The 133,195-nt window shown below is 51.8% G+C and overlaps 14 protein-coding genes across 21 annotated transcripts; 6 read left to right on the top strand and 8 right to left on the bottom strand.

The window, feature by feature from the left end:
- Positions 1–4,665: 4,665 nt before the first annotated feature.
- Positions 4,666–14,453, bottom strand: Clcf1 (cardiotrophin like cytokine factor 1). The gene is made up of 3 exons (XM_051193564.1): positions 14,220–14,453; positions 7,878–8,044; positions 4,666–6,130 (listed from the first exon to the last, which is right to left on the bottom strand). The coding sequence occupies exons 1-3, from the start codon at positions 14,395–14,397 to the stop codon at positions 5,636–5,638; spliced, it is 840 nt and encodes a 279-aa protein (XP_051049521.1). The 5' UTR covers positions 14,398–14,453; the 3' UTR covers positions 4,666–5,635.
- A 12,478-nt stretch (positions 14,454–26,931) lies between these two features.
- On the top strand, positions 26,932–33,616 carry Rad9a (RAD9 checkpoint clamp component A). 2 transcript variants are annotated; one of them, XM_051193561.1, is made up of 11 exons: positions 26,932–27,134; positions 27,218–27,288; positions 27,712–27,840; positions 28,195–28,309; positions 28,409–28,508; positions 31,060–31,169; positions 31,260–31,369; positions 31,443–31,507; positions 31,602–31,739; positions 32,466–32,673; positions 32,756–33,616. In XM_051193561.1, the coding sequence occupies exons 1-11, from the start codon at positions 27,101–27,103 to the stop codon at positions 32,849–32,851; spliced, it is 1,176 nt and encodes a 391-aa protein (XP_051049518.1). In that variant the 5' UTR covers positions 26,932–27,100; the 3' UTR covers positions 32,852–33,616. The 2 variants fall into 2 exon arrangements, with proteins under 2 accessions (XP_051049518.1, XP_051049519.1); XM_051193562.1 differs by lacking the exons at positions 26,932–27,134; positions 27,218–27,288 and having other exon boundaries at positions 27,711–27,840; positions 28,146–28,309.
- Ppp1ca (protein phosphatase 1 catalytic subunit alpha) lies at positions 33,401–36,365 on the bottom strand. The gene is made up of 7 exons (XM_051193563.1): positions 36,197–36,365; positions 35,654–35,785; positions 35,289–35,519; positions 34,675–34,779; positions 34,133–34,356; positions 33,919–34,053; positions 33,401–33,846 (listed from the first exon to the last, which is right to left on the bottom strand). The coding sequence occupies exons 1-7, from the start codon at positions 36,249–36,251 to the stop codon at positions 33,736–33,738; spliced, it is 993 nt and encodes a 330-aa protein (XP_051049520.1). The 5' UTR covers positions 36,252–36,365; the 3' UTR covers positions 33,401–33,735.
- Positions 36,366–37,378: 1,013 nt separating this feature from the next.
- On the top strand, positions 37,379–44,250 carry Tbc1d10c (TBC1 domain family member 10C). The gene is made up of 10 exons (XM_051193560.1): positions 37,379–37,433; positions 37,581–37,758; positions 38,373–38,472; positions 38,610–38,717; positions 38,798–38,904; positions 39,046–39,160; positions 39,786–39,851; positions 39,966–40,155; positions 43,158–43,312; positions 43,571–44,250. The coding sequence occupies exons 2-10, from the start codon at positions 37,607–37,609 to the stop codon at positions 43,916–43,918; spliced, it is 1,341 nt and encodes a 446-aa protein (XP_051049517.1). The 5' UTR covers positions 37,379–37,433; positions 37,581–37,606; the 3' UTR covers positions 43,919–44,250.
- An 8,205-nt stretch (positions 44,251–52,455) lies between these two features.
- Carns1 (carnosine synthase 1) lies at positions 52,456–62,484 on the top strand. Its single transcript, XM_051193559.1, has 9 exons — positions 52,456–52,527; positions 54,579–54,852; positions 55,587–55,676; positions 55,921–56,408; positions 56,633–56,807; positions 56,891–56,976; positions 57,635–57,866; positions 57,952–58,232; positions 61,028–62,484. Exons 4-9 carry the CDS (start codon positions 55,926–55,928, stop codon positions 62,252–62,254), a joined length of 2,484 nt encoding a protein of 827 aa, XP_051049516.1. The 5' UTR covers positions 52,456–52,527; positions 54,579–54,852; positions 55,587–55,676; positions 55,921–55,925; the 3' UTR covers positions 62,255–62,484.
- A 2,477-nt stretch (positions 62,485–64,961) lies between these two features.
- Rps6kb2 (ribosomal protein S6 kinase B2) lies at positions 64,962–71,492 on the top strand. Its single transcript, XM_051193558.1, has 15 exons — positions 64,962–65,164; positions 65,404–65,444; positions 65,540–65,660; positions 65,936–66,004; positions 67,562–67,709; positions 68,980–69,037; positions 69,113–69,213; positions 69,339–69,429; positions 69,510–69,600; positions 69,714–69,821; positions 70,361–70,423; positions 70,535–70,612; positions 70,702–70,809; positions 70,894–71,006; positions 71,222–71,492. Exons 1-15 carry the CDS (start codon positions 65,087–65,089, stop codon positions 71,409–71,411), a joined length of 1,458 nt encoding a protein of 485 aa, XP_051049515.1. The 5' UTR covers positions 64,962–65,086; the 3' UTR covers positions 71,412–71,492.
- Positions 71,493–71,719: 227 nt separating this feature from the next.
- Ptprcap (protein tyrosine phosphatase receptor type C associated protein) lies at positions 71,720–73,726 on the bottom strand. Its single transcript, XM_051193556.1, has 2 exons — positions 73,602–73,726; positions 71,720–72,479 (listed from the first exon to the last, which is right to left on the bottom strand). The coding sequence occupies exons 1-2, from the start codon at positions 73,602–73,604 to the stop codon at positions 71,874–71,876; spliced, it is 609 nt and encodes a 202-aa protein (XP_051049513.1). The 5' UTR covers positions 73,605–73,726; the 3' UTR covers positions 71,720–71,873.
- An 824-nt stretch (positions 73,727–74,550) lies between these two features.
- Positions 74,551–80,248, bottom strand: Coro1b (coronin 1B). Of its 5 annotated transcripts, none has more exons than XM_051193552.1 (11): positions 80,115–80,248; positions 79,234–79,436; positions 78,783–78,905; positions 78,542–78,671; positions 78,155–78,336; positions 77,950–78,069; positions 77,283–77,387; positions 77,055–77,200; positions 76,212–76,269; positions 75,099–75,362; positions 74,551–74,991 (listed from the first exon to the last, which is right to left on the bottom strand). In XM_051193552.1, exons 2-11 carry the CDS (start codon positions 79,432–79,434, stop codon positions 74,866–74,868), a joined length of 1,455 nt encoding a protein of 484 aa, XP_051049509.1. In that variant the 5' UTR covers positions 79,435–79,436; positions 80,115–80,248; the 3' UTR covers positions 74,551–74,865. The 5 variants fall into 5 exon arrangements, with proteins under 5 accessions (XP_051049509.1, XP_051049511.1, XP_051049508.1 ...); XM_051193554.1 differs by having other exon boundaries at positions 80,136–80,242; XM_051193551.1 differs by having other exon boundaries at positions 80,122–80,238.
- A 4,896-nt stretch (positions 80,249–85,144) lies between these two features.
- Gpr152 (G protein-coupled receptor 152) lies at positions 85,145–86,674 on the bottom strand. Its single transcript, XM_051192092.1, has one exon. It carries the CDS (start codon positions 86,672–86,674, stop codon positions 85,145–85,147), a length of 1,530 nt encoding a protein of 509 aa, XP_051048049.1.
- Positions 86,675–89,796: 3,122 nt separating this feature from the next.
- Cabp4 (calcium binding protein 4) lies at positions 89,797–93,604 on the top strand. Its single transcript, XM_051192091.1, has 6 exons — positions 89,797–90,157; positions 90,546–90,576; positions 90,659–90,802; positions 92,557–92,666; positions 93,261–93,408; positions 93,511–93,604. The coding sequence occupies exons 1-6, from the start codon at positions 89,804–89,806 to the stop codon at positions 93,537–93,539; spliced, it is 816 nt and encodes a 271-aa protein (XP_051048048.1). The 5' UTR covers positions 89,797–89,803; the 3' UTR covers positions 93,540–93,604.
- Positions 93,605–97,974: 4,370 nt separating this feature from the next.
- On the bottom strand, positions 97,975–103,418 carry Tmem134 (transmembrane protein 134). The gene is made up of 7 exons (XM_051193550.1): positions 102,939–103,418; positions 102,059–102,123; positions 101,589–101,678; positions 101,398–101,474; positions 98,621–98,665; positions 98,419–98,472; positions 97,975–98,340 (listed from the first exon to the last, which is right to left on the bottom strand). The coding sequence occupies exons 1-7, from the start codon at positions 103,401–103,403 to the stop codon at positions 98,258–98,260; spliced, it is 879 nt and encodes a 292-aa protein (XP_051049507.1). The 5' UTR covers positions 103,404–103,418; the 3' UTR covers positions 97,975–98,257.
- Positions 103,419–107,860: 4,442 nt separating this feature from the next.
- Aip (aryl hydrocarbon receptor interacting protein) lies at positions 107,861–114,464 on the top strand. The gene is made up of 6 exons (XM_051193549.1): positions 107,861–108,101; positions 110,917–111,096; positions 112,781–112,969; positions 113,488–113,664; positions 113,748–113,889; positions 114,153–114,464. Exons 1-6 carry the CDS (start codon positions 108,003–108,005, stop codon positions 114,356–114,358), a joined length of 993 nt encoding a protein of 330 aa, XP_051049506.1. The 5' UTR covers positions 107,861–108,002; the 3' UTR covers positions 114,359–114,464.
- Positions 114,465–114,948: 484 nt separating this feature from the next.
- Positions 114,949–128,654, bottom strand: Pitpnm1 (phosphatidylinositol transfer protein membrane associated 1). Of its 3 annotated transcripts, none has more exons than XM_051193548.1 (24): positions 128,456–128,654; positions 127,428–127,546; positions 125,757–125,971; positions 125,546–125,667; positions 125,145–125,369; positions 123,416–123,742; positions 123,236–123,331; positions 123,039–123,146; positions 122,134–122,195; positions 121,794–122,044; positions 120,755–120,944; positions 120,544–120,651; positions 120,158–120,315; positions 119,870–120,075; positions 118,796–118,966; positions 118,086–118,247; positions 117,758–117,906; positions 117,567–117,677; positions 117,093–117,209; positions 116,827–116,975; positions 116,590–116,739; positions 116,328–116,511; positions 116,021–116,137; positions 114,949–115,457 (listed from the first exon to the last, which is right to left on the bottom strand). In XM_051193548.1, exons 2-24 carry the CDS (start codon positions 127,503–127,505, stop codon positions 115,194–115,196), a joined length of 3,720 nt encoding a protein of 1,239 aa, XP_051049505.1. In that variant the 5' UTR covers positions 127,506–127,546; positions 128,456–128,654; the 3' UTR covers positions 114,949–115,193. The 3 variants fall into 3 exon arrangements, with proteins under 3 accessions (XP_051049505.1, XP_051049504.1, XP_051049503.1); XM_051193547.1 differs by having other exon boundaries at positions 116,009–116,137; positions 123,039–123,143; XM_051193546.1 differs by having other exon boundaries at positions 116,009–116,137; positions 128,456–128,653.
- A 1,012-nt stretch (positions 128,655–129,666) lies between these two features.
- Positions 129,667–131,657, bottom strand: Cdk2ap2 (cyclin dependent kinase 2 associated protein 2). The gene is made up of 4 exons (XM_051193542.1): positions 131,126–131,657; positions 130,728–130,828; positions 130,508–130,640; positions 129,667–130,164 (listed from the first exon to the last, which is right to left on the bottom strand). The coding sequence occupies exons 1-4, from the start codon at positions 131,205–131,207 to the stop codon at positions 130,097–130,099; spliced, it is 384 nt and encodes a 127-aa protein (XP_051049499.1). The 5' UTR covers positions 131,208–131,657; the 3' UTR covers positions 129,667–130,096.
- Positions 131,658–133,195: the final 1,538 nt, after the last annotated feature.

Genomic DNA, 133,195 nt, shown 5'->3' with positions numbered 1-133,195 from the left:
TTGGGGAAGAACTTCCAAGTTCTCTATGAACTAGCCAGTCGAGAGACCCTGACTATTAAGATAAAAATGACTGGAACTCAGCTCTCACCCTTATTTCCTCGCTATCTTTGTCACTACTCTGCTACAAGGGTTTTGCCCCTTCCTACTAGGAAATTTGGAGACCAGACTGAGTCAGGAAGCTCAAGAATTGAGAAGACAAAGGCAGGGATAATTAAGGCTCCAGAGAAGAAGGGAGGAAGCAACCAGGCTTGTATTGCTGACCTTTGTGTTCTAGGCTAAGGGGAACAGAGGACCATCTTCTGCCTTCTCCATTTTGAGTAGCTGTGGCTGTGAATGTGAACGTGTTTGTGTAAGGTAAGTGCTTGGGTGAGTTCCATCACTGCGGAGGGGTCCCTCAGTCCTAGCTGCTGTGTCATTCTCTGGTGCCTTGCTTCTATGACTCCAAAGGGGTCCAGGTTGATTTGTATGTTTGTTTCTCATTACCTGGGCTTCTGACTCTAAGACCACACTTAAGAGTTGTAACCTGCCAGGCAATGGTTGTGCACAACGTTAATCTCAGCACTCAGGTGGCAGAGGCAGTGGATCTCTGAGTTCAGGCCAGCCTTCATTTACATAGTAAATTCAAAGTCAGCCTGAGCTACAAGGAACTGTCTTGAAAAGCCAGGAAACAAAGGAAGAAAGAAAAGGAAGAAAGGAAGGAGAAAGAAAGGAAAATGGAAGGAAGGAAAACTAAAACTCTGAGATGCTCTCTGAACCTTTTCTCACCATAGCTTTCTGTACCTGTGAATCCCAATGCTCCCACATGAAGCATCTCTTCAGTCTGTTCCCTGCCTTTGTTCCTTCTACTGTCTACTCCGCCTGTAGTGTGTGGTACAATGGCTCACAACTGCTCAACAATTCCATTTCGAGCTCCCTAGGGTCCCTCATGTCATGGCTTTGCCATTCCTGTTTGCTGGTCCTTGATCTTGAAAGATGTCTCTCTTCACTCTGCCTCCACCTCTTGCCTAGGTGCTCTGTCTCCAGAAGTCCTATGTCGTTAGGGGGAAATGAGCAAGAGTGGAGATGAAAGGGACTTGACTTCCTCCTTGTCTCCAGACAGACATGTGTATTGGAAACCTCATTGGCATTTTATGTTCTTGGAGATGCCAAGAAGATGTCCAGGAGACAAAAAAAAAAAAAAGGAAGGAAGGAAGGAAGGAAGAAAACCATACCTAGGAGAAAAGGCAGCTTCCTGGAGGCTAGGGCCAGCGCTGAGGAGGCTCTGGGTAGAGGCAAGCTATTTCTGGCTTGGTAGGAAATGCCACGAATGGGACTCACAGGAAAAAATGTGTTTGCTAAGATCACCTGGTTCTTTTCTCGAACTCACAGAGATCTGCCTGCTCAGCCTCCTGACTGCTAGGATTAAAGGCAAACAGCACCACTGCCCAGCATGCCATTTCAAAGGTTCCTATGGGGTGGGCATGATGGCACATGCCTATCACCCAGACTCAGGACACTGTAGCAAGAGGACCATTATGAATTTTAAGTGAGCCTAGTTTACATAGCTCCCTGTATCCAAAAACAATCAAGTTGCCTGTGGTTTCCTAACTGCTGAAGTTAGTGTGTTTTCAAGGGCGTTCCCCTGGCTGCCTAGAATCCCCTGAGCTGGACTGATCTCCAACCTCAGGGTGAGTGGCAGGGCCTGAGGAAGTGGTGGGGGTTAAAAAGAGGGACAGGAAAGGGATATATATATATATATATATATATACACACCTTACATCCCAAGTGAGCCTGGGCAGCCGCTCTCCTCCCTCCCTTCTGCCTGCCCCATCTTCTCAGCTGTCAGGCTTTCTCCATATAATCCATCTCAAACTGGGGAGAGGGGCTTTCAGGGTGTGAGAGTGTGTGAATGTGTGTGTGAATGTATGTGTGTGTTTGTGTGTGTGTGTGTGTGTGTGTGTATACAGTGCTGACCCCACACCCCCAACTACCACACAGAGGGAAGCCACTCTTAGTCTGCTTTCCATTGGAGCATTCAGCAAAAACCTCCACTTTCTTTCAGTTTCTCTGGAGCATGAGACTGCTGATCAGCTCTCAATTTCTAAGACACTCTTGTTTTGGACAGTCTTTACATCAGTTTAAATCATATTACCAAAGCCTTTGCTGTCAGGAAGTGTGCTAAAATACTACCTGGATGTATGGCTAAGCAATCCTGGAGCTTGCCCTCAAAATGCCTGAGGAGACTAACCCGTGTCCTGCCCTGACCCATCTTCTCCACCTGTCCAAAATCTTCATGTCCTCTGAAATGCTGTTTGTTTGTTTATTGCTGCTTTTTTTTTTTTTTTTTTTTTTTTTTTGAGACAGGGTTTCTCTGTAGCTTTGGAGGTTGCCTTGGAACTCACTCTGTAGACCAGGCTGGCCTTGAACTCACAGAGATCTGCCTGTGCTGCCTCCTAAGTGCTGGGATCAAAGGCATGTGCCACCAACCACCACCAACCACCAGCCTGAAAATGGTTTTGGATCCCACTGTGTTGTAATGCGAAGGGTACATTGAACACTTGCTGTGCCAGGCACTAGAAATCCATCAATGGCTCCAAGCACTCCAAGTGCTCCCAGCCCAGACCCTTCACACCATTAGGTACAGCCCTCTGTCCTAGACTTACATTTGCATGGTCTGCCTCCTTGACTTATATTTATTGGTTCTCTTTTCCATCATGTGGGTTCCAGAGATAAAACTCAGGTTGTTTGGCTTGGCAGCAAGCATCTTTACCCACTGAGCCATCTTGCTAGTCCATTGTCTTGGGTCTTTCTACATTTAAGCAAATCTGCCTCAATGTATCCTGGCATTTATGGGAGATCGCCCCACTCCCTTTTCTATTTTGTTCCAACTTTAGTTTGGAGCCTGATCTGGGTGCTAGCACAGAGGGAACAAAAAAGAAAAAGAACTGATCGTGGTGGTGTATGCAGTGGTCAGGGCAGGAGAACTGCAAGTTCAAAGGCAGCCTATGCCCCAGAGTGAGGAAACCTCTGGGAATGGGAAGGAAGAGGAGGGAGAGGAAGGAATGGAAGGGGAGGAAGGGGAGAGAAAATGAGAGAAGGAACAAGGGGTGGGGGGAATACTAAAGAGAAAGACTTGGAGCCTGCCTGACTCTAAGGAATACAGCAGCTAATCATATGATCTCATGAACTCCTCAAAGACAGAACTCTTGCTTTCCTTATTGCCTTCCTTCTAGCCCCTGTGTAATGTTTTGCATATGACAAGCAAGCATTTGTAAGTGTCTGGACAGATGTCTCCGTCCATAGAAGAGGACATGTTCCACTTGGGTCAGGTGACTCGAGGACACGACACTGAGGCTGGCTAGCCCATGGGCAGTCAGAAGCTCCTCCACCTACACCCTCACTTCCGCCTTTTCTAGGAGCTCATATGCTTGCCTTATCCAGTACATCACATGGATGTGCTTCTATACCTTATTATTTCAGGGAAGCTGATCTCTCTTCCCAAGTAGATTGTACATTCCACAAGGGCAGGAGCCAAGTTAGGTTTGAGTCTTCTTTTGGCTTCAATATACCCAACCAGCATAGGGAGGGGCAAGTAATTGGGTCTTTAAAGTATCTGTCAACTGACAGGCACGACCATCATTTGTTTCTTCCTTGCTTAAGGCATTATCGTTAGGACGTTCTTATCATAAAATATCCACGTGTATATCCACGTGTTTCCTGGGAGCAATTAACGCACTAATTTACCCAGTATCTCATAACTAGAATGTCATGACATAGGGATGTTTCAACTAATCTGTAATTACTACAATGATTGCTGCTAAGGCCAACTACCTGAAATTTCTATCACTATCACCCTCTCTAACCATTTCATTATCCCCACTTCACAGATGGGGAAACTGAAGACAAGAAAACTTTGTCTAAGGCTATCCAGCTAGCAGGCTATAAAATGACATTGGAGGGCTGGAGAGATGGCTCTGTGGTTGAGAGCACTGGCTGCTCTTCCAGAGGACCCAGACTCAATTCCCAGCACCCACATGGCAGATCACTACTGTCTATAATTCCAGAATCTAGCAGCCTCACACAGACATGCATACAGGCAAAACACCAATAAAATTGAAAAAAAAATTTTAATTGTTTAAATTAATTAAACAATGACATTGGAGCTTATATTAGCCATCCCATTCTGCTCCTCCAAATAGGCTTTTACACTGGAAGGAAAAAAACAGACCCATAGCAAAGAACCCTGACTTAGCTAGCAGAGGAAGTGAGGTGAGGGCTCTAGCAGGCAGCCCCCGATGGGAGCCTGGGGAAATTTGGGGCTGAATGTCAGGGGTTAGTGATTAGCAAGAGTCAGAGATGAGCACAACAGCTCTCCCCACTAAATGTAGGTTGAACTAGAGTGGAGAAATTCAAAGCCAAACAAACCTTGGGAGCCAGTAAAGCAGTCCAAAGGCAAGGAAGACTGGCAAATGTAACCCAACACAACTTTGAGGACGACAAAGGTATGTCATGTGTGGCAAAGAAATGGATGGGTTCCCGAAGACTGTGTTCCACCAGGGCCAGGAGAAAGAGCCTGGACCCCAAGCTCTGTACATCTAGGTATAAGGAAACATGGGAATCAGCAGGCAGGGCTAGGGTTATTAGCAGTGTGCCTCAGGAAGACCATCAGACCAAACAGAGTCCAAGTTCTGGGGAAAGCATTTTATTTGTTAATACAAGAATAGAAATTCTGCAATAAATATCATCTAATAAATAACATCTCCAAATAAATAAATATTAATACAACAAACTTAAGAGTCATGAGTGGGTGGGGCTGGGGAATAGGGCCTGGGGGAGCCATCCCCCTCACCCCACAATGCTACTGCAATGTAAACTTTCAGGAAACCCTGTGGCTGTGGCTATGGCTGCCCTCCCCAGCCCAGGCAACCACAGATACCCTGGGAAAGGGGACAGAAAGGAGGCACCGTGATGCCGGCAAGAAAATTCAAGGCAAGGTCCTGATGCTCAACATGGCTTTTGTTTTCTGCCCTGTGCCACCAGTTGTCTTGGCAACAGCTGGGTCTGGTCTGTCCCTGCCCTTCTCTCCTAGTATTCCATCTTCTGGTTTCTAGGCCATCTCTGGTACAGACCTACCCCTCCACTCTCCATCACACCCTTCTTTAGACTGGTTACCTTGTTTCCTGAACTGGATATGTATTTATTGGGGTAGGGGAGCAACACCCATCCAAGGAGAGGGAGGGAAGCCAAGGGGCTTTACCCCAGAAAGGCACATGCTACAGTGGCCCCCACCCATGCCCTCCAGGTGTGCTTCTGCAAGTGCCACATGAGGAACCGAGTGGGCACTGGCAAGTGTCGAGCAGAAAGCGGGAGGCAGAGAGCACCTTTATACCCACCTGAGCCATTTGACTCCCTCAAGTGTTAACTCTGTGAAAACAGTATGGTGCCCATTTCACCATTTCTCCAGACCCTAGGACTCTAGGACCTAGTCAGGGGACAGGGCTTATGGAGTTATACTCCCCATCTAAGGCAGAGGAGGACAGAGTTCCCACTGTTTGTTTCCTGGCTCAACAAATGTTGGTATACAGGTTTTTTCCCACCCCAGAGTGGAAGCACAGCCGACTGGGGTAGGGGGTTGGGGACAGTTAAGAGTCAAAGATCAGAAGCCATGGGCCTCCAAGTGCAGGGTGACTGAAGCTGCTGGGGGCTGCATCTTCTTCTTAAGCCGGTTGAAGTCCTTGGCTGAACGCCACAGCCAGGTCTGCAGCTCCTTCAGCAGCCAGAAGTCATCCATCTTCTGGAGGAAGTCACTGTGGGCAGGGCCAGGGGCCCAGGCTGGCTCAGTCCCTGGCAGAGGCTGGGGCAGTGGGTAGCCGAGAGCTGCCATGACACCTGCAATGCTGCCCAGCAGGCCCTGGAGACTGGTACAGAAATGGGCCAGACTGCGTCGTAGTTCGGCTGTGGCAGCTTGACGGTTGAGGCCACGCAAGTAACACAGAAGGTGGCTGTAGGCCTCATAGTTCTGGGTCAGCCGCAGTTTGTCATTGAGGCTTCGCCACACTTCCAAGTTGACAGTGGCCCTGGGCAGGGTCTCTGCCCCCAACCGAGGAGGATTGAAGTCAGGCTCATTGAAAGGGGGCCCCAGGTAGTTCAGCTGTGAAAAGGAGAGGGCGATGGGGAGGAAGGAGAGCAGAGCTGCCAGCCTGCCACCAGAGAGGTACCTCCTCCCAAACATGGCAGGCCTCTGTTCATAGACCTGAGTTTTTCCAGCAAGGGTGTCGTTTGCATAGAGGTGACCAGTGAAACAGTAGGGGTGATGAGCTCTCCTATGGAGAGGTGTACCAGGGGAAAACCACAAAGGAGCTGCTCAGGAAGGACTTGCTGCCGGGTTGGGCGGAGAGTGCCCACCGCAGGGCAGGGCAGAGAAGAAGGCCCGGAGGAGCGGAGAGGCCAGGCTGGAGAGGTGCAAGGTGGCCTTTGAGAGTGCAGGCCAGGGAAGAGCTCGGGAAGACAGCAGAGCTCCACAGGGCAATTGCAGAACATGAGAGTGAACGGCAGGAAATGCTGTCTGCTTTGGTGAGAAGATGCCTGATGACCTGGGAGAGACAGTTGCTGTGGCCTGGAGGCCAGATTGCAGGGGGTTAAGAAATGAGTGGGTGGAGAGGAAGTGGAGGCAGAGGGTGTAGACGACTCCTTCAAGAAATTTGGCAGAGGGAGTCAGGAGAGAAAGGGTCGGGAATGAGAGAGGGTAGCAGACTCAAGCAGAGGGTTTCTGCACAGGGAAACCAGCCAGAAGAGACTCTGTATCAAAGGCCAAGGGGGTCTGGTGGCACCAAAACTCCTCTTCAAGGCCCAGTTCCTCAAGCAAAAGGACAAGGGATACTCACCAACACCCCAGAGAAGAAGATTCAGATGCTAGGAGCAGAGCTGTAAAAGGAAGAAACTGAGGACATCTCAAGAGGGGACAGGAGGAAGGGCAAGCAAGGCAGGAGAGTATAGGGAAGAGGGCAAAGCCCTTGCCAATGCCTCAGGGGAACAGCCTGAGGCCCAGGGAAGGGGATGTGGGAGATGTTCAACTGGGAGGGAAAGAAAAGAGGGGCGAGGCTTGGGATAGGCAAGGGCCTAGGGGGAGGTTCACACGCTGACAAGCACACAGACAAACTAATTTCCTCGGTGTATCCTGGGGCTGGAGCCAGCTCCCCCGCCACCCTCCTCCCCCCTCTTCCCTGGCTCAGGAGTAGGGTCTGGGATGTGGAAGAGGAACACGGGAAGAGGGGCCTGTTCCCCATGGTCCTCAGCGCCTCCCATCCTCTTCCCTTCTCTCCTGGGCTCTATGAACCTCCCTGGACTACCCTCAAATTCTTATGATATAGCCACCTTCCATACCCTGAACCCCTTGCAGGGACTGCTCTGGATTCTTTGTAGACCCCTGCTCTGACCCCCCCCCCAGAGGCCTGTGAGGATGGGAGAGGCAGAGAGAGGCCCATGAGTCTAGAACAGCAGGGCCCCAGGTCTGGGGGTAGAGTCAAGCTGGAACACAAGCTAGAAGGTGGGGCCCCTCCATCCCCACCCAGCCCCGCCCTTGCAAGAGACACCACAACACGGTGTAAACAGAGGAGACTTCCCCAGCCCCCAGGGGGAGGCAGGCAGCTGGGCTGGCAGCCAATGGGGCAATGGGCCAAGGCGGGTTCGAGGCCTGCCCACATGCCTAGTCCTGGGGCCAGGATGGGGGGGGGGTACCTGAGAGGGAAGGGCAGGAGATAGGCCAGATGGAGAAACTGTGTGGACCCAAAGGGTCTCTCATCACCCCATCATTCACCAGGACCCCTGCACCATGCTATCTCTTCCCAAAAAGCCTCTGCTCCCTCTTTACCAGTGCCCAAAATAAATGGGATACTCACATAGGTCCCAGCCAAGCTGCGGAGTTGGTGCTCCAGGTAGCGGGTGAGGTCATAAGTTTTCTGGATGGAGGGGCCAGGCCCTGGATCTCCTGTGCGATTAAGAGCTGGCACTGCAGGGAGGTGCCACAGCACCGTGCACAGGCAAGCTAACATCCCCCACGAGTCCCCTGTGGACAGGATGGGCAAGAAGTATGAGGGTGGGCCCAGGCCCAAGTGGGGAAACTGCTGGCAGCCCCTAAGGTGTCTGTCCCCACCTTGGGCTAGGAAGGGGGGGTGAGGGTGAGGGACCAGATGGGTGGTGGAGGGGATGGAGGAAAGGGAAGCCTTCTGGTCCAACAGCGTATGTGGAGGTATGTGTGCAAGGACAAAGTCCTGGCATTTGTGTCTATCAGTAGATACTTGCCTGCATCTGTCAGCTGAAAGTCTTTGTCATGTATGTCACTTTATGTGCCAAAATTGTGTGTGCGTGTGTGTACTCAGAGGGGCAGGCCAGGCTTTAGGGACTTTATGTCGATATGTTGGAGGTACACTTTTGTCTCAGCCTCTTCTCCATGTCTCCTAGTCCCACTGCAGCAGGCACTGAGGGATGGGAATATGGCATATATTAATTCTGGCAAGCTGTGAGCAGTGAGCCCTGTGGAAGAGTGACGAGAGAGGCAGCAGCCATGAGAGGTAGGAGTAGGTTCTGCAGCCAAGGTCATGCTGAAGGGTTCAAGATGGTTTGTGGAGAGAGGAGTAGTGGGTATATACTAGGATACAGTTCCTGGTTGTGATGAGGGTCTGATGGAGTTATTTGAAGGAGATGTAGCATCATCTTAGTAGCAACATAGAAGTTTGATTACCCCTCACTATTTTTTTTTCCTGTAGTGCTAGAATTAAACACAGGACATGCAGGCAAGTGCTATGGGACATGAATTAGAGCCCCAGCTCTTATCTATTTTTTGAGACAAGGTCTCCCTAAATTGCCCAAGCTACTTGTGAACTTATGGTCCTTCTGCCTCAGTCTCCTCAGTAGCTGGGATTATAGGCCTGTACTAACAGGCCCTGCCAATGTCTGCCCTATCTTTATCTGTGGTGTTAGAGGGGGAACATCAAGGGAAAGAGGTGAGTTTAAAGAGGCAGGCTGATCCACAGAAGACAATGGAGCATTTGATTATCCCAGAAACCAGGAGTTGAGGCTGGGAGAAGGATCAGAGTCAGGTGGGAAATACCTTTCTAAAGGGCTTTTTAGGTAAGGTCTAAGGTCAAAATCAGTACCTATCGGGCTAGTGGAGGGTAGAAATATAATTAGCCATGGGCTAGGTTAGACTTAAAGAGTAGATTAGTCTTAACATGATTTTAGACTTGGGATTTGGTTGAGTGAGTGTGGTTGAGATTGAGTCCAGGAGGGCTATGTGGTTAGGTTTGGGCAGGCAGGAGGTTAGTTGGCACTAAGATCTGTGAATGGTGTTTGGCATGTCACAAAAAGCAGGCCTAGTTTGGGTTTTAAGCTTGGATAGGTATGAGGTCAAGTGGTTTCTTTACTTTTACATTTTATACTTCCAGATTTTTCTGTAATGACACGTTTCTTAGAAGCAAGTGGATAGGCTTAACGATCTGACTGTATTCAGACTCAGGGCAGGGTTTGAAGTTAAGAAAGCATGAAGACTAGGTTAAGGTTAGAGTCTGTCATAATGCTAAGCCTTTAAAAGTCACTGTCCAGGCTCAGTGACTGGAGAGATGGCTCAGAGGTTAAGAGCACTGCTCTTCTAGAGGTCCTGAGTTCAATTTCCAGCAACCACATGGTGGCTCACAACCATCTATAATAAGATCTAGTGCCCTTTTCTGGGCAGAACATTGCATACATAATAAATAAATAAATAAATAAATAAAATTTAAAAAATCTTAAAAAAAAAAAAAAAGGAAGTCACTATCTAGGACTGTTTGTCACATGTAGAACACAGGAGGCAGCTGAGACTTTTGCTGTGGCACAGATACTCAGTACAGACACTCAAGTGCTTGACTAAGTCAGCTTCGCAGGTGGAGCATGGGAGGAATGGGTATCCCATTACAGAGAACCTTGTCTTTAGAATGAAAGGATCTTAGCTTGAGTGTGTGTGTGCACGTGCACATACATGAACATATATCCATATATATGTGCAAGTTCATGTGTTTGTTCAGACAGCAGGATTAGACACTTAACTGCTCCCTGGGCAAACAGGCTCCACTGTCCACTCTCCTATGTGGAGCCTGCATTCCTTCCTTGGTCCTTTCCATCCCTAGTTCTTACCTAACTCTGTTTTTCTACTCCCTGATGATCAAATCCCCTAATATGTCCAAGTTCTCCTCTTCTGTACCAAGCCCTGGGCATCTGGCTAAGTCCCCTGAAGGACCCTGTGGTATCATATAGGGTTAGTTTTAGAGACTAGAACTATGATGAGTTGAGCAGTGGCCCTTCCAACCTCAAAACAGCTTTTAAGATGAAGTATGGTTTTGCTGGAAGTTAGTGGCATTGCCAAAGTCCTGCCAAAGCATAAACTGGAGGCTTGGCTGGCCTCTTCACCCCACCCTGCCAGAGGCAGCCCTGTCATCCAGAATCCTGGACTAGGCTCTGTCTGTCCCATAACAGGAGATATAGTCAAGAGCCCACCCTGAAGCTTGTTTCCCCCTCCCTTCCTGGGCGCTGTGGGACATCCCTGGGGAGAATAGCTCCTTACACAGGGACAACAGGGGGAGAAGAAGCCTTTGGATAAACAAAAGCTAAGTCATCTGGGCAGAAAAACGGCTAGTGAAATTAACCAGACGAGGCCGGTGTTTCCAGGAATATTTCAGTTCTGAGGTAACTGTATCACTACAGGCTGGGGGGTGGGGAACACTGGAGAGCAGAAGGAGCCTACTGACCAGTCCTGGACAGAAGCAGAAAGAAGCGGGAGTCATAGGAATCAGAGTGGAGGCCAGTAGAGAAGGAAGGTCAGGTTAAGTACAGGACTCAGCTGTCCTAACACAGCTCTGATCTTGGGCAAGATGTGCCTTTATCTCAGGCAGCCAAGCTGGAAGGTCTGGACAGAGAACACCTGAGTGTAAGCACTGATCCAGGGGCTCCCAGTGCCCAGGGGCAGGCTTGGTAGAGCCCAACTCTGCTTCCCTCTCTAGCTCATAGCATGCAGGTGGACCCCACCGTCAGCTGCATCCCAGCCCCTCCCCCAGCCTGGTCCCCAGCCCCAGCCCCTCTGGCTGCTGCCCACTGATTGTTTACATCCCCTTTCCGTGTGTTTATAAATCCGGCGGAGCACGTGAGGAACTAATGAGTGCAGCTCACGTTTCCTGCGGCAGCACCCCTACACTCCCCATCCTGGCCCCTGCCAGGGCCAGCCCTAATTCTATCCAGATCCCTGGGCCCCGGGAAACAAGGCCCTCCTCATGAATGCGTGCATGCTCTCACACACACACACGCTCACACACACACACACACGCTCACACACACGCTCACACACACACACACACGCTCACACACACACTCACACACACTCACACACACGCGCTCACACACACGCTCACACACACTCACACACACGCTCACTCACACACGCTCACACACGCTCACACACACACTCACACACACACACACGCTCACACACACACACACAGCCTTAGCCCCATCAAGCCCAAGGGCCACCCCCACATGCTACACAGGCAGGCCCTCTGCCAACCTCCCCTCAGCTCCTGGCCCATCTCATAGGCTGACCACCCTCAGTGAGGGTGGGGGGCTCAGCAGTGCAGATGTCCAGGGTTGATGGGGGAGACTGCACCTGGGACTAGGGGCTAACAGCTGTAAGTCCTAGAATTAGGTCCAGAAGTCCTATAGGCTAGGCAATATGGGAGCCAGAAGAAAGGTCCTGCCCTCAGTCCAGACCAGAACCAGCCAGCATCTGGGTGACCTTGGAGAAGTCCATTGAGGGGACCTGAGGGAGTAGCCTAAGAAGGAATGGGAGATCCAGGGGTCCTACCCAGGGATAGGTCCTTCCATCCTCAAGACTGGCTGCTCCCTTTGCTTTTTCCCTTCATTGGCTTCTGCTTTCTCAGGTCCCCTTCCCCCAAGGCTGCTGAGGAATGGGAGCATTCGTGGGAAGGTAGGCCTGGAAATCAGGAGACCTAGCTTTGCCATAAACACATCTGGTGACAGTGGGCTTCCATAAGGAGACTGCACTGTGCTTGCTAAAGTTCCTCCCAGCTGAATCATGAGAGGTTCCATCTCTGTGTTCTTTCCAACATTCCCATCTTTTTCATCCTCTCCCTTTCTAGTTCAAAATAGAGAAGAAACCAGGGTCAGGAAAAGAAGTAGAAGGCAAGGCAAATCAGACCTTGTGAAGTCAGTCCAGGAGTTGCGCTTGGGCTGAGGGAAAAGCTGCTCGGATGTGCCTGCCACAAGAGGGCTCATGAAGTACTCGGGGAGACGAGAGTGAAACCCATAGCCATAGGCTGAGCAGCTCACTGAGGCCAGAAGCCGCCGAAAAAGAAACGAAGCAAATAGTTCAGAGCAAGCATGTGGGTGAACTGGAAAAGGTGTTGTGGTCGACTATGCAAGGGGGGTGTAGGAGGGGCTGCAGAGTGCAGCAGCCAGGGTGTGAACAGGCAGGTGGGATTATGGGGAAGAATGTGAAGTGTCAGGAGTCAGTAGCTAGTGTGTAGGGGTGGCCTGCAGAAGTGTGAACTGGACACTTCAGTGTGCAGCCCGGAGGCCCATTGCTCCAGTCAGCAGACACTTCTGGGGCTGCCCAGTGACAGTGGCTGCCATTTCTAGTAGTTGCTCCTCTACCTTTGAAGTGTGGCTCCGGGATACTAGAGCTAGAGAGGGGCGTGCCTTGTCTGTTAGGGAAATAAGGGCTTGTATGGGGCAGGGGGCGGGAGGGGGAGACGACGGACGAACGGTATGGCAGTGTGTACTGGACTGAGACGGACGCCTGTCAGAGACAATGAACGTCAGTGATTTCCCTAAGTCAGATTCCAGGGCAGAGAGGTGCGCCTGATGTACTCCACCTCTAGTCTTTCTCTAAGAAAGTCTCTAAGAGTCAGTCCGCCGCCGCTACCATGCTTCCACTGTCTGCCCTCCTTCCTCTTTTGGCAGTTCTTCCTGCCCCTGGGCTCTGGGGAACAGAGATTGGAGGTCTCCCAGAGGGAAGCCTCCTGGAACCCAGTGTAATGAAAGGTAGGTGAGAACGTGGGTGTGGGGACTTGGGAGAAGATGCGCGGACTTTGCTTGAGGGGCTCAGCCCCGAGAACTGAGGCGGCAGCAGTTGGCAGTTCGCTGGCCGTGACCTCTCGATCCCGGACCCCTCCCGGCGGCGGTGGCGCCTTCCCCTTGTGTGGCCCCGGCGCCCCCGGCCCCGCCCCCCAGTCCGCTCCTTCCCTGCGGCGGCGGGGGCGGAGGCGGGGTCCGGGCACCGGGCTCCGGGGCTCGGCTGCGCCGCTGCCCGCTCCGGCGCGTCCACTCCCTGCCCTGCCCGCCCTCCTGCCACGGGCCGCCCTGCCAAGCAGTCGCTCGAGGAGCTGCGGGCAGGTCTCGGCGCTCCCGGGCCGCTGACGGACTTTTTCCTGCTGGGTCCGGCCGGGCTGCGTCTTCTCCCCCAACCCCCTCCCGCAGTAATCACTCCCAGGCCACCGCGGGCCCGGAGCCCCGGCCGCCGCGCCGCCCCTACCTGCCGCTGGCTCCAGAGCGGTGGGCAGCATGGAGGGCTCCGGCCACGCCGCGCGCAGCGTAGTAGCCGGGAGTCCCGCGGCCCGGCCGCCCGGCCCAGCCAGGCTCGCTCTGCCCTCCGCCCTCCTCTCGCGCGCCCTCCTCCCCTCCCCACCGGCCGAGGAAAGAGTTCGGCGCGGCCCGAGGTGTCGGCCTCCCCTCGCCTCCCGCTGCTCGGCCGCCCGCTCCCCCTCAGTCTCCCTCTCTCTCTCTTCCTCTCCTGGCCCCCTCCTCCCGCGCGCCGCGTCCCGTCCCCCCACCCCACCCCCGCACCCTCGCTGCCCGCCTCGGAGTCGCTCGCCCCGACTCTGGCGCGGGGCTCTGTGTCCTCGGGTTCTCTGGGACCCCGCCTCGCCGTGGCTCCAGGTGGCCGCCTGTCCAGGTCTGAGGGTTGTCCAGGCTCCCCGCCGCGCTCTCGGCCATCTCCCGGCTCCGCCAAGCGGACTCCAGGAATGCCGCGTCCCCACCCGGCCCCTCTCGAGGGCGCCCGGCTGTACCTCCCCAGCCCGAGCTCTGCTCCCCGGCCGGGCCCCGGCGTGGGGCTCCGGGGGTGGGGAGGAGGACGGGAACCGGATCTCACTGCTGCTGGGCGGGGGCGGAGGCCGAGGCCTCGGACGCCTGGCTCCTACCTGCTCGGAGGTCCATGGGGCTGGGGGCCGGGCCGGCCGGGCGCGGCTCCTCTCCCAGAGGCTGGCGGAGTGGGAGGGCGAGCCGCGGCTCCGGCGAAGCTTTAATAATCCCATCCGCCAGGCCCACTCGCAGGTTTTTTTCTCTCGGTTTCGCATTTTTTTTTTCGGTGTGGGACATTCTGCAAACTTTTTTTTTTCTGACGTGTAAAGCTGTAACCACAAATTGTAGCAGCCCTCCCCGGGGTGGGGGGGAGAGGGGGGAGGAGAGAAGGGAGGGCTTCTGGGGCTCCTCTCCCTCCCACAACACTGAGGGGGGGGTGAGGTGAGGCTAGGCTGCGACGGTACCACCCTAGGCCTCTTGGGGGAGGGGGCAGGGAGGGCATCGTCCCTCTGCAAACTCTTGAGAACTTGGAGAGGGAGCTGGCCTTGGTGTGGGCTTCTAACTTGGTGTCGGCCAGGGCATGCTGGCCGCTTCCTCTGTGCTCTCTGCCGGGTTTAGGGTCCCTGTGCCCACCCTACCTCTGCCTCTTCATTTCTAACCTTCCCTCCCCCTCCCACTGGAGTAAATGCAATGACACATTCTCTCAAATGCCAGCAAGCTGGCCTCCAAGCAAGTGATGGTGTTTTTCCTGCTGCCCTTTGTCTGGGCTGACCGCCCCCCTTGCCTATTGTCCCACTGCTTGTGTTTGTCCCATTTCCAAAAGCCAGAGCTAAGTGTGGCGCCAGCGGCAGGGGCAGGTGACTAACCAGCTCATAATGCCCCCTGAGGAGGGGAGAGGGCACCAGGGCCCTGCATCTCCCTCAAGTTCACAAGGGTTTCCATTCTTCCCAGTGACCAGGGAGAGTGCATATGGGTGGGGGATTTGTAATTCATTAATCAGCACAAGGCACCGGACCAGTTTCAACACCAGAGGCTTCACGGGTGACTCAGCGGGAACGCGCAGATTCAAGGCCATGAACAGACCAGACCCAGCATCCCGTTTGTGAAATGCTTCCCCATCGAGACATTTGGCATCCTCTTCCCTTTGGGGTTTTGGGTTGTTGGTTTTTCCGGTGGTGAGGTAGGGGTGGTTTGGCAATGAGAACTCTCCCTCCTTCCCCTCAGGCCTGGGTTGGGACTTGCCGAGTGGGAGACCTAGGGGACCCATAAGCCTAGACCCTCCCAGGAGGGTCTCCCTTCCTCCCCCTTCCTCCCTCTCCAAAGGGCTGCCAGGGAGAGTGAGTGAGCAAGAGAGCTAGTACAGAGGAAGCAGCTGTCATCTGGGGCTCGGAGACAGCCCTACTTTGTGATTCTTCTTGGGGTACAGTCGTTTGGTCCCCACGTCTTGGGTGCTTGTTGAAGCATTCCACCAATTAAGTCGGTTGATAATAAGTTGCTGTGTTGTTTATCTGTAGTCCCAACAGGGGCAGATACCAGTGGCAGCCGGACCTGGGAGGTGATGCCTGTCTCTGGAGTGGCATGAGACCTTCATCCCCCCACTTCTGCTGGTGCCCCTGGGGAAGGAGGGCACTCTGCCAGTCTAGCACAGCCCCTCCGGCCGGCCTGTGGGTCAGAGTAGGCATCAGTCATGGCCAGTGCTGGTTTCCCAGGGCAGCGTTTCCCTTTTCTGCACTGGAGAACTGGGGTGGGGGGGTGGGGGGGTGGGGAAGAAGTTTGTTTTCAATTACCTCACTGGAGTGGGACAGACTTTGTTGTTGGGTTGTTTCTTTCTATTTTTTTCCCTCTCTCCCTTCCTTTCTCTCTCCCTCACCCCCCTCTTTTTTTTTTTTTTTTTTTTTTTTTTTTCCCCTGAACAAGAAGAAAAAGCTAGGAATGGAGAGCTGGTCTGGGGTGGGGGCAGGGGACTCCAGAGCATCAGTAGCTGCTCTGATGAAAAGTGCCTTGGAGGGGCCCTTGTGAAAAGTGCTCAGGCCTCCCTCCCCCACCTCCTCCCCACCCCCCACCAGCCAGGGCTCTGGAGTTTCAATGACATTCTTGGCCAATGAGCCTAACCATCTCTTGATGTTCATGGCAAGGTGAAGAAGGCAGATGCCCACAGTAACTGTCCCAGAGTGGCCCAGGAGGTCCCCCTAGCATCCAGTACCTCTTCTGAGGGAAGGGGAGGGAAGGGAGGAGGAACAGCCTGAAAGCCCAGCTTGGGCTGTGCAGCTCCACAGCTCAGCTCAACCCTGGTGGAAAGGCTTTGCAGACAATGTGGTTTGGATTTGGCTGAGCCCCCTCAGCACCTTATAAAGCACCTTGCTGAGTCTGGGGAAAGCAGCCTCAATGAAGAGAGAAGGAAGAGGGTTGAGAAAGTGAAGGAAGGCGGGCTGAGGGGGAGAGAAAAGGAGGGATAAAGGAGAAGGGACCTGGGGAAGGAGAGAGACACGGAGAGGCAAATGGATTAGAGTGAGAATGAGGAGAGCTGTATGGGAAGGGAAGGAGAAGACACTGGATGAAGAGCAGTAGCCTTTCCTGAAGCTGGGGAGAGAGTTCTACAGGTTACTCCACCCAGCCACTGCAAGGCATCTGGGGCATTGGCTTGCAGGAGCCCTGGGCAGTTGTTCCTAGCAGATTCAGACCAGTGGGGAGGGACCAGGACCACCGGATTGTTCATACGGCTCCTGGGGCTCTCTCCTTTTGGTTTTTAATGTAGTGACCCCACGTTTTAGGAAAATCAGATTCCTCCTTCGCCCCATGTCTGGACTTGCCTTCCTGCCCTCTCCCCTCACCCAGTGGGGCCACCCCCTAACTCCTGCAGTGCCAAAGGGAAAATCAACTCCATCTCCAAGCTGCCAGTGCCCCTCTGCCATGTCTGGGCAAAGGCAGCAAGCTAGAAGCTGCCAGTTGGGGTGGGGTGGGGGCTGGAGGAAAGGCTTTGCCTCCTGCCAAATCCCCACTAGGGGTGGGCTGCTGGAATTTGGGGGAGAAGGAAAAAAGGAAAGTGAATCCGGGGACTCCCCCAGGGTTTCTGTGGATCAGGGTGGGGCAGGTCAGGTGCTGTCTCCTGGCTCCCAGCTGAAAGCTGGCGGGGAAGCTCCGCTCTCTTTCCTGTCGTGGCTCTCAGAACCTGGTCAGGGCCCTTCCAACTCCAGCTCTCTGGGAGTGAGAATGGAGGTAGAGGAGTAGAGACTGGAGGAGAAACCAGACTCCTCCCCCCTGGTTCCAGATAAGCACCCTTCAGGAGAGAAAACCATCCTCTATCGTGTGGGATCCTGTAAGGGTGCTTTCTCAGCTTCCTTTGGGGTTCTCAGTCTTATAACAAAAGAAGAGGAATCCCAACATTGCCTTCAAGAATTTCAGCTTGGGGGTACTTACTCAATGTCATCACTAGCCACAGTGGCAGGCATGGCTTTCAGGGGAGTTGAGAGCTTAAGGAGGGTCCACTGGGCACCAACCACACAGCTCCAGGCAGCAGCAGGTAGGCTGGAGAGTGAGGCTAGGACAAGCTGAGTTCCAACTGGCCAGTGTACTTATAAGGAGATTTGACCTCCTCTACCCTCCTCTCTCCGGATGTTAAGAGTATCCAGTGGGTTAATGGTTCATTGAGATGCTAGCTTGCCATCTCTTCTGACCTTTCCGATAGCAGGCCACAGGGTAGACCCAAGAAGTGTGATGAGTAAGGGGCAATGTTGGCAGCAGGTTGCCTTCCAAGTGTTAAAAATGACTGGGTGTTGGCTCAGGGACTGGCCAACCCTCTCTCCCTCCCCTCCCTCCCTTTCCTCTTTTGACATGGGAGGGAGCTCTCCAGGTACTCCAGAATAGTATATCTAGTAAAGCTATTGGTATTGAAGGGATCCTGGCCCAAGGAGGTTCCAATTTTTGAACTAGAGAAACCTCTAATCTGGTCTCCTCTTGACAGGTGATCAGGAAGGGCTTGGCCTCCTCTATGCCAGTTGCTAGGGAAAAAAGAGAGGAGCCTTAAAGTGCTGTGGGGTAGAAGGTTAGAAGCTGACCTGTGTATGAGTGGGGAAGGCAGGAGCCACTGAGTGACGACTCAGCTTGGGGCTAGGCCAGTAATTTTCCTTCTTCTCCCTTTCTTTCGTTTTTTGTTTGCTTGTTTGTTTTTCAAGACAGGTTTTCTCTGTGTAGCCCCAGCTGTACTGAAACTCAATCTGTAGACCAGGCTGGCTTTGAACTCACATAGATCCACCCACCTCTGCCTCACAACACAAGTGCTGGGATTAAAGGCCTGTGCCACCACCACCCAGCTTTCTTTTTCTTCCTTCTTCTTTTCTTTCTTTCTTTTTTCTTCTTTCTTTCTTTCTTTTTCTTTTTCTTTTTCTTTTTCTTTTTTTTTTTTTGAGAGGGGTTTCTCTGTGTAGCCCTGGCTGTCTCTGGAACACAGAGATCCAGATCCACCTGCCTCTGTCTCCAATGCTAATTCTTCTTTTATTGGGGGTTATTTAACTTAACCATTATAATAACTTTTAAAAACACCGACCCTCCCCATAAAAGCAGTAGTCCTCTTATATTTTTGGTTGTAAGGCTAGCCTTCAATGGCTGAGCCATCTCTCCAGCCCAGTAGTAGTCGTCCTCTTAAGGTTCATTTTTCTATTTCATCGTACCTTATTAGACAGGTGCTGTCCTTTTCCTGTTAAATGAGGAAGCAGGTAATTGGCTGATAAAGTCACTCCATCATACTATACTAGACTGAGTGATAGAGCAGGCATCAGAACCCAGCACTGTCTGACCTCAGGGACCATGTCCTTTTGACTGTGCCATGCAGGTACCAATCTGAGGGCTGTCTTGAGAGGAGGATTCAAAAGAGAAGAGACAGTTTGAGAGCAGGGTTAGTGTTGCAGAAGTTATGAGGCCTGTGGCTATGGGTACAGGGGTGGGGGTAGGATGGGGGGGCTAAGTCCTTCAAGATGTATCTTGAGACCTGTAGAAATTATTTTGGTACCTGAGGATTCCTAGCCCCTCTGCCACTGATGTGCTGTAAGCTGGGCCACGTGGCTTAATATCACTTCCCTGTATTCAAGGGAGGACAGATCCTAAAAGCACCTGGAAATCCCAGCTAGATTCTGGATTCCAATAATGGGGAGTTTGGAGTCACACAATGAGCATTAAAGTAGGAGTTAGAAGACATCCACCAAAGCAGCCGGACATATGATTCCCTCTACCCTGGTCCACAAAGTAAGTTCCTGGATAGGTTCTGGGGCCCAACCCTAGACACCCTTTGGGAGTGCTCTGTGGTATTGTGAGGAGGAAGGAAGAAGCTGATGGATGAGGACAATAGACACTTTCCCTTTCCCTCCAGCACACTCCAGCCCAGAGAGCCCTGCCTCACCCTGAACTGGCCCTGATGTCAGCGGAAACCCCAAGGGCAGAGGGCTCCTCTTACCTCAGCAACTCCCCTGCCCTGCCCTGCCCTGGCTCCCCCACCCATACCTGACCCAGCTCAGGCCTCCCCAGAGGACACCCCGCCCTTCTTCCCCTGTGAAGCTGGATGGAAGCTGAGAGGCATCAGCTATGTGGTTCTGTTGCTGTCTGTGCCCTGCCACCATGGCCCTTTCTGTCATCTATCAGGGTGTCTGGGTGATGGGTGTGGGCAGAGGGCAGAGGCAGAAGGGATACCCCAGGTGTTTGACTACTCCTTTGCCTGCCAGGAGCTGTCCTTGCCATTCTCCCAGGATGTTCCATTGCCCTGGCCAACCCATGCCGCAGGCTCTGTGACTCTGTCTCCCCTGGCAGAGGAAATGGGGTTACCTCTCCCTGGGCTGGGAGATCCTTATCCTGCCCTGCTGAGTCACTGCTGGTTCCTCCCACCCTCTCCCCTCCCTTCTCCCCGCTATTCTCTTTTCAGACTTCTCCAGGCTATCCAGACCAAGGGCCAGAGATAGCCCCCTTCCCTGAGGTCATCAATGATGTACTGATGGAGATGGGGAGGCTCAGTGGCAGAAGGAGAGAGAACATGTCCCTCCTCTACTAAGTGACCTTGGGCAAGTCACTATCCCCTCTACTTCTAGGCGTCCTTCTCTCTAAGACATGGATAATGGTCATATGATAGTAGCACCTTTCTTGTGTTCCTTAATAGAGTATCTGCATGAATTTGTGTCTGAGTCAACTTGTCAGATTTGTTAATTAATAAATAGGAACTGGGGCTGGGGTTGTAGCTCAGTGGCAGAGTGCTTGCTTTGAGCTGGATCCCCAGCACTGCCGACAAACAAATAGCACCAACAACAAAATGATGAGACACACACAGTTCATCCTAACACTAAGGAGGCAAAGGCAGACAGACCCTTGTAAGTTCCAGGTCATCCATTGCCAGCAAGATTCTGCCTCAGAACAAAACAATGATAATGAAATAGGAACGAGGGTACATAGAAGGCTACAGAGTTTGGAGATGTCAGTAAAGACTCCCTAGGAGGAGCTACTACTCATGTCCGGGTTGTCCTGTTACTTACCAAAGGTGTCCCAAAGCCTCACTGTCTAATGTGGACCTAGAGACAACCTGCCTTCCAGGGCCATATGGAAAGGTGATACTGGCCAGTGATGTGGGCAGTTTGCTATGAGGCTCAGTGCATCCCAGGACTCTTGGACTTGGCCCTTCCTCAACCTCTGACTTATAAAGAACTCTAGACAGATATGTATGTATGTATGTATGTATGTATGTATGTATGAATGATGTATTATGTATCAGAAATTGCAGACCAAAATTTTCAGTAGCTGAGCATGCATAGGCCCTGAGTTCTATCCCCTACACTAGAGGTGGAATGGAGACCCAGATCTACCAGCTATGATTGACCCTCTCAACCTCACAAAATCCTCAGAGTTGTGGGGAGACTGGCATGATACAGTGAAGTAAAGATTTTGCAAGTTGCTAAGCTCCAAGGAGAACCAAGAGACTTCTGGTCTCCCACCCATGTATGTTTACTTGAGCACTTACTATCTGCCTGGCAGCACAAAAACAAACAGATAAATAAAAAAATTAAATATCCCCCACAATCTTACACAGTCCTCTTGAGGCAGGTGCTATTGTAGTTGCCATCTTACCATGTGGAATTCAAGGCACAAATTGTACAACTTGCTCAAGATCTTAGAGGCAGGTAACTTGACCCTATAGCCACCCAGCTTTTAACTAGTGACCCCTTCCCCATTCTTCTCCTACATCCCTGAAAGCCCCTTCCCATCTTCATGGGATACCTTTCCTGCCCCCTGTCATAAGGCTGGGCCCAAGACTAGCACCCACAAATGTAAGCTTCACCCCAGTCAGGCCACCCACCCTGGCCTTGCCCTGGGATCTGGGACTGGTGTGGTGTCTGTCTCCCTCTGCTGGTCCCATAGGGGACAGCCTGGCTGAACGGCTTTCCCCAAAGCTGGATGATGTCCTTGTCTCCCCAGCAGAGGCTGGTGAATGGTGGGGAAGTTGAGGAGACAGTTGGGGGGCTCAGGCCACAACCTGATGCACAGAAACACTAAGATCACCTGCTGGGTTCCCTGTGACCAGAGATTTGTCTTTAGCAAGACCACCAAGGGGTGGTCTTTAGGGAGGTCAGGTTGCCTTCCTGATGTCTACCCAGGGGGCCCCCAAACAGCCTCTTTCCCCTTCTAACTCATGAATGGAGCTGTCATCCATGGATTTATCTAAACCTTTTGTGAAGCTATTTATATTTCCAACCGGGACCACATCTTGGGCTAATGAGTTCCATCGGTGTCCTCCCCTGCTGGGTGAAGCATGCTGCCTTTGATTTGTCCTAAACTTACCTCACTTGCACTCCAAGGGGGCCCTGTAACTCCAGCATGCCAGGTTTTGGTGAACAAGCTGAGCTTCCCCTTTCCATCCCTCTGTGGGTCTAAAAAATTCCATTCCATCTCCCACTTCCAGCCATGCAGACTGAAAAGACCTGGTCCCTCATGTGTGCACCGTGTCTGTGTGTCTGGAGCATGGCCACATCTGTCTTGTGGGACACAAGCACTCCCATTCTCCCTGCTCTGGAGGCTAAGGACCAGTGAAAGCTCAGAACTGAAGGGTCACATGTGGCGGTTCAAAGCATTCACCACAGCAGGAGTCTGCTTTCTTAGCTTCCTTCTGCCCCATCCAGAGCCTGCAGAAGGTTGCCAGCCTGTGGGTTCCACACCTTTCTCTATACTATTTCACTGGTGACTTTCCTCCAGGACTCCTGAGTGCTTCATCCTGTATCTAAACCAATGGTCTCTCTGTTGCCCTCTCTGATGATTAGACTACAGTAAGGATGGACTACACAGACAAAGTAGGTAGGAACATCATCATTGCAATAGCAGATTGGAAGAGCTTTACACAGCTGCTCTGGGAAGGAGTGACTCTGAGTTCCTTCAGTGCACACATTAGAAACTTCAGACTTCAAGAACATCAGCCATATGCCCATTTTGACACAAGTTGTAATGGAGCTAGGATTCAGACCCAGGCAGGCCTGGCACCTAGACCTCATTCGGTGTCTCAGCATCTGCTCTTTAGTCACTCAGCATAAATGTATCAAACCAATGCTACCTGCCAAACATTGTTCTGATTGCTGGGACAAATGCCAGGAAACAAGAAAGCTTGGGCAGAACTTGGCAGTGGGAGCTGGCAGCACCTGGTGTGCCACACATGCATCACAAGCAGGCTAAGTGGCATTCCCTCGTCCTAGTGCCCCAACAATCAGAGCTACACTATCCAGTTGGCTATCCCAGAGTAAGTACACAAATGCCATATCTTGTATGTATAACCTAGATCAAGACAAACCCAAGTGAACCCTAACTCCCCAAACTCCTTTGCCTTTCTGGTTTTTTATTACTCCAGTCTAGCAAAACTCTTGGAACAACCCTACCTGTGTCGTCTATAATAGGGGGCATAGGCCACACCATGGAGAGACAAGCCTTCTCCAAGGTGTAGCTTCACATTGGCCTAGGCGAGCCTCTGTTCTTTGCCAGCTGTGTCCCCTTAGTTTCCGTCCCACAGCCAGCCCAGAGCTTTGACTCTCAATGATGCAGCTCACTCCCTCAGGGCTCCAGGCCATGCTCTTCTAGAAGAGGTTCTCCTCCACCAGCATCCTCCTGTCCCTCACCCCCCACCCCAGCCCACAACAACTGTCATCCAAATACTACTCCAAAAGCAGGGAGCTTTATCTTGTCTGTCCCATACTTGGAAAATCATACCCAGTATGTGTTGAACTAGTGAATGGCTGAGCACCAAGTCCCAGTTTTGGGCTTCCTGTGATTCAGCCCTAACCAGCTGGGCGAGAAGTGGCAATAAAAGGGAAAGGATCCCTGAAGATAATGATTTTAAAGGTTTGAAATGGTAACGACTCTCATCACTATCCTCAGATACACTTGGATTTGCACAGATGTGCCTACCTGTAGGAAGCTTCCTATAACATGGGTAAGGTGAATGCTGTAAATTTGGGGGTTGAACCCTGAGAGATCATCTCATCCAACTGCATTTGAGGGAGAAATGTAGATGCAGAGAGCAGTCTTGACTTGCTTCAGGCCATCTATGAGTAGAGCTGGAGCCACACCTTGCTCTCCTAATTTTCAGGATGGACCCAAGTCCTTTTTGGATAATCCATCTCCCACACAATTTGACAAGTTTCTATGGGTCCCAGCTCCCCCTCTCCCACTGTGCTTCTGGGGCAAAAGTGCATGATTGGATGTGCCAACTGCACAAGGGAGAGGTGAACTGGGAAGCTTCCTACCAGACTCACAACCCAGGCACAGGACAGGGAGCATATCCTAGATGTAGTTTGTCTCCCGGATCACAGCACAGGGAAGCCCTTCAGGATCTAAGTGTCAGGTTGGAAGGGGTCAGGATGAGCATCCTGTGCTCCTTGTCCTCCTCCAGCCTGGTGTACAGCAGAAGGTAGTGATGGTTTCCAGCATTGAGCAGGAGAGTGGGAGGTTGACCGCTCCAAAGTATCTCCTGCCTCCTTTTTCTACTGCATATGACCTCAGGCCAACAGTCAGTATCTTACAGCCCAGTGTGTCTGGCAGAAACATGACAGCAGCCTTCTTCATCTCCAGGGAGCCTTGGGGTCTGCCTCCTGTGGAGTCTGGTTGCTCAGGCAGGAGGTAGGGGGCGGGGCTGGGGGAGAATGTGGAGAATGTTTGAGGACCACACTTACCCAATCCTGGGTAGGAAGGGAGGATATCTTTGGAGGAAGAAACAGGAAAAATCAACAGCTAAATCGGTGTCAGCATAGTACTAGGGACTGAACCTAGGGCTTGTGTTTGTTTTCAAGACAGTGTTTCTCTGTATAGTTCCTGTTGCCCAGGAACTCACCCTGTAGGTCAGGCTGGCTTCCAATTTCCTCTGCCTCCCGATTGCTGGGATCAAAGGCATGCTCCAACATTATGCCTGGCTTAACCTAGGGCTTTTTGAATGTTGGGCAAGTACTCTACTCAGAGATACATTCCAGCCCTTTATTTTTTTCTTTCATCTACCATTAACGTGTTTTTAATTATTTAAATTCATTTTATGTACATTGGTGTGAAGGTGTCAGATCCCCTGGAACTGGCGTTACAGACAGTTGTGAGCTGCCATGTGGGTGCTGAGAATTGAATCCAGGTCCTCTGGAAGAACTGATGAGCCATTTCTCCAGCCCCTTGTTAGCGTGCTTGACTTGCATGCCACAGAGCAATTGTGGAAGTCAGAGGACAGCTTTCAGAAATCAGCCCTCTCCTTCCACCATGGCCTCTGGGAGTAGAACTCATGCTGTCAGGCTTGCACAGCAAGCACCTTTATCCCATATCTCCCTGGCTCACCAGCCCTTTCTCACTAAATTGCCAGGGTTGGCTTTGAACTCCCTATGTAGTCTCAGTGGGCTTTGCATTTGTGATCTTTCTGCCTCGGCCTCCCAAGAAGCTGAGATTACAAACCTGTGCCACCATGCATGGCCCTATACTTACATTTTGGGGAGCTGAGTATACGGGGAGAGTATTTATAAGGAAAGGGGATACTATGGGCAGGGGGTGGAAGCTAGATTTCTTTCCTTTTGGGGGGGGCTGTTTTTAGAGACATGGTTTCTCTGTGTATCCTTGGCTGTCCTGGAACTCACTTTGTAGATCTAGCAGGCTGGCCTCGAACTCACAAGAGATCCACCTGCCTCTATCTCCCAAGTGCTGGGTATGTACTGCCCAGTTAGATTTCTTTTTCTTACCACCCAGAGTGATTTGGAGCAACCTGGCCTAACTGTGACACATATTTAAATTAACTTTCTTTTTTAACTGAGTCTTGCTATGTAGCTCAGGTTGGCCTCTCAAGTTCTCAGTCTGCCTAGTGGTAGAAATTAATATGAACCACACCTGGCTTAACACCTATTTAATCCTAGGCTGTGTCTGAGGTACACAGATAGAACAACAAACAAAACAGAAACAGTCCCTGCCTACATGCAGCTGCCACATTAGCAGGGAACACAAATATTAAACACATAGGAAAACTGATAAGCACCATGGCTACAAAGGAAACCATTGCTGCTGAGCCCAGGAGGAGAAGCCAGCATGAGAGAAGCAGGAGGCCACAGCCTCGGAAGCAGCTGGAGTGGCAATCAGAGGGCCTGACAGGGCTTTGGAGATAGGTGGGAGACATGGGCAGGGTCTGGATCCTGCAAGTTCAAGATCTAGAGAATGGACTCTGGCCAGGAGGGTTAACTCGGTGGAGACAGATCTCTGGGAACTGTGTGTTTGGCTAGGTGAAGGGAGGGCAGCAGGGGGGGGGGCGCACAGTGCCATCTGTTCTGGAGATGAGGCAGTCAGGAACTACGGATGAACTAACAAGTGAGGAGACGAGGACTATAACAGCGAACTCCTAGTCTAATGAGCTGAAGGCTTCTACATTTACACTGGTTGCCTTGGATGTGGAAAGGGAAAGCAACTTCCTCCCAGGAGACCTTAAGAACGGACAAAAAGCTGAAGAGGGAGAGGAGCCCAGAAAAACAAAGAAGGGCTGGGTAATAAATAGAGCCTCTCCGTTACCCACAGGACCCTAGGGGTGATGGACGACGTTTTACTCCATGCACCCCCTTCCACTCTTGAGGGAACTAACCCAGGGCAAGTGAATGCCCTCCAGCCCATAACCCTCCTCCTTTCACACTGTCTGGGGTAAATGGTAAAGTTCACACAAAACGTGTAGTGCTTAAGCCTTCCTAGTTATCGCTTCAGCCCCAACCCCCTGCAAGGCTCAGGACGCCCCACCTACCCATATGCCCCTACTCATTGAGTGCCTCACCCCATTGCACCTCTGCATCTGCTCCTCCTGTCAGGTCCATCCTACCCTTTTCTGCCCCAGAACCTGATCTTTCCGTGCATTTATGGAGATCAATGAAAGATCTTGAAACCAGAATGAAGAGCCCTGTCCTTCTCCTGGCTTTTGAAGCAAGTTAACTTTTCGGAGGGGGGGGGTGCTGGTGGTTGCAGTCACAACAAACTCCTCAGCCCAGATTGAGCGCGGGGTGTCTTGCTTTGACCCTGTAGCCCCTTTTAAGTTAACGATCCAGGATAGTCTACTCCTCCCAAGTTTGAACTCTGATCCAAGGCTTGATTCTTGGTGCAAGCACCTTGCTCCTCGGAGCTTCGTCCTATGTGCCCTTCGTCCCATGTGCCCAGTGGAGTCGCAGGGCTCTGCAAGGAGTGGAAGGTTAGGATTGGGCAGGGAAACGTAGACCTGATGAATGACTCAGGAGCCGACATAGGAGTCACGTGACAAAGGCCACGCCCGGGGAACTGCCTGAATCATGTGACACCCAGGCCGAGGAACGTTTTTCTCACGTGACGGAGGTGCCTCGGGTGGACCAATAAGGATGCGGAGGCCGGGCTGGCTTGGGGGAAGGGGACGGCGCGCGGGAAAAGAACTCAAGTCATCCGTGGTGGCTGCTGGGACTCGCTGTGGGTTCTGATCTGTCCTGGTATGGTTGCAAATTAGGGTCGAGTTCAGTGCTGGTGAGCCATGAAGTGCCTGATCACCGGCGGCAACGTGAAGGGTGAGTTTGGATATGCCTGGCGGCGGGACACATGAGCAAGCCGGAAGAGTTCACCTAATCTTTTTCTGCTCTCCTCCCTCAAGTGCTGGGCAAGGCTGTCCATTCGCTATCCCGAATCGGGGACGAGCTCTATCTAGAACCCTTGAAGGACGGGGTAAGAGGCTGGAATTCAGGAATGGGGGCGGTTCAGTGGGGAGTGGAGAGCTTAGACTTGGCGCTGGCTCTTGATCTTGCATAATGATGGTGGGCAGGTGTTTCGGCGCAGTCGTTTTCCTCTTGGGTTTTTGGGGCATCAGTTTGGGCCTTGTCTTCTGAGACTTCATGCGTGTACAGAGGGCAAGTGCCCTCCCTAAAATGACAGGCAGGGTGGTGCTGGAGTAACTTAGGGGGACAGCAAGCATGGCAGATGTTGGGTCGTGGACGACTGGGAAGTCCACATGCAGGAGGTCGTGCTACACAGAAGAGGGGAGGGGAGTTTCCGTAAGCAATGGAAGAGGTCAGCCACGGGATGAAAAAGCAGGCCATTGGGGTGGGGTGGGCCTGCTGTAGCCCCTAACTCACTGTTTCTGTGTCTCAGCTCTCTCTACGGACTGTGAACTCCTCCCGTTCTGCCTATGCCTGCTTCCTCTTTGCCCCACTCTTCTTCCAGCAGTACCAGGTGGCTTCCCCTGGTCAGGACCTGCTGCGCTGTAAGATCTTGATGAAGGTGAGAACCATCCGAATCGTCTCCACAGCTGTGCCTCTGTGCCACGGTACTCAGTAAATAATCACTATCAGTTAGCCTCATATGGGAGCGAATCCATGCAAAATGCAGTGACAGAAAGATGTCTACACTTTAGAGGGTTGTGAGATCTGTGGAGAGGGTGTTGATATTCAAGTTGGTTAGCAGCCCTTCCTGCAAAGGGAACAGCATGGACAAGGCCTGGAAGTGTGAGACATCCTGCATGTGGTGGAGGCCCCATTTAAAGCTTTGTTGGGCCAGTGATGGACCAGGACCTACATGGGATGTAGAGCTGGTCCATGGAGGCACAGTGCCAGACTGATGTCCTACCCTGCCCAGTCCTTCCTGTCCGTCTTCCGCTCGCTGGCGATGGTGGAGAAGACCGTGGAAAAGTGTTGCATCTCCCTCAGTAGCAGCAACAACTATCTGGTGGTCCAGCTCCACTGCAAGTATGGTGAGCAAGCAGCTGGCTGGCCAAGCGTTCCCTCCGTGGGTGTGGAGGGAAATGAAACGAAGGTTGTCAAGCCCACTGAGACCCTTTCTCCTTATCCAGGGGTCAAGAAAACACACAACCTCTCCTTCCAGGACTGTGAGTCCCTGCAGGCCGTCTTCAACCCATCCTTGTGCCCTCACTTGCTCCGTGCACCAGCGCGGTGAGTACACCTTACTTTAAGGTCACCCTGAGTCTCTTCCATTTTGAGGGATTTTGTCATTCTGGGAATGCACCATTTTCTTTTGTGTTTGTTGGTTTGGTTTTTTCGAGACAGGGTTTCTCTGGCTTCGGAGCCTGTCCTGGAACTAGCTCTTATAGACCAGGCCGGTCTCGAACTCACAGAGATCACCTGCCTCTGCATCCCAAGTGCTGGGATTAAAGTCTTGTGCCACTAACGCCCAACTGAATGCACCATTTTTAACAGGCATGGTTAGCTTATGCCTGTCATCCCATCAGTTCTTTGATGGAGATGAGAGGAGCAGCAGTTTCAAGACCAGTGATTTCTAGACTAGCCTAGATAATATGAGACTGCCTCAAAAAAGGGTGTGTGTGCTAGGGAGATACACAGTCTGATGCGCAAGCATGGAGTCCTGGTTTTGAGTTCCAGAGCTCATAAAAATGTGTGGTGTCCCCTTGTAATTCTAGGGGCCGGGGGGTAGACACTGGATTCCTGGGGCTCACAACTCCAAGCCAGTAAGAGACCCTGTCTCAAATAAAACAAAGTATCAGACCTGAGAAGAACCTGAGGAAGTCTGGCTTCTGCTCATATATGTTCATGCAGAATATACACAAAGGCACCTCTTTGTGAGGTAAACTTGAGGGTTCTGTGCACAGTAGACATTTGGGCCCTTACCTGGCTCTTCAAAATCAGAAGCTGCTACCTCTCCTCATTTCCGCTGACAGTGGGGTCCTGCCTTCTGTATCCCAGAGGCCTGGCTTGGTTCTCTGCCGCTCAGGCACACTTAGACTACTTTTCTAGAGAGTATCTGTGATCTGCCTGTGGATCTCATTTGACATCAATAACCTTAAAGGTCTGTCCTTGACCTGCATCACAGCTCCAAAGCCCTCTGATCTGTTCATTCTTCTGAGAGAGTCCCTTTTCAAGCAGCTGCCTCCTAACTTCTGGGGCTCTGTGTAGACTGAGCCAAAGGAAGAGCCAGGGCAAGGAGGCTGGAGTCTAGGAGAGCTGCTGAGCAATTTACCAGTCAACATCAAGAGTGAGTGCAGGGCAAGGAGGGTGTGGGCTCCAGCAGAGTGAAGATCCCGAAGACGAGCTGGACACTGTTCATCCATCTGGCCCAAGGTCCCATTCATTTCTCAGAGTGACTGAAAGTCCCTTCAGGTCCCATTTGTCAGGTCTGTTTGTAGTGATGAGCTGCTTTTTTTGGAGAGAAAAAGGCACTAGGGGATGTTTCTTACTAAAAATTAGCAATTGGACTTTTGTTGAGAAAGGGTTTCTCTGTGAAACAGCCCTGGCTGTCCTAGAACTCACTCTGTAGACCATACTGGCCTCAAACTCAGAGATCTGCTGCCTCTGCCTCTGCTGGGATTAAAGTTGTGCACCACCACTGCCCCACTCAGCAATTGCAATTTTGCCTTATTTTTTTCCCCTCAATACTGACAACAGAACCTAGGACCTTGTTTGTGCTTGTTAGGTACTCTCTTCCACTGTACTAAATTCCCAGCCCCAACTGCTTCTTCTCACATTGTTTGAAATATAGAAGTCAGTAAGCTGCCTCAGCAGTTAAGGGCATTGCTTTAAGCCTGCAAACTTGAGTTGTCAGGTTTAATACCCTCAGAACCTATGAGGTAGAAGAACTCACTCCAGTGGGTTGTTTGCTGAACTCCACATGTTCCCCAAGGCATCTGAGCTCCTCTTCCCTCCACAGCAATGCATACCCACACAAAATAATTTTAAAAATTCAAATGTAGATGCCAGGTGCTCTTCCCACCTCCCGGTGCTAGGGCTGTAACCCAAAGACTGTACATTCCACTGAGCTATATTTCCAGTTCCCAAAGTTGTCTTGAAGCAAATCTAGGTGTTACTCTTTTTGCAAATGTTCAGCAATATGTATCCTTAGAAGAAGGGAGCCAAGGCTGGCATGGTGGTCCACACCTTTAATCCCATTACTTAGGAGGCAGAGGCAGGTGGATCTCTGAGTTCCAGGCCAACCATAGCTATATAGAGACCCTGTCTCCAAAAAAAAAAAAAAAAAAAAAAAAAAAAAAAAAATCTACCCCTTTTCCATATTTGTGTGTGTACAGGGTGTGGCTATTTTATACAAGCTGCTCTTGAGTTCCTGTGTTCAGTAGCTGGGTTGGTATGGTGGTGCACACCTGTGAGCTCAGCTCTCCAAGAAGAGTCAAGAGGGCAGGTGGATTGTTCCAACTTTGAGGTCAGCAAGGGCTACATGAAGAGAACCTGTTTTTAAACAGCCCATCCGGCCCCTCGAAGTAGCTGCAACTAACAGCTGTGTGCACTACACCCAGCTTTGCATTTCCCCCTTTTGTACTAATGCCCTGCTAGTGGTTTCTTGGTCCTTTAGCCCTTTGTTCCTGCACCATGAGGTGCTGCTGCCCATCCTTCTGCTGTGTCTGGGCAATTATTTTTATGTAGTTTTTGACCAGGCAGGTAACATACCTGACTCACACCACTGCTGTCTCGAGTGGACAAAGCGCTCTGTGCCCATCTTCTGTTTCCTTTGTCACAGGGTTCTGGCAGAGGCTGTTCTGTCCTTTCCCCCTGCACTGACTGAGGTGACACTGGGCATTGACCGTGGCCGACGGGTCATCCTGCGCAGCTACCAGGAGGAGGAGGCAGGTGAGGGAATTAGACCTGCCCCAAGAGGGCACAGAGCTGGGGTGAGGCAAGAACTCAAGGACTTTAACCCCTCTTGTGCCTGCCCTGTAGACAGCACCAACAAAGCCATGGTCACTGAGACTAGCATTGGGGAGGAGGACTTCCAGCAGCTGCATGCCCCTGAAGGGATAGCTGTCACCTTCTGCCTCAAGGAATTTCGGGTGAGTTCACCAGCACCATCTCCTGGCCTTTCAACCTGACACAGGCTCTCACTACCTGCTTCTTCCATCCCAGGGGCTCCTGAGCTTTGCAGAATCAGCAAACTTGCCTCTTACGGTCCACTTTGATGTTCCAGGCAGGTAATTCTGGGCTTGTAGACTGGGGAGGAGGTTGGGCTGTGGGATGCCCAGAACAGAGCAGGATGACCTAGCTCACCTCTATTCCTTTGCCCAGGCCAGTCATCTTTACCATTGAGGATTCTTTGCTGGATAGCCACTTTGTCTTGGCCACACTCTTAGAGCAAGACCCATGTTCCCAGAACCTGTGCTCCCCAAATCCTTGCCAGCCAGTACCTCAGAAGCAGGCTCACAGGTAAGGACCGCCACCCAGCTCTCCCTGTCTCTCTACACCTCAGGCTGAGCCTGCTACTGCTAGCTTCTGCACCTCCCCCAGTACACTCTTATATACACGTTACTTCCTGTCAGGCCCCAGCCTCTACAGGGCTTCCAGCCTTCATGGTCATCTGTACTGAGACCCCTCCCATCCAAAGAGGCATCCCCAAGGTCCTGCTGGCTTCCTTCTCTGGCTGAGGCCTCCCCTTTGAGCCTCCTCCCCGGCTAGGAGGGAAAGGGCTGCTGGGAGGCAGGGAGCTGCCTGGTGCAGGGAAAGCAGGTGGCTGGAAGGGCAGGTGGGTTGGGGAGGATGGGCTCAGTGTAGTGGAAGCAAAGGAAGTTTGGTCTGGCTCGCAGCCCAGCATATCCCTGGGCTCTGGTGCTCTCCAGCTCCTATCCCTTGGGAAGGTGAGGGATTGGGCCCCATGTGGCCCTGTTCACAGAACTTCTTGCTTCCCTCCCCCGCTGAGCTAAGCTGGCTCCCAGGATGCTTCCCTCAGGCCCCTACCTGAACTCTGATCAAAGGGGCTCCAGTTCCACCCCCTCCAGGAAGCTCCCACTTAACCCCTGCATCCTTTCCTCCCAGCCAAATCAGGAAGTAATAAAACCAAAAGCTCACCAGCAGTCTCAAGGCCCTCCTCAGAGTCCTCCAAAGTGGGGCCTGCCTCTGTGTCCCTCTTCCTTCTGATACTGTCTCTGCCTACAGCATACCCCACTTAGATGACTTTACCAATGATGACATCGACTGTTACATGATTGCCATGGAAACCACCGTGGGCAGTGAGGGCTCCCGGGCACAGCCTTCCACTTCCCTCCCACCTGTCTCCCAGCCCTCCCATGACCTTGCCCCCGCCTCAGAAGAAGAGGAGGAAGCTGAGCCCAGTACAGTGCCTGGAACTCCTCCACCCAAGAAGGTAGAAGCTGGAGGTTGGGATAGGAAATGTGAGGTGAGGAAGGGAGCAGCTCTGGAACTCACTGCTTTCTGTTCTCTTCCAGTTTCGTTCACTTTTCTTTGGCTCCATCCTGGCCCCTGTACACTCCCCCCAGGGTCCCAGCCCTGTGCTGGCTGAGGACAGTGATGGTGAAGGCTGAACTTGAAAAACCTGAAGCCTGTGCCCAAAGGACCATGAACCAGAAAGGAGCCCAGCCACTGGCAGGGACTGGAACTTAGTGGGGTAGGCCCCACTTGGCTGTATGCTGCAGTGCTGCCTAGGCAACCATGTTTGGTCTGTTGTATATTATTAACCCAACCTGTATCAATCATGTCTCTTTCTGGTGCCCACCTACCACCTGACAGATTCCTTACCTTTCTTACTGTAGAACCACAGGCCAGGCTCTAGGTATCTAGCCAGAGCTAGAAATTTACCTTCCTCTGGCTTGCCTGCCTCTTAAAAAAAAAGAACAAAACCATACAATCACAGTGCTAATTATCCTCTGCCAATTGTGAACTAACTCGCTGTCAAACCTCTGGGACGGTCTGTGGTTGGTAGGAACGATTTCTCTTTCTTTCCCAATACTTGTGCCTTGGCTTGGTGTCCTAACAGCCTCTAGAACAAGTGTGCCACTGGGGTTGCTCTCAGGTAGCTTTGTGCCAAAGGGCTACTGGCCCACTGTCTGAAACAAGTGAGACAGAGGCCATGCGAGAATCCAGCTTTGACCTTTATTCAATAGACCAGATGGGCCACCCCAGGATCTGGCTGCCAGCCCTGCAAGGCTGGAGACCCACACTCTGATCTGCCATTGCCCTGAGCTGCAGCCTTGGCCCCAGGATTCCACTTGCAGCCACCACAGGTGCTGGTGGGAGGGAGCCCCGGAGGATTAGATGCTGCTATTGATTCATTAAAAAAGAAAGGAAAAGACACTCAATGCTGTGTGTTCCCCATGATGGGTGGGCCTGACTGGCCAGTGTAACCCATGGCAGCATGATTTCTGTACAAATAATCCAACATCTGGGGCAGAAGGGCAGCACATGGAGGCTATTTCTTGGCTTTGGCAGAATTGCGGGGTGGGGTGATGGGACGGCCTCCAGGGTTCAGGCCACTGAACTGCCCATACTTCCCCTTGTTCTTGTCAGCGGGCTTGAGGATCTGAAAGAGAAAAGGTTGGTCAGACTCCTGGTGCTGAGCCAGGCAGCCTGACAGCCTCATCCCTACACCCACCTGGAAGGAGCACATAAGAGTCTCATCCACACTCATCATGGCACCAGCATTGTCAAACTCGCCACAATAGTTAGGAGCTGAGAAGAGTGTCACCAGCTGCCTCTTGGCAAAGAACTCATAGCCATCTTCTACCACCTGGGCAAGGATAGGAACTGTTTGGTCTACAAGTTAAGCAACTGGCCACCCCCAGCCTGCCCCAGAGCCACCAGCCAACCTGATGCGCCCTGCAGATGAGGTCCAAATCATGCTTGTGCAGGAACTTGGCTACCACCTCAGCCCCAAAGGTAAAGGAGACACCACGGTCATTCTCGCCCCAGCCTTGAACATCCTTGTCAGGGTCAGACCACAGGAGATCACACAGTAGGCCCTGGTCAGGTACATCTGTGGGCCGCATAATGCGCCTAATCTGCTCCATGGATTGCAAGTCTGGAGACAGGCCTGGAGAGACGGGTATCATTCCTTAAGGTGTAGCTCTTGGGAATCAGCCCTCCCCTCCCCACCACCAATGGTGGTGGCTCTTTTGGACTCCTAAAGTCCAGGTAGGTAGGATTCCTTAGCTTTTAATAATGCAAACGGCAGATCTCCATGGAGGGAAGGGATTAGTGAGTGCCTACCGGATGCCAAATGCCACTACAGGAAAGAGTGCAGACAAACTGGGGTGTGAGTGACTTCCTACAATGAGTGACATCCAAGATGAGATTCGAGGGTAGCTATTCCAGGAAACTGAAAGGGCACAGGCCCCACAGCCACTCTTACCCCCATGGCAGCAGAAGATCTTCTCATCTACAATGGCTGCAATGGGCAGGCAGTTGAAGCAGTCGGTGAAAGTTTTCCACAGTTTGATGTTGTATCGTCTCTTGCCTGCACAGAAGGAAATGGCTCATAGGGAGGACCACCCACCTCATGGAACCCTCAGGCTACTTTCCTATTACTCCAGGGTATTTTGTGGATTACTCTGGCATAGCTGGGAGAAAAGATTGGAAGGCTTGAGTCCCTGCACTCGCTTGTCCTCATCTACCTTCCAGGGTTCTACATGGGTCCACAGGAACCTGAACTCCAGCCTGGCCCAACCTTGATGTTGGAACCCACTCTGGTCCCATGAATCACACCAAACCAAAAGCAGATCTTGTTTATTATACAGATACCCTAAATGCTTAAGTAAGGGATACAATAGAGGGGGTGTCATCGGGCAGGACTGTGGGGGGACTGTAGGAAATGGGCCATCTTCCACAAACCTCCATTCATGAGGCCCTTCCTGAGTGTCAGGGATGATAGCACATTAGGGGTCTTTTGGCACCAGAACAATATAAGGGGCCCATGAAGAGCAGGGAATGTAGTTCTGGGAAGCCAGCAACATTTAAAGCACTCACATTCATCATAGAAGCCATAGATGCGGTTGATGCTGGCACACTCATGGTTCCCACGAAGCAGAAAGAAATTCTCAGGGTATTTTATCTTATAAGCCAGCAGCAGGCAGATGGTCTCCAAAGACTGCTTGCCACGATCCACATAGTCCCCCAAAAAGAGGTAGTTGCTCTCTGGAGGGAAGCCACCATATTCAAACAGCCGTAGAAGGTCATAGTACTGGCCATGGATGTCACCTAGAAACCAGAAAAGACTAGATAGGTACAAGATCTAAACTTCAGCCTAGGGCCAGCAATGGGCTAAAGGAAGGAGAAAACCAGGTAGTGGGGGCTATTTTCAGGAAGCCAAGGGGTTCTGAGCAAGGGCTCACCACAGATCTTGAGAGGCGCCTCAAGCTCCAGAAGAATAGGCTGGCTCAGGAAAATCTCCCGGGATTTGAGACACAGACCACGGATCTCGTTCTCTGTTAGTTGCACATTCTTTCCAGGCCGTGAGCCCTGCACTGGGTACGGAATGGAGTCTTAGGACCCTGACCTCGCAGACAGGATCGGGGTAGGTGTCATGCCCCCCTCAATTCGGGCAACTGTTGCCAGGGAGCCGCCCCGAAACCTCTGCCTCAGGCCTCCAAAGGCAAGACCCGACCCCGTCAGCCTCCCGGGAGGCCCGAGGGAGACGCCTGTTCTCAGGGCCTTCCTCGCTCCAGGACCTCTTCCCAGCTAGCTTCCCCGGGCCCGGAGCGCGTTCCGAAGCGGAGGCGCGCGGACGGGGAGGTGGCCGTGGCCACGGGACCTCAGGGCCTGTCCCCGCCCAAGCGACGCTGGCCCCCGGGAGCCGCAGGCCCGCCCGCGCGCCACTTCCGGACGGCGAGGGGGCCTGGGCTTGGCGCGCGCGCACCTTCCCTACCCCTGCCCACCTTCCAGCAGGCGCCCGATGATGGAGTCCAGGTTGAGCTTCTCGCTGTCGGACATGGCGGCGCCGCCACTCCGGCCCAGCAGCTCCCCGGGCCCTCTCCTGCCTCCCGCCCTCTCACAGCCTCCTTCCGGCCTGGCTCTCCTTCCGCCCGCCCCAGCCCACCCCCTGCCCGCCGCCCCGCCTCCTGGGCTGCGTGCCGCGCCCGCAGTTTCCTCCTCTCTAGCGCCTCTGCTGGACGAGAAGGGCCCGGAGGGTCTCGGGAGGCCGGGCGGAGCCTGGGGGCGGGGTTTGGTAGGGCGGGGTTGAGTTGGCTCCACCCTGGAGGGATCGCCCTGCCGCGCGTTCATGGCTTTATGGCCGGAAATACTGTGGAAATTGTTTTTCTCTCTCAAAAGTCTCTTCTCACCCCAGCCCTACGTAAAATTGTGGTGAGCACGTTAATCGCTGACTTCTCAAACTAAGGCTTAATGGTGAGAGTGGGCTCCAGACCCGGGCCCTACATTCACCTTATAGCGAAACCCATGGACACCTGCTACTGAACTCTGAGCATGTTTTGGTTCAGGTTACCTTGGTGCCTGCTACGTCAATTTTTTTTTTCTTCCGTGAGTGATGTAATAGTATTGCACCGTGTTCATGTTGTAAGGACTTTGTGGAGTATTCAGACTTTCCTAGCATGTACAAGGCCTTAGGTTCCAACTCCGGTTCTGGAAGAAAAGAAGAAGAAAAAAAAAATGGTACTATTTTTTAAACAGTAAAACATTAAGATAAACATGGTGTCATAAACCTGCAGTTCCAGTGCCTGAAATCCTAGCACTCAGGAGTCTGGAGATAGGAGGATCAAGAAGTTCAAGGTCATGCTCAACTACAGAGAGTTTGTCTTTTGCCTAGACTACATGAGACCCTTGTTCCCAAACAATACTCCTTCACTCCCCCCTCCCAAAAATGGAGGGAAAAGCCAAAACATAAAAGCATAATTCTTATTGAAACCATGAATTGGATTTTATATGCTAGTAACCGCAAAACTGATGGTGGCCTGTCCTATTCATCTCTGGCAAGCCAGGGGACTCATCGTACTCAGCATCCTGTAGATGGGAGGAGTTCGTGGCTAGGGCACTAGGGCGAGCAGGAAGAGCCTCATAGAGAAGGGGGGAGCTCCCCCACCTGGGAGGGGCCCCCAACAGGCTGAAGCTGGCTGAGGAGGAAGTGAGAAGAGGAGGTGAGTGAGGTGCAGCAAGGAGGTGAGCTGGGCTGCTGGGGCTAGGTGCCAGTCCTGGGGCTGGGGCTGTAACTGAGGCTTGGCCTCTGGGCCAAGCCCACTCCCCAGTAAAAGGGGAGGCTTGGTCCCCTGTGGCTGAAGACTGGTGTCTGGAATTCCTGTCTTGCAGCCTGTGACACTGGGGTCCAGGGCACAATGGCCCAGGCCCTGGGGGAGGACCTGGTGCTGCCATCAGAGATACAGGATGATTCTAGCTCTCTAGGGTCTGACTCGGAGCTGAGTGGGTCCAGTCCATATCGCCAGGCTGACCGATATGGCTTCATTGGGGGCAACGCAGCAGAACTGGGGTAAGTAAGGCATGGGTAGGGAGATAGGGTACCGAGACTGGCTGTGGAGACTAGCCCAGAACTCAGCCAGTGTCACTCCTCAAGTCCCAGGAGAGTTCTAAGGGAAGAAGGGAAGTGGAGGCAATGTCCCCTACGTCTTTTTTATCCTCTGGAGGGTCAAATGATCCCTCATAGCTGTACCTTTCTTCTTTTAGTCTCTGGCCCAAGAACTCCAGATGGAAATCCATACCTCTTTTATTATCTTCTTCAGGGTTACCTTACACAGCTAATCAGCCCCAGAGACAGACAGAAACTTGCCTCATATCACTCAGCAGATCAGAAACAGAAGCAGATTCTGGCTTCCAGTCCAGGGCACTGTACCCCAGCAACCCCTGTGAATTGCCTCTGTCTCTGTTGTGGGTGACTGCAAACAGGACCTCTCTCAATACACACCTGCTCACCCCTTCAGTATCTCCTGCTTCTATCCCTGTTGAAGTCAAATACCTCTCCTTTAACTGTGATCACCATTGGCAGCTTCTGGGCCACAGATCCCCTTCCAGGACTCCTCAGTGGTCCCCAGCAGTCCAGAATGGGAAGGTATATGTTCCAAGGAATGCTGTGTTGTGTGCCTCCAGGCCTAGCCAACCCCCTGCAGACCTCATCCGTCAGCGGGAAATGAAATGGGTGGAGATGACCTCACACTGGGAGAAGACCATGTCTCGACGATACAAGAAGGTAAGGAAAGAGGGGTCTATATATACTGGTCCCCATGACTCTTAATCCTCCCTGCCTCTGCCAGCCTAGTGGGACCTTGGCCAATGAAAAGCTGTAAGAGAGGTTGACTTCACATAACCACTGGGTCTCACCCACAGGTAAAGATGCAATGCCGGAAGGGCATCCCCTCAGCCCTGCGGGCCCGGTGTTGGCCCCTGCTGTGCGGGGCCCAGATGTGCCAGAAGAGCAACCCTGGCACCTATCAGGTGAGGGAGTTGGCAGACCTTTCCTTCTCAGAGCTCCTTGCCACCCTGAACCCTCACATCCACCTTCCTACCACCCACAGGAGTTGGCAGTGGCCCCTGGAGACCCACAGTGGATGGAGACCATTGGCAGGGACTTGCACCGCCAGTTTCCTCTGCATGAGATGTTTGTGTCACCCCAGGGACATGGGTACGAGGCCAGGGATACCCAGTGACCCCGAGTCCTCAAGATTTACATCCTTGGTTGAGGGAGACTATGGCCTGGGCAGAGGCCACAGAGGGCAGGGAGGGCTGCCTAGGAGACTAGCCCTAATGAGATCTTCTGGCACAGGCAGAGGGGCCTGCTGCAGGTTCTCAAGGCCTACACCCTGTACCGGCCAGAGCAGGGCTATTGCCAGGCTCAAGGCCCTGTAGCTGCTGTGCTGCTCATGCACCTACCCCCAGAGGTGAGTGACCCTGACCCTGCTCTGGCCCTCCATCCCTGTTGACCTGTGCCCTCTGTGATTCTGAGCTCTTAGGCTTCCAGCTCCAGGTGTACTCAGACCCCAGGAACCTGTGGTCCTTTACTTCCAGGCCCTGTTCTAGTGACCAAAGCCTCAAGTCCACCAGTCTCAGTAACGTTAACATCTATCATCCTTGACTTCTAAACTTGGGACCTTTGATCCTGCTTTTACCCCAGGGATCTAGGAGTCTGGAAATTTTTCACTTTGACATTCTGAGTTCTGTACCATGCCTAGGCTTACCAGGAGCATCTACTCACCATAGCTTTCCCTGTCTTATAATTTGTGACACTGAACTGAGTTGGGAGCACCATGGTCTTGGCCCTGGGGTCAGGGGGACCCCAGGGACCTTAGGATTCTGGAATATAAACTCTGAGAGCTTCCCAGCTTTTTCCTAAAGGGCCTTAGGGCACTCAGATATAGAACCCCAAGCCCGGTGATTTCGAACCCCTCACCCCTCTGAGGGGTGGGAGTGGCATGAATCCATGTCCCTGGGCCTGTTCCCTACCTCTCCTCCCCCTCTATGGACCCGTCCGTAATGAGGATTCACAGGCCTGTGCACTGCCCTCAGGAAGCCTTCTGGTGTTTGGTGCAGATCTGCGAGGTCTACCTCCCTGGCTACTATGGGCCCCACATGGTGAGAGGCTGGGTAGGGGTATGAAAATGGGAAGTGAGGGATCAGAAGACTGGGTTTGGGAGTGGAAGTGTGTATAGCACTGGCCAGCCAGGCTGATGAGGAGCCTGGCTGTAGGAGGCGGTACAACTGGATGCTGAAGTGTTCGTGGCCCTTCTGCGGCGGCTGCTCCCACGTGTGTACAAGCACCTGCAGCAGGTGGGCGTTGGGCCCCTGCTCTACCTGCCCGAGTGGTTCCTGTGCCTCTTCACCCGCTCGCTGCCCTTCCCCACAGTGCTGCGCATCTGGGATGCCTTCCTTAGTGAGGGTGAGTGGGGCCTTGGGGGGCTAGCTCACATTTCTGAGTTTGCTGTGCTTGTCGATCCTGCTCTCAGCCCTTTTGGAGCCTTGTGTCACACAGACCTCAGTGTGTCTGTGGAGAAAACAGCCCACCTCACTGACCACCCAGAGTAATGGACGAGAGAGTAATGAATGTGTCACCAGGGCCACAGTGAGACAGAGGCTGAGTGCAAGGATAAGGGTGTCTCTGACGTGGATGGGGCCTGCGGTCGGTCTGTTAAGCAGTAAGCAGACTGGTCGAGGCACATGTGAGATGTGAGTGGTTCAATATGTGCAAGGCCGAGGCATGGTCCACAGCAATAGGAGATGCTCTTCAGGGCCTTGTGCCCTTGGCTCTTCCTGAGTGGCCCTGCAAGCTGGCTCTGACAGCTAGCTTGTGAAACTTTCATTTTGGTGGGGGTGGGGCTAGGAGGTGACAGTACCCAAATTAAGACGATATTTATAGAATGTCATAAGTGCCATGAAAAAAATAAATCAAGGGATGTGACAGGGTGTCAGGAGAGCAGCAGGAGGTGGTTGCTGTTTTTAAAAATGGCTCTGGCTGCTCTATGAAGGAGGTATTCTGAAAGGCAAGCAGGTGGAGGTTAGAGGCGAAGGAAAGCCACCATAGGCAGGCAGATCAGGTTACAGCCAACTCAGGGGACTCTTGGGAGGAAGGACATGGAGAACTAAGGGTAGGAAAGAGAGTGGTGGGCCCAGGAATGGAAGGGACATCAGAGCAGAGCCAAGTTGGACTCTGGGTCTTAGGGTTCTGCTCTATGATGCCCTATATGTCTAGAGATTTCCCTACAGTCAGGTTCAAGTTTGATCTGGTAGTGTAGTTTGCTCAGTAGCTACATTGGTAGAGTGCTTGCCTAGTATGCAATAAGCCCCTGGTCCAATTTCCAGCACTGTCTAAAACTGGGCATGGGCCAGGCAGCAGTGGTCTGTGCCTTTAACCCCAGCACTCAGGAGGCAGAGGCAAATGAATCTCTGTGAGTTCAAGGCCAGCCTGGTCTATAAAGCAAGTTCCAAGACAGGCTCCAGAGCTATACAGAGAAACACTATCTCAAAAAACAAAAAAAAAAAAAAAAAAAAAAAAAAAAAACCCCAAAACAAAAAACTAGGCATATGCCTATGTATATGCCTGTAATCACTGCACTTGAGAAGCAGTAGCAAGAGAATCAGAAGGTCAAGATCCTCCTTGGCTACACAGTAGTTTAAGGTCAACCTGGGCTACATGAAAATCTATCTGCAGATCTTAAAAACAAAACCATGGCTTAAGTACCCAAAGCACACGGGCACCTCTCCTCTAGCCTCTAACCTCAAGAGGCAGGCTGGTCATGGTGGTTCAGCTGATCCCTATCCCCTGTCCTGGGGACAGGCACTGCATAGATCCCTTTAATAGCAATGGTGACATTGCCGGTGGCAATTGTTCCTTTAGGCAGTTGTCACTAGGTCTCCCTGGCATCCTGTCTGCTCTTAGTGGTTCAGAGGGTGCTAGAAAGGGATTGTGAAGCCCTAGAACTGGCCAAACTTTCTCTCTCTCTCCCTCTCTCTCTCTCCCTCCCTCTCTCCCTCCCCCCTCTCTCTCTCTCTCTCTCTCTCTCTCTCTCTCTCTCTCTCGTGTGTGTGTGTGTGTGTGTGTGTGTGTGTGTGTGTGTTTTCTTGGTCTAGGAAGAAATGAAGTTCTGCCCAGAACCTTCCTAGAGTCAGAAAGTGGCAGGCTCAAGATGGAAAGTCCTTAATAGGCACCAATCCTTGAGAAGACAGGATGCTGAGACTCTGAGAAGGCTTGGCATAAGTTTGTTAGCAGCCCCTGGCTCCTGACTGACTGCCCTGCCTGGAAGTGTCTAGCATCCTGAGAATGGCTTGCCCCCTGCAGGGTCCTGTGCCCTCAAATTGTAGTCTTCCTTCTAGGCATCATAATTCACACTTATAATCCCAGCTCAGAGACCAAGGCAGAGGGGGATTTCTGTGAGTTCAAGGCAAAGATGGGTCACATAGTTCCAGGCTAGCGTGGCCTATAGAGTGAGACTTTATCTCAAGAAAACAAAAAGGCAGATGTGTGGGCTGATGAGATGGTTCAGTGGGTAAGAGGGCTTGCCACCAAGCCTGTTGACTTGAGTTTCATTTCTAGGTCTCACACAGTAGAAGAAAAGAATTGACTTCTTTTCAAGACAGGGTTTCTCTGTATAACCCTTGCTGTCCTGGAAGTCACTCTGTAGACCAGGCTGGCCTCAAACTCAGAGATCTGCCTGCCTCTGCCTCCCAAGTGCTGGGATTAATGGTGTGCACCACCACTTCCTGCTAAGAACTGACTTCTACAAGTTCTTTAACCTCCACACAATGTTATGGCAGTCACACAGTTCACTCACACTCACACACACACACACACACACACACACACACACACACACACACAAGTAAATAAATAGCCAGGTATGGTGGCCCACACCTGTAATTTTAGTATTCAGGAGGTAGAGGCAGGAGAATTGCTGCAAGTTCAAGGCCAGCCTGGGCTACACAGTGAGACCCTGTCTCAACAAAACAAAACAAATTGAGTATGGTAGCCATACATTTAATCCAAGCATTTAGAAAGCAATGGCTGGTGGATCACTGTGAACTGGAGGCTAACCTTGGCTATGTGGCAAGTTCCAGCCAGCCAGAGCTACAAAGTAAGACTGTCTCAAAAAAAAAAAAAAAAAAAAAAAAACCCAAGTACTTGTGGTGTCACATGCCTGTAATCCAGCTCTCTAGAGGAAGAGACAGGAGGCTCAGGTCAAGGTCATCATAGGCAGATGGAGTCCTGGTTACATGAGACCCTATCTCAAAAAAAATAAACAAATTGCAGTCTTTGGCCATTTTCCCTGGCCTGAGTCAGGGGAAGAGCTTCGGTGAGATAGAAGGAACATGTCTGAGGACTGCCTAGCTCAAGAACTGAGGGAGCCAGACTGGCTTCCTGGGAGTGAGCAACTCCCTTCCCTGCAGGGGCCAAGGTACTGTTCCGTGTGGGGCTGACACTGATGCGCCTGGCGCTGGGCACTATAGAACAGCGCACAGCATGCCCTGGGCTCTTGGAGACACTGGGGGCCCTTCGAGCCATCCCCCCCTCCCAGCTGCAGGAAGAGACCTTCATGTCCCAGGTGGGTACCTCTCAGCTAGTCATCCTTTGTGGCCTTGCCCATGCTGCACAGCCAGGAAGCCTGAGCCCAGGTGAGAATAAGGAGCTGTTCCTGTGCTCTGAGCTGCGAGCATGTGAGAACCCTAGGCCTCAGCAAAGCTGTGCCTCAGCCCTCAGCCACTTCCTGGGGTGGTGTACTGCCTACCCCATGGGGACCTCAAGGCTTCCTGCTCCCTGCCACCCCAGTCCAGGCAAAGTCAGCATCAACTGTTCCTCACAGGTTCACAGTGTGGCTCTGTCTGAGCGAGATCTGCAACGGGAAACCAGGATCCAGCTGGCCCATCTGCCCAAGTCATCACCTGGCCCAGCACCTCTGCCACAGGCCCGCCTTCCTGGGGCCCAAGCCATCTTTGAATCCCAGCAGCTGGCAGGGGTTCGAGGAAGCACCAAACCTGAGATACCCCGAATAGTGGTACAGCCTCCAGAGGAGCCTAGGCCACCACGGCGCAAGCCACAGACCCGCGGCAAGACTTTCCATGGGCTCCTGACAAGGTCCCGGGGAACCCCTATCGAGGGCCCCTCTAGGTCCCACCGAGGCTCCGCCTCTTTCCTGGACACCCGTTTCTGAGTGTGCAATGTGCACTTAGTGTCATCATGTCTTAATCATCTCAACAGCCATGCCAGTCCCAGAAATGTGCATTGCACTTCTGAGCTGCGTGACTCTGCTCTGTTCCCATCAAGGACCACCTAGAGGAGGGGAGCAACTCCCCACTTTAAGGACTGTGTCAGGCACAAAGATAAAGGACCGTCACTGAGTGGAGCATGTGGGGAGTGTCCCGTACCTGACATTGCCAGCATCAAAACCAGCACTGAAGGAGTGTGGGGTGAAGCTTCTGACTGGGATAGGTGCCCGTGGGCTTCTTGTTGGGGAACCCCAAATAAAGCCTGACTGAGAAGATACTTGGATAGAGCTGGATAGAATATTCCTCTACTGTCCCCCTGGACTTACTGCCATGTTGGCTCCTGCCCACATTCCCCCTTCCTGTCATGGTCCCACACAGGGACTCACCAAGGCTGCCCATTGACTGCTGGGTAAGGTGTTTACAGGGAAAGGAGCCAGTAATAAACCATCAAGCGGCAGCCTCAGGGCACAGATCAGGCTTCCATATAAGCCAGAGGAAGGCTCCCCAATGATAGCTGGGCCCCAGAGGGAACTCCAGCCTCTCTTTGCCTCCCCGAGATGGCTCAAGCCTCCCTGGGGTGGGGACTCTAAGCCATGTTGGTCTCCCCAGCCATATTCCTGGTCCCATCTGTCAAAGAGAGCAAGAAAAGAACAAAGACCTACTGTGCTCAGGACAAAGAACAAAGGTCCTGCCAGCCTTTGTTCTTCCCTGAGCTCTGGTGTACCCCTTGGGACTGCCACCATGGAAACCCTCTCCCACACTCACTAATTGCCCCTGTGGGTGCCTAGAGTGCCTGGGACATGAGCCATTGTCAAGACAACAGGGCTGGTTGTCTTGTCTCCACAGAGTCCTAGTTGCCCTGGCTCTCTGGCTCCCTGGGTAGCTTCCCAGCCAGGCAGGAGTTGAGGGTTTGGAGGCCCATCTTTCCTTGGAAAACCAGCCACTGTCTGTGGGGGATGCGACAGAAATGAGACTAAGCAGAGTGAACGTAAACAGGGTGATGTTCCACTCAAGGAGAAAGGGACAGTGTTGATTCAGAAGGAGACCAGCAATCCACCCCCACCCCAAACGAAGGAAGAGATAAGCCTTATGAGGCAATGGGCTAAGACCTGGTAATCTTCCATGGCTTAAGAGTGTGTTGTTTCTGTTTTTTTGTTTTTTTGTTTTGTTTTTTTTTTTTAATGAATTTTTCTCCTGTGTAAGATTCAGAGTAGAATGCTGGACAGTGGTGACACATACCTTCATTCCCAGCACTCAGGAGGCAGAGACAGGTAGATCTGGGAGTTCAAGGCCAAACTGGTCTACAGAGTAAATTTCAGGACAGGCTTCAAAGCTACACAGAGAAACCCTGTCTCGGGGAAAAAAAATCAGATTGGAGGTCAATGTGTCCTTGGAGGTATAGTGGCACTATCCTGGTCATGACAAAGTCCCTGGTGTCAGCTCCTTGTAAAACAGTGTTGGAGAAAGAGTAGGTATGCAAATGGGAAGCGGCATACCAGCATACACATGTAGAGGTAATACGTGTGGGTCCCTGGTTAGGGTGGGAGCTCCCCATCAGCTATGCTGGGTCTTGGTGTGGTCCCCTGTTGGAATATGGATCTGCAATGTTCTAGTGATGCCAGATGATACCCATGTATAATCCCAGCACCTGGGAAAGAGGAGGTAAGATCAGGAGTTCAAGGCCAGCTTGGGCTACCTAGTAAGACCCTGTTTCAACCCCACTTGCCTATCCCCTCCCCCCAAAAAACAAGAAAAAAAAGTACCCCAGCCCGGGTGTTGGTGGCACATGTCTTTAATCCCAGCACTCGGGAGGCAGAGGCAGGCAGATCTCTGTGAGTTCGAGGCCAGTCTGGTCTACAGAGCTAGTTCAAGAGAAACCCTGTCTTGAAAAAAACAATACACACACACACACACACAGAAAAAAAATAAAAGAAAGAAAAGTACCCAATATATGTTTTTGTGGTACTTGCTAGGTGTCCAGGCAAGCCTGTCTCCTTTGCATGAATCCTGCTCCAGAGGAAGTAGTTATAGAAGGCCAGCAGACCCTTATCTGTAGTTTTCCTAGGGAAACTGATGCTTGGAAGTAAAGTGAACTTGGCTAAAATAAATCCTTATTATCATTGTCACACCCAAGGTTAAGTTCTACTCTTGGCTTCCCATGAGCCAACATTCCCCCTCCCCAACTCTGGACATCCACTTTGATCTACTCTCCTGGATGGCTGCTGTGTTAAACACCTAGAAAAGCCAGGCTTGCTGGTGCAGGCCTATATTCCCAGCTATATGAGACTGAGGCAAGAGAGTCACAAGTTCAAGTCTTACCAAGTGAGTTCAAGGCCAGCCTGGGTAACTTAGGGAGACTACATCTCAGAAGAAGAAAGTAAATAGAGGGCTGAAAACATTGCCTAGTGGAGGAGTACTTGTCTAGCATGTGTGAGACCTTGGATTCATCCCCACTACAATAAAGTAAAGAAAGAATACTTCTAGGGCCTCCTTCCCTTCCTCTTCCTTACTCTCTAGGGTAAACAGTTTAATTATTATTTTATGTGGGGCTCATAAGGCCATTCCTCAGATTCCCTGCCCAGTGTCTCTGCACAGGTCCTGACAGCCTTTCAGGAGCAAAGGAGGCTAGGAAGGAGGCTGAGCATGCTGTCCAAGGCTGCAGTGGGAGGTAGAGGCAGGTAGGACTACCAGGACATAATCTCAGAGCCTCTAGTCAGTATCCAAGCCCTGACAGTGGGGAATCTTTCACATACCTTAAATCTCAGCTCTCAGAAAGCAGAGGCAGGTGGATCTCTGTGATCCAGCCTGGTCTACAGAGCAATGTTCCAGGATAGCTAGGGCTACACAGAGAAACCCTGTCTCCAAAACAAAACAAACAAAACAACAATAACAAAAAGTGCGGCGCTCAGGCGTGCAACCCATGTGCTCCTTTCCCTCTACAGTTCAGCTCTTCTAGGGGACCATGGGGGTGGGACACCCTTTGCAGCTACGAGCTGAGACAGCCTCCCTAGCAGTGGCTTACTGGACACAGACTCTAGAAGTAGATGCTTTCCAACAGGCCCCTCGCTGGGGCACAGTCACTGTCCTTCCTCTGGGAAGCATTCTCTGGTCCTGTTGCCAGCCATCTCCATGGCAACCCTGAGAAGTCAGAGAAGACAAATAGGTTCCTCCTTGTGCAAGCACAGTTCTTTTGTTGTGTGATGGCTTCTCACTATTTAACCTTGTCTGGCCTGGAGCTCACTATGTAGACCAGGCTGTCCTCAAACTCACAGAAATCTAAAGGTCTCTGTCTCTGTTGGGATCAAAGGCATGTGTCACTATGCCCAGCTTTAATGTAAATGCTTGTAATCACACATTCTGATGAGCCTTCTTTCACAAAGCAGTTGACAAAGCAGTTCCAATCCTTCCAACACTTCTGCATTAGCTGGGAAAGGACATCCTACTCCAGGCAACGTGGACCCATGCAATCCTGTCAGGATATGTTGTGTGAGACAGTGGCAATGACTCCTCAACCAGGTGATTTTATGCATGGAGCAACTGAGCAGCCATTTCCTAGGAACCTAGTGGCTCCTTTAAAAACTGTCTGGTGTGGTGGTGCACGCCTTTCATCGCAGTACTCAGGAGACAGAGGAAGGCAGATCTCTGTGAGTTCAAGGCCAGTCTGGTCTACAGAGTGAGTTCAAGGCCAGTCTGGTCTACAGAGTGCATTCCAGGACAGCCAGGGCTACACAGCAAAACCCTGTCTCAACCCTCCAAACAAACAAACAAAACAAAAAACTGTCTGGAAATGGGTTGAGTCAGGAAGCACACCTAAGGTGTTCAACCTGTGGAGACACGCTGGGATGACACCTAGAGGTGTCTGTCAACCTGTATTGTCACAAAAGATATGAACTGGGACAGGAGCAGGGCTCACAGGTGAGTGGAAGGCCAAGTGAATCCACACCCTAGGATGGGGGCTGGGGAAAACTCCTGATCTCCATCTTGTACTTTCACCCACTACAAGTCTCCTATCCCCATAGACTCCCAGGTTCAGAGCTGAGATTTGAACCTCCTGTCAAGTTCTTGAATAGGAAAGACTTTCAGGATCTTTATGAGCCTCAGTTTTTCCCCCTACAGATAATGGGCAGATTACCACTCCCATTCCAGCTTCCCTTCCATAATGACATAATGGCAAAATTATGTTTTCTTACTCTATCCTAACCCTGCCCAGCTTAGCCTTGGGTGACATTACCTCTTCCCTGGCAAAGACATCGAGAGAGCTCCTCCCCATGTCTGACCCACATCTCAATGCCCTAAGCCCAGAGTGGTTACCCAACTTGGATTGGTCACCCTTTCATAACTCTTGAGACAGAGATTTCCCTGAAATAATATGATTTATTGAACTATCACAATGATACTGGCCAGAATACTGGAGCAGTTCTGAGGCTGCCCAGCAGCATGGTTGGATAGCTGCTGGAAAGATGGCTCCAGAATCTACAAAGCCAGACCATCTTTATCATGAAAACTGGGAGAAAGAAAGTATAACTGATTGATGTTGACCATGGATGAAAAGGACTGGGCTAACAGATTGGGCAAAGTTTGGGGTGAGGGAGCTCTAATGCAAAGAGACATAGGCTATCATTTTTAATCGGGTGTATGTGTTTGCGCATGTGCACACTATAACATGTATGTAGATGTCAGAGGACAACTTGCATGAGTTGGCTCAATGGCTTCCAGGTACTGAACTCAGGTTATCACACTTAGCAGCAAGTGTGTTTGTCCACCGAACTATTTTATTAGCCATTTTTGTTTTTCCTGCATGTTTATATGTATACCATTGCTTTACTGATGTCCAAAAAAGGTCAGAAGAGGGTGCTGAATCCTCTAGAACTGGAATTGCAGACAGTTATGTGCTACTGTGTAGATGCTGAGATTTGAACCCCGGTCCTAAGGCAGAAAAGTGGGTGCTCTTTTAACTACTAAGCCATACACTGAGTCATCTCTTTGACATCTAGCTTTTAACATGCTAAGGCATCTGAGGCTGCCTTGAACTTCTAACTCTTTGTTTTGTTTTTGTTTTTCCAGACAGGGTTTCTCTTTATTGTTTTGGAGCCTGTCTTGGAACTAGTTCTGTAGGCCAGACTGGCCTCGAACTTACAGAGATCCACCTGCCTCTGCCTCCCAAGTTCTCGGATTAAAGGCATGTGCCACCAATGCCCAGCTTGAACTTTTAACTCTTGTTCCTGTCTCCATCTTTCAAGTGCTGAGATTGTAGGTGTGTACACAATACTTGGCTATTTTCCCTTTCTCTCTTTCTATTTTAGGCAAGATATTCATAGGTAGCCTAAGATCAGCTGAAATTTGCTGTAGACAAAGCTGGCTACAAGCATGATGATTCTCCTGCCTCAGCCTCCTAAGTACTAGGATTACAGGTGAATGCCACCAGACCTGGCTGGTTTTGTTTTATCGAGACAGGATCTTATTTGTTTGTGATTTGAAACAAAATCTCATGTCATCCAGACTGGCCTTAAAATTCATATGTAACCTAAAATAATCTTGAACTCCTGATCCTCCTACCTCCACCTCTGGATGCTTGGATTACATGTGTGGGTCAACATGCCTCCTTCAAGTCAGGGTCTTTCTATATTGCCCAGGCTAGCCTTAAACTCACCATTTTCCAGCCTCAGCCTCCTGATTGCTGGGATTGCCACACCCAGCTATAGTGTCTTTGTCTTGTTGGGTTTTTGTCATTTGCTTGTTTTTAGAGACGGGTTTTTTGTCTGTGTAACCCTGGCTGTACTGGAACTCACTATGTAAATCAGGCTGGCCTCAAACTCAGAGATCCACCTGTCTCTGCTTTCCATGTTCTTGGATTAAAGGTGTGTGCCACCATTGTGTAGCTGTCTTGTTTTGTTTGAGGTAGTGAAGTTGAACCCAGTCCTTACTAGCACCAAGCAAGCTCTGCTACTTCTTTCTGATTTTTCATTTTGAGACAAGGTCTTATAAAGTGACCCAAGCTGACCTAGAGCTTGATTTGTAGCCCAGTCGGGTATGAACTTATCATCCTCCTGCTTCAAACTTTCAAGTATCTGGGATGACAGACTTGTGATATCAGGCCCAGCTTAGTATTACTTTGATTTTTTTGAGGTGGTGTTCCACTAAGTAGCCAAGGTTAGCCTGTAAGTTACAACAATTTTCCTTCCTTCCCAGTGCTGGGATTTACAAACTGCTGCATCATCATGCCCAGCAATATAATATTGCTGCTTCTTCTCCTTCTTCTGTTGTCTAGACAGGGCTTCTCTGTGTATCCCTGGCTGTCCTGGAACTAACAGAGATCCCCCTGCCTCTGTCTCCCAAGTGCTGGGATTAAAGGTGCGTGCCACCATCACTGGGCTGCAATATTACCTTTTTATTTCTTTTTTCTTTCTTTTTTTTTTTTGGTTTTGGTTTTGGTTTTTCCAGATAGGGTTTCTCTGTATTGCTTTGGAGCCTGTCCTGTCCTGTAGACCAGGCTGGCCTCGAACTCACAGAAATCTGCCTGTCTCTGCCTCCCGAGTGCTGGGATTAAAGGCATGCGCCACTAGCACTGGCTACAATATTACTTCTTAACTGGTTGGATTGTAAAAATAATGGCACACCCTAATGGTTCAACTCCTGGAGTGTGGACTAATTTTTCAATTAATAGGAAGCTGCTAGTTGGTTTGCTTCTGTTATTTCTCCCACCTCCCACCATTTGTAAATAAATTTAAGACATTTTCACCTGCTAGGCAAACACAAGTGGTCTAATGCCCAGCTGGGCATGCCAGGGGTGGGGCAGCACCACACTGTTCCTTGAGCAGCATGAGCACATTGGAACACAGGAAAGATCCCAGTTAGCTGGCTTCTTACTAGCTGTGTGACCTTGGACAGATCACACTGCCTTTCTGTGAGCCTCACTTCCCTACGCATAGTCATAACAGCTTTCACAAAGTGAAGAACTGAGATACTGCATGCTCTCATAAGCACTTGCAGGCCAGGCAGTGGTGTCTAATGCCTGCAATCCCAGCACTCCGGAAGCAGAGGCGGGCTGATCTCTATGAGTTCTAGGCCAGCCCAGCCTGGTCTACAGAGTGAGTTCCAGGACAGCCAGGACTATACAGAGAAATTCTGTCTTGAACAAAAAAGGAAAAAGATCAAGCACTTGCTGAAATCATCAGCTCACCTAGTGTCTAGAACCCCCCACTCAGCCAGACCTGTAAAGAACGCACAGTAACCCACATTTGAAAGTGAGAAACAGTCTCCAGGGGCTACATAACCCATCTGTACTCTACCTTGTCCTCACAGTAGGACCTCTCTGAAGTTTAGGCTGTGCAAGTAGCAAGGAAGTGTGGCTCATGGGTTGGCTTATTGTAGGAATCAGAGTGAAGATAATTAGGGACTCATGTGACCCTGGAGCAGGGTATCTCACAGCAGTCTGGAAAAGTCCAATGGGTGGATGTGGGGGTGCTAGGGAGCCCTGGACAAATACCTTCCCTTCTGAGTGGTAGAGACAGAGGTGGTCTCTGCAGACTACTATGTATGCATTTACTGGAAGCTACCAAAGCTTCTACTACCTCTGTCCCCAAGGAGTGTCGCTGGCTCCTTAATACTCTCCTTGCCAAGATGCTCTTGAGATCAGTGGAGGAAGGGTTAGTGTTTGGGGCAAGGTAGAGGCCATATGGGGCTAGACCCTATGAGAGATCTGGCCCCATTTGGGGCAGGAGGAAAGTGAACTTTAGTAATAGAAGGATAGATGTCCAGATCCTGCAGCCCAGAGCTCGGTTAGTGTGAGATACTAACGCTTAGTGTGAAACACACTCAGCAGACTGTGGGGCCTGCGGTATAATTGTGTGGTTCACAGGGAGACTGTGGGTGCAACTGCAGGCACACGGATCGGGTATGCGGGCCTCTGGACGCTCAACTCCTGGCTGTTGGCCCTGCCATGCAATTATATAATGCTGGCGTCTCACCAGCATTTTGTTGCTCAGTCCTCATGCTACCTAGTAGGCAGAGGTCCTGGCTCAAGAGACACTGTGAGAGAGTGCGCCCTGCAGCCAGGGGCTTCTGACTAGGATTGACAGCTGCCTGACTGGGAGCACTAGGGCTTCAGCTGTGCCCAACCCCAGGCATGCAGCTCCAATAACAGGCTGGCAAGGCTCAGCCCTCCCTACACCAGCCTCTTTTCACCATCCGTGGCTTTCCCTCTACTCCCTGGAGATTTCACTCTAGATCTGTCTGCGTCTGGATAGCCCTTGCCTTGGATCGGGGTTGTGTATCTGAGGATATGCCTCTGTTCTGTGGATTGCCTCTTTCAGTCGTCAGATTCCAACACCACGGGCCCACAAGTCTGTTGTCCTGAGCTGCAGAGGGACAGCCACAAGGGAAAGGGGGGAGGCGGGACTCTGGCATGAATCCTGGCTGCCCCGCCCCAGGCATGGCCAGGCTCGCTATATAAGGGCACGGCCACTTGCAACAGCGCCACCATCGCTGCAGCACACCCCTGGTCTTTGCCTACCCGCTCGACTGCCCAATTTGGTCCTGTTGCGGCTACCAGCAGGTACCCCGGTTCCTGCCCTACCCAGGGGAGCCAGGGAGCAGGGATAAGTGGGAAAGAATGCAGGTTGGGGTTCCTGAGAACCTGTAGAGCTGGACACTAACCTTACATGATCACAGGGACCCTGGGAGCCCCACCATCACCACTACAGTGGTTGAGCCAACACCCCAGTATAGCTGGAGTAACGGGGAGTAGGGTTCGAGGACTAGGAGATGCATGGCTCTTGGGGTCCATGGGACAGAAGTTTCTCTTGAGGGTGGGGCAGGAATTAGGACAGAGGTTGTCTGGGCTCTTTGAAGTCTTAAGGGCTGAAAGGTCAGTTAGGGACCTGGCTGCCCTGATCCCTGCTTTGTCTCTCTGTCCCTTAGCCTCTCAGCCTCTTCACCTCCAAGATGGTGAGTCTCTTGTGGTCCCTTCCCACAAAGGCCCAAGTCCCTGGTTAGAGGGAGGGCAAGGACTGGCACCCAGAACGTCCTGCCCTACCCCATAACCAGCTCTACACCCTTCCCCCCGTACCAGGCAGTTCCCTGTGCCACATTATCTCCAGCACTGGTGTGGGTTTGGGGACACAGTGATGAGCCTATAGTCCATGACATCTAGGTACTTTCCTAGAAAAGGGCACAAAAAATTCAGTCCTGGTGTCTTGAGATGCAAGCGAAGGTCTGAGGCCCAGACCTTGGATGTCTGGGCCATAGCTTACAGTTTATGAGCAAATATATGATTCCAATGTAGGCCAGACATGTCACTTCAGAACCCATGGGGTGGGAATAAGGCAAGTACTGGGCAGCCATCAAGCCAGAGAGACTTAGTAACCTATCCAAGGTGGCTCAGTCTGTCTCCTGAAAGACAAGGCCCAGTTGCCAGGCTTGTATAGGCCAAGGCACTGCAATGAATAATGTCCCTATTTCTAACATGCTGAGACTCCCAACCCCACAGAGGGGACAGGTGTGTCAGACTTCCTGCAAAGAAAACAGTGCCAGGACGCCGTGCACCTGTAGAGATGTTTAGCCAGGTGTGGGTGGGATTGCCAATTCAAGGCCAACATGGGTCAAACAGCAAAGACCAAAAGCAAAACAGGGTTGAGGCTACAGTTTGTTTAGAGGACTGTGGGCCTGGGTTTAATCTCCAGCTCCCTGTAAAGCAGATGTCGTGGGTGCACAGCTGAAATCTCTCCACTTGGGGAAGTAGAGTGCTTTGAGTTCTCAGCCTGGTCTAAAGAGCAAAACTCTGTCTCAATAAATAAATTAATAAGATGAAAAGGAAAAGGGAAGAAGAACAAAGAAGAACGAAAGGCTGAAAGGCAGTTGGTAGAGTGCTAGCTCTCTAGGCAGGAGGCTGAGTTCCATCCCCAGCACCACATAAACCTGTCATAGTGGCACACGCCTATAATCCCAGCATTCAAGAGGCAGAGACAGATGGATCAGAAGAAGTTCAAGGCCATCCCCTACTACTTGAAACCAGCCTGAACTACATGAAACCCTGTCTCAAAAACAAACAAACAAACAAACAAACAAACAAATAGGATACCAGCCCTCACCCAGAGGCCATGCATGGATGGGGGTGATGAATAGAAAACAGATTCACCTAATAATAGGTGACAGCAGTCTGTGACAGTAGATGAGTCACTGAGGCCCAGAGAGAACAGAGCTGGACAATGGTTGAGCTGTTTCAGTAGATATTTCAGCCAGTCACCATCTGTGGAGCAGTTACTGTGTGTCGGGCACTGTGTGGAGCTGGGATTGCAATGACTAAAAGAACGAAACCCAATTAGAACAGACTGGAGTAACCCTAGTAACCCTAGTGTGGGACAGGTGTGGGCAGTTCCTCCAGCAGGGCTCAGCAGTTCCCTCAGGAGGACTTTCCTCTTGCTCAGGATGCCACTTCTAGCCACACTTCCCCTTGGTAAGCCTTCCCTCCACCTAACTCCTTCCTCTTCTGGTCTTTGGAACTGGAGCCAGGTGGGAAGATGGGGAGGTAGGTTTATACCCTTGAGTGACTTAAAGTGCTCCTTTGCCAATCCTGCCCAAGATGTACCATTTCTGCCCCCTGCTCAGCTCTGCCTGGATCCACTGAGTACAGAGTGGGACTGTCCCCTGGGCTCTAAGGACCTGGATGGAAAAGAAGGGCCATGGAAAGGAGGTGCTGCCCTGCCACCCACAGGCTGCTTCCCTGGGCCCTGGTACCAGGATGTTAGCCTGGACTGCAAGGGCTCTCCAGAAGAGGCTGAGGCTAGGGCCTGGACAGTATACTACTATGGTCTCCTTCAGAGCTGTCTGCAGCAAGCTGGCCTTCCTGAGACCCAGGATCGCAGCCAGGCACCTCGTACAGGTACCTCAGGGCTCCACAAAGGGGGTTTCCCAGAGACAGGGAGGGACCTTCAGTCCAGTTGCTTTCCTCTGTCAGGCTGGTTCAGGCTGGTTCTGACCCCAGGCTCTGGTTTTGTCTAAAGGCAAAACCAGTGAGCCTAAGGCAGGCAGGTATTGTCCCCAAGGACATTCGGTCAGAGCTCCCCACCATGTCCCACTCTACCCCACTCTGCTCCTTGGGAATCTACTATATTATTTGCATATTCTGTGGAGCTGAAACTTCTAGAGCGATATCCTAGGAGATACTATGGAGGCAGCTGAGCAGTTGTGATCCCAAGATGCCTCCTTGTTTCATAGGCCAGATGGGTCATGAATAATTTTGTGTGGACCAAATGATCTGCAGCTAGAATACTTAAGAATCACAGACTTGTTCCCATCACAGAGACTGGAAAACTGAGGTTTAGAGAAACACTGGCCCTTCTGAGGTCACACGCAAAATCCAAACTCAGGTTACACTCATCCTCCAGTGCCTTCTGGATCAGATGCAGATAAAACAGAGTCAGTCTCAAGGCAGGATGGCCGACACCTCCCCCTTCGTGTTCTCCCCCCTCGTCCTCTGCCTTCTTCTCATTTGACCCCTAAGAAGGACCTGGGAGGCTGAAGAGTGAGGGTGGGAATGGGGAGGTCACAGGAAGTGGGCAGAAGGACAGCAAGAGGAGGCCTCTTGGTGGTCATGGCAATGCTGTCTTTCCCTAGGCTGCCCTGGGGCAGAGGTGACCTTGTGCATTCTGGGTTCCCCCAGCACCTTTCTGTCCCTGTTGCTGGAAGGTGGGGTCCAGAGCCCTGGTGAGTGTGTACCCAAGTTCCCTACCCTCTCCTACAGAAAGGGCAGCCCTGTCTAGCTCAGCCATATCCCAAAATACCCACCAACCTTGGCAAATGCCAGCATTCCACAGGACCAGCTGCTCTGAGTAGGGGTGTGTTCTTGGAGTCACTGACCCCCATGACACAAAAGCCTGGGCTGGAGGTGGAGGGAGTTGGCACCACTTGAGCATTCCCTGGCCAGACACCTTCTTCCCTTTGCCCACAGGAAACATGCTCCTTTGCCTGTCCCCTGCCTGGCTCATGAAGGTGGCAGCTTCAGGCCAAGAGGGTGAGGCATCCCTGCTGGTCTCCAAGGCGGTGAGCTTCTATCCAGGGGGCCTGACATTCCTGGATGATTTCGTTCCCCCTCGGCATGCCACATACTTCCTGGCGGGCCTGGGGCCAGAATCTGGCCATGGCAGGGAGGCAGCAGAGCTGGCTCGGAACCTCACTTGCCCCACAGGAGCCTCAGCAGAGCTGGCGCGACTGCTAGAGGACCGGCTGTTGATGAGGTGGTGGCTGTCCCAGCAGAGTGGTGTGGCCGTGCCAGCTACCCTGGCTTTCACTCATAGGCCTCCAGGGCTGCTTCGGGGAGGGCATGCCAGCCCTGAACTACGGCTGGTGGAGCTGAGTGGGAAGGAGGGCCAGGAGACACTGGTGAAGGAGGAAGTGGAGGCCTTTGTGCACTCTGAGGCCTTGGGTGATGCATCACAGGTAACAACAGGCCCCTCTGTGCACTGAGAGAACCCACCTCATAATGACTACGTCCTGCTGGGGAATGATCCCAAATGCTTAGCTCTGCCACTGTCCCATTTCTCCGGAGCAGTGCCCTGTGCCTTCCTACCTCGGTTTACTTACTGGCACCTGTGGCATGAGCATCCTACATTTCAGGAAGGTGAGGTGGTGGTAAGGAGGGTTCTTTCCCTTTTCTGCCATAGGTAGCTGTGAGGCTCAGTGGCTGGCGCTGGCGGGGACAGCAAGCATTGTGTCTTCACCTGCGGGTGGAGCCATCTGCAGTGGTGAACACAGTGCTAACCCTGCTGGAGAAGCTGGAGGAGGAGGAGAGCGTCCTTGTGGAAGCCGTGTGCCCACCTGCCCGGCTGCCCTTACCAGGTTCCCGCCTGTGCTAGCAGAGAATTGGGAGCAGGGATTGGCCTCCTAGACTTCTGGACTTCAATTTCTCCATGTTCCCCCAGGCAGTCCTGCGCCTGGCCCTGAGCTGGCTATGCGTATCTGTGCAGTGGTGTGTCGGATTCAGGGTGATAGGCCCCTACTGAGCAAGGTGAGGATGGCTTAGGTGTAGGACATGGCCCTGTCCCCCCAGCCCTGCCCAACCACACTGATCTGCCAAGGGCCTGCTGCAGAAGACATGATCTTGGGGAGGGGGAGTCCTGGTTTTTTCTGAGGGGACTCCTGAGGCTGACACTTCTTCCTCTTCAACCCTCATGAACCCTTTTATATCAGGAGCCCAGGTTCTTGTGCTCACCACCTACATTCCCCTGCTCCCTTTTTCTAGCATGTTCCTCCTCACAGAAGAAACTAATTTAGGGTCAGTCCCATAGGAAGGGCTCCAGGTTGGCTTGGGGGACCTCCTGGGTACTCAGCAGAACTCCAGGGGAGCTGATGAATGTCTTCAAGAGACAGCCTAAGGCTAGGAAAAACCAGGGTGGCTATAGCAGGTAGGAGCAAGCATGCTTGGAATTTTCTAGCTGGGTCTGGAAGCCGGCATAACCCCGAGGGAATCTGGGGACCAGATGGTCAGAGAAGCCAAGAGTGATTTATACAGTTTTGATGGGAGAAGGAGTTCTTGGAGCACAGGGAAGGTGGGGCCTATATCTTGGTGCAGGAAAGATGCTAAGGCATCGAAGGGGTACTTAGAAAGGTGAGCCTTGTCGGGGCTCCTCCTGGGCCAGCACCTTTCTGAGCTGCAATGTGGTCAGGTGGTGTGCGGCGTTGGCCGTGGGGACCGGCTCTTGAGGCACCACAACACCCTGCCGAGGACACTGGGGGTGGCGCTGGCCCAGTGTGGCCTGGAAGAGGCGGCACAAGTGGCGCTTTTGGGGCAGCATATCAAAGAAGCTGCTGAAGCCGCGTTGGCCGCAGTGCTGGCCCTGGAGGCCGGATTGAGTGTTGAGCAGCGTGGTGGGCGCCAAGTGCACATCGACTTCCTCGGTGAGCACTGGAGGCGCGGCTAGATCTGGGTGGCGTGGGGACCGGATTGGGGGATGCTCAGCCCGCGCATCCTCGCCTGGCCCAGGCGTGGACTTCGTTCTCACAGTGGCCGGTCGCACGCTGATCCCAGTGGTCCTTAAGCTGAACAGTGGCCTGTGCCTGGAGGCGTGCGGCGCGCTTGAGGGGATGTGGGCCGCGCCGCGCCTGGGACGCTCGGTTGAGGAGGCGGCTGCAGCACCGCTGGTGGAGACCATGCTGCGGCGCTCGGGGCGCCACCTCATGGATGGAAAGCAGTTGCTGGTGATCGGAGCCGGTGGTGTCAGCAAGAAGTTCGTATGGGAGGCGGCGCGCGACTACGGACTGAAGGTGGGCGGGGCGCTGCCCCGAATCGCGGTCTGATTGGTGGAGGTAGGGGCGGGGTCTGAATGGGTGGGGATAGTCCTTCAGGCTGAGGCTGTCACTCTGGGGGCCGGCCTCTTCGCGGGGGCGAGGCAGGCTGCTGTGACAGGCCCCTCAGAGAGGGCAAAGGAGGAAAAGAGGAGGCAGGCGGTACTCCAGGTCAGCAGCAGAGCTCAGATCGCTATTTATTTTCTTTATTTTTGAGAAAGGGTCTCACTGTATAATTCGCTATGTAAATCAACCTAGCATAAAACTCTCAGAGATCCTCCTGCCTCTTCCACCCTAATGCTGGAATTGAAGTGTGCACCACAAAGTTCAGCTGTTTTTTTTTTTTTTTTGTTCGTTTGTTTGTTTTTGTTTTGTTTTTCCTTGCTATTTTAGGGATTGAGTTTAAGGTCTGGCACATTCTATGCAAGCACTCTATCACTGAGCTAGAGCCCCAATTTTCATTTTGTTTTATTTTATGTGTATGGCTGTTTTGTCTGCCTGGATGCCTGCACCAAGTGGTTCTTGGTGCCCACAGAGACCAGAAAAGAGCATGATCCCTTAGAACCCGAGTTACAGGCAGTTGTTAGCTACCATGTGGGTGCTGAGAGTCAAATCAGGTCCTATGGAAGAGCAGCCACTGCTCTTCACTACTGAGCCAGCATTTTAGCCCTGATTCATTTTACTTTTTAAAACTTATATTTTTTTAAAACTTATAAACCCGGGAAGTGCTGGCACACACCTTTAATTCTAGCACTTGGAAGGCAGAGGCAGGCAGATCTCTGTGAATTCGAGACCAGCCTGATCTACAAGAACTAGTTCCAGGACAGGCTCCAAAGCTACACAGAGAAAACCAGTCTCAAAAAAACAAACAAACAACAACTTATGTTGTATGTGTGAGGGGCTGATTATGTATATGCACAAATGTGTCCAGAAAAGGCTGTCACCAGATCCAGAACCACCTGATGTGGGTGCCAGGCACTGAACTCAGATCCTCTGCAAGAGCAGCAAGTGCTCTTGGTGGCTGAGCCATCTCTCCAGCCCCCCAGTATTTTGGGACCTTTGGGACAGGTTCTCACATAACTCTTGACAGTCTCCAACTCCTTATTCATCTGAAGCTGGCTTTGAATTGATCATCCTACTTTCATTTCCAGATTCTGGGATTTCAGACATGTTATTTTATTTTTATATTTTTGCTTGTTTCAGTGGTTATTTATGTTAGATAGGGTCTTACTCTGTAGCTCAGACTGGCCTGAAACTAAATAGGAAAACCAGTCTGGCTTTCTGAGGTTCTCCTGTCTCTGTCTCCCAAGTGCTGGGGATCCCCCCCCCCTTTATCTCTTTTCCCTCTCTCTCTTTGTTCATAGAGGTTTATTTATTTATGATATATACACTGTTCTGTCTGCATGTATGCCTGCAGACCAGAAGAGGGCACCAGATCTCGTTACAGATGGTTGTGAGCCACCATGTGGTTGCTGGGAATTGAATTCAACCTCTGGAAGAGTAGCCAGTGTTCTTAACTGCTGAGCTATCTCTCCAGCCCTCTTTTCATTTTTTGAGACAGGGTCTTTCTGTGGCTTTGGAGCCTGTCCTGGAATTAGCTCTTGTAGACCAGGTTGGTCTCAGACTCACAGAGATCCACCTGCCTCTGCTTCCCGAGTGCTGGAATTAAAGGTATGTGCCACCACCCAGCTAGAGGATTACTCTTTTGAGCTGACCCTCCATGATTTTTTTTGTTTTGGTTTGGATTTTTGTTTTTGTTGTTTTGTTTTGTTCTATTGAGACAGGGTTTTACTATGTAGCCTATTCTTGCAACACAATCCTCCTACTTTATTCTAAATGTGGGAATTACAAGCATGTACTGCCAAACCTTGTAGTTTCTAGGTCTGGAACAACTCTATCAGGAGTCTAGGTCTGCCTTGGGGAAACGGTCTTTGGAGCTAAATTCCTTCCTGAGCTTGGCACATAGGGTCCTTCAAGGGGTAAAAGAGCAGTTCATAGATCTCAAGTCAAGTCAACTGTTGGAAGGAGGCAGGGACTCACATTGTGGACCTAGAACTAACCAAGCAACAGACATTCTCATTCCTATTGAAACAGATAGGGAATCTGAGGCTTTCTCTGGCTAGCCCTAGTCCATCACAGTGGCCTCCTTGGCTCTTTTCCCCCCACTATGCACAGTCCTCGAGGAACTCCCAGCAGCCTTGGCATCATAGTTCCTTCCTGAGAGTGTGTACTGAAAGACTCCTGGTGCCAAGTTACCTTCCAGACAGCCACTCCCTCCCCTCTAATCAAGTGGCTACTTCTGCTCTGAGTACCAGCTGCCTTGTGTCTGTGTTTCCCAGCAAGCCACAAGCTTTGGGGACTCAGGGCTTCTCAGGAGTCCTGAACATCACATTACAGTTAGAACATGTGGAAAGAATGATAACCAAGCCACCTGTCTCTGTCTTTAGCCCAAATCCTGATGGCTGGTCTCCAAATCTTGCAGGAAAGCTGTTTGTGAGCATGTCCTAGTGAGCCCTCTGGTGTTTTCTCCTTGCACTTGGCCCCTCACACTCAGCCTGCCCTTTCTCCTGAAGCTTTTCCTTCTGACTTCCCTCCCCTCCAGGCTGAAGTGTCTCACCTCTGCACTTCCCATATATTCAACAGGTCATCAATAAACATATATCGAGCACCTGTTGTTTATGATTCAGTCTCCCCTATGGGACACCATCCTGTCTCTTCCATGACCCAACACCTGCTGACATGGATGTCCCTCCTGCTTGCTTATGTTTCTGCAGCTGCACCTGGTGGAATCGGACCCCAAGCACTTTGCATCCCAGCTGGTGCAGACTTTCATCCACTTTGATGTGACTGAGCACCGGAGAGATGAGGAGAATGCACAGCTGCTGGCTGAGCTGGTTCGGACACGCAATCTGAAGCTAGATGGCTGCTTCTCGTTCTGGGATGACTGCTTGGTGCTTACTTCTCTGCTCTGCCGTGAGCTGGGTCTGCCCTGCAGCCCCCCAGCTGCCATGTGCCTTGCAAAGCAGAAGAGCCATACCCAACGACATCTGTTGCGATGCCAGGGTCCACCCTGGCCTGCAACTTCCCTCCATGCTGTGCCCTGCTGCCCATTGGAGAGTGAGGCTGATGTGGAGAGAGCCATCTACCAGGTACCCCTGCCAGGTGTGATGAAACTGGAATTTGGGTCAGGAGCAGTGGGTGTGCAGCTGGTGAAGGATGGGCCACAGTGCCATGAGCACTTTTCCCGGATCCTCCATGACTTGCAGGGTGAAGCTGATCATCCAGGCATTGGGCTGGGCTGGGGCAATGCCATGCTGCTGATGGAATTTGTTGAGGGCACCGAACACGATGTGGACCTGGTGGTGTTTGGTGGACGGTTGCTGGCTGCCTTTGTCTCTGATAATGGCCCTACAAGGTTGCCTGGCTTCACAGAGACTGCAGCCTGCATGCCCACTGGGCTAGCACCAGAGCAGGAGGCCCAGATGGTGCAGGCAGCTTTTCGCTGCTGCCTGGGCTGTGGGCTGCTAGATGGGGTTTTCAATGTGGAGCTCAAGATGACGGGGGCTGGGCCAAAGCTCATCGAGATCAACCCTCGAATGGGAGGGTTCTACCTTCGAGACTGGATCCTGGAGCTTTATGGTGTGGATCTATTGCTGGCTTCTACCATGGTGGCCTGTGGCCTACAACCTGCCCTGCCTGCCCACCCTCGTGCCCGTGGCTACCTGGTGGGCATCATGTGCTTGGTGTCCCAGCACATAGAGCTGCTGAGTTCCCCTGGCAGTCGAGAGACTCTGCAAGCTCTCCATGACAAGGGTCTGTTGCGACTCAACCTGCTGGAGGAGGCCCTGATACCAGGCCAGTATGAGGAGCCTTACTGCAATGTGGCCTGTGCTGGGCCCAGCCCTGCTGAGGCCCGTCTCCGCCTGCTGGGCATCTGTCAGGGCTTGGGCATTGACAGGCCCAACTACCCAGTTGTCCATTTCCTCTCTCATTTCAAATAGTAGGGATGAAGGGCTAAGGGGAGGTGTTGTGATGCTTTGTTTCCCTGCCCCTCTTTCTATTACCTTGCCCAAAATCTAGTTCAGCACACTCCTCTGTCTCAGGTCTATTCCAGAGCAGTAGAGCCATTTTGACATCATAGTTTTTCATACACAACAACCATAAAACAAGAATCTGAAAGTTTCTGGATCCGTTTGCTGTCCCAAAAGCCTCTATCTAGTCCCAAGTATCCCCAGGATTCTAGTGCTGTGGAATATTATTATAACTAGGGAAAGATGTGTTACATTTGTTTACACTGCAGAATATTACTTTAACTATATGAACTATATTTACCTCTGCTGCCTTTGTTATCGATATAAAGATGTGCTAAAGATGTAACATGTTTATGTTGTGTTTGTTTAACTATGTAAAGATGCGTTACATTTCTTTCACCTTGCCTGCCCAAGGCAACTGATTGGTCTAATAAGAAGCCAAACAGGCAATAGCTAGGAGAGAGGGACAGCAGGGCTGGTGGGCAGAGAGAATAAGTAGGAGGAGTGATCTAGGCTAGAGAGAGAAGAGGGAGGAGAGAATGAAGGAGCCAGGCAGCTGCCAGCCAGCCAGACAAGAGAGACAGGCAGTGAAAGTAGGGAATAGAAACAAAGAAAGAAAAAGGTGAAAAGCCCGAGGCAAAAACGTAGGCGAAGAGAATCAGGGTCAGTTATAAGAGCTAGCAAGACACAAGCCTAAGCCATTGCAGAGCATTCATAACTAATAAGAAATCTTTGTGTTATGATTTAGGAACTGGTTGGTGGCCTAAATGAAAAAGCCTGGGACATTTTAGTTTAAAGAACTAACAAACAGCACCTTCTTCCCCACACTGCCATTCCCGGCCCAGATGGGAGTGGGTCCAAACCCAGGCCCTCTTCGAACCCTTCAGGTCTGTCTCTTCGTATCACCTATAAGAGGAGGGAATCTACATGGACCTTAGACAAAGCCCATGAAAACTGAGATTAGTGCTCTTGTCTTTGTGCAAAGTCTAGGAATGTTGTAAAGCCTGCTGCAAATATCCAGCAGTGCTTCACTGTGTCCATTGGCTGGGCGTGACGAGCAGTGGAAATAATTGGCTTCCTTCACACTTCCAGACAGACACTAGCTAGTGTCCCCATGCCACCTATGAGGAAACAGACTCAGAGAGGAAAAATGGCCACCTCCAAAGTCCTATCTTAGTGGATGTAGACAGGATTCAAAGGCCAGCCTTTTCTGTTCAGTGTTTCAGGCTCACTCAGCTTCCAGGTTCTCTCTTCTCTTTACCCCTCATTCATTAGCAGCACTCAGACTCCTGAACACCTCTCTCCAGTGTACTACTCACATGTTCTCTACCAGCTCATTGCTTCTGCCTCTGGCATACCTAACTAGCCTGGCCCCAGGATTTCTGTATATACTCTCTTCTTTATTCTGGGGAGCTAGTCTGAAAATGCCTGCCTCTGCCCCAGCACAGGAGCTGTGGACAGATCCCCAGTCATGCCTGCCCAAATAAAGTCATGTAAACTAATTAAGTTTTCTGGGATAGATTTGTTTTGGATAATGCCCTGCCCATGTTCAGTAGAGCTGGGAAGTTGGGAGGGGGGAGAGGTAGGAAAAACACACTATTGGCTGGGCTCCTGGGCTGACCATTGCCAGGGGCGTACCTTTTACCTACCATCTAGGCCCAAATTTAAGGACCTCTTTTGCTTGAACTACAACCCTGTGTCATATCCAGACAGTAAAGCCTCTGCTGGCCTGGACACCCCTGAGTTCTGTTCATCCGGGTTCATACCTCCCCTGTGCCATGGGAAGGCCCATCCAGACAGACTTCAAACTAAAATCACAGGCTTGGTCTGAACTAGAACCCAAGTGGTCAGGCTTGTGTGGCAAGTGATTTTATGCCCCCCAACCCCGACCATCTTAACAGTTCTCCTTCATCTTTTCAACCATGTTCTCTCCCCCCCCCAAGATAAATTTTCTCTGTATAACAGGTTTTGCTGTCCTAGAACTCACTCTGTAGACCAGGCTGACCTAGAACTCACTGACATCCACCTGCCTCTGCCTCCCTAGTGCTGGGATTAAAGGCATGCACCACCACCGAGCTTATTTTGAGTTTTGAGACAGGGTTTCTTTGTGTAGCCCTGGCTGTCCTGGGACTCACTTTGTAGACCAGCCTGGCCTCAAACTCAGAGATTGGCCTGCCTCTGTTTCCCAAGTGCTGGGGAGATTAAAGGCCAGCACTGTCCAGCCTTTCAAACATATTCTATTAAAGTGCTTATTCTGAACCAGGCAGCAGGAATATTTAATATGCTTAAGTTTGTAAAAGCCCATATTTAGATGTGCTGAATCCTTCATAAGGGGAACCTCATAACAAAGCCCAGGCAGTCACCCAGCAAATGTCAGACCTGCAGGGTCTGTGAGCTTCAGGGAGATTGTAGGGAGTGTCATTAACGTTTTGCCGGCAGCTCACACCTGTGGTTCTGCCCATTTAATCTCTAACTTGCCCCAGGGCCAAAATAGGAGGCTCTGTCGGATGTGTACGCCGGAGAGCCCGATTAGATTAGGAAGAGATGTCTAGTAAAGCCTGTTCAGAAGGATGCAGGATGGGTGGTCCAGATCTTTGGAACTACAACTCCCAAGAGGCTTTGCAACAGCTTCCATCTTTCCTCACCACCAAGCCAAAGGCTTGAGAGAGAGTGGGCGAAGCTACTTTGCGTCAGCAGCACTCGCAGCTGCTGTCGCGGAGAGATAACGCAGATACCAAGCCGGGGCTGTCAGTCAGAGCTCTGCCTGGTCCGGGCCAAGGGGCCCGCGGGGCCGGCGGAGCCATGGCGGCCGTGTTTGATCTAGACTTGGAGACCGAGGAAGGCAGCGAGGGCGAAGGCGAGCCGGAGTTCAGCCCTGCGGTGAGTGTTTCCCGCCGGGCGCGACTGGATCCGGGAGCCCACCCGGTTAACTAAAGTCACTGCACTCCCAACTCTGTGCTCTGACCCCTACAAACCCCGATCCTTCCCATATCCAGTCCCTGGACCCGCTCATCCCCAACCTTTCTCTATCCCTGCTGACCCTTATCCTTGGCCCTTTCCCCTGTATCAAACGGGAAATCTGGCACCTCCTATGGTTCTTACCCCTCGGTTTCTCACAGGAGGTGTGTCCCCTTGGCGAGTTGAGGGCTGCTGGCCTGGAGTGAGTAAGGGTCTTTCTGGGGGAGGAGGGCATGAAGCAAGGGATGGGACTTGGTACACCAGAGTTTTGCCCTCATTAACTTACTGTGTCTTTAGGACGGTGGGACACTATGAGGAGGTGGAGCTGACAGAGAGCAGCGTGAACCTGGGCCCTGAACGCATTGGGCCCCACTGCTTTGAGCTTCTGAGTGTGCTGGGCAAGGGGGGCTATGGCAAGGTACTGGCAACCCTTCCGCGTATGGTGACCTCAGCTCCACCCTGAGGCAGCATACCATCCCTCACACCTAATAGGCTTATGAATGTGGAGCCTCTGATGGAATTCAGATCTGGAAACCTGAGGGAGGGGAGGGCAGATTCTCTTCAAATCTGATAGAGATCTTTACTGCTCCGCCCTGAGCTGAGTTTAGGCCTTTTGGGACTTGAGTTTTAGGGTGGGGCTCCTTGAAAATAGGATGGGTAAGGGAAGTTGATCCTGTCTCCCCTGCCCTACAGGTGTTCCAGGTGAGAAAAGTGCAAGGCACCAACTTGGGCAAAATATATGCAATGAAAGTCTTGAGAAAGGTGAGTCATCTGCTCAGCCAGCAAATACTGAGTAGCTGCCATCTCTAGAAACCTGTGCCAAGCTTTGGAAAGACAGCCATCAACATGATGGAGACAGTCCTTATTTTGGCACTTGCTGGCTTAGTAGCTATCATTATATATACTTTTTGCAGTAATTTGTGTTTGTTTTTGGTTTTTCGAGACAGGGTTTCTCAGTAATTTTGAAGCCTGTCATGGAACTCACTCTATAGACCAGGCTAGCCTCAAACTTACAGAGATCCGCCTGCCTCTGCCTCCTGAGTGCTGGAATTAAAGGCGTGTACCACTACCACCAGCTTTCAGTAATTCTTAAATGGGAGCAATTTGCCTGCTGAGGCACATTGTCAAATTTTGATTGTCAGGATTAGTGGGGGTGGGGGGGGGAGTACTGTTGACATTCAGTGAATAGAAGGCAGAGATGCAGATAAACAGGAACCCACAACAGAGAATTGTCTGGCTCAGTGTGTCAGTAGTGTCAAGTTTAGTTGCATTTGGTAGTCTCAGAACTTGAAGGGACACAGGAGTAGGGTCTGAGTTGGTCTAGGACAGCCTGGGCTACATAATGATACCTTGTCTCTAACAACAAACTAAGTGTCAAGGTTGAGAAACTTAGAGGATAAACCAGTTCCTGAAAAGGTTTACTGTACACAGCAGCTGAATTACAGATAAATTCAAGTGGCAAAAGATGGCAGAAGGGTTATGGCTGAGAAGCAAGAAAATGTCAGGTGTGGGGGCAGTATTTAACTGTAACTGACTAATCTTTCATAAATTCTAGTCATCTTAATTTAATTGTGTATGGGAGGGGCAGTCAGGTGATTTATACATGTATAGAGGGCAGAGGCAAGCTTGGGATGGCCTACTCTGTTTTTTTGTTTTCTTTTTCTGAGACAGGGTTTCTCTGTAACAATTCCAAAGACCAGACTGACCTTGAACTCACAGATGCATCTGCCTCTGCCTTCCAAATGCTAGGATTAAAGGTGTGTGCCGCCACCACCTGGAACACTTTCTTATTCTTCTATGACAGGGTCTGTCACTGAACCTGGAGCTAGGCTGGTGGCCAGCAAGGTCCAGTGGTCCTTTTGTCTCAACCCCCCCCCCCCCCAGTGCTGAAGTTACAGGCACACACAGCCATCCTTGGCTTTTTATATGGGTACTTGAGGATTTGAACTCACATCTCCATGCTTGCATAGCATGCATTTTGAACTTCTGAGGCTGGTCCCCAGTCCTTCAAACATCTTTGCATCTCTTGTGGCAGGCAGGCTGGAGAAACCTCTGGAAAAGGGACTCACTGTGATCATGTTCCACCATTGGCGCCCTGATTCTGTGGGTTGGTTACTGATAGGATAATGACATCACTGGGTATCTGTGATCTGCACAGACCTAGAGTCTAGATGCTTATATGACCAAGCTGTGTGTTTAGTATACTTTGAAACGAGTCATGACTTTCCTTGCACTTACTAGAACACCAGCGGTTGAGTGTTCTACAAAAAGGGAAGCACTCTGGGTCCCTTACTTTCTTACCTGCTCCTGCATCTCTAGGCCAAGATTGTACGAAATGCCAAGGACACAGCACATACCCGGGCTGAGCGGAACATTCTAGAATCTGTGAAGCATCCCTTCATTGTGGAATTGGCCTATGCTTTCCAGACAGGTGGCAAACTCTACCTCATCCTGGAGTGCCTCAGTGGTAGGTGTGTGGGCTAGGCTGAGTAGTGGGTGGCAGGGGCCAGCACGGGGAACACTGGGGATTTAGGGAACCCTGAGAGATATGGTTGTAGAGGATGGCTAGGAGGCTCACACACCGTGCCTGGCCACGTGTCCATCTGTCTGTCCCTTCATTTGTTCATTCAGCAAACATCCATCCAGTGCCTAGTGTTTGTGGGGGTGTGTGGAGATGGTGGGAGTTTGCATGAATATCTAGAGGGAATTTCATCCAGTTTTACTACCTTTTCTGCCTGTCCCCTGTGTACCGGACAGTCAGGTCCCCATGTAGCTGCATCTTCATCTTGGAAGTCTCATGGACAGTTACTGTTTCTGTAAGGTCTATTTATTTGTTTGTTTGTTTTGAGACAAAGTTTGCTTATGTGTAGCCCTGGCCTTCGTGGAACTCACTATGTAGACCATGCTGGCCCTGAACTCAGGAGATCCACCTTGAATTCAGTTCCTCAAACTCAGGAGATCTGCTTGTCTCTGGGTGCTAAGTGCTGGGGTTAAAGGCATATGCCACCTACTTGCTTTGTCTTTTCGAGACAGGGTCTCCCTATATTGCATTGACTGGCCTGGAACTTACCATACAGAACTCAAAGACACTCCCTGCCCCCACCTGGGATTAAAGGTGTGTGCCAGCGCACCTGGCAGGTCTGTTTCTAAACTAGCTCACCTGGGTTCTTGTATATCCTCCCCTAATTGCAAAGGTCGTCTTCCTAGAGCATGCATCTCTAACTACCCAAACAAAGCCTTGGTCAGTCAAGGGTGACTGAGGCCTGCTCCTTCTATCTGCTTCCCCATACCAGCTGAACCCTGCAAGCTTCTACCTGCATCCTTTTCACTCTATCAACACCCTGAAAGCCACACCTTCAGTACCCTTTTTCATCATTGTGTTGAGATTGGCTTCCTATGCCCCCCACCATGAGGCTCTGTGGTGAAGTTCTCAGAGCTATTGCCTGTGCCTGGCATCCTAGAGCAGTGTGCACGTGTCTGTCTTCTCATTAGACTGAGCATCCTGAGGGCAATGGCTGGGTCTCCTCAACTCTGCCCCAGCTTCACCCAGCACAGGGCCAGGCACCGAGTGAGTAGGCGACGGTAGATGTTTGCTGATTGAATTGAGTCCCCACGGCAGCTCTGGGAGGCAGGTAGGGTGGGATCTACAAGTCCCATTTTTCTCTAGAAGAAACTGACACTCAGACAGCAATGGGGCTAGTCCTGAGTACACAGCTGTTAATGTGCTTGTGTCACAGGTGGTGAGCTCTTCACACATCTTGAGCGCGAAGGCATCTTCTTGGAAGACACAGCCTGGTGGGTCTCTGGGGGTGCTTGTCCTTGCCTTCACCCCTACCTTTGCCCTGCCTTTACCTTGTCCTGTCTCTGCAGCTTCTACCTGGCTGAGATCACACTGGCCCTGGGCCATCTCCATTCCCAAGGCATCATCTACCGGGATCTCAAGCCTGAGAACATCATGCTCAACAGCCAGGGTGAGCATGTTGCATGCATGCATATGCACACATCCCCTGTCTTGGGTCTGTGGGGCAGGACTGGGGAGCCCACAAGTCGGCCTGGGCCATATTTCATCCCTTGTCCCTTTTAACTGTCTCCTCAGGCCACATCAAACTGACAGACTTTGGACTCTGTAAAGAGTCCATCCATGAGGGTGCTGTCACCCACACCTTCTGTGGCACCATTGAGTACATGTAAGTAGCACCTGGCTGGCCCAGGGTCTGAGTATAACCGGGGAGGCCTTGCCCTTACTGACAGTTCACCTGCCTCCCAGGGCCCCAGAGATTTTAGTGCGCAGTGGCCACAACCGGGCAGTGGACTGGTGGAGCCTGGGGGCCCTGATGTACGACATGCTCACTGGATCGGCAAGTCCAGCACCTTGGGAGGAGGGTGGGTGTTGGGGAGACCCCCCCTCCAGGCTGGGGCAGGACTGGGTGGGAAGACCCCCTAGGCTGCTCTCACCTTCTGCCTCCTCCAGCCGCCCTTCACCGCAGAAAACCGAAAGAAAACTATGGATAAAATCATGAAAGGGAAGCTGGTGCTGCCCCCCTACCTCACCCCAGATGCCCGGGACCTTGCCAAAAAGGTGGGGCTCTCTCCTGTCCAGCGACAGCTTTCCATCTCTTCCCCTAAACCCGATCAGCAATTCTATACATATGCTTGACTGTCTCTAAGCCCTGGGGAAGCAGGCCCCCATCCTGTGTAGCTTGCCTTTGGGAATGGTAGGAACACTGGCTTTGGGGTTCAATCCCTGAGTTCAGGCCTGGGCTCTGAGAGCCTGACCACTGCCTCTGAGCAGTCCTGGGTCTGTCTTCATCAGCAGGGTGTTCTTGTGAACCAACCCTGCTCCATCCGAAAGGCCATCACGAGCCTGTTAAGGGGATGGGAGTGTCACATAGATCCTAAGCCCTCTGAGGAGATGGTCATGAGCAGCAATGGCCAGGGCTTCAAGAACAGCACACTTAACACAACTGAGCTCTGAAAGTATTGAGGGGTCCAGTGGGCAGAACCTATGCCAGGGGTTCCAGAGCCTATACCTTGTCTCTGCTTGCCTTCTCCCCATTCTGGCGTCTGGGCACACACCATCAACTGCTCCCCACCCTCACCTCTTCCCTGCTTTTGCAGTTTCTGAAGCGGAATCCCATCCAACGAATTGGGGGTGGCCCAGGAGATGCTGCTGAGGTGCAGGTGAGGCTGGGATTATCAGAAGGGGTTGGGGGCCAGAGAATGAAGTGGTCTGCAGCAGGGAGCTAGGCACGGTGAATCGCTGACATGTCCCTGGGTACCCTCTACCCTCAGAGGCACCCCTTCTTCCGGCACATCAACTGGGATGACCTCTTGGCCCGCCGTGTAGACCCTCCCTTCAGGCCAAGTCTGGTGAGTATCTGGAGGTCCTTTTGGTCCCATGGCAGATGGAAGCCTTGCCCTTTGGACCCTCCTAATTCCCCACATGGATCTTCCCACAGCAATCAGAAGAGGACGTGAGCCAGTTTGATACACATTTCACACGGCAGACGCCAGTAGACAGTCCAGACGACACAGCCCTCAGTGAGAGTGCCAACCAAGCCTTCCTGGTGAGGGCCTTGGGGTCCCAAAGCAGGGATTATAGCTAGGGACTGGTAATGCCAAACGTCACCTGACCTGGCCTTTCCCCACAGGGCTTCACATACGTGGCACCTTCTGTCCTGGATAGCATTAAGGAGGGCTTCTCTTTCCAACCCAAGCTGCGTTCCCCCAGGCGCCTTAACAGCAGTCCCCGCACCCCCATCAGGTACTCAGGGGCAGGACAGGCTTGCAGCTTGGGTGGGTCTCTCTTCGGCTACTCTGGCAGAGCTCTTCTTCAGGGCTAGCCTCAAACTTCTGCCTACTGCGGGACCTCAGTCCCTGTACATCTGAAGGGCTACTGAAGGGGCGGCTTGTGGACCTACTGCCAGTGTTTCTGGCTAAGCTTAGGAAGCTCTGACTCTGCCTTGGTTTCTCCTGCAGCCCCCTCAAGTTTTGTCCTTTTGAGGGGTTCCGGCCCATCCCTGGCCCAACAGAGCCCATGGAGCCATCTCTACCTCCACTCCTGCCACCACCATCACCACCACCACCCACAAGCACCGCCCCTCTTCCCATCCGTCCCCCCTCAGGGGCCAAGAAATCCAAGAAGGGCCGAGGGCGCCCAGGGCGCTAAGAGAATAGAGGAAGAGGGCAGCACTAAGGCCTGCTCCCTGGCAGCTGTGAGAACCTGGGTATATTCGGGAGATGAGAGTGACTTGGGGGGGGGGGGGAGTGGCTGAGCCCAAGAATCATTTGCATGGAGGGCTGCAGCTTGCAGCCAGTGAGAGCAGTTCCCCATGCCCATTCCATCGGAATGGACTTCCCCGGTGTCCTTATAGAATTAAAGCACTGAATCATGACAGAGTGGCCTTGGCTGGACTCCGGGACACAGGTGTGGCCCATTTACGGAGAGTAGGGGTGTATGCTAAAGGACTACAGACCTCAGGCCTTAAGTTTTATTTTCAGTGTGGTGGGGGGCAGTCTGAGAAGCTGCATGTGAGGGTGGGGTGGGAAAGGTCCGGGGCAGTTTGTGTTTCATCATGACAGGGAAAGAGAGATAGTCAGAGGCTGGGGCATGGACAGGACAAGCTGGCTCCTACAGTGCGGTGACATGGAGGCCGTGGCCCCCTGCCTTTCCGGCACTGTCATCCCAGGCTGCGCTGCCTGAAAAGGCATGCAGGTCACTCAGAAGGGCCTCAGCACTGCTGCCGGAGCCCACAGGACCCGGAGAGCTGAGGCCCAGGCCCCCTTCACTGTCTGTGTCCTGTGCTTCTGGAGCCTGCTTTGCCTGAGCCCCTGCTTCACACTCCTGCTCCTCTTCCTGTGGACCAGCTCCCTCAGGGTCGCCATCCATCATGAAATCCTCTTCTACATCCTGTTCGTCCTCTTGCTGCTCTGGTTCCTCTGGGAATCCTGGCTCAGTGCGGGCCCAAAGCCAGCGGCCTGCAGGGCTGGTCCAGAACAGGCGGCGGGTGTGGCCCCACAAGGCAGCACCCAGGCGAGCTGGGTGGTAGTATCCCTCAGAGGCGCGGCTGAGGCGATGCCAGGCCAAGGCCAGGGCAGTGACAAGCAGCAGCAGGAGCAGGAGCAGCAGGATGATGGTGACAGCACTGGAGCCTGCACCATCCTCTGTGTCTGCCCCAGAGGCCAAGACCCCTGGCAGGGCTAGCAGCACCCTAAACCTGAGGTTACCAGGCAGAGCCTGCAGGAGACAGTAGGGAGGAGGAGTGAAACCTACCATCTCTCATCTCTGTGACAGAGTCCTCAGTTGCCTCAGGCAAAGTAGAGACAGTCAAGCAGAAAATCCCCAGCCCTTATTTGGTCAAGGCCTTGCCCTAGTATGATCACATTAAACTCAACCCTGCAATTTGCTTGTCGCAGCCTCTGGCCTGCTGCTGCCTGAGGCCTGTGCACTGGCTGTCCCTTTGACCCAGATGTTGTAATCCCACAGCCTCTAGGCAACCTGCCTGCCATGGCCTAGGCCTTGCTGATGAGGCCCTACCAGACCTCTGCAGCTAACTGGTCTACTTCAGCCCACCCACTTAGCAGCCTGAGGTCCCTCTGGTGTGGGATTTGGTGGGAAAAATCTATATCCTTCTGCCTTTCCCACCAGAATAAGCTCCTGGGTGATGGGATTTTTTTTGGGTGTGGGGGGTTAGCACCCAAAACCATGGTGGCATGTCAGTGGATATTAGCTAAATGTGTTAAAACGGCCTGCCTGGGCAGTGGAGGGCCCTAAGAGGCAGGTGGCTCTCTGGAGGCCATGATAGAGGTATCTAGACCAACCCAGAGGTTGACTGGTCCTAGGATGGGGGTCTTTGAAGCCCCTCCTCTCAACCATGGGGCTGCCCCACCTGCAGAGTTTCCGTTCAGCTCCCCACTCTGCCCCGGAGGGCCTCAAAGCGTGCTGGGCCGGGGCTCAGTTTGGGGCAGCATGTGTAGCTATCAGAGGAAGCCTGCGGTTGGAACAAAGCAGGTGGAGGGGGGGTAGTAGGAGTGGGGGAGGGGTGCTAGGTACAAGCCTCCCCTAGCACATCAGGCTCAGGGAAGGAGTTACACCCAAACTCAGCTCAAGAAGGGACCAGATGAGAGACTGTCCCAAGGATCTTGGAGTAAGACTGGACTTTGGATGAGGAGCTACTGCAGGACCTACCCTGAATTCTAGAGAACCCAGCTCTGAGGTGAGGGCTAAGTTTTACCCCATGTTAGTTCTGGGCCTTGCTACCCCAAGTCTCATGTGAAGAGACCCTTCTTTAACTCCTGGAACCTCAATATTCCATCCCCAGCTCACTGCCCCAAGAACCCAGAGGGCCCCACAGCTCACCATTGATCCGATGGCCTTTGCACGGGCACCGACCTCTGACTTTGGCTGTGTTTAGCGAGAAGTAAGCTCCGGAGCTCTCAAATATAGTTGTAGCTAGTCACTGACACTTCCGTTTCCTGCTAGAAACACCCCACCCACTCTTGCCTATCACAGGACCCTCATAGGGTCCCAGCCTCTCAGAATCAGCCAGACCCAGACCCAGACCCAACCTTCCCAGGCCTCTCTAGGTGAGGTTTGGCCACATGATCTGTGACCAGAACTCCAAAGGGAGGAAGTATGCATCTAGCTCAAAGTAAGACATCCATCTATATACTATGTAGCTCTGGCTGGCCTGGAACTCAAGGAGATCCTCCTGCTTCTACTTCTGGAGTGTTGGGACTAAAGGTGTGTACCTGGCTAGCCTTTAAAAAACAAAACAGGAGGCAGAGGCAGGAAAATCTCTGTGAGTTCAAGGTCAGCCTGGTTTACAAAGCGAATTCTAGAACAGCCACAGCTGTTACACAGACAAACCTTGTCTTGAGAAACAACTAAGCCAGGCAGTGGTGGGACCTATCTTTTAATCCAGCACTGGGGGGTGGGGGGTAGAGGGTGAGGCAGGCAGGCAGGCAGGTAAATCTGTTGAGTTCAGGCCACTTTGGTCTACAGAGTGAGTTCCGAGGCAGCCAGGAAAATAAAACAAAAAGCCAACTGTGCGTATTACTGCACATGAGGGCATATATGAAGGTTAGCTACCTCTCTACTGTGGGTCCCAGGGGTCGAATTTAGGTCAAGCTTCCTTAGCAAGTGATTTTATTCACAAACCCCTCTCACACCTGTCTCTAGCCTTTCTACCGGAGTTTCTCTGCATGGTGGAATTTGGGTACACAAGGGCTACTTTCCACATGAAGTTTGCAGTTCCCCTTCCTAGTGCTACACCCCATCCCACCCCTCCACAACAGCAGGTCAAACATGGCTTTAGAAAGAGCATTTTATTTAGAATGAAAATATAGAACTGTCTCTGCTGCTTTCTGTGGGGAGGGGGTAGTGGGCTGGGCAGGTTGAGAAGATGGTCCCTTAAAGAATATGGGTGTTTGCCTTGGTACAAAAATCTTCCAAAAGCCAGGTGGTGCTTTCAACCTGGGCCCCAGGCTGTGGAGAGGTGTAAACTGGCCATGACCTGCCCCAGAGGCACTAAGCAGCAAACTGCCTGGTGTGACCTGGCCACCGAAGCTAGGTGAGAAGGGGTGGAGGAGGAGGCAGTGTTGGGAGCAGGCCCCTGGTGGTCCTATGTATCGCCATTCTCTATGCGGCCCAGCTGCTCTTCCAGGCGGCTAATACGCTCCCCCTGTTCCTTGACCAACACCCGAAGTGCCCGAAGCTCTTGCATCACCTCTTGGAATTTCCCAGATTCCTGTAAGGACATATGGAAGTGTCAGAGGCCATCAGCCATAACCCATCCTATAGTAGAGGCCTGAGGCCCAGACAATTGGGCAGCACACTGAAATGTAGGATACATACACCAGCCCCAGCGAGGATGCCACTGGGAACATCAGAAATTGTAGTAGCTGTGGAGGCTCCAGAGCGGCTGGAACTGGCAGGCCGACTGTCTGACAGCACATTTCGCCGGCTGACCTTCAGGTCTCGTTGTTTACTGGGCACATAGGCTTCCCGTAGTGAGATCAGGATGGGATCTGCATCCTGCCCACTCACCCAATCCTCTGCCTCAAGAGCAGCCTCAGGTCCGGCTGTGTCAGGGTACAGATCATCCTGGAAGAGGTCGGACTGCATACCAAGTAGGGGAGGTCAGAATCAGTTGGAAGCCCTATCAAGGGTCTTACATCTGGTCTCTGACTGCATCAACATTCTCCTAACTTGTACTGTTTGTTTTGTTTTTTGAGACAGGGTTTCTCTGTGTAGCTCTAGCTGTCCTGGAACCCACTCTAGATCAGGCTAGCCTTAAATTCACAGAGATCAATCTGCCTCTGCCTCCCTGAGTGTTGCGATTACACCCATGCACAACCACTGACTTGTATTCTTTTGTTTTTCAAGATAGGGTTTCTTTGTATTAACAGCCCTGACTGTCCTGAAACTCACTCTGTCAACCAGGCTGGCCTCGAACTCACAGAGACCCGCCTGCTCCTGCCTCCTGAGTGCTGGGACTAAAGGCATGCACTTCAACCACCCAGCTCTAACTTGTATGTACTCTTACCAACCCATCCTCCAAAGGCTGATCCCCTGGGACCTTCAGAGCTCAACTCTCCCTTTTCACTTTGAGCCACATCTGTGGCCACAGATGGATTGTGGGCTTTGCTCCAAGACATGGCTGGCACACTGAGTCCGTGAACACCAGCTGAAGGACAGTGGGAATGTGTTCCATGCTCCTGGCTAGGCATCTGAGGCCAAGTCACTAGTAGCCAGGCCCCTCCCCATGGGATTAATGGCCAGAGCCCTCTCCTCCTTGTAGCCCCTCCCCACGTAGCACCATCCCAATCCTATTGGTTCCTCCTCTTATGGTAGGCTCTCTATCCCTGCCACCCTGCTCTAAGTGCCTTGGCCTCTGTCATTGCAGGGCCCTGGTGTGGCCCTTCTGCTAGGGAAGGGAGTGGGTGGACAGGGTCCCAGCAGCCTCACCTTTCTTGGCACAGTCATGACTATGGGCTCACACTTGCGCTCATGAAGTTTGTAGAACCTGGAAAAGGGAGGGAGCCATGGTGGGACCCCTACAGCTGTCCAGTTTCCCCACCTGGGCATTTCCACAGGCTGGCCTGAGACCCACGCACAACCTGACTTGTGACTTCAGCTGACTTGTGCTCATGGCCTCCCTGTCTAGAGTCCCTCTAGAGTGATAGTGGGTTTTCTTTTTTCTTTTTTCCTTTTTCGAGACAGGGTCTCGTTGTGTAGCCTTGGGAATCTGAAACTCATTATGTAGATCATCCTTGCTTCAAACTAATGGAGATCAGCCTGCCTCTGCAAGAAGCTGGGATTAAAGGCCTGTGCTGCTCCCTTTTTTTTGAAACATGATTTCATCCATCCCAGGCTGGCCTTGAACTTACTATAGAGCTAAGAATGACCTTGAACTCCTGATTCTCCCAGCTCCACCTCCTGAGTAAATTACAGGGACGTGCCACAGCCTCTGCGTTAGTGTTGTGGTGGAACCCAGGGCTTTATGTTAGGCAGACACTCCACCAACTGAGCTACATCACCTGCTCTTTGTTTTTATTTGTTTTGTTTGAGACAGGGTTTTACTATGTAGCTCAACTGACACTGGACTTACTATGAGGCCAGGTTGGTCCTCCTAACTCCCAAATGCTGGGATAATAGGTGTATGGCTGCATGCCCAACTTAGCCTCTACAATCTGAACTTTTACCATGGATGCTGATGACCTAACCTTGCTCAGTCTGACACCCCTTCCTCCCCAATCCTGGCTGGGTCCTCAAATAAACTCTGCCTATAGACCTCAGAGGACTTCTTACCGGGCAATTTCACACTTGCTGACCTCCAAGCCCCTCTTAGGCATGCTACCCATACCCCTCTGGGGTTCTTTGCTGGTGAATGTATTCAGGAAGTGGATGTAGGGGGGCTCATCTGTGATCTCAAAGTAGCGGATGCTGGAGTCACCCTGTGGGAGTAAGAAAGCTCAGCATTTGACCAGATCCCTTCCCTGCCTCTCAGCCCTGGCCTGTCACCCTATCCAGCCTCACCTTGCCACAGACATAGACCACGCTGGTGTCTGGGTCATAGAAGGGCAGCAGGGCCCCATTGCTTGAATCCAGCTCCTGCAGAGCCATGGGCTCCTCAAGGTTTTCCTAAGCACATAGGGGACAATCAGGCCAAGTCAGAATCTTCTCCTAAACACTCCAGGACTGGCCTCAGCCAGTCTCACATGACAGTCGGCAACACTCCCCAACATGCTAATGGTTTCTCCAATCCCAGGTCCCAATTTCCCAGCCTTCTCCAGGTCTTAAGGCTATTCCACACCAACAGGCAAGTGCTGAGAAAGTCTGGTTATAGTAAGGCTGAAGAGGCAGGCAGTACCAGCCCACGCCTCAAAGGGGCCCTCGAGTTCACTGTACAGGAGTGCTTTGCTGAGAGACAGTGTAGCAGGGTAGGGACTGGGGGCTCCCAGGAGGGTACCTTTACGGTTTGTGCAAGCAGAAAGAATGTGGGAAGCACTGAGGAATGTCAGGGAGAGCCAGAAAGCTGGAGGCAGGGAAGGGAGGGGCTGGCAAGGGCCAGGCTGAGGATCTAAGCAGTGCAGGCTTCTCCATGCTGATCTCTGTCTGCCTGGCCCAGGGAGGAATATCCTAGGCTGAGGCCCAGGTCTCGAGCTTGCCTGCCTGCCTGCCTTAAGCTGGCTACATCACTCACTGGGTCCCAGAGTGCTAGTTGCCGTTCACTCATGCGGCTGAAACCGGTGGTAAACACCTTGCCATCGGCCAGAAAGATGGCCCGCATGGGCCGGGCTCCCTCATGAGCCTTCTCCCGCTCCTGCAGAATGGATAGAAAGTTAGTGCAGTGCAGATCAAGACTCTGAGCCTATATACTGCCATCCTTGCCCTCTGGGGATACCTACTGCCACCAGGGTGCCCCGCCTGGGATCGATGATGCGGACACTCTTGTCCTTGCAAGCTGAGCAGAAGAGGCTGCCATTGTGGTTCCAGCTGACATTGTAGATGAGGTCAGGGTGCAGAGAGTCCAGGCGGTACAGCTCCTCTGCAGTGCCCACATTCCAGATAAGCACCACGTTGTCACAACCTGGTAGGCAAGCGGCCATCAGCTCGAGCAGGTCCAGGCATGCAGTTGTGGGGCCATCAGCCCACTAGACCCACTCTGGTACTACACTGGGTCTCCCTCTTTGTAGGTATTCATTTCCCTGTCTGTTAGATTGTCTGTGAGAGGCTGCTGCACATTTCACAATCACCCTGGAGAAGGGTATGAGGGGGCAGGGAGTGGTGCAGACCTGCACTGAGAAGCACATTCCGGGCTGTGGGGTGCCAGGTGATGATACCCACACGCTTGGTATGCCCCTCAAGCACCACTACTGGCTCAGTCAGTGGAGAGGTCAGCCCATTCTCTGGAATCTGCCATACCTGTGGTAGGGAGAGGGAGAATGGGCTCAGGCCTGTGCCTGTCCCACTGCCAACATCCTTCAGCCACACCGGGAGACCAGGAGACCCTCATTTGAACAATCCTATGCTCACCATGACTGTGCAGTCCTCTGAGCCACTGGCAATGACTTCATCATTGTGGGGACACCAGTCAATGTCCAGAACAGGTCCTGTGTGCCCACACACTGTTGGGTAGGCCTTGTCAATGCGGCCTGTCTATAGGCATTAAGGTGGAGTCAGAGTAGGACCAACAACCCAAGTCTCCATTCACCCCAGCATCTGTGGCCCTTCCATGGTATAAGAATGATGAGACTACCCTGTTTCCCAGATGTGATTCTGTGCAGGAAATGCCTGCAGACTCTTATCCAGACTTGGTGGCAATAAACACTTTTTCTACTTGCACCAACACCTCCTGGGCAGTAAATCTGGATTATGACTTGTCTAGCAGTTGCCACAGGTCAAGAAATGGCACCAACTGCCCTGCCCGCAGGTGTGGCCCGTGTGCCCTCATTCCTCCTCTCCACCCTGACCCACTGGGGCCCACCTTGCTTAAAGGGAGCACCATAAAAGCACCCCCACCACTGGCTTCCACAATCACTGCCAGGAACTTGGGGTTGACTGCGCAGAAGGTACTGTCCCAGGTAACCCGGGACACTCGAATGTCCTCATAGCACTGATCATTCTTGACCGGCTGTCCAAACACATGCCGGAATTTGCTCTGTCGCACCACCTTTCGGAAGGACATGTCTGCAGGGCAGAGACATCTGGATCAGCTCTGGCCCTCCAAAGAGACACACAGAGCCATGTCACCAGGGAATTGGTCACGATGACACTGAGGGTTCCTGTTTCCCCAGTTATAGAATGGGTTCATAGGTGAAGACCAACAGATTCTTCCCCCCTAGCCTCTCCGTAGCTCTCTTATCTGTGTGTGCACCCGTGTGTGTGTGTGTGTGTGTGTGTGTGTGTGTGTGTGTATGTGTGTATGCGTGTATGCATGCGCGCACGCGCGCGCACCCGTGTGTGGATGCTGCTGGAAGGAAGACAGAGCATAGAGCTTCTGTAGGTCCCAATTGGTTCCAAGCAGTGGAGACTGGAGGCTGGGTAATGGGGAGAAGAGGCAGCAAAAGGGTTTGGTCTTCCTACTAGGCCGCAACTGAGACCCAGGGAATGTGCAAAAAGCTTCAGGAAGTCGAGCCTAGGCACCCTGGCAGAACAGGGGTCGCGAGGATGCTGCCTGGTCCTCAAAGTGGCCTCGGAGCCCGGTCCAAGGAGAACTAGGGACCCAACTTCCAAAGATCCCTGCTCAGGAAAGGAGAGATGGGCGGCTGGGGGGGGTTGGGCGCCGCGGGGGGATGCGCTCTTCGGGCTCACGCCCCCCACCCCAGGCCCACATCTGCGCCCCTACTCCGGCCCTGCCGCTCTCACCGCTCACCGCTCACCGCTCACCGCTCGCCAGGAGCGCCGGGGACTGCGGCGGCGACCTCGGGCGGCTCCGGATCCCGACCTCTGGGAAGCAGGAAGCGGGAGTCAGGAAGTGACAGAGGAGTGGGACGGGGGCGGGGCAAAGTCACGCGCAAAAGGCGGAGCTTTATAATGCCCCGCCCATGGGGCGAGGCCTGATCGCTAGGCCCTCAGCAAGCAGTTAGACAGAGCGAGTGGTTGGAACTACCTCACAGGTACAGCCAGCCTTAAGAATCTCCTGGCCTGGAAGAGTGAAACTTGGCCACCGATTTCCCTACTCATTTCCACCGGCCAGGATCCTCTCGCTCCGCCTCCAACATTTTCACGTGTGTTTGTTTTGTGTTTGAGACAGGATCTTACTATGCACACTTGGCTGGCCTGGAACTGGCACAGAACTCACAGAAATCTGCCTGCCTGCATTTGCCTCTTAAGTGCTGCTATTAAAGGCATATGCCACCACACCCAGCCAGTTTCAAGGTCGGGAGTGCGTGATGTCAGTTGACTATGTAAATTGAAGAAGTGGAAGTCCATCGTACACCCTGATGGCTCCTGCTTGGGCTTAGTGAAAATCAAAGTAGATGACCTAGGGGCCCGTGCACCTTACTGTCTTCACTCCATCTCATCAGAGCCTGGATTTGCCTGAGATTCACCCTATCTTGTCACATCCTGGAGGACTTAGGTGTCCCTTAGGATTCACAAGGTAGCATTCCTTCCTCTGTGTCCCCCTCCCTGGGTGACCAGCGGTGATATGTGGATATCTTTTCCAGGAAAAGAACAGGGGCATGGGAGGAGGCAAGAGCCCGAGGTAAGAAGTGCTTTGTTTACCCTGCATGAATCCACCCACTGTGTGTGGGAGGGTACGTGGACTTGTGTCCCATTTCAGTGGTCTCCACACTCTGTGAAAAAACAGGAAAGGATATGGCTTGATTAAGGCCTCCCAATTGGGATTCAGTCTTAGTTTGTTCTTTCCGAAGACTTTGGAGTTCTCACTGTTCATAAACCATGGAGCCAGGCAGCCGGAGTGTGGCTTGACTTGGGTAGCTGGGGTTCTGTGGGAAGTCCACATCAGGCCAGGGGGCTAGGGTTCCATATAACCCCCCACTCCCACATCACCCCACTTCAAATAAAAATACAGCTCCCATGTTCCTTTCCCAGAATTCCTGTCTGACCCCTGCCAACTATCCCAGGACACCCACCACTAGCCTCTCTCAGCACGTTAGTGACACCAAACCTCCACTCCCACCTCAGGCTAGCATACCCTGGCTTAGGAAGGCCTCATCCTTCAATGACTCCAGGTCTCTGCTCAGGTGTCACCTCCCCTTAAGGGCCCTTTGGGCTCACTTCTCACCCAGTCACCGTCTGACTTTTCCTTATTCCCATCTGTTGTTCTTAGTCTCAAATGCTACGCTGTGTAATTATTTGGCACCTTGCTAAGATTCCTGCCAGCAAACTAAAGACAAGGACTTTGTTGTGCCCCCCACACACACCCCATCCTTCTGTTGCCCAAAAGGAGACCCCACCCAGCACCCTATGTAAAAACACTTCATGCTGGGTGAATAAATGAGCAGCAGGCCTGAATATAAAATTGCAAAATATTCATATTCACAGTCCTCAGAACCAACAGCTGGTTCCTTGGGGGGGGTAAACCCACAGGGATCTCACCTGGAGGAAGGGGTCCCCAAGATGGCAACAAATCCACTGGGGTGTGTTCCCTGAGCTGGGACTGTTTGGGGACTGAGGTCTCCCTTTCTGGTTCCATCTTCTCTAACACAAACCTGTTCTGTGGGCCACAAGGAAAACTCTTTATCCTGTAAAATTCCCAGGGTGCATGCAGCTCTGTCTCCCATATGGGAGGCTCTCCCCTTGCAGACCTTGCAGGTGGGGCTGGCACATGCCCTAAGAGGTAGCACTAGTGGGGTGGGCCACAGTTGAAGGCAGGGAAGTTTTATTCTCTGATCTGATGTTGAGGAGGCTTTGGGACCCCCCACAAGAGAAGAGAGAGGGTTACTGCAGAATGTCCCAAGGGAAACAGGAATCCAGGCTCTTCCCTCAGAGACTTGGACTCCATCCAATGGACAGAGGTAGAGGGAAAGTGAACCTGTCTTGCGGAGGAAGCACCATGTAGTGTGAGGAGACGGATAATTGGTGCAGGCTACTTGCTAGGAGGCTCTGGCCAGTGTCCAAGCATATCAAACTGGTGATTGAAGATTTACTCTACCACAGAACCATTTTACAAATGGGTAAAGCAGGTCCCCTGAAGTCTAAGAGCTTTGCCAAAGGCCACATAATGCATAAGTGGTAAGGGCAGAGCTTAACAACCCTAAGAGACACCCTGAACCCTAAACATCTGTCTCTAACATGGAAAGCTGGCCAGAAAGCTATCTGTTAAATGATCATTAAATATTTGTTAGAGCCAGGTAGTGGCGGCAACACCTTTAATTCCACCACTTAGGAGGCAGAGGCAGGCAGATCTCTGTGAGTTTGAGGCCAGCCTGGTCTACAAAGTGAGTTCCAGGACAGCCAGCACTACACACAAAAAGAGATGCTGTCTCTAAAAACAAAAACAAACCAAAAAAGTGTGTGTGTGTGTGTGTGTGTGTGTGTGTGTGTGAGTTAATTCAACAAATGCTTCAGAAATATCTCTCCCACTGGTTTTGTTGCCTGTGGTGGTTGAGTAAGAATGCCTCCACAGGCTCATATATTTGATGCTTAGTCACCAGGGAGTGGGACTCAATAGGGTTAGAAGGATTAGGAAGTGTGACCCTGGGGTGGGCTTTGAGGTTTCAAAAGCCCATGTTATGACCAGTTCACTCTCTCTGCCTGCAGAGAGAGGTAGCTCTCAACTACTCCTCCAGCACCACGCCTGCCACGGTGCTCCCTGCCATGATGATCATGGATTAAGCCTCTGAAACTGCAAACAAGCCCCCAGTTACTTTCTTTTATAAGAGTCGCCTTGGTCATGGTGTCTCTTCACAGCAACAGAACAGTGACTAAAACAGTGCCTATGGTCCTGTCAGGCTACCATTATGCTTTAAAGCTTTCATGGCCATCCTGTGACATTCTCATGTGTGTACCCTATTGTAATCAGCAGCAAGAGAACATACCATCCATTACTTTGCAATGCTGGTAACTGAGCCCAGGGCCTTGAGTGTTTTAGGCAGGCACCCTACTAGTGAGTTGTATCCTTAGCCCATCCTTTTTTTTCTTTTCTTTAGATTTATTTAATTCAGTTTATATGTGTACCTGTCAGAAGGAGGCATTGGATCCCCTGGAGACAGAGTTTCATGTGTGTAAGTTGCCACATGTAGGTGTTGAGAACCAACTTTGGTCCTTTACAAGAATATTATATGCTCTTAGCTTCTGGGCCATCTCTCCAGTCCTACCAGCCCTTGCTTTTTTTTTTTTTTTTTTTTGACCCAGAGTCTCACTATGTAACCCAGGTTGACCTTGAACTTATGTGACTCCTGCCTTGGTATCCTAAGTGCTAGGATTGATTACAGGAGTGAGCCATGCCCAACACGTTACCCCATCTTACAGATCAGAAAACTGACATTAAGAAGGAGTTTGCAACAAAATGCAGATCTTACTGCTCCCCTCCCATCTGCCTGCACAGCCTGTCACCTTGCCTTTTTATGATGCAAGTTTCTGGGGGTAAAAGCTTCACATAAGTGACCACTGTCATGGACACCTCAGCCACTCCCTAATGGGAAAGAATGGGGGTGGGGGGAGAGACCTGATCTGGGAACACAGGGTAGGAGGAGAACGCTGGGTGGGTGAAGAGGGGGTGATTGGAGGGGAGAGTGTGGGAAACAATTTTCATCACTTCCTGTTTTGCAGCATCTGCATCTGGAGGAAGAACTGGCTTAGCCCTGTGACTTCCGAAGCTTCCTGGGACCGTGGTGCCCAAGGCTCTCTGCCTTTGGCCAGCCTCCTGTCTGTGTCCTGGGGTTCAAACTCCAACACACTCTGCACCCGAAACTCCCCCCAGATCCTGTCTGACCCTCCCTGTAGGCTGGTAGCAGGTGACATTAGTTTGGCTCTTGAATGGAGTCAGACCTTGAAGATTTCTGAGACTCCCACCCTCAAGGCGCAAAGATGGCTTGTCTGCAACCTTAGCAATCAGAGGATCTCAGGTGCTCCAGGCAGATGGTGGTACTGTCTTCCTGTCATCTAGACCCGTCCCCTGAAGGGCCATTTTCCTATGTCACTGAAGTCTGAAAAGGCCATGTGCCCCAGAATTTCACTGTGTGCTAGGCTCCTGCAGATGCCACATTCACTTTCCCTTTTAATCCTCATATGGCCCTCAAAGCATGGCCAGTTACCAAGCCAGGGTGTAGCAGAGCTGGATTTGAAGCCAGATCTGGCTGCTACTCACTTTTGTCTGATTGCTCCCGACTCTTGGTTGCACCTGGCTGGGGAAATCCTGTCCCAGGCTCTGTGTGCTGGGGGCAGGTGAATTTCTCAGACAGCTTAGCTATGCCAGGCCAACTGGCTGGTTACTGCTTTAGGCTGTGGGCTCCTGGAAGCCTCCCCTCTCTACAGGGACTTTTCAGTTAGGTGCTCAAGCCAGAGAACCAGACAAGAATGGGGAAAATGAGGGAAAGGTTAGAGGGCAATCAGACCAAGGCCAGAGGAAGTGCCCTCTGCTGTCTTCCTCCACCAGGATGGAGGCAATGAGGGGAAGCATAGATTGGGGGGGGGGGCGGCAGGGGTAGAACTCAGCAGGACCATCCTCAGCAGTTCAAGGATGCTGAGTAGCAGTGGGTGTTGTGGTAGTAATGGTAAAGCCTGGCTAAACCAGGGTGGAGACACAACCCCCTATTTGGGACTTTTGGCTAACTGGTTTCACTTCTCCTCAGCCCTCTGTCAGGTTCATGGGAGTGGATGGGGTTTTTCTCTACTGCTTTTCTTCATGTTCCCACCTCTCTGCTGGATGCTTCGTTGGTTTCCTCTGACTCTTCTACTGCCCTGGCAGGCCGGGGCTTCCAAGTCACTCAAGTGGGGCCTACTTTGGGGGCCTCTTTTGGTGTGACATTGGTAGGGCTTTCTCCCTCAGGAACAGCTGGTTTGTCTAGGTTCTCAGGGGCCCCAGGCATGGGATCTGGGCTGGGGGTGCTTTCCTCACCAGGGTTAGAGGCTGACTCAGCCCCACAGGCAGGGGTCTGGATCTCTGTGCTTGACTGTGGCTGGGTCAGGGAGTCCACTTGAGCCTGGACCACAGAATTTGACTGTGGTTGGGCTGAAGGGTTCACTTGAGGTTGACCCATCGAATCCAACTGTGGTTGAGTAAAAGGGTTCGCCTCAAGTTGAACTATAGGATCCAATGGTGGCTGGATGAGGGAGTCCTCCTTAGGCTGGACCACAGAATCTGACTGTGGCTGGATTGAGAGGCTCACCTCAGGCTGGACCACAGAATCTGACTGTGGCTGGACTGAGGGGCTCACCTCAGGCTGGACCAGGGGATCCAATTGTGGCTGGCCTTCAGCTGTTGGTCCTGATGGAGTTAGGCCCACAGAGGCCACCTGGGTCTGTGGCTCAGCTGGCATGAAGCTGCCAGGCCATTCCTCACAGGCAGCAGCTGCAAAGGAGGAAAGTACAGTGCGCAGCAGGGCCCGGAGGTCAGCACTGGCTGCCACACACAGGAAAGGGCTCAGGCAGCTGTTGAGCAGGATCAGATAGTCAGAATAGACCAGGGCTTCCCAGAGCAGGTAGCCAGGGTATACATCCCATAAGAAAGCCAGATAGAGCAACTGTGCAAGCTGGTAGGGCAGCCTCAGAACCACATAGGCTGACAGAATGGTCTTGGCCACACGGGCAAAGCCATGGCGGGCCATAGTCCTAGGCTGGTGCCCACAACAGGTCCTGCAAGCAGTGGCTTGGGTAAGCACGTGGCAGACCAGCAGCAAGAGGAAGGGCAGGAAGCCCCCCAAGATCTCAAGCATCCGCAGAGGCAGCTCCTCGCTGTCCCAGAAGTCCAGGCAGATGACCAAGTCGTACCACCAGACAGCAGCCTCGGGGAAGACCAACCAGGGCACACTAAATAGTGTGGCCAGCACCCAGACCCCAGCACATACCCAGAGGGGTAGACGGGCTGGGCGGCGCCCTGGGTACCAGCGTGGGCACAGCGCCAGCAAGCATCGGTCCAGGCTGAGGGCTGTCAATAGGAAGAGGCCGGAAGAGTAGGACACACCCCATAGGAAGTAGTAGAAGCGGCAGGCGGCAGTGCCCAGTGGCCAGTGCCCTCCATGCTGTATCTCCAGGATTTGGAAAGTTGCTGCTGCCAGGAATAAGAAGTCAGAGAGGGCCAGGCTGAGCAGGAGCAGAGCCAGTCTCGTGCCAGCCCCGTGCCGGGCCTGCGAGCCAGCCAGCCATGCCATGAACCCATTGGCTGGCAGTCCCAGGAGCAGTAAAGCTACCAGAAAGACTGTGTCCCAACTGCCCTGAGGGTAGTAGTCCTCATCATTGAGCTCTGTGCGGGGACCGTGGCCAGCAGCGCCCAGGTTGGCTTCCAGAGCAGTGTCCATTCTGGGTCCTCAGGGTAGCGCTGGGCATAGATTGCCAGTCTGCTGAATCAACAAATATGTGATGGCTTGGTATGAGAGAGATGGAGTTGTACCTCATGCCAGTCACTGCCCCTCTCTGGTCCAGTATTATCACCTTTTGAGTAATTAACCCATGCCAGGCAGTTGAAAAAATAACCTCATGCAGTCACCCTATAATCAATTTTACGAGTGAGGAGAGGACTGTCCACTATGTGACCATACAGATATGTCAGCAGCTCAGGCCATACTTAATCATCTTGCCACATGGAATCCACATGCCTTAGTGAACTAAACCAGAGGGTTTCAAGTTTGTCGGGGAGACTTAAACCTTGTCTTGAGACAGGGTCTTACTGTGGAATCCTGGCTAGTGTGGCACTTGCAGTGTAGATTTGGATTGCCTCACACTTGAGGTAATTATTCTGTCTTAGCCTTTTAAATGCTTTGACTTTTTTTTTTTAAGATTTATTTTTGGGGCCAGGCATGGTGAAAAATGCCTTTAATTCTGGCACTTAGGACACACAGAAGCAGGGAAATCTCTGAGTTCAAGGCTAGCCCAGTCTACATAGCAAGTTCCAGGCCTGCCAAGGGCTACATAGTGACACTGTGTCTCAAAAAAAGAAAAAAAAATATATTTACTTTGTGGATTTGAGTGTAGATATCTATGCACTTTGGGACCTTTGGAGCCCAGAAAGGGGTGTTGGATCCCCTAGAACTGGAGTTAAATGGCAGTTGAGAGCTATTATGTAAGTGCTGGGAACTGAACCTGGTTCCTTTGCAAGAGCAGCAAATGCTTTAACAGCTGAGCCATCTCATCTCTTCAGACCAGTTTTTCAATTTTTTTTTTTTTAAAGTAAAAGCAAGTTTAATTAGTTAAAAACAAATTTGGGATGGGAGTTAGGATCATCATCACTTCTAGGAGCCATGACTCTGGGAGAGTCAACTTTTAAGACAAGCTCTCATGTAGCTCAAACTAACCTCAGTCTCATTACAGAGCTGAGGATGGCCTTGAACTCCTGGTCCTTCTGTATTCACCTACCCAGTGCTTAGATTTCAGCCATGTACCGTTCTGTTCAGTTTATGCAGTAGTGAGAGGATTGAACTCAAGGCCTCCTATATGTCTGGCAAGCATTCTACCAACTTAGCCACACCCCCTGACCCTGCCTCTTGTTTCTTTGAGACAGGGTGTCACTATGTAGACCAGGCTGGTCTTGCAGGTTAAATGCTCTTCCTGCCTCTGTTTTCTGAGTGCTGGAATTACAAGGAGTGCATGCACCTCATGCCCAGCTTCAGCTCTTTTCCCCACAGCTTCAAGTCTTGTGTTAAGGTAAGAGTACTAGAGTGAAACATCACGAATGGGGAGGGATGCTCCAAATTAAAGGTGTGGGAGCACCTTTACATAGCGTTCCAGAAGACAGGGTTTGAGAGTCATTTAAAGAAAGCAATGCTGGTAATACCAGTACTTGAGAGGTGGAGGCAGGGAAATTGTCATGAGTTCAAGGCCAGCCTAGACTACAGGGTTTTAAAACTTCCTCTCAAACAAAAGCAACAAGTGGTACACACCTGAAACACCAACATTGGAGAGTGGAGCGAGAGGGTCAGGAGTTCAAGGCTAGCCTTTGATAGTTGGGGTTCTGAAGCCAGCCTGGGATACATGAGGCATTATCTTAAATCAGGAAGAAAGCAAAAGAAAGAAAACTAATCGATTATTCCTTCACAAGATCCTGATATACTGGGGTTTCTAACGTTTACAATTCCAGGAAGGCATGTGCCAGTAGTGCCTTCCTCAGGACACCAAGTGAGGTGTGAGCCTCCAGGCCCTGGCAGGCTGGCTGGGTCCTGAGCGCAGCTCGGCCTTCTTCAGTGTCTTACACTGCCGCCTGTGTTCCTTTCCTGCACCTCAGAGTTTAGTAGAGGAGCCCCGTTTGTCCCTAGAGCTACTATACAGAGGAGGAAGTGGACTCGGACGCATGATGACAATGAAGTGGCAGGGAAGGGGGGCAGGGGGAGGGGCATAACATGATGACACCCAGGCAAGCGTCCCAAGTGCCTTCTGCTGTCCATACTCTACCTCCCTCAGCTGGCAGAGGGTGGAGAGGGACTGGCTATAGCTACCTACAGAACGTATCTGGATCATGCATGAAACCCATGGTTGCAGCCACTCTCCCTATGGCTGCCCACCTCCACCTCTTCTCAGAATCTCCTCCATGAGTTCTAGCCCCAATGGCCTTGGAGCCTAGATGCCCCTCCCTTAGGGCTGGTAGCATTGCCTGGCTTACCTGGGAGATACAGGCCAGGTAGAAGGAGCAGGGTTCTGCCTGTTTGCCCAAGGTCTAGCCACCAACCAGCCCCACGATGGTGCCTGCTGCATGGCGCCCAGTGGCGATATGGAGGCCGACAGGCAGGAAACCCAAGCTGAGGGAGCATCAATCATTCATGGGTCTGCTCTCTGGGAAACCCTAACCGTGGCCCCATAGGGCTAAGTCACCAGCCAGGGCCCCCATCTCAACTAGGTTAGAAAATGGAGACCCTTTGCTGGGAATTCCTCTGGCTCAGGGCACCATGTGTCATCCCCACCCTCCGTCAGCATCCAAGGCCTCTTTTCTAAAGTTTCATATGTCCTCTGCTCCAACTAGGATGTCACTCCACTGGGGACCAAGGTAACAACTCTCAGCCTTTCCCAGTATTCCTCCTCCTGCCTAAGGGGCTTTCACTGGTCTTTACTACACTAAGTTGAGCCATGTCACACTCTGGGATTAGTGCTTAACTCTGCAGCACTGTGCCTCCATTTCACAGATGGGTAAACTGAGACTTAGAAGGAGTATTGGCTGCTTCTACTAGTTAAGACATGGTTGAGCTTAAGTATGAACTGGCTGTTGTGTCCTGGGACCCTCACTCCTAAGAAGAGTTTTCAAGACCCACCTGGTACTTCCAGGCCACCCTGGGGCAGAGGCCAGGGATTAATTAGGCTGGCTGCCTGACTCATTTACCCTAATCCCCCTCACTCTGGATCCCAGGTGATGAGCTCAAGCCTGAGGGGTCATAAGCTCTCTGGGCCCTGAGAGCCAAGGGCACTCCAGGGAGCTGCTTGGCACTGAGTCCCTTATTGTTTCCATGGCAACAGAGCAGGGCTCACAGCTGGTTCCTGGCCCCCAGAAGACCCCTGAAGGAGCTGTATCTCCTGGGAGTGCTGCTGAGGGCTCCACCTTGGCTAGAAGAAGGAGCAAGAAGGAGAAGCAGCTGCCCGGGGCCCAGAAGGCCAGTTCCGGGAAGCAGTCCTCTGGCCAGGGCTCTGAGGCCTCAGGAAGCAGCAAGAACCCCCCAAAGACCAGAGCAGGGCAGGATGAGCCATCCTCAGCACTGTCCAGTCAAGCCTCTCACCGACATTCCCACCGACATCGTCCTGACCCTCATCAGGACGCTGCCCAAAGGACATATGGGCCCCTGCTCAACCGCGTCTTTGGAAAGGTCGGGAGTCTAGGGGTGGGGGAATTGAGGCTAACTCTCCTTTTCTTTATCCCTTCTTGACCCTGTATGCTCAGGCCTCCTGCCTCTTGTGCCCCAGATTGGGAAAGACAGGACAGGGCAGAATTGTGGCTTCTTGTACCTCAGACCAGGGGAGCCAATGCAGGACAAGGTTGGCTTTGGGCCACCTGGCATAGTGCGCAGAAGACCTCTTAGAGAACTCATTGGAAGCTCCAAGAGCATAGGGAGAAGGTGGCTCTCTGCTCATGGGGTCTGTAGGATTTCACCATCTTCAGCTGCTTTGGTGGGGCCATCCCTGCACAGTGCACTTGGGAGGAGGGGGCTGGAGGAAGTGTGGCAAGTGGGGATACATTGGCTTATTCCTATACAGGACCGTGAACTGGGCCCTGACGAGTTGGAGGGTGAGTATCTCTCATTGTTGCTGGGAGGTGGAAGGAGACTCTGAATCTGGCTTCCTGTTCTGACCTCTGCTAACCCCTATAGAACTTCAGGCTGCCTTTGAAGAGTTTGACACTGACCAGGATGGCTACATTGGCTACCGGGAGCTGGGCGACTGCATGCGGACGCTGGGCTACATGCCCACGGAGATGGAGCTCCTGGAAGTGTCCCAGCATGTGAAGATGCGAAGTCAGTCATGGAGCCCTGCTGGATGATTGGGTTGGGAGCCAGTGTGGTTACCTAGCAGTGGGTGGGCCACAGTCATGCTACTTTTAATTTTAGTTATTATTAGTGGGGGATGTGTGTGCCATTGTGTGCATTTGGAGTCAGAATGCAACTGTTGGGAGTGAGTGCTTCTACCATGTGGGTCCAGGGATTACTCAAGCTCAGGCCATCAGGTTTGGTGACAGGCACCTTTATCCATGGAGTCATCTACTGCTCTTGGTTCTTTCTTTCGTTTTACAACAATTTCCAAAATGAGCATGGGATTGGTACACATCCTGGCTTGCTTTCTGTTGCTGTGATTAATACCATGACCAAAAGCGTAAAGGGTTTATTTTGTTATCAAAACTTACAATCTGTCATTGAGGGAAGTCCGAACAAGAACTCAAGTCAGGAACCTGGAAGCAGGAACTGAAACAGAGACTGGAGAAATGCTGCTTACTGGTTTGCTCTCTAAGCTCCTGTTCAGCTAGCCCTCTGCCCCCCATTTTCTTCCGAGACAGGGTTTCTCTGTGTAACAGTCCTGACTGTCCTAGAACTGCCTCTGCCTCCCAGGGGAAGTACCACTCACAATGGAATGCTCCCTCTCACATCAACCACTAAGAAAACGTCACACAGACTTGCCTATGGGCCACTCTGATGGAGGCAGTTCCTCAATTGAAGTTCCTTCTTCCTAAATGACCCTATCTTATGTCAAGTTGACACACAAAATTAACCAGAGCCAGGCATGGTGGCACATGCCTTTAATCCCAGCACTGAGGAGGCAGAGGCAGGAGGATCTCTGTGAGTTCAAGGCCAGCCTGGTCTACAGAGTGAGTTCCAGGTTAGTGAGGACTGAATAAAGACCAGGCCTCACACAACAATAACAAAAAGCACAGTGCACATTCTAGGGTTATGCATCTCTTTCCTCCCAAAGGTGTTCCTTGTCCCTTGGAGTCTTAGGGTACTAATGACATTTTAGAACTGAGGGGCTGACAACGTGGCAGTGCTTTTAAAAGGCGTTCAGTGTAGATGGACTTTCTCTTCCACTGCCGGCCCCAAAGAATGACACAGAGACATTATTAATTATGGAAGTTTGGTCTTAGTTTATTTGGGCTTGTTCTAATAGCTCTTATAACTTAAATGACCCTTTTATTTTTATCTGATCTGTGTTTTATCTCGTGGCTTGTACCTCATCTCTCTGTGCTGCCCATCCTGTTTCCTTTGCATCTGGCTGGTGACTCCACCTTTCTTTTTCCCAGAGTCCTCTCTGTCCCTGGAAGTCCCACCTAAACTCTTCCTGTCTAGCTATTGGCCATTCAGCTCTTTATTAAACCAATCACACTGACACATCTTGACACAGTGTACAAATATCCCACTGTTTAGTGTTTCCTGCTCAGCTCTACCCAGCTATAGCCCTGATTTCTAGTAGCTATAGCACTGCTCCATGGAGTAGTTTCTTCCAGGCCCATCCCAGGATGAGAGCAAGAGGGTTGGTAAGCCATCCAAGGCCTTACACATCAACAGGACTGAACTTGGGCTGCCTCCTCTGAAACCAGGTCTCTTTCTGGCCCACTGGGGCTTCATGGAGAACAAGAGCATCCCTGACCCCGCAATAACCAAGAAACCCCTCTTTGAGCAAGGAAGTAGGTTTGCCTTCATGGGTTCAGAGCCCTGGTAGGAAGACAGAAGAATGTAGCATCACCACTGAGCAGATTGTGACATTCTGCCTGGGTCCACAGTGGGTGGCTTCGTGGATTTTGAAGAGTTTGTGGAGCTGATAAGCCCAAAGCTGAGGGAGGAGACAGCTCACATGTTGGGTGTACGAGAGCTCCGCATTGCTTTCCGAGAGGTAAGGAGTGCCAGCATGAACTACATCCTTACTGGGAAATCTCAGCCTTCAGGAGGCCCAGAGAGGCAAGACTAGGGCCTAGGGACAGGTAGAAAGGCTTAGCTTAGTCCCAGTGAGGTCGCCAATCAGGGAAACCTCCCAGAGGAGGCAGTGCTGATTCTTGAGAGTGGGGAGGTTTAGATCCCTGGTGGGGACATCATTGCCCTGGATCAGGCAAGAGTAGAACCAAGAATAGGATGTAGTACAGTTGGTAAAGTGCACACCTAGTATGCACCAAGCCCTCGATTCAAGCCTCACCACCAAACAAAACCAGGGCATAGTGGTGAACACATGTACTCCACTAGTGAGTTTGAGGACAGCCTGGCCTTCATGAGAGACTGTCTCAACGATATAAACGAAACAAACCCAAGACAGACAAGCATGTTGGCCCACACTTTTAATCCCAGAACTTGGGGGGGGGCAAGGTAAGAGAAACTGTGAGTTTGAGACCAGCCTAGGCAGGATGCCTATCTCAAATAAAAAAGTAACAAACAAGAGTAGAGCCACATACTGAGACACACGGGCAGGAGCCCTGCTTGGACTCTATTTTGACAGTTTGACAAGGACAGGGATGGACGGATCACAGTGGCAGAGCTGCGGCAGGCAGCACCAGCTCTGCTGGGGGAACCACTAGAGGGCACTGAGCTGGATGAGATGTTGCGAGACATGGACCTCAATGGGGATGGCAGCATAGACTTCGATGGTGAGTCACCCTCACAGACACACCCCTCCCATGCCTCTAGCACTTTGAACCTCCTTCAGTCCCTGACCTGGGTTGGCCTTTCCCTACCCCTCTCTCCTGCAGAATTTGTAAAGATGTTATCTACTGGGTGAGGCATCTGCAGGAACAACCAACTGCCCCTGAGGCCCAGATATCAGGCAAGAACCAGACTACTACACCCTTCCCCAGGGAGGGAGAGATCCTCCCCGACTGAGGGCTGCTTCTACCCCTGACCACACCTGACTATTCCAGTGTCTGCTGCACTGTCTTCTCCTCCCACTCTCAAGCTGTGGAGGGAAAAATGGCAGCTGGTTGCAGTTCTCAGAACAAGATTTGGAGGTAGGGAGTTCCCCAGCATTCGATGCATTCAAATAAATCAGGCATAGTGTGTGGTAGGGAATTCCTAGGACACGGTGGATGGAGAGGTGTATAACGTACTGCTTTGAAAAATGAACTTGGCCTTGGTAGAATGGCTCAGCATGTAAAAGCTCTTGCCACCAAGCCTGAATTGGATCCTTGATAGTTATGTGGTGGGGACCAGGGTGGTGGTGGCACCCTCCTTTAATCCCAAGCATTTTGGAGACAGGTGGATCTTCAAGAGTTCCAGGCCATCCTGGTCTACAGAGTGAGTTTTAAGACAACCTGGGCTACACAGAGAAACCCTGTTTTAAAAAACCCAAAACCAACCAAACAAAACACACACACACACTCACTCACAAGATAGAAGGAAACCAACTTTACAAAGTTGTTCTTTGGTAGGTGCATGCTCTGTCCATCCCCCTCACCCCTGTCACGAATGAAAAATAAACTTGAACCTGGGTGTGGCTGTACATGCTAGTAATCTCAGTATAGAAGTTCAAAGCGAGAGGGTAAGAAGTTCCAACAAAGAAAGAAACTGAAAGGAAGGGCTGATCTTAGGTCTCCAAAGGGTGGTCAGGGCCTTGGTGGAAAAGTTTCTGCAGAGACAAAAATAACACGAAGGGAAGATATGGCTTGAGCCCTTTCTACAGGTGCCAAAGAAAAGGGTAATTACTGACAGATGGAGGACTTCATTTAAGGTTAGCCTGGAAGGTAACAGACACAGGATATCCCATTCAATAATCAAACAGAGGAGACAAGCAGGAAAACTAAGAATTTTGATTTAAACTAGGAGAAGGCTGAAGAAGAGGAAAGGACATAAGCCCCCTACACCACCTTTGAGACAGGGTAGTCTGGCTGGCCTGGAACTCAGAGACCCTCTTACCTCTCTGTCTGGTTCCCAAACGCTGGGATTAAAGGCATGCAACACCCACCCACAATGGAAATATTTATGCCTCTCAGTATGTTTCAAGATAAAGAAATACTGTTTATAGTGTCTGTTTAGAGTTTAGGTCTCCAGCATTTTTTGAGAAGTGTGGCCATCGACATCTGGGTTAGATTGGTTAACTAACAAAAGGCAAGCTCTGGGTTGGAGTGTGACTTAGTGGCACAGTGCCTGCCTTGTATTGGCAAGGTCCTGGGGTGAGTGCACCACTAAAAAAGGAAAAAGAGAAAGAAGGGGCAGAGAGATGGATCAGCAGGTAAAGGTGCCAAGTCTGAAGACTGAGTTCAGTCCCTGGGAGAACTGACTCCTACAGCTGTCCTCTGACCTCCACACACGGGGCGGGGCATTGCATGTATGAACCTCTACTCCGAAATAAATTATGCAATTTAAAAAAAGATTTACTTATTATAAATACAGCATTCTGCCTGCATGTATGCCTGCTGGCCAGAAGAGGGCACCAGATCTCAATACGGATAGTTGTGAGCCACCATGTGGTTGCTGGGAACTGAACTCAGGTCCTCTGAGCCATCTCTCCAGCCCCAAATAATGCAATTTTAACAAAAGAAGAAAACTCATTGGTTACATTATAATTTTAAGTGATACATACAGAGTCAAAAGAATTGGAATTGAATCTACCTGCCTTTTTTTTTTTTTTTCTTAAAGCTGGGCGATGATGGCACATGCCTTTGACCCCAAAATTCAGGAGGCAAAGGCAAGTAGATCTCTATGAATGAAGGCCAACCTGGTCTACATAGCAAGTTCCAGGACAGGCAGGTATCGCGGTTAAATAAGGATCAGGATAAACAAATAGGCCGAATAGATGTTTATTCAGGGAGAAATAACTTACAACATAGACCGATGAACACCAGGAAACTCCACCCGATACTCTCCTCTCTGAGTCACACCAGCAAGAGAGCTTTTCCCTGATCTCTCTCCAACCTCCTTCCAAGGTCACTTCCGCCCATGGCTCCACCCCCCAATGGGCGTGGTCAGTGCCACAGAAGGATTGTCTCACTACAGGCAGAGTACACAGTGAAACTGTTAAAACAAAGCAAAAACATTTGAGCTGGAGAGATGGCTCCTGTCTATAAGACCTGTCTATAACTCCAGTCCCAGGGGACCGGACCCTACACCCATGGTAAAACACCAATGCACACACACAGAAAAAAAAAAAAAAAAAAAAGAAAAAAAGAAAAAAGAAAGAAAGAAAGAAAGAAAAATATTTAAACAAAAAAACATTATTCTTGCTTGTGAGTGCAGGCGAGTGCCTGCCATGTGCATGTGTGAAGGGCAGAGCGCAGTCCTGGGGAGTCGGTTCTCTCTGCACAGTAGATCTGAGGGCTGGATTCAAGCTGGCAGGGGTGTGTGATAGTGCTTTTACCCTGTGAGCACTGTGCCAGCTTTCTTTTCGTGATCAGTTTTGAAATTTTCCTTTGTTTTCCATGTTCTCATTATGCCTATTGGACTATAACTGTGTGGGTATGCTGGTTATAAAACCGTCGGCTTGGATTTTGTCTTTTTCACTTCTCTTGTTTAAAAAAGGATCAGGTTGGAGAGTTGGCTCAGTCATTTGATTCCCAGTACCCATGCACAGGCTCACTCCCTCCTTGGGCATCAGGCATACATGTGGTTCAGAGAAATACAGGCAGGCAAAATACCCATGCACACAAAATAATAAAATAAATCTGAATCTTAAGAAATCTGGGGGGTGGGGCATGAAGATTCCGTAGCACAGACATCAGAAGAAAACCTCAGTTGGTTGTTACCTTCTGCTTTAAGATAGGTGGGGCTCTTGCTGTCTAGGAACTTTAGACACCAGGCCTCCAGCTTCCAGGGATTCTCCTGCCTCCATCTCTATAGGAGCTGGGATGACAGACATCCACCACTGTGTCTGGCTTTATGTGTGTTCTGGAGATTGCAACTCAGATACTTACAATTGCATAGCAAGTACTTTATCCGCTGCTTTATCTCCCACCTCCCTCCGTTTTCTGTTTAGTGTGTGTGTGTGTGTGTGTGTGTGTGTGTGTGTGTGCATGCACATGCATGATCTAGTGTCCAGGGAGCACATGTGGAGGTCAGAAAAGTGGGAGTCTGTGTCTGTTCTCTTTCCATCATGTGGGTCCCAGGGATTGAACTCCGGCTGTCAGGTGTGGCAGAAAATACATTAACCCTTGTTGCCTCTCACCAGTCCTTGCCTCTGCTAGTTGTAGAGTGTCACGTTGCTTCAGGTGTTCTGACTAGAGGTCTGAGGATGGAGGGTCTGGGTGGGTCAGGAGAGGAGCAAGTCAAAAGACTAGGTGTCTACTCATTCAGTAAAGGCAAGCAACCCAGGTGCCCAGCATCCTGTTCTGAGGACACCCATGCTTTGGTCTAGAAGAAGGAACATTCACTCAGCTGGTCTTTTGGTGGCCTTGTTCCATTTTCCCCCTCTCTCTGAACTCAGAAGGGCTTGGGTTTGTTTTTGTCCTTGGTGAGTTGGTCTTCACCTGTAAACTGGGGGGGGGGGCTTGGGCTTCCTATCTGAGAAATGGGGTTGAGGCTTTAAGGATTCTAAGACTGGATTTGGATAAGTGCTTGGCACAGCTTATTTCCTCTTAATTGCTGTGAGCTCAGTATTCTTTACAGTAGAGTTTGGGTTTTTTGTTTGTTTTAGTTTTTGTATGTTTTAGATGTTACTAGAGGCCCGATCCAAAAATCTAAGATAGTGTTTCAAACACTTGGTAGCTCTAAGTCGTCTTGTCACTGTGTTGCCCTGCTGAGAAGCTGTGCGCCCACACACTTTGCTCCCTGGTTTCCCAAGCTCTGGGCACAAGAAGTAGGGCAGTGTGCAGAGGAGCACTGCTGTCCTTCATGGCCTACATTCAGCGATGCCTATGGTAGCCGAGGGCCCTAGAGCCAGGCTGGAACCAGGATACCAGCCTCCAGGCCCCAGGCCTGCGTCATCTCTTACTGCCCTTTGATAAGGCCACCCGTAGGGGAGCTGGTCTGTTACACAGATGGGGACAGTTGAGTCTCCTCAAGGTTAAAGACAGGAAGGCTGGGACCACTTCTCCATCCAGCTCTGCCCTGGTCATGGTGGTGACCTTGAGTACACCTGAGATCACCAGGTTGTCCCAGATGCCATGAGAGGTTGGTGGTCCTCCACAGCCCAGGTGAGTCCTTTACTAAACCTTTGTAGAAGGGAGCTGTGGTTGTTAGTGGGCTGGGCCAGGCTTGGTGGGGCAGAAAACTGCAACTGTCCCTGCTGGGATTAATGACCCTTTTATTAGCACAAAATTACACCAACCCAGGAGTTCAGGGCCCAGGAATAAATTAAGGCACATATCAGATTAAGGGCAATGTCCCCAGGCTGGCATGCCCCAAACTTCCTGAGCAAATCCAGAGGGGACTGGTGGTTGTGAGAGTCCCAGAGGGCCTTTCCTTCCAGGTGAAAGGGGAAGAATCGGGCATAGGTTGGAAGACGACCCTGTGGACATGTGGAGGTGGCTTGATCTTTGTATCTCTGGTATCCCACTGTCCAGCTGCAGCTCACTTCTCAAAGTAGGGCAGGTAGAAGAATTGGAAGCCGCGGTGGCCCTTGACAGCGCAGTAGATGAAGATCACATGGTAGACTGTGGGGGCGGTGTCTGTCAGTAAGAGGGCCTGGCCCCTCCCCACCCACGCCCCGCCCCACCTCACATCACTCTCACCTCCCGGGACTAGCAGCAGGAAGCCTGGCACAAAGAAGATTGCGCTGGAGACGCCTGCGGTAGGAAGAAGCGGACAGCTCGAGACTAGGGGTCCCTGGGAGCGATAGCTGCCCGGGAAGGCCCCCCTCTCTCCTGGACGGTGGCTGATTCGTGCTGGGAGTTGGGAGGGTTTGCCAAGGACCCAGAAAGGAAGGGCGCTCACCTGGAGAGGGGGCCACTTCCAGTCCCACGCCGACCAGGATAAGTACTGCACACAGGAGGTAGTGAAGGGGAAGAATAGGAGGGGTGAGGGCAGAGTTTTCCAGAGCCAATACTCAGCCTGGCTCCCACCTAGACTGCTGTCCCCTGGGCAGAGTACCTCCCCAGGATGCTCACGAAGCTGTGCTTTCAGGGTTAAGTCCCTGGGAAATAGTTATGAAATGGAAATTTTTACTGCTGTTTGGTGTGACCTTTCAGTCTTTCAGCAAACACTTACGGAACACCCTCTGCATGCCTGGTACCAAGAATTCCACCACAAAAGGCAGATAGGGGCCTGGCATGGTAGTGCACACCTTTAATCCCAGCACTCAGGAGAGAGAGGCAGGCAGATCTCAGGGAGTTTGAGACCAGCCTGGTTTACATAATGGAGTTCCAGGACTACATAAAAAAGACCCTGTTTCCTTCAGAGAGAGAGAGAGAGAGAGAGAGAGAGAGAGAGAGAGAGAGAGAGAGAGAGAGAGAGAGAGAGAGAGAAGGCAGGCAGGGACAACAGCAGGATGGCTCAGTGTGTAAGGAGCTTGCCACACAGCCCAGCTACTTGAGTTCAATCAGTTGGATCCACAAGGTAAAAGCAGAGAACTGATCTTGCAATTATCCTCTGAACCCACTTGGGCTGTGGCACACATGTGGCCTCCTTCCACCCCCACATACTCACAAATAAATAAATAAGTGTAATAGAACAGCAGATAGGTCCTTGTCTCATGACCCTTCTCACGGGAAGGACCAACAAGATCCTGAAAGCTATGATCCATGTGTGGGAAGTGGGAGCTTGAAGTGGCTGCCTTCAGTCAGCCCAGGGAGCAGTAACAGCATTGCCAGGCCCTGAGCTAAGCATTCAATGCAATGCCTTGATAAACTAAACCATATCCCAGTGGGACACAGGAGAAGCTGTAGCTGTGGCCATCATCCAGGCAGAGAAAGAATTCAGGAGAGCTAACAGCACAGCCAAGGCTGAGTCTGGAACCCAAGGCTTTCTAAGAGCCACCAGCACTTGATGAGATTGAACAAGAAGAACCTGGGTTGGAAAAGTCTGGGACAGGCCTATTGTCCCAGGCAAGGATATGGCCTGGGTGGAGAGGTCAAACCTGGGCCCACTTTTCTGTTTTCGAGGACTGATGGGATTGGGTGGAGCCAGGGAACCTGTGGGGCCATCATGGACTTGTGCAGACTTTGTGTTCAAAGAGCACCTCGAAGGGGTTCACACTCACTCTGTGCTCCTGGCTCAGGATGCGGGTTCCTCTGTCTTAGAGCAAACATTTTTTCCTAATTCCCTAGAGCCTTTTGTGGCTTTCTGATGATCCGGAGGCTTGGCAGTCACAGGTGTGGTTCTACATCCCAGTTCATCTTCCTCCCAGCTGCAACCTGAGGCAGCCCCGCTCCAATCCAAGCCTGTGTGTCCTTACTTCCAAAACCAGGATGCTATCAATGCTTGCCTTGCTGGGTTGAGATGTCAATTAGATGGCAATTAGATGTCACCAGTGCCTGGCCTACAGTGCCACTGGCAAATGGCAGCTCTATCCCCTGCACTCAAACACCTAGAGGTGGAGATTGGATTTCTGGCCAGGAGACCTAGCTGGCTCCAGTATTTGACCTTCCCGGAGAAGGAAGGGAAGGGGACCTAGGGTGGCAGCTAAGTTAGTCCTTCCTTATGGCCCCCTGTGATCTCAACCTTGGATGTTCTGGGACTTTGCATCTCAATCCCATAAAGAAGTATCTGGCTGTAAAACTGCCTGCGCTGGGCCTTAGTTTCTCCATTGAACAGTGTGGAGTGGAGAGAGGTCCAGTCAGATCACAGACTCCAGAGAAGAAAAAGCAGGCCCTACACCTGACCACGGGGCTCTAGTATCGTGAGCTCTGGGATTGAATTGTGAACCTGCCTCTTGCTTGTCCTCTGTAAAGTGGGGGAATACTACTGTGTTGATTTGTCAGCAGTCAACATGGGACAAATGCAAGCTGTTGCCGCTCAATTCTCTGGTCCTCTGGTAGATTAAACAGATTAAATTTGAAAAGAAAATAAGCAGCTAGGAGGTGGGGTGAGGTGTGGGTGGGTGAAGCACATGTCTTTAGTCCCAGCACTGTGGAGTCAAAGGCAGGATCTCTGAGTTCCAGGCCAGCCTGGAACACAGCAAGTTCCAGGACAGCCATGACTACACTGAGAAACCCTGTCTCAAAACAAAAAACAACAACAAAGTAACTAATTAAAAAGAGAGCAAGTGGGGCTGGAGAGATGGCTCAGAGGTTAAGAGCACTGGTTACTCTTCCAAAGGTCCTGAGTTCAATTCCCAGCAACCACATGGTGGCTCACAGCCATCTGTAATCCGGTCTGGTGCCCTCTTCTGGTGTTGAAGCAGACATGTAAGCAGAGCATTGTAAACACAATAAATAAATCTTTAAAAAAAAAAGATAAAAAAAATAAAAAGAGAGCAAGCTGGGCATAGTGGTGCACACTTGTAATCCCAGAATATGGGATGTAGGGCCGGATGATCAAATGTTCAAGATCATACTTCACTTTCTGGGCTACACATAAACATATTAAATTTAGAACTTTAAAAAAAGGAAATAATCTAAAAGCACTGAATCGGGTTTCCAGTCTCACCCTTTGTGACTCTCAGGACAGATGATCAGGGCTAATCCTCTCATAGCTCTAGTTGCTCAGTTGTAACAAGTGGCTATAGAGCCTGCTCGTGGGAGGGAGGGAAGACAGAGCATCAGGACACTCACCTAACCCCAGCAGCAGGAGCAGAAAGGAGGCCAGAACTACCCGCTGGTTTTTCTGGATCAAAGGATGCTGGGTCCAGCTGGGAGCAGGAGAAATGGATACAAGTCAAAGAGGTGAAGCAGGCAAGGAGCCAGGGCTGGCTGAGACAGAAGCAGAAGACCCCTAGAAGCTCAACCATGTGAGGGGCTCTCACCTGCAGCAGGCATTGTAGGAGCGCTGGGTGTTGCTGCTGATGGTGCTGAAGGACCACTGAGAGCTACGGATGGACATGTGCCCAGAATCCCTGAAGGACAGAAGGGTGGGGATGGGGGGAGGATAGCGTCAAGATGAGGGTGTGTGCAGGGACTGAGGTTAACTGTGCGGATAGAGGGCTCTGAAAGGGGACAAGGTGGAGGGTGAGGGTGAATTATACAGTGGGTGTGCTATGAGAAATGAGGTGGGGGCCGAGTTAAAGTGAGGATTCCTAGGAGATAAAAAGCCTGGCAGCAGTAAGTTAGAGGCACTAGGTGCTAGGGTAAGGTGACCCAGCTGGGCAGGAGATCCCATGAGGGAAGTAGGGCTAGGAATCCTTATAGGACAGTAGTAGGACTAGGTAGGCTCTTGCAGACAGGAGCTGGAGATATGAGGCTTGGGACGTAGAGTGGGTCCCCACCTGGCCCTGACCTGGTGCTGACTCCCCCATCGGACTCTGGAGAGGCCTGGGCTCCATCCTCATCATTTTCCAGGTTCTGTCCAGAACACAGGGTTCAGAAAGGTTGCTGGGTTTGGGTCTTGTCACTCCCCTCTGGGGAGAGGAGAAAAGCAGCCAGACAGCTTCTGCCTGGCATGCCTGGCAGCTGCTCTCCCTGCCCTCCCAGCACAACCGGTTTGATGATTCAGAAACTGAAACCCAGGTAGGAAGCAGGTGGCTGCTGGGGGCTTTGGCACAGAAGTCAGCAGGAGTGGGTGGAGGGCTCTCAGCATGGATCCCAGGAGCAGGTGACCACCCAAATGGGGTTCTTAGATTTTTCTGGGGCCCAGCATAGAGGCTCTTGATTTGATATAACAAGAGTACGGGTCTCTAGTTCCGAGGGTTGGGGAAGGCTATCTGGGACAATGATTTATGGTGTAGTTGGAGTCAAGAGATGGGTAAACACATCATGTGTCAGGGTCTTCTACAGCTAGGGTGATTCTCAAAACAGACAGGATGCAGATTCTCCATAGGTCCTGTGGCCTGGGGCTCAAGGGATGCTGCAAGGACTGACAAGGTCTGGTTTAGATACAAAGTGCTCCCCAAGCCCGGAGGGGTGGTAATGGGGTGTCAGTATTTAGGATAGGTGGGCAGTTCCTGGTCCGGGCTTGCGGCTCTCCAAAGCTGCATGGGGACCGAACTCGGAGTTCAGAGAGCAAGGATATAATTCTGGATGAGCAGACAAGACTGAGGAAAAGTTTCCCGCTCCACTTGGGTCTCTAGGTAGAGCCTCTGGAATTAGGGTTCTCCGGGGCCCGGCCTGGGGTCCCGCCCTAGCCCGGACAAGAGGGTGAGATGGGCCGGGCCATTCACCTGGTAGCGCAGCCGGGACTGCTTATCTTCATCAGCCACCTCGAACCTGGCCCGGCGCTCGAAGTGCAGCGGCCCGAAGCGGGCAACCCCGCTGGACTCGGGCCCAGGCCCTGCATCCTCCAGGGTCAGCTCGAAGGCGTCATCGATACTGAATTGGGGTCGGGTGGCACTCATGGCCCCCGCCCGCCTAGGCACCCAGCGCCGCCGCCATCTGAGCCCTCCACGGCCCCGCCCACCAAACAGGTCCCGCCCCCGCGAGGTCCCGCCCCGTCTCCCTAGGAGAGAAGTTCCGCCCTCTACAACGGCCCCGCCCTGCCGGCTGGTCTCCGCAGGCCTGAACTGCAGAGCGCCGAGTTGATTTCGGATCACGTCAGCGTCTCGCGGGTAGCGGGACCCAAAGCGCCACCCAGAGGCTTCCTTGGTGAGCGACAGCCTGGGCTGTGACCAGGCATAATTTAGGCTCATGCTTACATGGCCAGGAGGGGGGTAGGAGTGCCCGTGCCCAGCGGCTCAGATCTCAAGAGGTGGACTGAATCCCAGTTCACATTCCTGTGCCATGGAGACTTGTGGATCTGTTCCTCCATCCTATTCACCACAGCTTCCGGTGGAGGGGTGTTCTTGCCATTTTGCAGATTTGGAAACTGAGGCTCAGACCTTACTTATATGGCTTCCTCTAATTCAGAGTCCACGAGGCAGCCAAAGTGATCTCTCTCTCTCTGTGTCTCTCTCTGTGTGTGTGTGGGGGGGGCGCGAGCGCACGTGCATGAGTGTGTGTTTTAAAACAAGATTTCTTGCCTGGCGGTGTTGACACACTCCTTGGAAGGCAGAGGCAGGCAGATCTCAATGAGTATGAAGCCAGCCTGGTTGGTCCACAGAGTGAGTTCCAGGATAGCCAGGACTGTTACACAGAGAAACCTGTCTTGATAACCATGATACAACAACAACAAAAAGATTTCGTATAGTGCAGCTGGTCTCAAACTCAATGTGTAGTGGATAATGACCTTGAACTTTTCCTGCTTCTTCCACCTTATACCACCAAGCCCAGTTTATTCCATGATGGTAATTGAGCCTACCGCCTACTGAGCAAACGTTTGTGTGTATCCTAGGATTTCACTGTGTAGCCCAAGCTAGCCTCAGACCTTCAATGCTTCTGCCGTATTCTCCCCAGCAGTGTTTGAGTGGTCACTTCTATGTGTGTGGTACATGCACACATGTGAATACCAGCAGACTCCAGAAGCCAGTATTCCCTGGAGTTGGAGTTATAGGCAACTGTGAGCTGCTGGACACAGGTGCTGGAACTCGAACCCAGGTCCTCTCAAAGAGCAGTTATTGTTCTTCATTCCTGAACCATTTCTCTAGCCCCCAGTTTTTGGCATTATTTTCTTCACTGCTCTCTCTTCAGTGCCCAGGAGTGTTTGGAACTGAATACATGCTCAATAAACATCTGTGGCAGGTTGGCAAAGTGGTGCATCTGGGATTTGAACCCACATCTTTCTAGCTCACAAAGCTTTTGTCTTCTTCAAAGTCCACCCACCCTCGCATTTTATGACCTCATATAAATAACTGAGTCGACTCCATTTCTCAGTTTATGGCACTTCCCTACTGTGAAAGGGCTCCAATCCAGTTATGGTAATTCCTTTTTCTCTCACCACTTCCCATTTTCCCTCATCTCCACATCTCCTGAGATCTAGCCTCACTGTGCTTCAGCAGACCCTGCTTGTCCTGTCCCACACATGGCATTGTCTTCTGTGTGGATGTGTTTGCAATTTACAAACATGGTGTCACGTATCAAGCTCATTTTGTTGTTTACATTTTTCTATTTTTCCACACAGTGACAATGGTTTCCATATGCATCTTGTTTGCTGTTTCTACTAGTTGCAGGCACTTCCAGCACTCAGCCCCAGAGGGGTCCCACTCAGGTTGACCTAATGAACAAATCACTGCTGTCTCCTATGGCGGGTGGGAGGGCTCCTCTTCCAGCAGGTGGATGTCCAGGCCATAGGGCATTTACCCCGGTGACTTCACAAAACTTGCAGGTGCTCTCCTGAGTTGTGGTGAGTTGACATCATCCTGAGGCTTCTGGCTTTTTCTCAGCCTCTGGTGTCATCCAGATTCCTAAGAGCTGGCAGGTCTGATGAGTACAAGGTACTACTTTTCTCCTTCCCTTTGGTTAGTTGGTTGGGTTTTTGTTTTGTTTTGCTTTTCTTTTTGATACTGGTATCTGTCTATGTAGCTCTTACTGGGCTAGAATTTACTATGTAGACAATGCTACAGGTTCTCCTGCCTCAGCCTCTCTGATAATGGGATTACAGGCTTACATCACTACACTGTTTACTTTCTTCCTTCCTTCCTTCCTTCCCTGTCACACCCTTCTTTCCTTTTCCTGTTTCTCCTCCCTCTTGCTCTTCCTTATTTATTTATTTAATTTGCTTACTTATTTGCATATGCACACAAACATGTATGTGTATGCATATGACCTGGCACACATGTAAGTCAGAGGAGAATTTAATGCAAGAAGGCTCTTTTTGTTTACTGTGTGTAGGCGGGGCTAACTCTGATTGTCAGACTCTGTGGCAGATGCCTTTACCAGATCCTCACTTCTCTCTTCTCTCCCCCTTCTTCTTTTTAAGATTTATGTGTATATGCATTAGTGTTTTGCCCACATGTATGCCTGTGCATCACATGTGTGCCTGGTATCTGTAGAGATCAGAAGAGGGGATCAGATTCCCTAGAACTGAAGTTATCGATGGCTGTGAGTGGCCATGTGGGTTCTTGGAACCAAACCCCAGTCTTCTGGAAGGGCAGCAAGTACTCTCTACCCTGTCTTAAGTGCTTTTCCCATTGATCCATCTCACTGGCCTTAGACATAAATACCTCTCATGTTACTCCAGTCTTACCTTGTTGGAGAAAATCCTACTTGATCTTCGGTTTGTCTTTATTATCATGCTTTGTTTTGTGTATGAAACAAAATTTATTCTTGAAGGAAATTTGTTCTTGAAGTAACATTACATATATATGACATCAATTTGCTGTTCTCATAGTTTCAAACTGTACAGTTCTGTTATATATTCACACTATTGTGCAGCAAATCTAGAGCTTTTTAATTTTGCAAAATAGAAACTCCATACTTAAAAAACAACTTCCCCATTCTCAACCCACAATTCTACTTTCTGTCTCTATGTACTGGCTATTTAGACACCTCAGTGATCATGATCATACAGTATTTTTAAGTGTGTTTGAGTGTTTGCCCGCATGTATGTATATGCACTACACACATCTGGTGCCTACAGAGGCCTGAAGAGCATATCCAGTCCTCTGGAACTGGGCTTACAAAAGGTTATGAACTATTGTGTGGGTGCTGAGAATCAAACCGATGCCTCTGAAAGAGAAGTCAGTGCTCTTATCTCCTGAGCCATTACTCAAGCCCATACAGTAATTTTTCACAACTGATATTTCACTGAGAACACTGACACATTTATGTAGTATATTCAATTAGCTCACTTTGTGGGTATGCATGTTAGAGAAAGACCCCAGAACTTCTCACATGCTAGGGAAGGGTTTAATACTGAGCTGCGCCTTCAACCCCTAGATTAATATTTTATTATTTTTTAATCTATATTCATCTTTCCTGCTGTGGCATATATTTATCTGGCTCATGAATCAAACTAAATCAGCCATGTTTGTCAGCTTCCCCTCCTGTTGTACTTTCTGGAACATGAGTACAACAGACTACTTAAAAAATTTATTTAATTTTATTATATGTGCATTGGTATGAAGATATCAGATTCCCTGGAACTGGAGTATGGACAGTTGTGAGCTGCCATGTGGGTGCTGGTAGTTGAAAGCACATCTTCTGGCAGCCAGTGCTTTTAACCTCTGAGCCATCTCTCCAGCCACAGCAGACTACTTTTTACTAAAATTTGGTAGGGCTTGCCAGTAAGCTCTTTGTGTTGGTAAAAAACAAAACCAAGCATGTTTCACTTTCCCTTCAGAAGCCCTGCCCCTCTCTGAGGACTTCTCATTGGAAAGTGAACCAGTCTGAATATGTAAAGCACTTAGCACCTGGGACTCATGGGAAAGACGATAATCCTCTGGGTTATGAGGACAGCATGAAGACACCGCAGAGGCCCAGAGACTCTGTTACCTTGTGAGCAGGAAAATCTCCTGGCTGTTGTTTACAACTAGATTCCCAGCGGGGAGAGAAAGATCATTTCTCACCCTGCAGTAACTCTTTGCTATCATCCATCTTTCCCTAATTTCTATGGGCACCTATTTATTATGCACAAACACGCACTCACCCAACCCCACAAGGTGTTGGGGTTCTCATGGGGATACTGACCCTCAACTCGATTTTAAGGGTTGGGGTTGGGAAGGGGACTGCTCACCATGTCCAAGCAAGTGGTATACCACTGAGCTACATCCCAGGCTAGATTTTTATTTTTTTTAAAGACAGGGGTTTTATGTTCTCCATGTTTGGCTATGTATAACCAAGAATGACCCTGAACTCCTGATTCTCCTGCTTGCCACCTTCGGAGCGCTAGGGTTTTAAGTGTGTCACCACATCAGGCTTCCTTCTCTTTTTCCTGAAGGCAAGAGTCCAGAATCTATACAAGTCATAATTTATGCTAAGTATGCAAAATAAAAGGGCCAAAAGGGAATCCACGGATGAATGGGGTTTTTTTTTTTTTTTTCGTTTTTCATTTTTCCTAACTGGAATGCTGTTAATAGGGCATTTACACTTAAATGAAGTGGCACGCAGCCACGAGAAATCCAGTCCGAATAAAGGCAACAGCACAATTGATAGGGGAGGTCCCGGCCGCGCCCCGCTGGCCAACCAAGTCCCGCCCCTAGTCAGGTTCAGGCTCCGCCCCCGGCGCCGCGTTAAACCCGCTGCACAGAGAACCAATCACGGTTGTTTTCTCTATTTCCTCCCTTTTTGGCTTCTGCCCTCAGCCAACATGGCGCTTGCTCAGAAGCTGCCAAGGCTATAGGAGTTGCCGAAGCAGGTCCGGAAGCTACCGAGCGAGTCCGGAAGTTGCCGAAAGAGAGCAGCGGGGAAAGAGGATGGCGGATCTCATCGCAAGACTTCGAGAGGACGGGATCCAAAAGCGTGTGATACAGGAAGGCCGAGGAGAGTTGCCTGACTTTCAGGATGGCACTAAGGTTCGTGTCCATCCTCTCTCCCCTTCCCCCCATCTCTCTTCTGAGGCGCGGTGCGCATGCGAGGCGGGAGGAGGCCGTAGGTGAGAGGTTGCGCATGCCCAGAGCAGCCGCTAGTCACCCTACCTCTCACATGCCGAACTCGACGCTGATTGGTTTGGATTTAAGTGGGAGTAAATTCATATAACTACCCGCCCCTTGGCTTTGTTTTAGTGCTGCATTGGGCAGGGGTGGGTGTCAGTCATCTCCAACTGGTTTGGGGGTGGGTGTGACCTCAGTGTTGTTTCTAGGACCTGAAGGTTCAAAGTTTATGCATTTTATGAGTAAAGGGCCTTCTGAAACCATCTAGAACAACTTCTTGGTTAAGATGGGAAAACTGAGGCCCTGGAATTCGAAAACACAGAGACCCAGAGATCTTGTTTTCCAGACCAAACCCCTTCGTCAACTTTCTGAGAGTAGCATTGCTTTTGCATCTAGGCACCAAGTTTAGATGCACCCTCCGGAAACACTCTAGGAAACACCCTGCTTTGCCCCTGCAGACCTCTAATCACTTTGTGAGCTGATAGCAGTGAGCCAAAAGCAAGAATTCTGTGAGTGAATGTGTGTCCCTGGCCAGCAGTGTTAGGCCAGCAGGTTGAGAGTCTAGCCTAATGAGGTGGTGGGTAAATGCTTAGAGCATAGAGCAGGCGTTTGGTGGTAGTGATCAGCTGTACATAAAAAAAGGGATTTTCAAGCTGGTCCTGGTGACACAGACCTAGAATCTCAGTTACTAATGAAGCCGAGGCAACCTTGGCTAAAGCATAAGTTCTAGGCCAGCCTGGGCAACTTAGTAAGACCCTGTCTTAAAAAGTAGAAAGAGGTAGAAAGCAGGCTTTGGAAGAAGTCTGGCAAGGGGGATTCTAGATGGAACAGACTATTATAAGGGTAGAAAAATCTGTGAGTAGGGGCACCCAGTAAATAGGAACTTAGGAACTGGCAAGAGTAAATAGTTGTGAGGGGTTTGGAAGTGGGGGCAATCTCCTGCTGGTAAGTTAGCTCAGTGGGTAAAGGCACTTGCTGCCAAGACTGACAATGACCTGAGTTGGATCCTTAGGACCTAGATAGATAGATGGTAGAAGACAAGTGACTTTTTTTTAAAAAAGATTTATTATGTGTACAGTGTTCTGCCTGCATGTTTGCCTGCAGGCCAGAAGAGGACACCATATCTTATTACAGATGGTTGTGAACCATCATGTGGTTGCTGGGAATTGAACTCCAGACCTCTGGAAGAGCAGCCGTCTCTCCAGCCCCAAGAAGTGACTTCTGCATGTTGTCCTCTGACCTCATACAGGCACTATAGCACATATGAATAAATGTAATTTTAAAATATCACCAGGGGTAGGGATGTGACTTAGTGGTAGAGTACTTGTCTAAGATGTGGAGGCTTTGGATTTCATTCCCAGCAGGAAGGAAAAGGAAAAAGCCCAGCTATCAGTGAGCATTGTGGTATATGTTTATAGGTTTATCTCCCACGATGCTAGACAGATACAGTTGATTCAGTGTTACCGGTGTGGAAACTGACTTCAGAGAGGCAGCACAGCCATGTAGCAGGTCAGAGTGTGGGCTCAGCTAGCCATACCCTGTTGTGATTTCTGTGTTGAGCCCTCTTCTGTCTGCCCTCACTCTAAAGTGATCTTATCTCCTTGCCCAGACTCTTGTCTCATGTGGAGGCCTGGCTCCCCTTGCCCCACTGACCTTGATGTTGGAATGGCACGACAGTCTTTTTGTTTGCTCATTTGGTTTTTCAAGACAGGCTTTCTTTGTGTAGTTCTAGCTGTCCTGGAACTCTCTGGGTAGCCCAGGACGGCCTTGAACTCAGAGATCTGCCTGCTCTGCCTCAGGTGTGTATCTCCATGCCCAGCTGTGGCAGCACAGTCTTAATCTACACCAGCTGTGCTGTCTCCAGTCCACATCAGTCCAGGCAGAGTTGACTTTCCCTTGGGTCATACAGAAACTGTTCATCTTGCTCCCTCCTCCTGTCCTTGTCCCTCTTAAAAGTGACCACATCATAGCCACAGAACCTAAGTTGGATCAAGTTCCACTTCTGCTAGGTGCTACCCAGTGGTCCTCATCTCAGAGTCAAAACTCAGGTCCTTATGATACCCTACACGCCCTGTGGAGTTCATCTCTGCTCATCCCTGGACTCCGTGGAGTTTGCACTCGGTCTTCACTCTGCCCTGTGGCATTGGCTTTGCTGCATTTAGACACCACATATGTTGCCCCAGTGTGTGGCTTTTGTACCTGTTGTTCCTTTGGCCTAGAAAGGTCCTATCTTAGTCCCTGCCTAGCTCACTCTTTTCAGAGCTCTGCTTAAATTTTGCCTCCTTGAAGAGCCCCACCCTCCGCCACATCCCCAGTTCTGTTTGTTTCTTTGTTTATTTATTTATTTATTTTTGCTAAAAATGCTAGAAAAGAAAAAGAAAAATCACTAGAAAGACAGTGAGAGCTCGATGGGTCTGTGGCTTCTGTGTGATTTACTGCTGTGTTTTTGTGTCTTGCACAGAGTAGGCATATAGTAGGAGCTCAGTAAATCTTTGTTGAAAGTGTCATTGGAAACAGCCTCTTTGTCTCAGCCCTGTCATTCAGTAGCCATGTGCCTGGGCATTTTACTTCTCTGCCTATGGCTTAGCTCTCACTGAGGTGGTGGGATAAAGTCAGGTGTAGGGCTAGCTGGTGGTCCAAGGAGAACTTTATCCTTTGTCACATCTTTAGAAGTAGGGCTAAATTTGACCTTGCTGACGATTTGTACCTTTGTCTGATATCCCATGTGACCCCACAGGCCACATTCCACTTCCGGACGCTGCATAGTGATGATGAAGGCTCCATACTAGATGATAGCCGAACACGTGGCAAGCCCATGGAGCTCATCATTGGCAAGAAGTTCAAGTTACCTGTGTGGGAGACCATTGTGTGCACCATGCGTGAAGGGGAGATTGCCCAGTTCCTCTGTGATGTCAAGGTATCAGTCCTGGGGTCTGTGGCATTTGTCTGGCCATGCCCTATGGCCCCTACCCATGTAGTCACTCCAGACTAAGCTGGGAGGTGGTGGTACATGCCTTTAATCACAGCAATCTTCCAAACTCACCGGTCTCCTGACTTGTATCCTGGCCACAGTCCTGTCTTTTCCTGTCTATAAAACATGCTAGGCAAGTACACTACCTCTGAGCTACACACCCAGCCCCACTCTTTAGAAGCAGGTGTTTTGTTTCTGTGTGTGTGTATGGGTGCCCTAGACTGGCTTGAGAACTCCAGGGATATACCTGTCCCTACCTCCCAGCGTTGGAGTTGTTGGCACATTGGAACTCACACTCAGCTTTTACATGGGTATTGTGAATCTAGACACAGGTGCTCACACTTTACCCTTTGAGCCATCTCCCCAAGCCCCTGATTTTTGTTTTGTTTTGTTATTTTGAATCCCTGTACTACTCAAGATGTTCTTGAACTCCCAGACTTCAATGGTCCTCCAGCCTCAGCTTCCTGAGTATGTGGGATAATGGGTGCATCAAAGTATCATGTAGTCTTGTTTTTTTCACGCTTTGGGGCCCGCCACCCAGCTCCCAACTAAATACACAGAGATTTATTCTTAGTCATGAATGCCCAGTCTTGGCTTGTTTCTAGCCAGCTTTCCTAACTTAAATTATCCTGTTTCTCTTTAACTATTATTTTGCCTCTGGGCTTTTTACCTTTCTTTATTGTATATGTCTTTCTTTCTTTCTTACTCCATGGCTGGATGTGTGGCTGTGTGGCTGGTCCCTGGTGTCCTCCTCCCTTTTCTTGCTCCTCCCTCATTTTCCCCCCAAGCCTAGATTTCTCCTATTTATTCTCTCTGCATGCCAGCTTCACCTATTTCTCTCCCCTGCCTAGCTGTTGACCATTCAGCTCTTTATTAGGCCAATCAGATGTTTTAGACAGGCAAAATAACACAGCTTTTAAACAAATGCAACATAAAAGAATGCAACACATCTTTGCATGATTAAACAAATATTCCACAGCATAAACGAATGTAACACATCTTAAACTAATATTCCACAACAAGATGCTCCCCCTGGGGATTTGGTTTTGATTTTTGGATATGGGTCTCTCTGTAGTCCTGGCTATCTTGGAACTTGCTCTGTAGACCAGGGTGGCCTCGAACTCAGGGCTCTGCCTGCCAAGGTATGCACTACCACTCCCAGTTCTCCTGGGGATTTGAAGTTGCTGCCCTGATGTGAATGAGGGTGGGGCGGGAGAAGGAAGCGGTGGTGCTGGGAACAGGATGTTAATGAGTTTGGCTTGTAGGATTCATCCCTAAGGGGGAAGGGACAATGAGAAGAGACTAATATTGGATCGAGGACAGGAGGCAGAAGTGAATTGTGGGTCTCTCTGTTTGTGGCTTGGGCAGGTGCTGGATTTGATGGCCAGAGATCATGGCAAAGCTGAGGACTACTGAGAAAGTAGGCTGAGAAGGCAGACAGGCACCAGAGGAAGCTGGCAGTGGTGGCACATGCCTTTAATCTCAGCAAAGGAAGGCAGAGAAACCTTGTCTTGAAACACAGACACCAGAGGGAAAACCCCTCCTGTTTCTGAGCAGGCTGGGGCTGGGACTTGACCTTGTGTGGTCAGTACCTGCACACATTGATGGACCCCCTGCTGTCTTCTTGCAGCATGTAGTCCTGTATCCTCTGGTGGCCAAGAGCCTCCGAAACATTGCTGAGGGCAAGGACCCCCTGGAGGGCCAGAGGCATTGCTGCGGAATCGCTCAGATGCATGAGCATAATTCCCTGGGTCATGCAGACCTGGACGCCCTGCAGCAGAACCCTCAACCCCTCATCTTCCATGTTGAGATGCTGAAGGTAAGGTGTGAGGCCCCCTGCTTTGTCTACACCCTCATGTCCATGGTTGGTCTGCTATGGAAAGGGGCAAGGATAGGGAAATGTGTGGAAGCTCTAGGACTCTGCAATTCCCCTCTGACCTCAGTGATCAACTCTTTGGGAGGATTGACCATCCACCGTGACTCTTTTATCCTTTGTCTGTGAGCCCATCTTTTTTCTCCACAGCTGGCCATGTTTTGAAGGTACTGGGGGTTTAGGTCGTTCCTTTTGTCTACCTAGGTTAGTTTCCATGGAACATAAGCTCTGCCAGGGCATATGTGTTTGCCATTATCTTCATTGCTATGGTTTTAGTGCCCGGGATGGTTGGGCACAGAGGGATGATGTGTGAGTGCTGAGACTTCAGTGGACAAATGACTTGGTTTCCAGCGTCTAATGTCAGAGGCCCAGTCAGCCTAGGGTTTGCTGGCCAGTCAGGTTTGCTGCAGAGGACTCTGGGGTGCCTCATGGGCTCTGCCTTGAATTGGTCCCTGCCTTGGCAGGTGGAGAGCCCTGGCTCATATCAGCAGGACCCGTGGGCAATGACAGATGAGGAGAAAGCTAAGGCAGTGCCACTCATCCACCAAGAGGGTAACCGGTTATACCGTGAGGGGCAGGTCAAAGAGGCTGCTGCCAAGTACTACGATGCCATTGCCTGCCTCAAGAACCTGCAGATGAAGGTATACCCCAGAGGCTGCAAGGGGGTGGGGGCAGCAGAGCCGCATCTCATGGTCTCCACTTTCCTTGCCCCCACACACCTCAGGAGCAGCCTGGGTCACCTGACTGGATCCAGCTAGACCTGCAGATCACACCACTGCTACTCAACTACTGCCAGTGCAAGCTGGTGGCTCAGGAGTATTATGAAGTGCTGGATCACTGCTCCTCCATCCTCAACAAGTATGACGGTAAGCTCTAGGCCCTGTGGTAGTCCTGAGTGGCCTCTTCCCACCCAGTGCTATGGGCATATGGATCCAGCTCTTAACCCTGACATCTCCTCATTCTGAACTCCCCCCAAGAGCCTGACCAGAGCCTCCACCCCAGAAGGGTAAAGGATGTGTCCAGGAAATATGGTGGTACAATGGGGCGGGTAGACCCAGGTTCCAGAAGACAGGCTGGCCAGTCTCTTCTCATGCCTTTGCCTGCCTTCTGCTCTCTGATGTCCCTGCAGACAATGTCAAGGCCTACTTCAAGCGGGGTAAGGCCCACGCTGCTGTGTGGAATGCCCAGGAAGCCCAGGCTGACTTTGCCAAGGTGTTGGAGCTAGACCCTGCCCTGGCACCTGTGGTGAGCAGAGAACTGCGGGCCCTGGAGACACGGCTCCGACAGAAGGATGAGGAGGACAAAGCCCGCTTCCGAGGCATCTTCTCCCACTGACCGGGCCTCAGTCCCGTCCTGCTCTGCCAAGCCCACTGCTGCCACCACCTGTCCATCCCCCACTGCCACTTTGCGCTTCTGTGTATATAAAGGCCTTATTTATCTCTCTGGTTTGCCGAGCTAATCAATCCCAAAGGCTGGTCATCACTGGCTTAATGGGAGGCAAGAGATCAGGTTCTCATCCTCGTTCCCCACTGGTCTGCTCTAAGGTCTCTGGGAGTGTTTCTTTCTGACCAGTACTGGGTGGTGTCTGGAGCCTCTAATATTAAGTAGTAGATAAAGCAGGCTTGGTCCATATAGACCACTCTGTTTCAGCCTGTTTCCATGGCCCCCTGGCTTTGGCTTCTGGCGAAGACAGGTTTCCTTGGGAGCAGGGGTGAGACGGGGCTGAGGAGTTAGGAAGCCATGTGACTCTCATAAACTCTAACACTGTCTGAGGTTGAGAGCAGGGGAAGGACTAGGCAGACTGTCTAGGAAGTGACTTTGGGAAGAACAACCAGGGCCCTTAGGGGAAGTGAGAGGTCCTACTTCATGACTCTGAGCAGGTCCTGACCCCTTTCAGTACTTCAGTGTCCCAGACCAGTTGGCACTTGGTAGAGTACAACTGTTTATTTTCATGGGTTCACACACTGGAAAAGCTGCTAGGCCCTAGCCCACTCCCTCCTTCCTCCCCTGGGGGCTAGGTCCCTCCCCCAAAAAATGGAAGTAATACTAATACTGAGCCATTCAGGATATGAGGTCAGGGCTGGGGCCAAAGATCTAGGCCCCAGTCTCCCACATAGTCACTGAGGACCCTTGAGTATCAATAAATAACCCAGGTCCAGCCACAGCCTGCTTACTCTTCACTGTCCAACTTGAGGCTGATGCTTCGGGTCTTGCCCCTAGTCAGGGTGGTGGGAGGCGTTCCTGGACCCTCACGGTCCACCTGGCTAGGGCCTCTGGAGCGAAGTAGTTGGCTCTGCTTGCGGAGGAAATCCACAGGGGCAGCCACAGCATAGCTGCTCTTGGCCAGGGCAGCTCTTGGAGGTCCTGAGGGGGTATGGGAGTGGGAGCCTGCCTCCAGTTGGCCCAAGTGGGCCACATAGCCATCTGACAGGAACTGTGGGCAGAAGGAGGCAGGGATGAGGGTACCACTAACTTCAAGCCTGTACTCCACCTTCCCTGTTCTCACTAGGAACCTTCACGGTAGGTAGACTGAGTGATACTGGCGGCATGGCTCAGCCTGGCCAGGAAGCTTCCTCTCAGTAGGCAATATCCCTAGACCTTGAGCCAGACACCTTGGCTCTACTCCCAAATCTGCCTCTTTGGACCTGACTCATCCTTAAGCTAGCATCTTGGGGAAAATAACAGCAGTTAGCATTTAGTGAGCACTCGGGCCTCGCCCTGAGCCTTTGACCTGCAGTGAGTGATGAGACTTTTGTTATAAGCTAATGAGTACAGATAGTGCAGAGGCTCAGCAAGGCCATGGCAGATGATCAGTGTCCAAGGCCTTGAGCATCCACAGCCTCTATGGTCACTTCTAGTCTGTCTACAGCAAGCAGAGCCTATGGCTCCTATCTCAGGAAGCACAGTTCCTGGGACCACCAAGGCTTTGGGCAGTCCTTAGCCTTGGCCCTGGGATTTTGTTCCCAGGCTTCCCTTGGGTCTCACCTGGCACTGTGCCTGAAGCTTACGCACAGCACGGCCCACAATGTAGGTCTGACTCGGAGACAGTCCCAGTGCTGCATACACTGCAACATCTTTTGGGGACCCATATCCAGCCACGATGTTCAGTTCTACCTGTGTTGAGAAGCCAGGGAGCTGCCCTGTGGGTGGAGCCAGGGTGGGGGTGTGGCATGCACTCCCCCATTGCTGTTTCAGGGGCAGCACTACTTGTTAGGTGCTGGAAAGGTCCTAGTCAGTGGGAGTGGGACCACTGTCATGCGGGATGGGGTGAAGGCAAGTTGGGACCATTATCAGTTCGCAGTACCTCTTGCACCAGGCTCTGGAGAAACATAGCTTTCTGCCGCAGTGGGTCATGGGTGAGGCCATCACAGAAGGAGACAACACCATGGGGGAAGTTGTGTTGCGACAGCCAGGCTACCACACGGTGCTTTTGCATGTCAGGCCGGCCGGTTACATACACAATCAGGTAGCCGGAGTCCTGCCAGTGCCTATGAGATGGAAGCCGGTCAGATCCACTATCTAGAGTGATGACCGGTCATTGTGGCCAGCAGGGCTGCAGTTCCTACCTGACCACGTCCACAGCGCCAGCGCGCACCTTGGGGTCGCTGCCCATGATAGAGACACTGGCTGTGAAAGAGCCGTCAATACTGAAGACTACAGCTTCTGTGCCTCTCGCAACCACGGTCAGACAGCACTCGGCATAGGTGTGGTCGCCCCTGTGGTCCAGGGAGGCATGGCATGAGCAGAGTGGGACAAGGCTGTCAGAGCCGAGCCCCACAGGAGCCCAAATACCTGCTGCTCACCTGACCACCATGCGCACAGGGTAGACACCGATGCCCAGTGCGCGTTCTGAGGGCACTGGGAAGGTGAGACGGCCTGAGCTGTTGGTGACCTCAGTGCCAAAGTGGATCCACTTGCCTGACAGTGGCTGTGTCATAACGTAGACATCCACCTGAGAGGGTGGGGAGGCATGTCAGAGCAGAGGCCGGCTGGGCGGGGGGAGGGGGGGCACAGAACAACCGCTAGGGCAAGGTAGGAAACACCAGGAGCATGGGCATCTGGTCCTGACCTTCTCTCCAGTGAGTGTGACCACATCCAATGGTCCATACATGAAGCGCCCATTCAGCACCTGGGGACGGCCCTCGCATACCACTGTGTCACTTGCCCGATGGTTGGAAGTGACATTCTGGTGGGAAAGAGGATAAGCTGGGACTGGATAAGAATGCAGATGTAGGGAGGAAGAGTGGGTGTAGAGGTGGACTCCGGGCCACTCTGAGGGGGGGCATGAAGGAGTAGGACTGCTGTAGGAGACAACGGAGGAGCGTGCGAACGCCTTAGACCCACATGAAGTCTGGTGTATGTGGTGGGGGCACATTCCAACCGTCAGAGCCAGACAGGGTACAGAGATTGATGTCAGGTAGGGCGACTGGGCTCAGGAGAGCGGGTAGAGGAATCTGAGGTTTCCAGGGGTAAAGTCTTGAGGGTGGGACTTAGAGCATGCTGGGGAGATGTTCAGGTTGGTGTCTGGCACCAGGGCACATACCCGGATCTTGACTTGTGTTCGTTTTCGCTGCCACTTCTCCCTGGGGAAGGCAGGGCTGTAGATGGATGGCTCCTCACACTCTGTCAACTGTGGCTGCTCCTTCTCAATGACCTGCCGGGGACACCCAGAAGGAAACACTAGCCCTCTTCCATAGTTCTAGGCTTCTGGCCCACATCCCTGGCTGCACTCACCTGTCGCAGGATGAAGGCCACCACATCGGCTGATTCCCAGTAGCTGGCGTGGAAGAGGTGGGGTAGCGTGACCGTGGGAAAGGCGGTGAGTGCCTCAGGGCAGTACAGTGAGTAGTCGATCCGCTTGGCTCCCCACCAGCGATCCAGGACTACACAGCCATGGTGGGCAGCCAGTCAGGGTGGCCTGCTGCCCACTGCCCATCTACCTGGCCTATGGGGACTCTTCCCGCCCTCCTCTCCATCTACCTAGGAGAATGTGTGTATACTTTAAAAAAGTGATACTCTTCCAGACAGGCTGACAGTGCAGGCCAGGAGATGGCTGACTTACTCTTCACCACCTCACTGGTGGTGCTGGGGGCTGCTGGCTGGGTTGGCTCACTGCCTAGTTCACTGCCCTTCCAGAAGGCACCACTGGCCGAGGTGGGCGTGGAGGGCACCATCATCTCCAGCTCTTCCAGGAAGAGGCCCGAGTGGGTCTGCAAAGTGTCAGCTGGGGAAGAGGCCTAATGTGAGCACCAGGCTGGGCCAGGCTGCCCCCATGTCTTTTCTTCCAGAGCTCCCAGAATCACGCAGCTCCTTAGCCTCTACTGTCTTCCCCTCTAGCCTCTCTGCTTGGCTGAGGCTGAAGATTTTTAGGGATTTTTCTTTTTTCAAGGGAGGGACAGTGTTGTCTGTGGTTGTACCCAGTAGCTAACTCCTACCAGAGTGCCTGCCAGCAAACATGCAAACATATACCATAGGGCCCCCTTTAAAACATGCAACCAAGTACACATGGGGACCATGGTGCACCCTTAACACACAGGCGCAACAGCCATGTGCACACTGGCATGCCAATGCCCCTCAGTTTCCTCTCTAGATTAGTCACTGGTTCCTACTTGACCCACATCCAAAGGCCCTGGGAACCCTGACTGACTACGGACGAGGGGAGGGGTCCTTGCACCTGGAAGGGGTGACATGACAGGTTACCTATGATGTGGGGGTACTTCCTGTTTATTACTGTTTCTCCCCTTAATTTTGGCTGGGGAGGGAGAGTTGTACCCAGCAGCAGGGATGAGCCATCTCCTAGGGGAAACTTCTGGTAACGTGGTACAGCCAGGGGGGCGATGGCCTGGAACTTGGGGGCCAGCAGGGGCTCCAGGCGGGAGGCACAGGGGTCAGCGGCATGGAAGAGGTTGTAGATCTGCTCACAGGCTGGACGCATCTGAGCCACTGTGTAACCAGAAGACAGAGAAGAAGGTTTTTGTTTGTTCGTTTTGATTTGGAAACAAGTTCTCTCTACAGAGCCCTGGCTGTCGTGGATCTCATTATGTAGACCAGGCTGACCACTACTCCACATGATGAGGTTCACCTGCCTCTGCCTCCTGAGTGCTGAGATTAGAGGTATGTGCTACCCCACCTAGCCCAAAAAGGGGGAGGTTAAAGCCAGGCAGGCATTGCATGGGTCTCCTGGCCAAGCAGCAATGGAAGCCTTCCGTTTTGGGATGGAGCACTTCCTGCATGTGGAACTTCCTTTTAGATGTATTTATTTAATATGTATGAGTGTTTGTCTGAGTATGTGTACCATGCACATGCCTGGTGAGGCCAGAAAGGGCCATCAGATGGTCAGAACTGAGTTACAGATGGTGGTGAGCTGCCATGTGGGTCCTGGGAAAGGATCCTGGGTCCTCTGCAAGAGGAATAAGTACTTTTGTTTTCTCTTTTTAGAGACAGTATTTTTCTATATAACAGCCCTGGCAATTGAGGAACTCTGTAGACCGGGTTGGCCTCAAACTCACAGAGATCTGCCTCTGCCTCCTAAATGCTGGGATTAAAGGCATGCGCCACCACCACCTGGTTGCAACAAGTACTCTTAACCACTAAGCTAACTTTCCAGCCTTGGGAGCCCTTTCTTACACAGAATCTATCCCCCCCGCCGAGAAATTTCTCCTGATCTACTTTGGGACATAGCCTTGACTTATCCTTTTGGGGCCTTCCACCCCTCCCCTCCCTAGCCAGGTTATTACTTTGCAGTGAGGAAGGGCAGTAAGAATGCCCCTGTCTTGGATGAGCCAGCAAGGCTAGAGAAGCAAACAGAAGCAGATGAGGGGCACCTCCTTTACCCCAAGGGCTCACCCTCCAACGCGGGCATCACGGTTTTGCGTAGAGCCAGCACCAGGCCCAATGGGGAGCCAAAAAGGAAGAAGCCTGAGACCTTGAAGTCCAGGCGAACAGCGCTAGTGGGGCCATCAGGAGTCTCAGAACTGGCAGAAGGTGGACAGGAGGCTGTGCTTGCCCGACGGGGCTCCCCAGATGAGGTGGCTGTGGACGCTACCTGTAGGCTGTGGGGGAAGAAGAAACTCTGCTACTGCTTCCAAAGTCCAGCCTATGCTCAGGGCAGGGGTTATTGGGCAGGGTTGTCACCTGTTCTGAGAGCCATCTGTCTCGGGACCAGCCGTGTCACTGGAGGTACGCTGAGTAGGTAGGGCTGAGGGTTCTGGGCTAGCACGACCCAGTACCTCTACTCCATCTGCCAGTGGGTCTCGTACTGGGCCAATCTCTGGGGAGAGCATCTCATTGTTCTAGAAGGAACAAAGAACAGAAGCATCCTTAGGCTTGAGACTATCCGATTCCTATGTAATTTGGAAGTGAGGAGACAGACTTAGGGTTTTGTTGGGCAGAGTCCTAGAGGAGACTCAACTTTGCAGCTGGGGCCCTGCCCACATGCAAAGAGGCCATGTTCCAGGGGGCAGAGACCTAGAGATGGAGACAACCCCCCTCCTGAGGAGGCTGGGTTTGGCCACACTGACCATGCTCCCACGGCGGCTGCTGCCCCGACTCCCGGTGCCTGCACTGGCACTGTGGCAGAGCGCATCAAAGCCCAGGATGCCACCGACACCATCTCCGATCAGCACCACCTGGTTGAGAAGGTGGCACAACTGAGAGGCTTTGTCCCCACCAAGGTGGGGCCACAGCTGCATGGGTACTAGATGCTTCCTGGGCGGGTGTCTAACCCCTGACCTGCCCGCAGAAACCTGTGCCCTCCGGTGAGCGCAGGAAGGCTGCATAGGCCTGGTTGGTGCGAGCGATGACAGTGGCCACGGCACCCTGGTAGCGGGAGGATGAGGTGGCCAGCAGTGGCAGGGCAGCCAGCGGAATGTGGTCCTGGGAGCGGGACAGGCTATCACCATCATGGCTGTAGGGGCTCAGGCTGCAGGAGGAGAAGGTGTGGTGGGTGGGTAAGGGCCTTCCATTTCACCACAGCCACCAACTCCCCTGGGCCTGTTAGCAAGCGTCCTCTGTGGGGTGTCAGACCTGAGAGGCTTTTGAGGTGGAACCACTGATCAGTCTTTTCACAGCCAGGCATGATGGTGCACCCTGTGACCCCAGAACTCTAGAGCAGTGGTTCACAGCCTTCCTAATGCTGAGACCCTTTAATAAAGTTCATGTTGTAGTGACCCCCCCCAACGGTAAAATTATTTTTGTTGTCAATTCATAATAATTCATAATGAGTTTGCTACTGTTATTTATCATAACATAAATATCAGTGTTTTCTGATGGTCTTTTTGGGGTCATAACCCACAGGTTGAGAACTGCTGCTCTGAAGGCTGAGCTGGGTGGATTCTCACAAGTTGAGGCCAACCTCTGCTATAATGAGTTCTAAGCCAGCCTGGGCTGGAGTGAGACTGTGTCTCAAAAAAGCAGAGTCAGTTAAGAGCACTGGTTGCTCTTCCAGAGGACCCAGGTTCAATTTCCAGCACCCACATGGCAGCTCACAACTATCTGTAACTCCAGTCCTGGAGTATCAGATATCTTCTCCTGACCTCTGGGCACTAAGCACACATGTGGGGCACAGATATACATGTAGGCAAAACACCCATATACATAAAATAGCGATCCAAGCAAAATCAAACAAACCAATATAGAACTGGCCCATTCATTGCAAGGTATGTGAGTCCTCTCCCACCCCCAGGACCTCCCTGATCTTGGGAGTCCCCAAATAGATGACTGCCCCTTGGGGACCCTGTGTGTGCTCCACCCTTCCACTCCTGGCCAGTACTTGGAGACAAGGGCATAGGCAGCTGCACAGATGGGTGGGCAGGGCACCAGCCGCAGTGCTACGTGACCCAGGGCCTCGGGAAAATGGACTCGGGTGACGGCCTCAAAGGCTGTGCTCAGTGTTTGCACATCGGCCTGCTTGGAGTTGGTGTCTCCAGGGCCAGAGTCCAGGATGCTGCCGCTGTGTAGGATGAGGAAGAGGGCATGCACAGAGCATGCCTCAACCCCTAGGTCCCCTGCTCCATCCAGGCCCTGAGGACATAATGAAGTATGAAGCATCAGATCAGTGGCCAGTCAGCAAGTGAGTGGAACATGGACATAGGGTAGTTGAACATACTTGCCTCTGAGTCCCTGGGAGCTCGGGCCCCATTTTCAATGCCTTTGGTAGTCATGATTGCAGGATCTAAGGCAAGGGAGAGCTAGTGAGGGGACCAGAGATGACTGCCTGATGCTCCCTATCTTACTCTTACCCAAACCTCCAGGCCATTTTACATTCTAGGCTTTTCCTCATGCTGACCCTGGAATGTTGCCACAAAATATTTGGCAAATTTCTCATCCTGACCCATCTGACATAGTAAATCACAGGACTAGAGATTTAGTTCAGTGGTAGAGCACTTGCCTAGCAAGCATAAGGACTTATAAGATAAAATCAAAAATGACCAACAAAACTTATCAGCATCCATGTCAAGGGAACAACATGGCAGCCATGAGCCACACATGGCTGTTTATATTGAAATGAATTAAAATGCAATATAAGAGCCTGGCCGTGGTGGAGCACAGAGGCAGGAAAATCTCTGAGTTTGAGGCCAGCATGGTCTACAGAGCGAGTTCCAGGACAGCCTGTACACACAGAGAAACCCTGTCTCAAACAAAAAACAAAACACTCATTTTAAGTTACATGGTGCTAGTGGCTACCACATGAGGTGGCTCAGACCTAGAATATTCCACTGTCTTAGCTCTGTTGGACAGCATTGGTTCAACCCCTTAAACCCCAGTGTAGACATTAGTCCCAATGGAAAGTCTTCCTCAATACCCAGGGAGTCCTTCCCTGGCGTCACCTGAACCTGTCTGCATTTTTTTTTCGTCCACCATTCCACCTTTTATCCATCCATTTGCCATCTGAGTACTGATGAGAACCCTCTCCAGACCTATACTCCTCAGGCCCCATTCACTCAGGGCTGAGCTGTTCTGAGTCCCTGCTGCACATAGGGTGCTGGTGTCTAGTACCCTGAGGTAAAGTCTTTACCTGGTACCCCCTCTACCTCAGTTGGTGAGGCAAAGGCATCGATAAAATCATTGGAGTTCCACTTGGTCATCTCCTTGGGGAAAACCTCATCGCTGTCCGAGAAGCCTTCTGAGGGGACAAGGGTTATGTCAAGGGATGGGATGTCTTAGGAACTCTCCAATACCCCCAACCCCCACATATACGGCTTCTATGCTGACCGTGGGCATCAAAGAATTCTTCCTCGGAGCTGTTCTCAGAGTCTCGGGCAATGTTCTGCATACGCCACTCAGATAAGCTCTGTGGAGACACGCCACCTGCAGGACAACCTGGGCTTCAGCTTGGGAGACCAAGTCAGGTGAGTGGCTCCCTCCCATCCCTGATCCTGCACCCAGTCTCACCTCCATGTTGGGATGAGTAGGAGGAACGGGAGGATGAGGACCACTGCTTCCCAAAGCTGGCATCTGGTGAGGCATCAGGGACAGGAGGGGCCTCAGGCCCATCAGGGGTGCCAGTGCTGCTAGTTCCGGGTCGGGCCTCAGTGCTGGCTTTCCCAGGGGTCTGGACCTCAGGACCCTCACTGCCGGTGTTGCACTTGGCCATGCGTTGGGCCAGCATACGTGCAGTCTCCTCCTCCAGAGCCCGGATGTCAGCCATGCTCAATTCTATCCACTCATCCTGCCAACACCAGGCCTGGCGGTGGGCCCGAAGCATCACCCTGCGCAGACCTGCAGATGCCCCAGGCATCAGAACCATGACTCGCACCACAATTTCCCTACCATTGTAGCCACATGCCCAGTCCTTAAGGTTAGGTAATGGCTCCCGCAGGCAATCTACCCACCAAGAACAACATAGCAGATAGAGCAGGACCTATGCTGTCTAAGGGACAGGGTAGAAGATGGGCATTTGTCACTGTGTCCTCTCTTGTCTACTTCTTTGAACACTCTGAGCACTGATCCCATCACTAGCAGACAGCACTAAGGCTTGTGGCTTGCTTTCAGCAGCTTCCTGCTGGCTTCTGCTGAGGAGCTATCAGTCAATTAAGGTGTTAACAGTTAATGAAATCGTCATGGTTAATGAAGGTGTTAATAGTTAATGGAAATTCTGGCAATCCTCAGAGCGAAAGATAATATCCATTCTAGAATATTATCATCTTAAGGAAAAAAATAAAGTTAAGATACTCAGAGGAATCTAGGAAGTAAAGTAATAATGGTTGAATTACAAACCTCTGGAAGGAGATGCATTAGCATCCTAACAGAAGTTATATGTTGGTGATTTTCATTTTCTTATTTGTACTTTTGATTTTTTTCCAAATGCATTACAGGAAGTCTGACTTACTCTCTAAACTCAGTGTCTTTATCTGCAAAAATGGGGATAGCGGTAGCCTTTGTCTTACAGGGGCGTCATAGGTGCTAAAGGAGATCCTGCAGTAAAAGTGATTCTCAAGGTTCTGGGACATGAGAACCACTCAGACACTGGCTGTCACTATCCTCACCTTTCTCATGTCAGAAAGGAACATTAAGATGCTGAGTTGGCTCACAGCTTGCTGGAATAGCCACAGGGGGTCAGTAGCGGGTGAAGCAGAACACAGGCTATGGAGCTCTAGCACCTGGGGATGGGTCTCTCATCTGCCGAGTAAGCAGGGCTGGGTAGCAGCTCTGGGGGTGGGGTAGGGTGGGGTCAGAAAAGGCTTAGAATTGGGTCTTCAACATCAGGGCCTTAGCTATGACACTGGATGCTGGAGAAATGAGGGTATCCTGAGGAAAATGGTCCAGGAATCAGTGCTTCTTAGCCTGCAACCCCCAGGAAATCCTGGGAGGGCTGGTGAGCCTCCTGATGGAGCCTCTCAGTATCCCCCAGACTCACTGGAACTTCACAAAGGCCACAATGTTTTTGAGTATCAGAGACAGCATGGGTCTCAGAGACCATGCTGCCAGCTTCTTAACCCCTAATTCTTTCAGGTACCTCAAAGCAGCTCCCTTGATGCTACACTATCCCCCCTCCCCCACCTATGTTCTACCAGAGGTGGAAACGATGGCTTCATGTTGCTATGTCTCTAGTGAATGGGAGAATTCCTGGTTCCAAACATGGGTCTAGTGCATGCTGGGTATTCCTTATTTGGATGCTCACCAACATCATGGATGAACTGCTCAATCTTGGCCTGCATGCCCCAGTAGCGGAACTCAACCTTACACAGCTTATAGGCACACATGAGTGGTCCTGTCTGGGCCGCTGTCCGTGCCCAATCATCAGCCAGTGGCCCTCGGCCGGTCTTGACTGAGCGGTACAGTCGGGGGTCCTCTTCTGCTTTGTACTCTCCTGGGGCCACAGCATCCCGCACGATATCAATGGTGTCTGAAGAGGTTTGAGCCAGCACTAAGAAAACCAAGCCCCTTTTCTAATCTCTACTGCCCACCCCCACCCCAAGAGTTAGGAGGAAACCCTTTCAGAGACAGCAAGATAAGAGACATGGGGCTTGCCCAAGACTGCCCACTAAGGCAATAACAGCAGGGGGCCCAAGAAGGCCTCACCCAGGATTCTCTGTCTCCTCTCAGCCCCACTCAGGTTGAAGACATTAGGCTGCTGCCCCCCATCAGGCAGGTAGTAGGTCTCTATCTCAATGGAGAATTTCTCCACAAAGGGGCAGGTGTACCTGGCAGAGGGGAGTATGAAAGTCACTGGTGTGTTCACAAGCACTGTTTCTTTAACAGTCCCGAGTCTGTGGCTAGTTCACACACTCACCGTGTTCGGGTGTAGGGGTAAGCATTCCAGGATTCCTCTTCTACCTGCAGAGCAGCCTTGGGCAGCAGTGCCCGGAACCAGCCTGGGATGTGGGAGCCCACGTGATACACCTTGTGTGTGTACTGTCCGCTGCCTCCAGGCCCGTCTGTGTAGGGCCGGTTAGCCAGGATCTCCACACCGCTCCCCTCACCACTAGACTCCTCCCGGCTCTTTTTCTGCAGCCCAAAACAGAGAATGGGAAGCTCTAATCAGCTTTAATCCTGGGGTCCTCACCTTGGCTCTGATTCTTTGCATAGCCTTTTAAAAAAAGGTTTATTTTATTTCAAGTGTATGAGTGTTTGCCTGCCTATGTGTATGTGTAGTACACGCATGTTGATGTCCAAAGAGGGCATTGGATCCCCAGAAATTGGAGTTGCAGTTGTCTGTGAGCTGCTACATCAGTGCTGGGAACAAAATCCAAGTCCTTTGTGAGAGCAGCAAGAACTCTTAACTGCATAGCCATCTCTGCAGTCTGCATAGCCTTTTCAGGTCCCTGCAACTTCCTGGGGTTGGGATTATAGGTTCTGCCCAGTTCCCATAGGGTTCTTCAACCTAGCACTTGATCTGGTTGGTTATTGTTTGGGATGTAGAACTGGGATTTGTTGACAAACAAAACTGCTACAATTTAGACTGCAGCAGAGGAAAATAGAAAACAGGAAGGGAGGAAGTGCCCTGAGGAAAGAAGGCAAGACAAGACAAGAACTGGGATAAGATGGTCACAGAGGATCTGATGGAGAGGACTGAGACCATGACTTGAACATGTGATGTGTGTATACATCGGAGGCTGGAGGGTGAGGAACTCAAATCAGAGAGGTCTGTGCAAGCTTGGTAATAGAACATGATGAACACGTTCGGGAGTAGCAACAAGACCACCTCACAACATACTTGACCTGCCCCCTTCCCTTTGGGACCTTATTCCCCGATCCTGTGACATCCTTGATAGTGTGAGAGCCTCTAGCTGTCCTTGTATAGCTCTGAAGCCTACATGTGGTTCACTCAACCCCACAGGGGTGGGATGTGGCCTCCTCTACTCCTATAGTTATACTCTGTAGGCCTGGGAAACAGACCTGGACCAGACCCCCTGAAAACCTGATGATAGCTTGCTTGCCTTGATCCAGCATCTTCCTCACAGCTCAAGGCCAGATGCCCTTCCTCACCATTCAGTTCCTGCCTGTCCTGTCCCTGCCAGTTTTGGGGCCTGGTTTACATGCACCTTTCTGATCTCCTGGGAATGCTAGGATTCTACACTTTTCCCCAGAACCCCTTCCTACTTAAACTACCTTCCCCACCTAGTGTCCCTAGCTTCCTAGTCTCTTCATAGACTGCTTTCCCCTCCCCCACGGGATTACAGATTTTTAGGATTAAAGGAGACCATATGTGGGCTGTGCAGGCTGGGCATTTAATGGAAGGAAAGCACTCGGCCTTTCCTGCAAACCCCCCCCCCCCGCCCCTCTGTCCCTCCCTTCTGCTTTAATATCCTAAGGATGTCTCTTTTCCTTTTCTGGGCTACAGTACCCACTAATGGAACTGGGAGGGGGGATCCAATGGGACTATCCCCCCTTCGGCCTGCGAATTCTTGCTTCATTCCACCATGAAGCATAGCTCCATTACAACCCTCCCCACCGTTCTCACCTGGATCATGTAGAGCTGGGCCACCTGGTACTCGTCCAAGCTCATGGGCAGCAGGATGTGGTACTCCTTGATGAGCATCCTGAAGATGCTCCGCTGACCGCGTGCGGCCTCCTCTACTCCTAGCACAGGGTACCGCGCGGCTGTCAGTGCAGGGCGGCGGTGCGCGGTCCCGAGCCCTGCACGCCCGCCGAGGGGCTCGGGTCGCGGAACCCCATGCCCGGGTCCACCGCGGGGAAGGCAGAGGTGAACCCAGTGTTGCCTCCCGCACCGCCAGAGCCGGGAGCAGCAACGAGGCTCAGAGATGACCTCTTTTTCACGCAGCCCCCGCCCCCCGCCCGCCTGTCGTCATGGCAACCGCGCACTGACGCGGGCCCCCCAGAGCGGCGGTCGCAAGCTGACACGCCGCACGGCCAGCCTCGTGTCTTCACCGCGGCCGCGTCCAGCGCCCTCCCCAGACAGCATCCCTCCGAGGTGCGCCCGCCTTCCAAGACCAGAACCTTAGGGACCCGCCCCCTTCACCACTTCATTCCCCGAAGTCAGTGGGGTTCCGTGTACCCCACTCCCAGACGTCCACCTAAACCCTTATGCCCCAACAGGGAATGGCCCCCATGTGTCTCTGCAACTCTGCCAATGCTAACTTACCTTTCGGTGCCAGATAAACCCCTCTGCGCCCCCCAAACCTTCCTTCACCACCCTAGTGGGTTCCCAGGTCCTGAACTATACCCTCGGTCCGCACTCATTCTCCACTCGTCCTTGCAGCTACCCATCCCATCATCCTCCCACGAGGTTGCCCATTCCGGGCTATTGCAGAACGGTCCACTGATATCCCTCCGGCCTCCGCCCAGGGAGGCCCGCTCTGCCCACCTGCGTCCCGGCCCGGCGCCACAGTTCCGCTGCAGACACCTCTCCTACCCCCACCTCTCACCCGGAGGGCGGGCGAGAGGCCCTCGGTCCCTACTTCCCTCTGCTCGGAGTCCCAGTCGCCAGGCACGCTCTTGACCCGCTTGCTCACCGACGTCCCCGCTCACCTCTAGCTTCTGGCGGGCGCCCCTCACCCGGCCCGGGCAGGGGCGGCCGGCCCCAAGGTAGGAGTCCGTTGCGCCCCCAGCCCTGGTCTCGGGTTCCAGATGGAGCCCGATCCTCCGGAGGTGCAGAGCGGGCCCATAGCCCCGACCTTTTTCCCGATCTGCCCGCCGGCGCCCCTGCTGTCCCTCCCCGCCGCGTCACTGCGGCCGCCCCGCCCCCTTCCTGGGCCCGGCTAGCCCTCCCCACCCCGGCAGGGTCGGGGCAGCCCCGCCCGCGGCGCAGGCAAGCAGGCCCCTGCCTTCCTTCTTCAAGGCTGGTGGGGAGGAGGCCGGTACAATTCTTTACTTCTGTGCTGCGTGGATACCCCAAGGATTCTCGGTTTCATTTCCCACTCTGGCCCAGCCAGGGCTGCCCTCCTGTGTGTTGAAGCGGTGGAATTTGACATGGCTGGGTCCCAGGGTAAAGGAAACGCTGTACCCCAAAGTTAGCCAGAAGCTGGTAGCTCTCACTTGCCTCTGCCTAGGGTTGGGATTTCAGGTCACTCAGCTACAATACCCAGGTAGAGGCCTCTGTTATTACAGTTCTCTGGGCCACCCATTAATGGAGCCCAAGTCCTTCCCTACTCATGGCTGCTGGGCTCTCAAATTTGGCCACCCATCTGAGCTACCCCTGACTCTGCACAAAGGCCAAGACACTGAGGATGGCTCATGCAGCCACGCCCAGCCTAGTGGAAGTTGTAAGGTCAGTGGATAGCAGCATCAAGCCAAGGTACTGGAGGAAGGGAACATCTACCTACCTCCCCCAGAAGAGACCTGGTGTATTTAGTCTTCCAAGGACAATTTAGAGCAGAGGGTAGTGTAGGGGCATTAGGGCATTCAAGGGAGAGACTTAAGTGAACTGGTATTTCCACCCTGCCAGGCATGCCTGCCAAACCAGAGGAAGGGCCCTCCAGGCTGTGGCTGTCCAACAGTGCCTCCAGTTGTGAAGGCAGCCAAGGCCCTGTGCTGCCCCCTAGTGGCAGCACACTACACTATGCAGGGTTCCTCACCACGGGTGTTCTGGCCTTTCAGCTACCCGCCTGCTGGATGGAAGGCAGAGTGGGTGAGAAGGCAAAGCTAGGTTCAAGACCCTCCCTGATTCCTGCTCTGCCCTTTCCTTCCTGCCTGGCCCACTCAGGCTTCCCCAGAGGAACAGACACAGAAAGGCTCACAGCTGAGAGAATGACTCCAAATCATCTTTTATTTATATAAAAAGGGCGTATTTAGTAAAAGACACACCAAAAAGAGTCGGCTGTGGCCCCAGAGATGAGGCAGGGAGACCTTCTACACTCCTGTTGGAGGGGGAGGAGGAGGCCTGGACTAAGATTTAAGAAGTAAGTGCGATGTGGCGGGGCCACAGAGAGGAGCAAGCTCCAGTCAGATCGGCATTGTGAGCAGGTCATGGTGGGACTCACGGTGGTCTCTCTACTCACTCCTGCAGATGGAAGAGCCCAACTGGAGGAAGATCTGCTACCTGGTCCCTGGAGGATGCCCACCAGGGACACAGGACAGGAAGCCCAGAATAGGAAGCAACTTGGGGTGAAGGCCAGGCAGGTGCTCTGCAGTAGCCGGAAAGGTCCCGATGAAAGGCCAAGGTGCTTCCTGTTACGTGCGGGCATTGCGTTCTGTTTCTGCCAAGCACTCTCTGACCAGTGCCCGGGCATGGATGATGCCTGAGGTGGGGTGGGATCGGGAAAGTAACAAAAAGGGTCTTAGCAACCTTCCGCAGCCACCACTCCCACCCTTTCAAGCAGACACTCCCCCACCCACTTCGTGGTTCAGCAAGAGCAGCTCTAATCTAATGCGGTTGGATGAGATTAAGAGTTTAGCCAACCCTCACAAACACCCTGAGTTCCCAGGCACATTTTTGGAAACTGACTCAAGTTCATTTTGAACACCTGTCTGGGTAGAGGCTCTGGTCCAATCTAAGCAGGCCCAGATAGCCTCCCTCCTTAATGAAATGTCTTAGCTTTCCGTGTTTGTGTCCGGGGCAGAGCATGGTTGGGCTTCCCTCACCTCTCTTCAGGCGCTCCATAGCACTCTTGCTACCAGCATAGGTGGGCCGAATCTCTTTTCCCATCTCTTCTATGACAGACAGCAAGTCCGTGTAGGTGCTCTGAGAGCCCTGGGAACCAGGTGGCTTCATCGCCTGTGTCAAAAGAAGATAGAGAAGTGACCTCAGACCCCGAGGGGCTCTCCTGTCCTCATCCATAAGCAAGCTCTTGGGCACACTCACCTGTACATACCCCATGGAGGGCGGTCCAAAGTCGTTAAACAGTGGTCTGAAAGGTGCTGCAGCTCCTGGCACTGAGCCCGATGGCGATGGGACACTTCCGGCTACAAAAGTGGTCAGAGTGTAGCAAGGGTCTCCTCACCGCTTTCCAAGCCCCGGACCGTTCCCCTGACTATCTCCAAAGGCATGCTTCTTCACTCCACGCGGAACAACTTCAGAGACACACTCCTCCCCCTGCGCTCCACCTACAATCTCTACGTGACCACGCCCACTTCTCAGGCCAGCAAACTGAGGCCGAGCAAGGCTCGCCTAGCAGGCCCGGCATTGCAAAACTCGAGCCATTTCTCTTCAAGACCTCGCCTGACCGGACAAGGGGAGAAAGGGTGGAGTTGGAGCCTCACCTGTAGGGACCGGGGTGCCTGGCCCGGGGGTGCTGGAGCCGGGGGTACTGCTGGGGGCGGGCGCGATGGGTTTGTAGGACATCCCAACTCTGGGTGCGGCGGCCGCCAGCCGGCCGCTCCTCCGGGGTTGGCTGTCCGGCCGCTCAGCCGCACTCTGATTGGCAAGCAAGCAGCACGCCCCTGGTAAATAGAGCTCCGGCCGGAAGGGCGGGCGGGCACGACCGCTCCTCACTCTCGATTGGTCCTCTCAGCCGTCACTCGAGCCTCCTCATTGGCTGAGTCCAGCCCCCGCAGGCCGCAACCGCTGCCGATTGGCTTCCACCTTCCGGACCTCGCACCTGTCTGCCCCGGATTGGGCGGTGACTGACGCCCTCCTCAATTGGCGAGTTCGGGGCCCGGGCCCGGCGCGCTTTCAATCCGATTAGTCCCGAGGTCCGAGAGGCGGAGCTTCGGCCGCGGGGCCAGTGTGGTCTTCGCGGTTCGCTCCGTTGATGTGTGGCTGGGCGCCGGACACACTCCGTCCCCAGCCGTCTCGCTCCTTTTCTCTGCTGTGGACATCAAAGGCTACAGCTCCACTGTGTGAGCCCTCCGCCCCACCCCGGGCGCTCTACGTCACCTTTCACCGGTTTAGCACCCCCCCTTTTCTTGCTGTGCGCATGCGCGCGCCTCAGGCCTTTATTTGTTCCCATGGCAACGGGTCCCTTCCCAAAGTCATCATTACCCTCTTTCTCTGGGTTGTTTGAGGCAGCTAACGACACCGCTCAAGACCTGCACCTTAAGTCCCCCCTTTCCTCCACAGACAATGACAGTGAGTCCCGGCATCGAGAACTGCGTTGGGCCAAGAGCAGAACCTGAGTCGAGGCCGATGGTTAGCGATTACTTCCCTGGGCTCTCCTTTTGGAGGGTTAGGTGGGATTGAGACAAGATCTCAAGCTGCCCAGCCTGACCTCGAACTCACTGTATAGGTGAGGGTGACTCCTGGTCCTCCACTTCCCAAATGCTAGGCATTACAAGCATATGGCACACAGTTTCTTGCCTTAATATATTTCAGTCTCCTCATCTGAAACATGGAGACAGCAATCCCTGGAAAGTAAACTAGAAAGTAGGCAGAGTAGGCCCCAGCTGAGCCGATTGCTCTACCCATTCTCCTAATTCCATCCACTAATGAAACTCCTAGCTGGGTCTGGCCATCTAGTCCTAGTTCCTTTAAATGGAACTTTAAATTAAAAAATGTTTTATGTATATGAGTGCTGTGCTTGTGTGTATGTCTGCAGAACCACTGAGCCATCTCTTCAGCCCCCAACTTGTTGCTTTACAAACCTCAGATAAGATACTGAGAGCCAACTCAGCGGTTAAGAGCACTGGCTGCTCTTCTAGAGGACCCAGGTTAGAATCTCTGCATTCACAGTTATTAACCGTGTGGAATTGCATTTCCAGTGGCCCCAAAGCCTCTTCTATTCTTAGTGAGCACCAAACACACATACCGGCTAGACATAAAAATAAAATCTTACTTTTCTTTTTCTCTTTTAGCTCCGGCTAACCTGGAACTTGTTATGTAGACCAGATTGGCCTCACAGAGATCCTCTCTGCCTCCAGAGCACTTGGATTAAAGGCATGTACCCAAACTCCCAGCTAAATAAATCTCCTTTTAAGACTTAAAAAAGAAACCAGCTAGGCATGGTGGTGAGTGCCTTTAATCCTAACACTCAGGAGGAAGAGGCAGGCAGAGCTCTGAGTTCGAGGCCAACCTGGCCTACAAACTGAATTCCAGGACAGCCAGGGCTACACAGAGAAACCCTGTCTAGAAAAACAACCAAACCAAAAAAAAAAAAAAAAAAAAAAAAAAACCAACAAAACAGAAAACTCCCCCCAAACCTCAAATTAAAGACAATGGTATTTAATCAATGCATTTTCAGAATTCTCTAATACATAATTAAAAGAAGGGCAGGGTGAGTGAGTGCCTGTAACCTCAACTGAGGCCAGAGGTTCATGACTTCAGTGCCAGCCTGGGCTTCACAGATCCTGTTCCAAAAAACAAAACATAAAAGTTCCGGTCAGGTTTCCCAAAAT

This window comes from Phodopus roborovskii, unplaced genomic scaffold (assembly GCF_943737965.1).
Source record: "Phodopus roborovskii unplaced genomic scaffold, PHOROB, whole genome shotgun sequence".
Classification (NCBI taxonomy): Eukaryota; Metazoa; Chordata; class Mammalia; order Rodentia; family Cricetidae; genus Phodopus; species Phodopus roborovskii.
Note: the sequence above shows the minus strand (reverse complement) of the source record. Positions and strands in the feature narration are given on the sequence as shown.

Excerpts from the sequence above, each read along its gene's own strand:
- Ppp1ca (XM_051193563.1), bottom strand. The coding sequence starts at position 36,251 with ATGTCCGACAGCGAGAAGCTCAACCTGGACTCCATCATCGGGCGCCTG. Across the intron at positions 35,786-36,196 it reads CATCGGGCGCCTGCTGGAAG|TGCAGGGCTCACGGCCTGGA; the intron begins GTGGGCAGGGGT and ends TTCCGTACCCAG. Across the intron at positions 34,780-35,288 it reads CTATGGCTTCTATGATGAAT|GCAAGAGACGATACAACATC; the intron begins GTGAGTGCTTTA and ends CCTTCTGTGCAG.
- Rps6kb2 (XM_051193558.1), top strand. The coding sequence starts at position 65,087 with ATGGCGGCCGTGTTTGATCTAGACTTGGAGACCGAGGAAGGCAGCGAG. Across the intron at positions 67,710-68,979 it reads CATCCTGGAGTGCCTCAGTG|GTGGTGAGCTCTTCACACAT; the intron begins GTAGGTGTGTGG and ends CTTGTGTCACAG. Across the intron at positions 69,822-70,360 it reads CCCGGGACCTTGCCAAAAAG|TTTCTGAAGCGGAATCCCAT; the intron begins GTGGGGCTCTCT and ends CTGCTTTTGCAG.
- Aip (XM_051193549.1), top strand. The coding sequence starts at position 108,003 with ATGGCGGATCTCATCGCAAGACTTCGAGAGGACGGGATCCAAAAGCGT. Across the intron at positions 111,097-112,780 it reads AGTTCCTCTGTGATGTCAAG|CATGTAGTCCTGTATCCTCT; the intron begins GTATCAGTCCTG and ends GTCTTCTTGCAG. Across the intron at positions 112,970-113,487 it reads TCCATGTTGAGATGCTGAAG|GTGGAGAGCCCTGGCTCATA; the intron begins GTAAGGTGTGAG and ends CTGCCTTGGCAG.
- Pitpnm1 (XM_051193546.1), bottom strand. The coding sequence starts at position 127,505 with ATGCTCATCAAGGAGTACCACATCCTGCTGCCCATGAGCTTGGACGAG. Across the intron at positions 117,210-117,566 it reads GAACACAAGTCAAGATCCGG|AATGTCACTTCCAACCATCG; the intron begins GTATGTGCCCTG and ends CTTTCCCACCAG. Across the intron at positions 116,512-116,589 it reads GGCGCTGTGGACGTGGTCAG|GCACTGGCAGGACTCCGGCT; the intron begins GTAGGAACTGCA and ends TCCATCTCATAG.
- Gpr152 (XM_051192092.1), bottom strand. The coding sequence starts at position 86,674 with ATGGACACTGCTCTGGAAGCCAACCTGGGCGCTGCTGGCCACGGTCCC.
- Tbc1d10c (XM_051193560.1), top strand. The coding sequence starts at position 37,607 with ATGGCCCAGGCCCTGGGGGAGGACCTGGTGCTGCCATCAGAGATACAG. Across the intron at positions 38,473-38,609 it reads TGTCTCGACGATACAAGAAG|GTAAAGATGCAATGCCGGAA; the intron begins GTAAGGAAAGAG and ends TCTCACCCACAG. Across the intron at positions 43,313-43,570 it reads AAGAGACCTTCATGTCCCAG|GTTCACAGTGTGGCTCTGTC; the intron begins GTGGGTACCTCT and ends TGTTCCTCACAG.
- Cabp4 (XM_051192091.1), top strand. The coding sequence starts at position 89,804 with ATGGCAACAGAGCAGGGCTCACAGCTGGTTCCTGGCCCCCAGAAGACC. Across the intron at positions 90,577-90,658 it reads GGGCCCTGACGAGTTGGAGG|AACTTCAGGCTGCCTTTGAA; the intron begins GTGAGTATCTCT and ends TAACCCCTATAG. Across the intron at positions 92,667-93,260 it reads TCCGCATTGCTTTCCGAGAG|TTTGACAAGGACAGGGATGG; the intron begins GTAAGGAGTGCC and ends CTATTTTGACAG.
- Carns1 (XM_051193559.1), top strand. The coding sequence starts at position 55,926 with ATGCTCCTTTGCCTGTCCCCTGCCTGGCTCATGAAGGTGGCAGCTTCA. Across the intron at positions 56,409-56,632 it reads CCTTGGGTGATGCATCACAG|GTAGCTGTGAGGCTCAGTGG; the intron begins GTAACAACAGGC and ends TTTCTGCCATAG. Across the intron at positions 56,977-57,634 it reads ATAGGCCCCTACTGAGCAAG|GTGGTGTGCGGCGTTGGCCG; the intron begins GTGAGGATGGCT and ends CAATGTGGTCAG.
- Cdk2ap2 (XM_051193542.1), bottom strand. The coding sequence starts at position 131,207 with ATGTCCTACAAACCCATCGCGCCCGCCCCCAGCAGTACCCCCGGCTCC. Across the intron at positions 130,641-130,727 it reads CCTCCATGGGGTATGTACAG|GCGATGAAGCCACCTGGTTC; the intron begins GTGAGTGTGCCC and ends CTTTTGACACAG. Across the intron at positions 130,165-130,507 it reads TATGGAGCGCCTGAAGAGAG|GCATCATCCATGCCCGGGCA; the intron begins GTGAGGGAAGCC and ends ACCCCACCTCAG.
- Rad9a (XM_051193561.1), top strand. The coding sequence starts at position 27,101 with ATGAAGTGCCTGATCACCGGCGGCAACGTGAAGG. Across the intron at positions 27,135-27,217 it reads CACCGGCGGCAACGTGAAGG|TGCTGGGCAAGGCTGTCCAT; the intron begins GTGAGTTTGGAT and ends TCCTCCCTCAAG. Across the intron at positions 32,674-32,755 it reads GAACTCCTCCACCCAAGAAG|TTTCGTTCACTTTTCTTTGG; the intron begins GTAGAAGCTGGA and ends GTTCTCTTCCAG.
- Coro1b (XM_051193552.1), bottom strand. The coding sequence starts at position 79,434 with ATGTCCTTCCGAAAGGTGGTGCGACAGAGCAAATTCCGGCATGTGTTT. Across the intron at positions 77,388-77,949 it reads AACTAGCACTCTGGGACCCA|GAAAACCTTGAGGAGCCCAT; the intron begins GTGAGTGATGTA and ends CTATGTGCTTAG. Across the intron at positions 75,363-76,211 it reads TCATGACTGTGCCAAGAAAG|TCCGACCTCTTCCAGGATGA; the intron begins GTGAGGCTGCTG and ends CTTGGTATGCAG.
- Tmem134 (XM_051193550.1), bottom strand. The coding sequence starts at position 103,403 with ATGAGCCTAAATTATGCCTGGTCACAGCCCAGGCTGTCGCTCACCAAG. Across the intron at positions 102,124-102,938 it reads AGTCCCGGCTGCGCTACCAG|AACCTGGAAAATGATGAGGA; the intron begins GTGAATGGCCCG and ends TGTTCTGGACAG. Across the intron at positions 98,473-98,620 it reads GGAAGTGGCCCCCTCTCCAG|GCGTCTCCAGCGCAATCTTC; the intron begins GTGAGCGCCCTT and ends TTCCTACCGCAG.
- Clcf1 (XM_051193564.1), bottom strand. The coding sequence starts at position 14,397 with ATGTCCCACACCGAAAAAAAAAATGCGAAACCGAGAGAAAAAAACCTG. Across the intron at positions 8,045-14,219 it reads CCCCATGGACCTCCGAGCAG|GGGACTCGTGGGGGATGTTA; the intron begins GTAGGAGCCAGG and ends TCCTGTCCACAG. Across the intron at positions 6,131-7,877 it reads GCAGCTTGGCTGGGACCTAT|CTGAACTACCTGGGGCCCCC; the intron begins GTGAGTATCCCA and ends TCCTTTTCACAG.